At 44.1% G+C, this 131,712-nt stretch overlaps 42 protein-coding genes and 1 non-coding gene across 43 annotated transcripts; 25 read left to right on the top strand and 18 right to left on the bottom strand.

Annotated features, from left to right (window-relative positions):
- Positions 1-800: 800 nt before the first annotated feature.
- On the top strand, positions 801-1,946 carry F4813DRAFT_392421 (glycoside hydrolase family 43 protein; the record flags this gene model as incomplete). The annotated part of the gene is made up of 2 exons (XM_049247279.1): positions 801-1,167; positions 1,315-1,946. 2 exons carry the CDS (start codon positions 801-803, stop codon positions 1,944-1,946), a joined length of 999 nt encoding a protein of 332 aa, XP_049096633.1.
- A 3,401-nt stretch (positions 1,947-5,347) lies between these two features.
- Positions 5,348-7,295, top strand: F4813DRAFT_392420 (uncharacterized protein; the record flags this gene model as incomplete). Its single annotated transcript, XM_049247278.1, has 3 exons — positions 5,348-5,532; positions 5,583-5,796; positions 5,952-7,295. The coding sequence occupies 3 exons, from the start codon at positions 5,348-5,350 to the stop codon at positions 7,293-7,295; spliced, it is 1,743 nt and encodes a 580-aa protein (XP_049096632.1).
- Positions 7,296-9,022: 1,727 nt separating this feature from the next.
- On the bottom strand, positions 9,023-11,030 carry F4813DRAFT_369790 (GPI2-domain-containing protein). The gene is made up of 2 exons (XM_049244466.1): positions 10,498-11,030; positions 9,023-10,433 (listed from the first exon to the last, which is right to left on the bottom strand). The coding sequence occupies exons 1-2, from the start codon at positions 10,829-10,831 to the stop codon at positions 9,274-9,276; spliced, it is 1,494 nt and encodes a 497-aa protein (XP_049096631.1). The 5' UTR covers positions 10,832-11,030; the 3' UTR covers positions 9,023-9,273.
- On the bottom strand, positions 11,031-13,615 carry F4813DRAFT_369789 (2-methylcitrate dehydratase). Its single transcript, XM_049244465.1, has 3 exons — positions 12,767-13,615; positions 11,896-12,673; positions 11,031-11,838 (listed from the first exon to the last, which is right to left on the bottom strand). Exons 1-3 carry the CDS (start codon positions 13,064-13,066, stop codon positions 11,225-11,227), a joined length of 1,692 nt encoding a protein of 563 aa, XP_049096630.1. The 5' UTR covers positions 13,067-13,615; the 3' UTR covers positions 11,031-11,224.
- Positions 13,616-15,982: 2,367 nt separating this feature from the next.
- F4813DRAFT_369783 (uncharacterized protein) lies at positions 15,983-17,653 on the top strand. The gene is made up of 2 exons (XM_049244464.1): positions 15,983-16,755; positions 16,812-17,653. The coding sequence occupies exons 1-2, from the start codon at positions 16,172-16,174 to the stop codon at positions 16,951-16,953; spliced, it is 726 nt and encodes a 241-aa protein (XP_049096629.1). The 5' UTR covers positions 15,983-16,171; the 3' UTR covers positions 16,954-17,653.
- An 864-nt stretch (positions 17,654-18,517) lies between these two features.
- On the top strand, positions 18,518-21,782 carry F4813DRAFT_369780 (Annexin). Its single transcript, XM_049244463.1, has 2 exons — positions 18,518-20,931; positions 20,991-21,782. Exons 1-2 carry the CDS (start codon positions 19,234-19,236, stop codon positions 21,546-21,548), a joined length of 2,256 nt encoding a protein of 751 aa, XP_049096628.1. The 5' UTR covers positions 18,518-19,233; the 3' UTR covers positions 21,549-21,782.
- Positions 21,783-22,655: 873 nt separating this feature from the next.
- On the top strand, positions 22,656-23,239 carry F4813DRAFT_369778 (uncharacterized protein). The gene has a single exon (XM_049244462.1). It carries the CDS (start codon positions 22,704-22,706, stop codon positions 23,091-23,093), a length of 390 nt encoding a protein of 129 aa, XP_049096627.1. The 5' UTR covers positions 22,656-22,703; the 3' UTR covers positions 23,094-23,239.
- Positions 23,240-23,245: 6 nt separating this feature from the next.
- Positions 23,246-25,497, bottom strand: F4813DRAFT_369777 (phytoene desaturase). Its single transcript, XM_049244461.1, has 2 exons — positions 25,119-25,497; positions 23,246-25,065 (listed from the first exon to the last, which is right to left on the bottom strand). The coding sequence occupies exons 1-2, from the start codon at positions 25,153-25,155 to the stop codon at positions 23,333-23,335; spliced, it is 1,770 nt and encodes a 589-aa protein (XP_049096626.1). The 5' UTR covers positions 25,156-25,497; the 3' UTR covers positions 23,246-23,332.
- A 66-nt stretch (positions 25,498-25,563) lies between these two features.
- F4813DRAFT_199331 (Squalene/phytoene synthase-domain-containing protein) lies at positions 25,564-28,143 on the bottom strand. The gene is made up of 3 exons (XM_049239535.1): positions 27,973-28,143; positions 26,975-27,901; positions 25,564-26,924 (listed from the first exon to the last, which is right to left on the bottom strand). Exons 1-3 carry the CDS (start codon positions 27,993-27,995, stop codon positions 26,081-26,083), a joined length of 1,794 nt encoding a protein of 597 aa, XP_049096625.1. The 5' UTR covers positions 27,996-28,143; the 3' UTR covers positions 25,564-26,080.
- A 438-nt stretch (positions 28,144-28,581) lies between these two features.
- F4813DRAFT_199251 (HotDog domain-containing protein) lies at positions 28,582-30,074 on the top strand. Its single transcript, XM_049239534.1, has one exon. The coding sequence runs from the start codon at positions 28,848-28,850 to the stop codon at positions 29,826-29,828; it is 981 nt and encodes a 326-aa protein (XP_049096624.1). The 5' UTR covers positions 28,582-28,847; the 3' UTR covers positions 29,829-30,074.
- Positions 30,075-30,319: 245 nt separating this feature from the next.
- F4813DRAFT_398810 (cryptochrome) lies at positions 30,320-32,880 on the bottom strand (the record flags this gene model as incomplete). Its single annotated transcript, XM_049248097.1, has 2 exons — positions 31,896-32,880; positions 30,320-31,838 (listed from the first exon to the last, which is right to left on the bottom strand). Exons 1-2 carry the CDS (start codon positions 32,399-32,401, stop codon positions 30,320-30,322), a joined length of 2,025 nt encoding a protein of 674 aa, XP_049096623.1. The 5' UTR covers positions 32,402-32,880.
- A 2,389-nt stretch (positions 32,881-35,269) lies between these two features.
- Positions 35,270-35,736, top strand: F4813DRAFT_369769 (uncharacterized protein). The gene is made up of 2 exons (XM_049244460.1): positions 35,270-35,300; positions 35,355-35,736. The coding sequence occupies exon 2, from the start codon at positions 35,465-35,467 to the stop codon at positions 35,696-35,698; it is 234 nt and encodes a 77-aa protein (XP_049096622.1). The 5' UTR covers positions 35,270-35,300; positions 35,355-35,464; the 3' UTR covers positions 35,699-35,736.
- Positions 35,737-38,234: 2,498 nt separating this feature from the next.
- On the top strand, positions 38,235-40,554 carry F4813DRAFT_199215 (uncharacterized protein). Its single transcript, XM_049239533.1, has one exon. The coding sequence runs from the start codon at positions 38,448-38,450 to the stop codon at positions 40,437-40,439; it is 1,992 nt and encodes a 663-aa protein (XP_049096621.1). The 5' UTR covers positions 38,235-38,447; the 3' UTR covers positions 40,440-40,554.
- A 1,435-nt stretch (positions 40,555-41,989) lies between these two features.
- On the top strand, positions 41,990-43,127 carry F4813DRAFT_392408 (uncharacterized protein; the record flags this gene model as incomplete). Its single annotated transcript, XM_049247277.1, has 2 exons — positions 41,990-42,228; positions 42,302-43,127. The coding sequence occupies 2 exons, from the start codon at positions 41,990-41,992 to the stop codon at positions 43,125-43,127; spliced, it is 1,065 nt and encodes a 354-aa protein (XP_049096620.1).
- Positions 43,128-43,660: 533 nt separating this feature from the next.
- Positions 43,661-44,792, bottom strand: F4813DRAFT_392407 (RNA polymerase II transcription elongation factor-domain-containing protein; the record flags this gene model as incomplete). The annotated part of the gene is made up of 2 exons (XM_049247276.1): positions 43,661-44,613; positions 44,678-44,792. 2 exons carry the CDS (start codon positions 44,790-44,792, stop codon positions 43,661-43,663), a joined length of 1,068 nt encoding a protein of 355 aa, XP_049096619.1.
- A 1,510-nt stretch (positions 44,793-46,302) lies between these two features.
- On the bottom strand, positions 46,303-47,560 carry F4813DRAFT_369758 (uncharacterized protein). The gene is made up of 3 exons (XM_049244459.1): positions 47,497-47,560; positions 46,858-47,340; positions 46,303-46,783 (listed from the first exon to the last, which is right to left on the bottom strand). The coding sequence occupies exons 1-3, from the start codon at positions 47,503-47,505 to the stop codon at positions 46,754-46,756; spliced, it is 522 nt and encodes a 173-aa protein (XP_049096618.1). The 5' UTR covers positions 47,506-47,560; the 3' UTR covers positions 46,303-46,753.
- Positions 47,561-47,731: 171 nt separating this feature from the next.
- Positions 47,732-49,250, bottom strand: F4813DRAFT_369757 (nascent polypeptide-associated complex, alpha subunit). Its single transcript, XM_049244458.1, has 4 exons — positions 49,128-49,250; positions 48,689-48,940; positions 48,436-48,494; positions 47,732-48,380 (listed from the first exon to the last, which is right to left on the bottom strand). Exons 2-4 carry the CDS (start codon positions 48,923-48,925, stop codon positions 48,062-48,064), a joined length of 615 nt encoding a protein of 204 aa, XP_049096617.1. The 5' UTR covers positions 48,926-48,940; positions 49,128-49,250; the 3' UTR covers positions 47,732-48,061.
- A 222-nt stretch (positions 49,251-49,472) lies between these two features.
- Positions 49,473-50,777, bottom strand: F4813DRAFT_369752 (ribosomal protein L14-domain-containing protein). Its single transcript, XM_049244457.1, has 3 exons — positions 50,686-50,777; positions 50,391-50,531; positions 49,473-50,312 (listed from the first exon to the last, which is right to left on the bottom strand). The coding sequence occupies exons 2-3, from the start codon at positions 50,517-50,519 to the stop codon at positions 49,998-50,000; spliced, it is 444 nt and encodes a 147-aa protein (XP_049096616.1). The 5' UTR covers positions 50,520-50,531; positions 50,686-50,777; the 3' UTR covers positions 49,473-49,997.
- A 793-nt stretch (positions 50,778-51,570) lies between these two features.
- F4813DRAFT_199013 (uncharacterized protein) lies at positions 51,571-54,089 on the bottom strand. Its single transcript, XM_049239532.1, has 2 exons — positions 53,414-54,089; positions 51,571-53,348 (listed from the first exon to the last, which is right to left on the bottom strand). Exons 1-2 carry the CDS (start codon positions 53,992-53,994, stop codon positions 51,890-51,892), a joined length of 2,040 nt encoding a protein of 679 aa, XP_049096615.1. The 5' UTR covers positions 53,995-54,089; the 3' UTR covers positions 51,571-51,889.
- A 3,564-nt stretch (positions 54,090-57,653) lies between these two features.
- Positions 57,654-58,695, top strand: F4813DRAFT_392401 (concanavalin A-like lectin/glucanase; the record flags this gene model as incomplete). Its single annotated transcript, XM_049247275.1, has 3 exons — positions 57,654-58,007; positions 58,124-58,272; positions 58,344-58,695. 3 exons carry the CDS (start codon positions 57,654-57,656, stop codon positions 58,693-58,695), a joined length of 855 nt encoding a protein of 284 aa, XP_049096614.1.
- A 79-nt stretch (positions 58,696-58,774) lies between these two features.
- On the bottom strand, positions 58,775-61,130 carry F4813DRAFT_198934 (SRP54-domain-containing protein). The gene is made up of 3 exons (XM_049239531.1): positions 60,739-61,130; positions 59,183-60,685; positions 58,775-59,124 (listed from the first exon to the last, which is right to left on the bottom strand). The coding sequence occupies exons 1-3, from the start codon at positions 60,970-60,972 to the stop codon at positions 58,879-58,881; spliced, it is 1,983 nt and encodes a 660-aa protein (XP_049096613.1). The 5' UTR covers positions 60,973-61,130; the 3' UTR covers positions 58,775-58,878.
- A 305-nt stretch (positions 61,131-61,435) lies between these two features.
- Positions 61,436-63,022, top strand: F4813DRAFT_369739 (YIF1-domain-containing protein). Its single transcript, XM_049244456.1, has 3 exons — positions 61,436-61,974; positions 62,044-62,571; positions 62,630-63,022. Exons 1-3 carry the CDS (start codon positions 61,705-61,707, stop codon positions 62,792-62,794), a joined length of 963 nt encoding a protein of 320 aa, XP_049096612.1. The 5' UTR covers positions 61,436-61,704; the 3' UTR covers positions 62,795-63,022.
- A 137-nt stretch (positions 63,023-63,159) lies between these two features.
- Positions 63,160-64,781, top strand: F4813DRAFT_369738 (uncharacterized protein). Its single transcript, XM_049244455.1, has 3 exons — positions 63,160-63,515; positions 63,605-63,684; positions 63,765-64,781. Exons 1-3 carry the CDS (start codon positions 63,417-63,419, stop codon positions 64,279-64,281), a joined length of 696 nt encoding a protein of 231 aa, XP_049096611.1. The 5' UTR covers positions 63,160-63,416; the 3' UTR covers positions 64,282-64,781.
- On the bottom strand, positions 64,747-65,464 carry F4813DRAFT_198889 (uncharacterized protein). Its single transcript, XM_049239530.1, has 2 exons — positions 65,204-65,464; positions 64,747-65,116 (listed from the first exon to the last, which is right to left on the bottom strand). The coding sequence occupies exons 1-2, from the start codon at positions 65,257-65,259 to the stop codon at positions 64,885-64,887; spliced, it is 288 nt and encodes a 95-aa protein (XP_049096610.1). The 5' UTR covers positions 65,260-65,464; the 3' UTR covers positions 64,747-64,884.
- A 401-nt stretch (positions 65,465-65,865) lies between these two features.
- Positions 65,866-66,940, bottom strand: F4813DRAFT_369733 (uncharacterized protein). Its single transcript, XM_049244454.1, has 3 exons — positions 66,920-66,940; positions 66,763-66,865; positions 65,866-66,661 (listed from the first exon to the last, which is right to left on the bottom strand). The coding sequence occupies exon 3, from the start codon at positions 66,632-66,634 to the stop codon at positions 66,167-66,169; it is 468 nt and encodes a 155-aa protein (XP_049096609.1). The 5' UTR covers positions 66,635-66,661; positions 66,763-66,865; positions 66,920-66,940; the 3' UTR covers positions 65,866-66,166.
- Positions 66,941-71,145: 4,205 nt separating this feature from the next.
- Positions 71,146-72,538, top strand: F4813DRAFT_382490 (casein kinase I; the record flags this gene model as incomplete). The annotated part of the gene is made up of 3 exons (XM_049245810.1): positions 71,146-71,157; positions 71,383-71,944; positions 71,997-72,538. 3 exons carry the CDS (start codon positions 71,146-71,148, stop codon positions 72,536-72,538), a joined length of 1,116 nt encoding a protein of 371 aa, XP_049096608.1.
- Positions 72,539-74,062: 1,524 nt separating this feature from the next.
- F4813DRAFT_198571 (DNase I-like protein) lies at positions 74,063-76,427 on the top strand. Its single transcript, XM_049239529.1, has 2 exons — positions 74,063-74,752; positions 74,826-76,427. Exons 1-2 carry the CDS (start codon positions 74,613-74,615, stop codon positions 76,141-76,143), a joined length of 1,458 nt encoding a protein of 485 aa, XP_049096607.1. The 5' UTR covers positions 74,063-74,612; the 3' UTR covers positions 76,144-76,427.
- A 356-nt stretch (positions 76,428-76,783) lies between these two features.
- On the top strand, positions 76,784-78,571 carry F4813DRAFT_392393 (uncharacterized protein; the record flags this gene model as incomplete). The annotated part of the gene is made up of 1 exon (XM_049247274.1): positions 76,784-78,571. The coding sequence occupies one exon, from the start codon at positions 76,784-76,786 to the stop codon at positions 78,569-78,571; it is 1,788 nt and encodes a 595-aa protein (XP_049096606.1).
- A 226-nt stretch (positions 78,572-78,797) lies between these two features.
- Positions 78,798-78,896, top strand: F4813DRAFT_t119. The gene has a single exon. It is a non-coding gene; the product is annotated as a tRNA-Leu (tRNA).
- Positions 78,859-80,770, top strand: F4813DRAFT_369703 (SH3-domain-containing protein). Its single transcript, XM_049244453.1, has 3 exons — positions 78,859-78,920; positions 79,020-79,383; positions 79,457-80,770. Exons 2-3 carry the CDS (start codon positions 79,321-79,323, stop codon positions 80,213-80,215), a joined length of 822 nt encoding a protein of 273 aa, XP_049096605.1. The 5' UTR covers positions 78,859-78,920; positions 79,020-79,320; the 3' UTR covers positions 80,216-80,770.
- F4813DRAFT_198546 (uncharacterized protein) lies at positions 80,454-81,170 on the top strand. The gene is made up of 2 exons (XM_049239528.1): positions 80,454-80,824; positions 80,894-81,170. Exons 1-2 carry the CDS (start codon positions 80,692-80,694, stop codon positions 81,058-81,060), a joined length of 300 nt encoding a protein of 99 aa, XP_049096604.1. The 5' UTR covers positions 80,454-80,691; the 3' UTR covers positions 81,061-81,170.
- A 1,779-nt stretch (positions 81,171-82,949) lies between these two features.
- F4813DRAFT_369702 (uncharacterized protein) lies at positions 82,950-84,100 on the top strand. Its single transcript, XM_049244452.1, has one exon. It carries the CDS (start codon positions 83,188-83,190, stop codon positions 83,545-83,547), a length of 360 nt encoding a protein of 119 aa, XP_049096602.1. The 5' UTR covers positions 82,950-83,187; the 3' UTR covers positions 83,548-84,100.
- Positions 83,553-83,888, top strand: F4813DRAFT_392390 (uncharacterized protein; the record flags this gene model as incomplete). The annotated part of the gene is made up of 2 exons (XM_049247273.1): positions 83,553-83,807; positions 83,871-83,888. The coding sequence occupies 2 exons, from the start codon at positions 83,553-83,555 to the stop codon at positions 83,886-83,888; spliced, it is 273 nt and encodes a 90-aa protein (XP_049096603.1).
- Positions 84,101-84,563: 463 nt separating the features above from the next.
- F4813DRAFT_369699 (uncharacterized protein) lies at positions 84,564-86,091 on the top strand. Its single transcript, XM_049244451.1, has 2 exons — positions 84,564-85,945; positions 86,039-86,091. Exon 1 carries the CDS (start codon positions 84,740-84,742, stop codon positions 85,436-85,438), a length of 699 nt encoding a protein of 232 aa, XP_049096601.1. The 5' UTR covers positions 84,564-84,739; the 3' UTR covers positions 85,439-85,945; positions 86,039-86,091.
- Positions 86,092-86,232: 141 nt separating this feature from the next.
- On the top strand, positions 86,233-87,334 carry F4813DRAFT_198495 (3-oxoacyl-reductase). Its single transcript, XM_049239527.1, has 2 exons — positions 86,233-86,974; positions 87,038-87,334. The coding sequence occupies exons 1-2, from the start codon at positions 86,330-86,332 to the stop codon at positions 87,116-87,118; spliced, it is 726 nt and encodes a 241-aa protein (XP_049096600.1). The 5' UTR covers positions 86,233-86,329; the 3' UTR covers positions 87,119-87,334.
- A 68-nt stretch (positions 87,335-87,402) lies between these two features.
- On the bottom strand, positions 87,403-90,127 carry F4813DRAFT_382486 (small oligopeptide transporter; the record flags this gene model as incomplete). The annotated part of the gene is made up of 6 exons (XM_049245809.1): positions 87,403-87,857; positions 87,941-88,178; positions 88,260-89,356; positions 89,412-89,472; positions 89,523-89,816; positions 89,873-90,127. The coding sequence occupies 6 exons, from the start codon at positions 90,125-90,127 to the stop codon at positions 87,403-87,405; spliced, it is 2,400 nt and encodes a 799-aa protein (XP_049096599.1).
- A 1,592-nt stretch (positions 90,128-91,719) lies between these two features.
- Positions 91,720-93,075, bottom strand: F4813DRAFT_369689 (Molybdopterin biosynthesis MoaE). The gene is made up of 2 exons (XM_049244450.1): positions 92,787-93,075; positions 91,720-92,701 (listed from the first exon to the last, which is right to left on the bottom strand). Exons 1-2 carry the CDS (start codon positions 92,914-92,916, stop codon positions 92,355-92,357), a joined length of 477 nt encoding a protein of 158 aa, XP_049096598.1. The 5' UTR covers positions 92,917-93,075; the 3' UTR covers positions 91,720-92,354.
- Positions 93,076-93,501: 426 nt separating this feature from the next.
- Positions 93,502-96,622, top strand: F4813DRAFT_198390 (uncharacterized protein). Its single transcript, XM_049239526.1, has 6 exons — positions 93,502-93,878; positions 93,948-94,366; positions 94,418-94,490; positions 94,539-94,720; positions 94,781-94,841; positions 94,901-96,622. The coding sequence occupies exons 1-6, from the start codon at positions 93,782-93,784 to the stop codon at positions 96,313-96,315; spliced, it is 2,247 nt and encodes a 748-aa protein (XP_049096597.1). The 5' UTR covers positions 93,502-93,781; the 3' UTR covers positions 96,316-96,622.
- A 17-nt stretch (positions 96,623-96,639) lies between these two features.
- On the bottom strand, positions 96,640-98,841 carry F4813DRAFT_198381 (aspartic peptidase domain-containing protein). Its single transcript, XM_049239525.1, has 2 exons — positions 97,903-98,841; positions 96,640-97,813 (listed from the first exon to the last, which is right to left on the bottom strand). Exons 1-2 carry the CDS (start codon positions 98,524-98,526, stop codon positions 96,965-96,967), a joined length of 1,473 nt encoding a protein of 490 aa, XP_049096596.1. The 5' UTR covers positions 98,527-98,841; the 3' UTR covers positions 96,640-96,964.
- A 1,055-nt stretch (positions 98,842-99,896) lies between these two features.
- On the bottom strand, positions 99,897-107,893 carry F4813DRAFT_382482 (ketoacyl-synt-domain-containing protein; the record flags this gene model as incomplete). Its single annotated transcript, XM_049245808.1, has 26 exons — positions 99,897-100,756; positions 100,820-101,368; positions 101,427-102,402; positions 102,433-102,482; positions 102,564-103,272; positions 103,312-103,314; positions 103,345-103,477; positions 103,508-103,539; positions 103,576-103,578; positions 103,612-103,648; positions 103,745-103,770; positions 103,816-103,882; positions 103,916-104,069; positions 104,100-104,169; positions 104,784-105,587; positions 105,649-106,030; positions 106,181-106,260; positions 106,311-106,663; positions 106,746-106,797; positions 106,827-106,949; positions 107,062-107,264; positions 107,328-107,393; positions 107,448-107,535; positions 107,588-107,644; positions 107,699-107,703; positions 107,734-107,893. 26 exons carry the CDS (start codon positions 107,891-107,893, stop codon positions 99,897-99,899), a joined length of 6,042 nt encoding a protein of 2,013 aa, XP_049096595.1.
- Positions 107,894-111,952: 4,059 nt separating this feature from the next.
- Positions 111,953-115,782, top strand: F4813DRAFT_382481 (MFS general substrate transporter; the record flags this gene model as incomplete). The annotated part of the gene is made up of 6 exons (XM_049245807.1): positions 111,953-112,002; positions 113,991-114,248; positions 114,307-114,513; positions 114,563-114,904; positions 114,956-115,519; positions 115,599-115,782. 6 exons carry the CDS (start codon positions 111,953-111,955, stop codon positions 115,780-115,782), a joined length of 1,605 nt encoding a protein of 534 aa, XP_049096594.1.
- Positions 115,783-118,283: 2,501 nt separating this feature from the next.
- Positions 118,284-120,144, top strand: F4813DRAFT_198271 (RraA-like protein). Its single transcript, XM_049239524.1, has 4 exons — positions 118,284-118,712; positions 118,774-118,948; positions 119,015-119,185; positions 119,264-120,144. Exons 1-4 carry the CDS (start codon positions 118,570-118,572, stop codon positions 119,537-119,539), a joined length of 765 nt encoding a protein of 254 aa, XP_049096593.1. The 5' UTR covers positions 118,284-118,569; the 3' UTR covers positions 119,540-120,144.
- Positions 119,698-124,476, bottom strand: F4813DRAFT_369658 (uncharacterized protein). The gene is made up of 2 exons (XM_049244449.1): positions 122,290-124,476; positions 119,698-122,139 (listed from the first exon to the last, which is right to left on the bottom strand). Exons 1-2 carry the CDS (start codon positions 124,326-124,328, stop codon positions 120,240-120,242), a joined length of 3,939 nt encoding a protein of 1,312 aa, XP_049096592.1. The 5' UTR covers positions 124,329-124,476; the 3' UTR covers positions 119,698-120,239.
- Positions 124,477-131,712: the final 7,236 nt, after the last annotated feature.

Here is a 131,712-nt window from a genome sequence, read left to right as displayed (position 1 = left end):
AAAAGGCAGTGTCCTGTAATGATAGATGGCAATAAAACGTACATCTTTTTCTTAGAGATGTCTATTGGTGCAATATATATCAAGTTAGTCTTTCGGTGTTCTATCTGATGCAATACGAATAACACGGAGTAAAAGTCTGGACACCCGCGCCAATCATCTCGGGTAGGTAGAGGTAATTCGCTTTCAGTTCTAGTTGAATATTTGTAAACAAGGTCTACACGGTAGACGTGGAGGCTTAAAATTTGAAGTTGGAGCATCCTCTCCTAGCAACGCTTCGTGTATATAGCCTAGAGGTGGAAAATCTACTAGGGAATCTCTTATAACCACCCGAACTCCCCAGTTTCCCCGTTATATTTAACCAAATCGGCTCGATTCCGTGTATGTATGCATCTTGAATGCCCTTAGCAAGTTGGAGAAGCGGAGACAGGGCCGTAATTTTGGGATCCTCCTAATTCCGCTCACCTCTGTTCAAAACGGGAAGTTGATCCTTTTTAAGCAACGTTCCCTGAATACTATGGGTCTCACTCCATGATGGTACGATTGAATGGAATATGCGCTCCAATAAAATAGCTACCGCCCCTCTTAACAGTATCATTGGCAATGGAAATACTATGCACTCAAGGTGAAGAAGCATGGCTAGGTACGCGGCGCAGTGAATAATTTGAACGAATAGAGTTATATAAGAATGCTAAGTTCGTCTACAAAGATGAGTATAGCTTTTATCAACCCGGCTAATCTGGGATTTCGTGCAAATTATATACTGCCTAGTTGAAAAGACCCAAGATTTATAGTATATCATCATGTTATTCAGCGGAAGAAGGCTCATCACGGCCTTGCTCGGCGTTGCATCTTGCCTCTTGATCAGCCCGGCTACAGCTTTTACTAACCCGATTCGCCGGCCAGGAGGCAGTGATCCTCAAATGATATATTCAGACGGATACTATTATTTCTTATCTACGTCGTGGAGCAACGTGCAGATTGCGCGGGCCACGACAATCGATGGCCTCAAGACGGCGACACGGAAGACCGTCTATAGCTCGACTGAGGCGAGCCGCTGCTGTAACGTCTGGGCTCCAGAAACACATTATCTTGACGGAGCGTGGTATATTTACTTCACGGCGGGCAACAGTAAAAATCTCGACGGTCAGAACCTGCACGTGCTAAAGGGTGAGTATCTCTTCTATTACTTCGCATTTCCTTACACCTTAGACATGCCACACGCACTGAAGGAAAATAATAAAGCGACTTTGGTTTGAAACCCCGAGTCATTTATACGTCGGTGAAATAAGAAGTGTATCACTAACTCATCAACAGGCGGCGCTACACCATGGGACGATTTCACTTACGTCGGGCAACTATCCAATGAATGGTCCATTGATGGAACCATTATACAATTCGATAAATGGGGTACCTACCTAGCTTCCTCGTGCTTTCACGAAGTACAATACCAGTCATTATGTATGCAGAAGTTAGGGGATGACAACGTGTCACTAAAGGGCAACAACTCGGTTATCTCGCAACCGCTTGAGTCATGGGAGCAAAGCAGAACACCTGTAAACGAGGGACCCTATGCTCTATACATGGAAGAAATTGGAAAGACGTACATTGTATACTCAGCCAACGACTGCTGGACGCCTGAATACTGCCTCGCAACACTCGAGTGGGACGGCAAAACAGACCCGACCTCCGCCGCTGCTTGGAAAAAGTCCTCTGGTTGCGTTTTCCAAGGTGGTGTCAATGGCCACTACGGCACTGGCCATAATAGCATCGTGCGCAGCCCCGACGGCTCACAAATTTGGAACGTCTACCATGCTACCGACAACGTCAATGGGTCTTGCAATGATAGCCGTTACACCATGGTCCAAGTCGTCGGTAAAAATCCAGACGGGTCCCCGAATTTCGGTACACCCGTTGCTTTCGACTATAATTCTGCCGAGCCTAGCTAGTCGTTTACAGCTGTTATATGGCATGGGTTCGTTGTTGTTCAACGGTAGTAGCCTTATAAGGCGCCTATCCCGAGACATAGTTGACAAAGATGATTCCTTGTATATATACTCTATAGTATCTAACAGATAGGCTACATGACGTTTCGTGCGACAACGAAGCTGTTTCCTTGTCATGATTTTCTTTTGGTGACAAAGGTGACCTTTTGAAAACCTAACTGTACACACAAGACTTAAGGCCCAGAAGTATCGATTTACCAGTCGAGTATATCGCCTATCTCGATCAGAGTATAATGCTCGACACTAACGCATGGAGCTTTGAAGCTTATGAATACTAAATTAGCATCGAGGAGAGTATACAAAACAAGAGTATAGACGCTTCGGAGCTAAGTCATATCGTTGTAACTGCTTGGGGGCCCCATTGGATCTATAGTATACGTATAAGTCAATATCGCTATGGCCTAGGCTACCTATCAGCCTACTAGAAGTACTATAGAATACCTAGGAGGTCTATAACGAAACCTGCCATACGAGTACCTGTTCTATAGCTAAAATCAACCCTTGTAATATCACTGTAGTATTCTATTAGGAAGCCACTAAATGAATAATAAAATTACTCTAGACTAAAGCCCTCAAGATAATCCTACGCGTAAAGACAAATCTCCATTTCCATAGCCAACAGAAATACCACGTAGGTGTTAAAAATATTTCCAGAAGACATGTATGGCAAGCCAAAAGACTGTCAACTAGTAGACAGTATATCAAAACAAGCGCGATGCATTGGTCTTTCATGAGTACTTGGGAGTTACCGTGACACTTTATTTTAAGCCAACTGCTTTAAACGAGGAAATTCGACAGTATTTCGTATCATCCAGAATATCAAGCCTTGTTTAATATACATAGCAACCTATTAAGTGACTATCATCAATAGGGGTGGGCCCAGTACTATCCACCAGCTTCTCTCAAGACTATGTCCTCAGGTGCGAGCGTGCAACAGTATATTGCTCTTCTAAATCCCATTGACTGGATCTTTTGCATCATTCCCGAAATAGTATTTTTGAGCCCCTTTACCGTTTTGATTTATTGATGTAAATGGAGTATGTACCGTGGCACGCTTACGCTCGACGATAGAAAGTAGGGCTAGAAGGGCCCCTTGATCTACTGTAAATATACTCAGTATTTTTCCTATAGAGGTAATATATTTTATATAAATATAAGCTTTTAAATAGCCTTTTATAACTAGGCTCATCTTAAGACGCTATTAACCTGTGAGGATACCATCAATAAGTAAGAGCACGACTCTATTAAGACACGAAGAGCTACAGCCTTAAGGGGGTAGCTAGGGCTGAACCTTTAATGTAGCTAGAAACTCCCTTTCTCAGATATCTAAGTGGTCTAAATTTTTGACGGACTGGCCGAATAGATATTTGGAGGAACGTTTTTTCAATAACATGAGCTTAGGCCCGGCCTATGGGTAGGCAGAATGGACGAGAACTTATACTTTTATGTGTGATTGCTGCTAGCAGTATAACTAGTAGGAAGCTTGCTTTACAATTTGAGTAGGTTAAGCCTAGAATAGGCATCATCTTTCCTATAAGGATTCATTATCTCTTCAAACTTAATTCGTGTAACTTCTACTGTAGTAGTTAGGGGCATAGAAACAGTAAGATCCGAAGGTGGTTATTAAGCAGTAGTCGTATAGTTGAATAACAAAATGGCTATGCAGACTCTTCCCAATGGGCTTAGGGAGATACATGTCGCTTACAGTTTTTATGCGTGTTTACGGTGTCTATGCTTGAGAGCCTTACACAAGGTACATTGATACATGTTAGGCGTGATCAATGTTACCTAGTTGCAGGAGAGACGGACCTATAGGAAGTAGATATCACGAAAATTATGCGTAGCCAAGAAATCCGATCTGTTGTGATTGGTGTGACGAAAGAGGGGGGCAACGAGCTGAGCCGCGATCTGAACCCCCTTTTGAGCGCCGCCTACGTTTAGATTTACAGATACCTAGTTGGTATCACCCCTCATCTAGGTAGTATTGAAGGTATTCCAATGCATAAACAGGACCTCTAAAGACACTAGTTAGATGCTCCTAAGATAATGGGGACTAGGATTAGAAGCGCTAGTTATTAGCCTACATATCATTCCTATTCATGGAGTCTCTCTGGGCAGTTTGTTAGCATATCGAGCCGATAGTATCGGATCAAGATGGCAAGGCTCAAAATTATTGAGGGCGCAGCATTGGTATAACTACTGCCCCCACTACTATTCTACCACTGCACGAGCCCAAATACCACCTACGTTCTTCCATTCGTACCATACAATCGCTACCTGAAAGGTTAAATGTAGGCCAAACGCTGATAGCTTGCCTACCTACCTATATATAGCAGGTTTGAGAACCATAGCCCCAAAGCCCCCAAAGTCCTACCCCATCTTGATCGTGTAGGAAATAGGGTTCTAGTAGTATATATCTTAATCCATATGCCCACACTTGATGTTGTTAATTTCAACTTTTAAGGCTCGCTCATCGTGGTCTTTGTAAGATATAACTTTCTAAATTTTGGTTTCCATCTCTTTTCCTGTCCTGGAGAATGGAATCCTTGCTGACGTCCACAGCTAGGCTCCTAGTTATCATCTTCACGGGGTAAACACGTTCCCGACAAGGCAAATGGTTTGCATGGACGCCTTTCAATTCCATCCCAAGCTTCTGACCGAAATTATCTAATTGGCTCCTGTCTATTATCCACCCTATGCATTGAATATGTTGAAGGGAATTTCATGGTCGCTATGAATCCAGCCTTGTTATTGCTCACCGGGAGTACCGTCGCTAGAAATGGGTCGCAATGAAGGTAGGCAACTAGTGTCAGTCCCTCATCCACACCCCTTCAGGAGAAGTGGTTGCCTTTAATCCACTTTGATCGTTCATCACAATCGCTCCTGCGATTAATGCATGTTGACATTCCACTTAACATCTAGGTCGAGTGTCACTAAAGGGACGAGGAAGACGTGGCGTAAGCGATGATGCGGCAACGGTTCCCTGAAGCCCCTTTCCGAGCTTTCGACCCTCAGTAACAGGGTGACCAGTGTGTATAAGGAAAAAGAAGAAGGGAATACGAATGTACGTTCGTTGATGCGCCAAACCCCGCTGGTTCGCGTACACCTGTGTCGACGTCCCGACTACCAAGCCCCTTTCATATCCGCCTATGTCCCTTCAAGAGAAAGGAGGGGTGGTTAACTGGTCAAAATGGAGCCGCTCGCTCGCATACTCGCATACTTGTATGAAATACGTGGTGACAGGGCCATGGTTATATTAGTCGAAGGTCCTTTTTGGATGTAATAGAGCATGCTGTTCCTTTCGACACGGACAAAAACAACGATCACTGGAATGACCTGTCAACATGAATTCATTCCATCATACTCCCTCTAAAGAGATCCATGAAATGCCCGTATTGATGGGCGGTGGTCTTGTTAATACCATGCCGGCACGGGATGCCTATAAGCACTATGAAGCATATAGCGATGAGCGGTCACCTACTCTCTTGGAGGAACCGTCTAGTCCTGGAAACATAAACAAACCTTGCTTGTCGGTATTATCTAGTCTTATAGAGGTATTGAGCTAACCAATTCTCAAAGATTGCAAAAGGGCGTGATCGACAAATGCTATAAGAGTCGCTTCTATAGCAGGGCGGTCGAGTTCTATCTCCTCGAAAACGATCCCACGTCGTTTAAAAACTGCCGCTGTCTCATGGAAAATTGCCCGCAAAACAATTTCACCGATGCCAGATATATGTTACTACACCTGAAGGATTGTAAATATTTCTCGCAAGGGATTTATCGATGCCCAACAGTATGTTACATTGTGGGTTCATGTTGCCCCCCTTTTAGTACATTCCCTGCCTTTGGGTTTCTCGTTCAAGTTAATTGAAGGGGCCGATACTCGTGATATATAGCCAAACACTCCTGGCCTTGGAAAGAATAAAGTACTAACTATTATCACTCAAGTGTAACGACGCCGAAAAATTCCAAACGACCTCCAACAAGAAGTGCTCATGGGATCGGCCAAAGATGAGACAAAGGCTCCAAAATACGTTCAAGGCTACGGTAGATACAGTCAAGGGTATTGTCAGTCCTCGTTCAATCTCGAGACTTGCCTTTGGACATTGTAAAGAATGTGGTCAGACAGTAGCGCATAAAGAAGATCCGTCCCAATGGCCTGATGTACGCGACAGTCAGTTTTCGACTAGTCACATTTTCGACCCTGCTGCAATCAAGATTCCGCAGGAAATGCATGATACACAGCAAAGAGGAGAACTCATGGATACATCGCTACTTGAACTACAAGCGGCGTCTTTACCTTTGGACCATAGGGGTGCGGCCTTAGATCGTTCTGATCACGGCGAGGTCTCTGATTGTTCTCTTGCCCCCAGTCCACCAATAGAGCTACCTTCCGTTAGCCCAGCCAAGACACATCTTACATATGTGTCGCCAACAACCTCTATTGAGTCTTCAATGTCAGCCTCCAGCAACGACTCCGAACGTCAATACCCACCAGCAGATAGTCAGAGCATTGAATTTCTTGAGAGAGCTCTCAACACAGGAGCAATATCAAACACCAGTAATCATATGGACCAGGCCTACAACACCTGGCAACCTTCCTCTTTAATACCACTATACAACATTCCATCCAGCCATCTATCCATGCCTCCCGTACCTCACGATCAAAGAGGATTTCGCGAGTCACGAGGTTATTCCTTAACTATTCAGACGAATCATTTAGAGCCTACTCTGAATACTCCACACTGGGGGGATGTAGCTTGTCACAATGCTAGCAATGCAGAAGCTATAAACATCGTAAATGTATCAGCCCTCGAGAACGTGCCATCGTCTATGTCCTCGATAGACATGCTATCGCTTTCGAATCTTGATGAATACACTTGTGTAGGGAAACGAGATGCCCTCCGAGATATTATGTTTCTCAACAGTCTTTCCTCCCCAGACTCGGCAATTCCGCCTTCAAGCACCGAGCAATCGACAGGCTCAGATTTATCAGACTCGTCAAATGAAAGTCAGCAATGTCCCTATTGCGAGTACAAGCCTAAGGGCAAAAAAGAAAATGCGAAAGCTTATCTCAATAAGCACATGTCTACCCACGGGAGCCCTAGTTATAAGTGCGAGTACTGCGAAAAAGTCTACAGTCGACGAGACAATCGAGGAGTCCATATCAGTAAGCATCACAGGTCCCAAGATGATTCTAGGAAAAGGCGCAAGGACTCTGATAGTCTCGAGCCAGAAGACCATAGGAGTAAGAGAATCCTATATGACGGATCGGGCCAAGAATATTTTTAACGATGGAACGTTTTCTACCTCCTGTACTTAACAGTTACAAGCCTGATTTACATGGGCAATATGAATGATGAATACTCAGTTTACACCACGAGAACCGTTTTGCAAGTAACAATTCCCCCTTCGTCTACTGGTCATATGGCCGTTCGCGATCTGTTATGAAGGTGTCCTCCCCAGATGCGTGATATATGATCGCCACGGTGTTCCTTGAAACCACACTTTCGAACAATTAATCGAAATCCTAAGAGAATAAGAGACGTCGTAGCTATTAATTCGTCAGGTTTTCACCTGCCAATACCGGAAATACGCCAACAAGGAGTTTCTCCTGAAACTCGTAATCATACTAGATGCTTCAGTTACTAGATATATTCCGTATTAATGTAGTTTCCCGTGATCCTGGGATTCATTTTCTGTTAATTCTACCAAAATACTATGTGATTGTTTATTTAATTTCCCGTCCGATGTATAAGTGCAGCAGGCTTCACTTCTACATTTTCAGGGGTGATTCAGGCAAACCAGTTACACCAAGACCTGAATTCCGCTAACCTAGCTAAACTAACACAAACACGTCAAGTACTTGAGGCTCTTAAGGACAACTGCTTCACGGATGCGTCAGTACCCTTCCTTATGCCTTATGTACAGGCTATTAGCAGGGTGTAGATGTCGCATTAGGTGGCAAGGCAGAGCCCTTGAGGGAACGCCAGGAAGGGACACAAGGCCTGGTCATGTAGGTATCTATGATTCTTGGGATTTTAATGACTCCCCGGTTAAGGGTTGTTATGTGTGTTTGTTTTTTTACCAGTCCATGGACTGTCGTCTCTTCTAAACCCGACCCGTATGAACGTCGATATAAAAAGGGAAGCAATTCCCACCTTTTCCAGAGAGAGATTCCTCTAGCAGACCACATCAACAGATCTCAACATCAAAGATATTAATCTAAGTATTAATTTCTAAGTCTTTAATAAAGCTTAAAAACGGGTTTACCATAAATAAAACTGATAGTGGGTTTGGACCCCGAACGATCGGCAATCATGGACAAGAACAGGTAAGTGCTATATTGAGATATAAGCCTTACAACATAGTGGCTCATGAGCATCCGCAGCACTAGCACCCGCACACTCGGTAGTTCTTCCAGCACCCTGAAAGCCGTGCAGCCAATCAGCGACAAATCAAACCAATCCGAACCATCCACTCTCCTCCGGTTCATGACTGACAGGCAGTCTCACGAACAAGTCGCAATGGGCATGTCATCGGAGAGGCGGATGGGTGAACAGCTGAAGAACTGGGATCGTACATGGAAGGAGGCAAGCGGCAGCGGGAAGTAAAGATATCAGATCTTCGGGAACAAAATTGTCACGAACTAAACTATGATAGGAGAGGATTACATTATTATGTCTGAATGGACCGGGGGAAGAAGCTGCTAATGGCTTCATTAATGTTTCTTATTCTTTGATAAATCTTTCGAGAACTAACATAACACACAACACACAACACATAAAAATATCATTCAAGTTACATAAATGCATTTATACCTACCTCCTATGTATGCAAATGCTGCGTGAATAAGTGTGTAGCACCACGAACAAGTACCCCCCACCTCATCATATACAGATCTGATAGGGTTGGCGCATTCGTCTTACCCCGGCAGCCCGGATTGTCCTATTACGATCCCGATGTCCCATGCGGAGTATCATTCCACCTAACCCAACCCTTCGGAGCCACCCTAAGGGGGCAGAGCCGTGATACCTAGCCCATAGGCTCAGACTTATACATAGTAACCATACAGTAACCACACCTTGTAAAGGGGAAGACTATACCTACCGTCAGCTAATTAGAAGCATATCTTTTTGCTGTGTGAATTAAATACTCAACGGTAGTAAAAATACCTACTTGTTAGTCTACCTATTACACATTCACGTAGCTTAAAGTCTTGCGAAAGTGAGCGTTTAGTGATTCAATCATAAAATCATTCATTTTTATCCTATTCGTCATCCCAAAGCCGCCGACTAATAATGATCGGCCTTGCTTGATCCCAAGGACCATTGATCGCATTTTTATACTTCTGAAGCCCAATGAGCCACCAACTGCACCCGCCCATGGCAACGACAGCAATGATAGCTGCTACCACGACACCCAGGAGCCCACTTCTCCACGGCCACATGACATCCTTTTCTTCACCTACTATTAGGCCGACTCCACCTCCCGCTCCAATCACAAGCAGTATGGAGAGTGTAACGTGATACTTCCAGCTCCGATGTCTGGCGTAGCGTCTAAAGACGGGAAACAAACCAAATACCTCGATACTGAACAACGTAAGGCTGAAAACCTGCCCGGTAGAAGGTAGGCGAGATGCTAGCACCGTAGACGCCATCAGTGCTGCGTTAGTCGATAGGGAAGCCGGGAACTTCACCGGGCCTGACGAGTAATCATAGAAGAATATGTTGATCGCCAAGAGCCAGAAAGACATGGCCCAGATACTGTCAGATGACGTAGACCGAGTAAGGGACTTCAAAATAGGCGATAGACCTAGAAGGGTAAAGTAAATAAGAATAGCGGATTTAACGGTACTGAGGCGAAGATTTGCTCTCCCGTTCCGAAGAGGAGATGAGGGACGATAGCTTAGCATATCAATAGACTCGGAAGATCTCCGGCCTACATTACTTGCTTGCGACACGCTGGACTGGAGGGAAATGGCAGAAGTAGAATGAGATGGCCGCATAGCGATTGGGTTCCCTTGGGAGTATCGCTCTGTGACGGCTAAATTCGTCACCGAGCTCGCGGCGGACTGGCTAATCCCCCCCGCGGCAATGGAACGACCTCTCCTACTAGGCTCCCGTATCGAGCGGCTGCGATTGCTGCGGCGCCGTTGCAGTACTTCGTCCTCGTCTTCCTGGCCTACCCAGAAGTCCCATAATAACCATCCTACGAATGTCGCAAAACTTCCCCAACCTACGACGGCGACAGGAGACACGCGCTCTTGAAATATCCCGACGAAGCAGACGACGAATATGATGACGGAGCATACTTGCTGCAAGATGACGGTTGAGTCGGCGACGAGGGGCCAGAATTCATAGGGCTGGAGACGTGGGTTCCGCTGCAGGTTTTCCAGGAACGTGGCCTGGTCCGTGTAGTTATCTGGGTCTGGAGATAGCTGTTAACAGCGGCGCCGCAATGGGGTGTCGTCAACCGAAGGGCAATTCCATACAAGACTGCTTGACCCATAATAATTTCTTCCAAGTGCGTCTCCGCCGCCTACTTCTGCTCCTACTCCCGAGCTTGGAACTCATCTTCCGTGACCGCGACTCGGGGCGGCTCTCGTCGACACCGTCGACACCGTTGGACTCGAAGCCCGATTGTCGTCGCGAGGGTCGTACTGCATTGAAAGCGTCCTCGGGCGCTAGGTGGGAGCGATCAGTCCGTTGCGAATGGAACTCGATAGGTAAAGTGGCGGCGCGTGTTAACCCAGGTTGAGGTCCATCTCGTTCGCGCCTTGGTACCTCTGTTGTGGTAGACGAGTCTGGATCGGAAGGATGAGACATCTCTAACTATGTCCGCGGCCAATTGATGAGGTAATGTCAGATTCCGAGGCTACGGAGCGGGCTGTTCTACAGCCTCGTGATAGTATTATACATGCTGCGAAGGATGATGATGTATGACCAATGACCACATAAGTTGTGTGGGAAGGATGGATAAGCGTTTGCGACCCCAGATAAGCAGATTCTTAGCCGATTCTTAGCAGGATTTTGTGCACGGACCTTTCTCTTTCTTCTATGTACATGTACAATGTAAAGAAACAATAAAAAGCACCCATCACATAGTCACATCTTGAACTAACAAAAATAAAGCCCAGCGCCAAGTATTTGTGTGGCATATGGTATATAGTATATGGTATATATCTTGGCTTTTAACGCCTTTCTAAATATCTTGCAAGTCTAAACAAAAGGGCTGTTCTTCACAACATATTTGTCAACATATTCGTCTACAGCCGTAGCCTCTAGTTTCTTGCCATCCATTCCTAGATCGATGAGCTCCTTAACTTGCGACTCGGAGAAGTGTGGCCCTAGGTGTCGCTTGTATTTGGCTAGGATGTGCGGCTTGGCCTCTTCTCTCCTTAGGCGGTGTCCTAGAGGAGCCTCGACAACAACTTCATCCAGGATCGTACCGTCGTTCAGCTCGACCGTTAGCGCGTTAGAGATAGTACGTAGCTCTGGGTCGTGGTAGTCCTTGGTAAACTGCGGGTCCTCGACACACTTGATCTTCTGGCGGAGCGACTCGACTAACGGGGACGTCGCCGCCTCGCCACCGTCGGTGTAGTCGGTTGCCTCTAAGCGACCGAATACGAGCATGACTGAGCACATGTATTGGATACAGTGGTCGCGGTCTGCAAAGTTGTCCATCGGCTTGAACTGCTTGTCGATGATCCGGATGCACGCTTCATGTGTCCTACAGGTAATGCCCTTGATATCAGCTGCAGACTTACCCAGCTCCTTCAGCTTGTTATGGATCTTCTGGGAAGCCTCTACGGCTGTCTGCGAATGGAACTCGGCTAAGAGAAGGCAAATTAGCAAGATGACGGGCTTTGAAGGTTTATCAATGTACGAACCTGGATACGAGACCTTGAAGAGAACGTTCTCCATCACGTAACTGCCATAAGGACGCTGGAACTCGAACTTGTTGCCCTTGAATAGGACGTCGTAGAAACCCCACACTGGCGCAGATAAGACAGTAGGAATACCGGGCTCGCCCTTCGCGACCTTCAATGCAAGGTTGACGGCTCTTTGACAAGCGTCACCGGCAGCCCATGATTTCCGGGACATGGTGTTCGGAGAGTGTCGGTAGGTTCGCAGGCTCTGTCCGTCAACCCAAGCCTGGGTGACGGCGTCGGCGATCTGCTTCTCGCTCAATCCGAGCATGTGGGACACAACCGCGGTACTGGCAACTTTAACGAGCACAACATGGTCAAGACCGACCTTGTTATACGAGTTAAGTAGTGCCAGACAGCCTTGGATCTCATGTGCCTTGATCATGCCCTCGAGGACATCCTTAACGGTGAAGATCTTGCCTCCAGCTAGGTTGCCGCCGGCTTTATTGGTGCGGTTAACCCAGTCGGCAACGGCCAGGATAGCGCCTAGGTTGTCGGAAGGGTGGCCCCATTCGGCAGCCAGCCAGCAGTCATTGTAATCAAGCCATCGGATCGTAGCACCGATGTTGAAGGCACCATTAACGGGGTCGAGGATGAAGTCAGTACCAGGAACCCTAGTACCGTTGGGGACGACAGTTCCTGGGACAATCGGGCCAAGCAGCTTAGCGCATTCCTTAAATCGCAGACCCTCAAGTCCGCAGCCTAGAGTATCAAGGAAAACCCATCGCGCGGTATCAAACTATTTGCAGATTACATGTCAGCTAATTGCGTACCCCGCCAATTTTCACGATACGGGTACGATACGGGTCGACATGAGATAGGGAATGCCTACAGCTAATTCCGAGTCAATTGGCTTTGTCACGTAGTTGGCGATATCCTTAGTCTCGGGATCGTACTCTCTTCCTTCTTGAGGCATGGCGGGAGCGGATCGTTGCGCGGTAGTTGTTGAGAATGGAGAGGATGGAGCAGGGGAGAGAGTGTAGGCGGGGTTGGTTAGTCGTATCGTAGCTCCAAGTTTTGTTATTGCTGCGCGCGAGGATACGCTTAATGGGGATGTTCTTTGCAAGACGGTTCTTGATTGTAAGCGTAGCGAGCGGGAGGCTGATAGAAGACTACGGTTAACTGAAGACATCTTGCATTGGCCGTGGACTTAACAAATGGCGGGCCAACGTCTCCAAGGGGAATTTTGGAGGCTAGGGCGAGCTTTCATTAAGAAGACGAAACGCGGGACCGGTGAATTTGGAGGCCGACCTTATTCCCTCGGTACCTACAGTCCCTAGGTTACCTACATAGGAGGTTAGGTAGGTAGGTACGGTTAACTTGAAGCATGAACCCGGCTACATACGGCCAATGGCGGGGAAGAGACCCCAAAACCCCAGAACCCCAGAACCCTAAACAACTATGATATCAGTCAGCAACCCCCCGCCTATTACCTAGGTAGGGTCAATATAATCCCAATTACTTTCACGATTCTTCGTTTGTTATCAACCTAGGCAGTCGGGTCTTAATAAAACAACATGCTCAACTATTTTATTGAGCAATCCGGGGATTAGCAAGCTAGAGGAGCCTCAACTTTTATGGATGTCCTACCACTGGATTGATACGGTATCAGCAAATCTAGTAACAAATACACAATCACTTCAGAAACCACGGAATAGACATTTTCAAGGATTTTAAGCTGACGCTCATATAACCTTTGTCTTTATAAGTTGCTTATCCACGTGATGCATACTGGTAAGAATTTAAAGTCACAACAGTCCACCCGTGAAAATTGCTATATAACTATAGCATATATGGCTGAGTGAAATAAAAAAGAGAGCAATAAAATAAGAGGAAGCTATTATTAATAATCGATGTTATCATGCCTATAATAGAAAATCTAGCGTAAGGCTAGGTCCTGTAGATTTTAGCAGCTAGCTAGATCTAAGCTACCCTTCTAGTTCACCCTACACCTTCCGATCTAGTCCTTAGCTCTCGGCTGTCTTAAAGGATGAGGGAACGGACGCGGCTATCGTGCTTAAGCTACTTAAGCTACTATAAACTCTAATTACACGATACGAGACATCTAGCCCTCGAACCTGATATATATATCGTATGATACCAAAACATGCCCCGTACTAGTAAAAAGCGGGTAGCTCCGCAGAGCATTGTATGTACTGCACTTAACTTAATCTTAACCTATGTAGTGATCTAACATGTCGTGTTTAGGAGATCATCTTTTTAGATCTGTCGGAGCTCGATGTTAGATAAGGATACTAGGACTGTCAACCCGAGTTGCGATATTTTACAACGCGTTTTGAGCCTACGTTAAGACATCTAAGAAATTTATTACTTGAGGTATTTTGTTGGCGTTTGTTGGTTTCTATAGCTTATCACACGTGGTGGAATATAATAAGATGGAGGATACACAAATGACCACATGCTAGGTGCATGTGTGGCATCAAACAAAATATAACTGCTGTCCTACCTGTCGTCCTAAGTAGGAGAGTATTATCAGATTGAAGCCTCATTCATTTAGTTAGCTACAGGTCACCAGGATGTCCAACACTATTTAGTGGAGATGTTACTTAAAGGAGAAAAGTATTAAAACACTCAAAATATTATAGCAAAATATAATTGTAAATATATCTCGTAATGTTTAGGTAACTTTTGCCACTTAAAATTACCTATTTAAGCAAAGATTAAGCTAGAATATTCGAATAGGTTTGTATTTTGCCATATAAATAAAGCAGTATACTACTTATTAACTACTTCAAGTAACATTTCTACTAAATAGTATTGGACATCCTGGTGACCTGTATGTACCATAGTAAGAAAGCCGATACCTTTTTCACAATGCCGAGGGTCTAGACGTGGCTATAAATGCAATCCAGGCTCCACCCAGTAGGTACATAGATTAGGTACTTAAATCGACCCTTATGTAAGGTCCTCACCTGACTTTTACCAGATTCGGTCGCCGCTCAAAGGCCATTGGTTCAGGGGGAGCATAAGCTTAAAGCACATAAGGCGTGGTCGGGTGGACCTCTTGGGAAATAGGCTATGCAGCTGCTGTGCCTCCGTAGCTGGATGGGATGTTAGTATGTAGGTGAACTTTTATGTTGGATGCGTTGATCTCATCTTCCTGATCTTCCTGATTTTTCGAATCCGATCGTGACTTGCTAGTAAGACCGGTGAATATATCGGTAGCTACGGGATATGACGCGGGATGTGTCTGTGTGTTTACGTGTGGTTGGGAAAGGTTTAGCGAGGCGCAGTCTTCCTCTGCCGTCATAACCAATTATCGATTTATCATCCTAGCGTTGATCAATGATTGTTGATCTCAAGAAACAAAAGAATTCAGATGCAAAGATCTATTAATTATAGAAACTCACCTGTTACATGTTTTGCAGTTACAGTTACAGTTACAATCATGGAAAACTAATACCAAAGGCGACTTGGTGCGACATGCTAACAAACTTGCCCATGTGCGCAGAACCCTGTACCGAAGTAAGAAACCATCGGCGGACCTACATGTACACAAGGGGGAAAAGTCGGACGAGCAGCTTTAACCGCATATTAATAAATTGATCTACCGTGTTAGTCACTAAACCCCAACTCCTACAACCTCTAACAGGCATGGATCTCTCTTTAATGCCACTAACTGGTAACTGGTAGCTGGTCCTCCCCATCCGGTGTTGTGTCACTTACAAAAGAAGCCAAACCTCCATTTTTCCTTTCTATTGAATTTACGTCCGAGTTGCCGGCGTGTGACCACCAAACCTGTTAAGCGTTTAATAAATCTTGGATCGAAAGCGCATGGCCAATTCGTATATCCTCCCATCACTTCAAGTCACCCCACTACCAGATAAAACGACGTGCTACAAATCTCCTCACTCTAGCTCGGTGTTCCTTACATATTTGAAGCCCTCTGCCGTTCAACAACCTGGCCGCCAAGAAAAAACCCAAACCTACCTGTAGCTTTAGCTATCCACTTACCCGCCGACGTATCACCCTACCCCTACAGAATTGCGACGATTTCATCACTGCTACCACATCGACGACGTTGTCGCAGTAGTTGCTTAGACGAAGAAGGTATATTATCCTTGAATTCTGTTTCGTTCATGTTTTAGGTTTTTTTCTTCTAGAATATTTATTCTTTCGCATTTCTCACTATTTATACACTTGCTGACCTTTACGTGTAGATCGAAAGCTTAAACATATTCAATTCATCTTAAGATAGGAAAAACAGCAACCCACCATGAAAGGATCTACGCCTGCATTATTTGCCTGCGCCTTCGCAACCTGGGCTCTCGCAGCACCGGTAGCTACGCCTGAGAAGACCCCGAATGTCGTCGCATCAACCCACACGCAGCAGACAGCAAGACAGACCGATTTTATATCAAGAACGGCCCTCTTCCTTTCTACTATTACGCCCTCACGAATATCAATTGAGAAGCACAACAACGTCGTCGTCGCAGAAGATGGCCAACGCGTCCAATTACCAGAAAACCTTGCCGGGGCTAAATCCTGGGAAACTCCTCACGTTCTCGCATTTCTTACATCATTAACCCGTCCGAAGAAGCAATCGCCATTCCCCGAGTCAAGCATCATAAGAGAGGAGACTCGCGGAAACATGGTGGAAGCCGAGCCGCAGGAAACCATTGTGGAGCTTGAAACTAAAGCAGAGCGTGAGTCGTGGACGTATCTTCCCTACGTGTCTCAAGACAAAGTCTTGCGTTTCCGTTGCGTGCGTAAGGCCGCAGACACAATGGTGCTTGTACTTCCCGTCGCCGCCACTGTCATGATCCTCATGGCTCTCTTTTCGAGAGCGCTTCGACACAGGTATAGCTCACCCATATCTAGACGTTTGTTTACCTCCGTAACTAACTTTGGTATAGGGTTTGCGTTCTCCGGACATTCGGGAAGAGGGAGATCCGTCTTGACGATAAAGAAATGGCATCCCCTGACCAATCTTCGAGACAGATTCACGTGCCAGGTGCATATAGGTCAGTCTACTCCGACGACGGAGTCAAGTCATAACACTACCGATAATAAAAGTCAAAAGATACGGGGGTCAGGGGGGGTTACTTTTATTTTATTTTATGATACCATAACCTGGTCTTGGCGTTCAGGAATCTGAGCTGGCATGCTCTAGGGTATTGAGACTTGTTTCATCAAGGAAACTGATTACGATGACACTGCGACGATGCACTATCGAATTGAGTCACGTCGGGCGTGAATAATACGAGCTGGCAAAGTTCGGGTACCGAGGAGTGTTCGAAAGACTCGGCCATGCAGCAGACAACACCCAGATGGTCATGGCCATGGTCATTCAAGCCGTCTCAAAGAATATGGACACTGTACGAGTACCTACGAGAATAGCCAGAATTCGGTATAGATGAAGTAGATTCATCAATTGAGAAGAGAAATCCACGCAATGAGCTTCGTCGCACCATGAAATGACAAGAGTCTAGAACCATTGACCACCCGTAACACCATGTCTCATTGTGCCTCCACATACGATGCTGTTCTTACTAAGTCTGCACGTCGTCAGTGAATCTCCAAATTGGTCCTGGTGGCTTGAAAGGCCTGGGTTTAGACCAGATGGTAATACACGTAGTCAGAATTGTCCCATGGATCCGTTGAATAGCATGTGTAAAGGTACAGAATAGGTAAGAAATTGACCACCATGGCCCATCGACATGCGATTCATGCAACTCATCTTGATTTTAAATACCGATTTGTACGCATGCATAATTCCTATGGAACTTGTTCTACATGACAGATGGATACTTCGCCATCTTCATCGTCGGAGCGGTTCGTGCGGATACCTGCACGCAAGCGTGAGGCTGCCCAATTGGCATTCCCAGCGATACTATTATGTATAAGAATGCCGGATATCATGATCTAGGTAGTGTAGAAACGCCACCAGTGAGAGGCGCAGGCACCAAACCAGTAGCGTTGCATAGGAAGATTTTCGATTGGGGAGTTGACGTCTCCCCGAATGCATTAATGCAGCTGAAGTATGCATCGATCCACGACATATACCGTACAATTACTACCTTTCTAACGATAAGTGGTTCAAGGTGAACATTTCTTCTCTGCTTCTGTGTTACTCGTCCACAACCTCAGGCTGCAAAGTTGACACGCGATCGCCGCGAACACTTTGCAACATTACAGAAGCTGAGGTCAGCTATACTATGTATATAATGCGTATATGATTTAGATCGCCACGCGATAGGTTACAATTCGATAGCCCACGGTGCTTATTGAATAAGTCAACCGAAGGGCTGAGACCGCCACTTCGACATCCTTGATCCTACTCACACTTTAGCATTGCTTTGCTGTATGTAGGTAGGTACCTGTTATACTGTATGTAATGCTGTGATATAACTTAGGTACCTACATATGCCCACATTAGCCTATGTTAGGTATATATACCTATAGACATACATACCTACCTAAGCACGTACATATACGCGAAGCTGTATGTAGTGATGCTACGATCGAGGATGAAGCGCATAATACATAGCCATACGTAGAATGATTCCGGTCAAGAATAACACACGAGACCATTTTATTGCGGGCTGTTGACAACTTCACGACTGCTTATTGGATCTTAATTTTCTACTACTAGGTACCTAACGAGGTACGCCGCAGCTTGGCCCCCAACATGGTAATATGTATAGGATGGGTCTTCCTGGACTTCGCAGCTTAGCGACAGCAGCTAACCATTGGAGGGTTGAAGGTTGTTAGGTTGTTGGGTCTACCTAGGCTGGTTTGGGGCTGCACCTATGCCCGTGTTTTTGAACTTGGAAGCATCTCACGGGATGAACGTTTTCTTCGTACTACAAGGTATCATGTAGCTAATGCTAAGCTGCATATGTACGGGCGGAGTACTAACAACTTCTTTTTCGAGGCAGGTACATTCCTTCCTTTTCTTACTAGGTTAGGTGCCTACCTAGGTAGTTAGTTAGGGATATTAAACAATAGCTTTGTCTCAGCTTTACATTCCTAAACCTTCTCTCCTTATTTCCCGGTCTTTTTGTCTTTCACAATACGAGACCACAATAGACTTCTATCAACCCCAACCTAAAGTCAGACAATTTGAATCTTAAGTTTCACTAAAACATAATAAATTCAGCTTGGGCCAAGACCGACCTCAACTTTAGGCCACTATTCGGTGACAGATACCCCGCAACCCCATAACTACCTCCTACTTAGGTACCTAATAACGGGAGCGCTTCGGGGGATTCCGCCTGTTCAAGTCGCACGCGCGTCTGTCTGCCATCTGCCATCTGCCATCTGCGTCTGCCCGACATGTCTCTGAACGTCGGCGACAGCGCACGGCGCGGCCGTACGCCCTCTCCAGCACGCGCTAATGAAGGTTATGACCGCCGTCGCGGCCGTGAAAGTTCCCCGTCTCTGCTTGACGCAGTGCGCATGCCCTCTCCACCTGCTGGGTACAGCTACGATGACACGGCACCTCGCCGCTCGTACCGCCCGGCTTCACCTACAGACGAGTCCAGTTATTACCGCGCTAGCCGTGACTCTATCACCTCGGAAGATGACCGGCGCTATTTAAGGCGAAGCGAAGAGCGCGTGTCCAAGGGCGACAAGGATATAGTAGAAGTCGCTCAGGATGCATTGCGACGAGGTGCCGATACCTTACTTCCGGCGAAATACTCGAACAGGTTGCGCGAGTCAGAGAGCGAAAAAGAGCGGAGAAAGGAACTCAAGAAAGAAAAATTAGAAGATGACTTGGCCTATGGTAGTGTCGTGTCTCCCCCGACAACTACCAAATACTCTGGCGGCCATTCTCCATCGCCTTCTGGCGGTGCCGGCTATTCTGGGCCCGGTCGGTGGGAGGAGGACAGGTCGGGAGACAAGTTCAGATATCCCCAGGTGGACACGGTATATACGCCACCGGGTTCAGACAGGCCGGATAAACAACGCCAGCATGATTCTTATGGGCCCGATACTATGCCTTGGAGTGCGGCAATTGTTACTGCCGAAGCCGCTTTGGGTAATCGTAGAGATCACTCGTCCAAGCCACCTACTGGGCGGATGTCTACGTTAACTGTTAACACGGGGCACCATGCTGCCTCACTCTCTCTATCAAGCGCGCCGCCATCGCCACTATTGGAGTCTTACTATGGCACTTACCAGTCTATGTCCCCGATGCCATCACCGCTGCTCCTTGCTTCGGATGACCCCAGAAGGAACTCGGACCTAATTGAACCTCTCTCGCCAGGTCTTTCTGATGAAGGCAACGAGAAGAAGCGGCGTCGCGCCCGTTTCCACGACCCTGTTGACGACGCAGCACGCCTAGCTAAAGCTCTCAGGGGTGATCACCTGCCTCCTGATACAGAGCCGCTGATTGAAATTTTACCTGGAATGACGCATGAGCAGATTATGGAGCTGCGTGTCGAGTACAAGCGGCTCGTCAAGACCGGTCCCGAACGCAAGGGTGTTAACGTTGCTAAGCATATCCGCGTTCGCCTAAAGGATGAAGAACCCGTCCTCATGAAGGCATGCTACACTGTCGCTCTCGGGAAATGGGAGTCGGAGGCGTACTGGGCCAACTTCTGGTACCATGGTGATAAGACACGACGCGAGTTGTTAATTGAGAGTCTGATGGGGCGCTCTAACTACGAGATCGCAAAGATTAAGGAAGCTTTCTCGGACAAGAAATACAGAGATTCACTGACGCTGTGTATGAAAACCGAGCTGAAGGAGGACAAATTCAAGCGTGCGGTGCTCACGGCACTGGAAGAGAAGCGGATGGAGGATGTGGATGAGTACGGACGGCGGCTTCCCATCAATCATGAAATGGTGCAGGATGACGTTGAAGCTTTGTATAAGGCCGTTCGCAGCGACAGAGGTGGAGAATCTGCCATGATCCAAATAGTTATCTCGAGAAGCGATAACCACTTGAAAGAAGTTCTCAGGCTCTACGAGAAGGTTGTTGGTGGTAATTTTGCTCGGGACGCGCTAAAAAAGAGCGGAAATCTTGTGGTAAGTACTTGAGTTTCCTACCCCGCTTGGAGGATACGCTGCTAAACAGATCAATATAGGGCGAGCTCCTAGCTCATGTCCTCAATGGAGTTATTAACAAGCCTGTCCGCGACGCACTCCTTCTCCATCACGCCCTCACCGCTTCCAGGAAGGATCAACTACGTCGGGAACTCCTGATCTCTCGTCTCGTTCGCTTCCATTGGGACCGCCACCATATGGCAGCTATTAAGAGGGCTTATCGCGAACGCTACGGCGAAGAGCTAGCCGATGCCGTAAAGGAGGGAACTAGCGGCGGCTGGGGGTCATTCTGCCAGCAGCTCGTTGTCACTCGCATGCCCGATGATGTGAAGAGCTTTGAGAAAGTTGAAGCTGTGAAGGAGATTAAGCGATCGGATCGAGAGAAAGAAGAGAGGATTAGAGAAAGAGAGCGTGAGATGGACCGCGAAAGCGAGAAGGAGAGGGAACGAGAGGAGAGACATAGACGAAAGGAGAAGGAGAAGGATAGGGAGCGGAGGCGGGAGAAAGAGAGAAGTGAAGGATTGCTTGTTGTTAAGGACCACAAGCACAGGGACGGAAGTCGCAGTCGAGAGAGGAGCAGAAGCCGGGCGCGGGAGTAAGAGGAGTTTTGGACCAGCCGGATATCAATTTATCAATTTACTAATGAGGTCGAGCCATGCACAGCCGAGCTGCGATATAGAATGATTGGACGAAGACCAAGATTAACGAAGATTGCGCCGGGAAATACAATGGGAAGTTGCCTAATATGTAGGTATATATCGATAAACCATATGAGGTACTTTATATAGAAAAGCCCAATATATACCCAATATGACGATATTGTATGCCCCAAGTAATTTTGCACTTTTTCCCTAGGGCTCGTACGATCTGTCCGGTGCCGAGGGGGTTTAATGTACAGTAGAGCCAATGGAAAGTAGAGCGTCAGAGAAGCAAGGGGTAAGTCACCAATTGGGCACGACTCCAAAAGTAGATGGATTGTCGAGAAGATCCTATTCGACAGTTGCGTGTAGTAGTCGGTGTTGTGCTACGATGAAGAATTGGGCATTCCCCACAACCGCCGTCCGCGCTTTTGTGCCGGCGCCCGGACGGCCTCCTCATCCGCATTTACGCCTTCCGCCGGGATCCCGAGACAAGCAATGTAAGTTAGGTTTTAGTAGTAACAATTCAAGTCAGCCTAGTCGCTCTCCGCTTTCCTTATACACTACGTAAGAGACAATGCTACTGCTATACGTGCTATATCTAGAAACGCAACCACCTTGTTGCAGCTCGCCCCCTTCCCTAACGCACAGATGAGACTCCTACTTGCAACTTCTTCGCGTAGTTTAGAACTGCTAGGCTATAGGCTCTGATTGGCGAGGTGGGTATTTTCTAGGAATAACATCTTCTTTAGAAAAGATCCCCTTTCATAGGTATTCTCTCGTCAATCCTACCGTGACACATCCTAGATTCAATATCGATCAAAATGTCGCAACTCGCCCACTTGGCCGCAGTGATATGTGGAGATATTGTGCGTATTCTCCAGAGGCTACAAGACAATATACAGCGCTTTAGCACTCGTTTAGATCAGATGACTGCTCACTTCGATACTCGCATAGATCAATTAAGCGCTGGCATACGTGCTCACATTCAAGTTTCGTACGTATCGATAGTATCCAAGTTCATAGTGATTGGCAATTGACATTTCTCGTCACTAATTAATTTACCATAGCGACGCCAGTTCTGCTTCCTTTGTAAAACAAGATGATACTCGAGACATGGCACCTATCATAGGGGGAGAGGCGTGGGATCGGATCCGCAACTCTCGTTACACGAAGGAAGACTGCCTTCGGAACGTATCCGTCTATAACTGGGCGATGGGGCTTTCTGCGCTATGTCGGGCTTTCGGAATGCTGGACGAAATGTGGCATATGAGGCAGGTTTACCAGGGCCTTGATGCGGGTCTGCGATCACTCGTCTCGGCCCCCAGTTCTACGGTTAGCTTTGACGACTACATCAACCACATTGCCGAGAACAATCTTATTTGGCGATCTATCCTGCTAGAAGGAGGCAACGAGCTGCTAGCCGACAACACCTGTCTTGCTGACACCGAAGAAACCAATAGTGGCAATTCCAATGATAACTTCCACTCGTCAGGTAACCAGTAAGATATGGCATAAGGGATGGTCTTCAACATTAAGTACCTACATTTGTTAGACGCCGTGACAGACAAGATATTTAAGGCCTTAAAGCAGCGCGTAATGTAAGGTCAGTTCCGAACACGCCGTAAAAGGTGGATAGAATATTAGGTAGCTAAAGCTTTTCCAATAGGCGAAGTTTTATAAAATTAGTTACCAACAATAAGTTACATAGTATTAAACCCCTTTAATACCTTTAATACAAGCGCTTATACACCCAATGGTATTAAGATCCCCTTTATGGGATACCAATACCACAATATCCACACTGTCGACGCCATAACATAGAAATACAATACCATCTGCACTACCGAGAACCGTAGACTACCCGGCTGTATCCTATCTAGCGGATTTGTCTTCTCGTTCTGCACAACACCCCGGTCCTTATCCATATCCATAGCCGCATTTCCCCGCCACGGTACCCCCACCCGGAAGTCGTCTAGGATCTGCTCGGCCGTGATCTTAGCACCGGCCAACGCGATTGGGACTCCAGTGCCGGGGTGCGTGCTGGCGCCTACGAAGTACGCATTTGCCAGCCCCTTGGCCCGTGTACCCGGTCGGAACGTTAGCACGTTGAAGAATCCGTGGCCTAAGCCTAGGATCGACCCCTTGTCTAGGTTGAATTTGTCCTCCCATGCGGCTGGGTCGTTGATAATCTCGTGCGTGATGAATTTATCGAGAGAATCGCATCCCGTGCGCGCGGATACTGTCGACAAGACGGCCCGCCGCGCCCGGTCTACTAGTGCTTCCCAGTCCTGATCTCGTGGCAAGCCTGCACTCTTCGGTTCCGCGAAGCCTTTCGACTCTGGTAGATGACCGACGGGGACGAGCACAACTACCGAGTCCCGACCCTCAGGGGCTGCGCTGGCATCGATTCTACTGGGCACGTTGACATAGAAACTGGGTTCTTTGGGTAGTGACTGCCGGTCAAAGATGGCGTCGAACGATTCCTGGTACTCGTCCGCGAGGAATATATTATGTGTTTGCAGTTCCGGGACGATCCGGTCCAGGCTCCAATAGAACGATATCGAGCTACACGAGCCGTCTTTCTTCCTCAAAGACTTACCGTAGCTCTGGACACTTGACGTCTGCGGGAATAAATTCGAGTAAGCGTAGACGAGGTCAGCGTTGACGACAACTACATCTGCCTCTAGAATTTCGCCTGTTTCCAACTTCACCCCTCGCGCCGTTTTCCCGTCGGAGCTGACGAGTACCTGCTGGACGGGCGTGTTAAGTCGATACTCAACCCCTAACCTCTCGCCGACCCTCACAAGAGCCGCTAGTACGGCATGGAAACCCCCACACGGGTACCAGATACCCTCAGCAAGCTCCGTGTACTGGAGCAGCGAGTACGTGGCTGGGGCATCAAAGGGCGACATGCCCATGTACATGGTCGCGAACGTGAAGACGCGCCTCAGCCTCTCGGTCCAGAAGTACTTGCGCGCGCGGTCCCAGACTCTATGCAGAGGGTGCAGCTTCAGCCCTGTGAGCACAAAGTGCGGGACTATCAAGTTCCAGAAACTCGTGAAGTTCCTATGCAACACCTCGCTAACGCTAAGCTCGTAGTGCTGGTGCGCCTCGCGCAGCCAGTCCAGGTATCTATAGAATCCATCTTTGCCCTCCCAGCGCTCGATCTGGGTCTTCATGCGCGCGAGATCCGTTGATAATTCGAAGCTCTCGCCGTCCGCGAACCATACCTTGTAGTTGGTTGGGCAACGAAGTAGCTCTACATCCTCGGCCTCGAGTGACGTGTCCAGGTCACGGAACGCCTCTTGGAAGAGCTTGGGAAGCAGCAAGAGGGACGGCCCCTGATCGAAGCGATGTCCCTCGTGAAATATCAGGCTGCACCTCCCACCGGTGAATGAGTTCTTCTCTAGTACAGTTACAGAAAACCCGGCTTTCGCTAACCGGGCTGCTGTTGCGATGCCGCCGGCTCCGGCTCCTAGGACTACGTTAGTAAGGTAGTTAGTTGTACGATGTATATAGTGTACTGACCGACAACAATCGCTCTCTTTCTACATATCTTAGACATATTCCCCGTTCGACGCGATATTCAACCAGAAATAAGCCAAATAATAAGTACCCAGAGCTTGAAGTAGCAATTTTAGGTCGGATAGGACCATTCCAAAAATGTTAGAATAATATATAAGACGTAAACGATTCACTCATACGGTTCTTCCGAGACAAAATGTAATGAAATATCACACGTCGTCTCTTAGCTAAGCTCCAACTAGCGATTCGATATAACAACCCAGCCCAACATCCCGGGACAGATGGTGCATTCAGACGACCCACTCGGCAATCTCGCGGCAAAGGGGCACAGCACAGCCCGCGATCTCAATCCGTTATTATTATGGTTCGCATCGTCCATGGGAATGCTGGCCGCGCTAAGAATAAATTGCACCGAGTCGCTTATGTATAAAGAACGTTGGGCTGCAGATAATGATTCATCATTAAAGCGCGAGAGACATTATTTCCTAGCGTAATCGATAAATATGTTGTTACCTTGTTTTCGTACGACCTACGACCTATCTAACATGCGATTGGAAGTTTTGAGTTTCGGCGCGAGTCGATGAGATGGAACAGAAACTTTGATGAGTCCGGCTAACTTAGGTACCTAGGTACCTAAACTAGTATGAACGGAGAGTAACTTTGCTATTCAAACCGACATGAGATAATGTTCATATTTCATACGAATCAGCAAGAAGACTATACTTTGATTTCGAATCTCTCATAAAGTTGCCGCGGAAATTGTGAAATATGTTTATAGCTTCCAGTATCATGAGTAGTATCCTCACACCAGAACCTGGAATTCGGAAGAGGTATGGCGTGTATCTACGCTATTATTCTACATATACATATTATCGCGGTGCTATCCAACCCAAATGATAAATTACTCCTCATGCCTAATTACCGATTAAATAGAAACATTTAGCCAAATCTTACAAAAAAAAAGTTCATACAGTAGACAAGTTCTTCCATGCAACCCATATCCGTCTTGATCGAGGAACCGTTGCCCGCCCCTTATGAGTTTCCGAAGGGACGCCGGTTCTTTCTCGTAAAACCCGGCCTATTTCCATGTAGCTCTCAACAGCTACAATCAAAGGACCGCGGACATCGTAGGGAAGCATGTTCATGATATCTCGTGATCGTCCATACTCCTTAAACGCCCAATCGAGTAACTTATGTCTGAACATTTCTACTTTTGGCTGTGTTGGGTCTTTGATAACATCATGAGGTGTCAAATCCTCCTGCTTGAGCCAATCTGAGGGCAGGTAAACCCGGCCGATTTCGCCGTCTACCGAGATATCACGAGCAATATTGACGTATTGCAATGCATGCCCCATCGTCCGAGCAGCAAATACAAGAATAGATTCCTTGTCGCTTGGAAGTTTCGTGGTGCTGTGATGGAATACGAGTCTTAAACATAATTCCCCAACAGTACTTGCGACACGGTGCGCGTAAAGTTCGAGGTCTCCTTCGTCTTGAATAGGAAACTGTCTAGTTCGATGACGAGTGTTGGTCCCGCTAAAGCAGAGGTCCATCTTGAATCCTTCTAAGAGCTCATAAAATGGCTTGCTTGGGAGAAGCTTCGTTGGCAAGAGTATCAGCGCAGACCTTGCCGGCCCCGGGAAGTTTTCCCCCACAAAATCATTAATAACATCAATCGAAGATGGGAGTTGGCTATCCGAACCGTAAACGTGATCAAGGTAGCCAGTCAACTTTTTAATCCATAGTGTGGCTTCGCTCTCCCCATGGGCTTCGTCCATCAGATCATCTGCTACTCTACAGAAAGAGTATCTAGAAATAATTAATATAGGAGGACAAGATATGGTGCAGTGCTTACTTACAGAAGAACGAGATCAATGCGAAGACGACCAGGGAAAACCGAGCTAGCCAAGTAGAAGCTCCTGCTCTTTCGCCGCAGTGTCTGAACGGCCTCCCTGATACCTTTTATCCTTGCCATGTCATATTTTACAGGATCAAGTAGGACAGCTTTGGCGAGGAGACTTGGAGGAGGCATATATGGTACAACGGGGAATATTTCCGGAAAAGCGTATAGAACCGCCAGTCCCCTATCGAAGGCGATCAGGCCGAACACAATTAAGGCATTGGTAAAGAGGAAGAACACGGCTTCTTCCAACTCTAGGCTTCCCCATAGGCACCAGCCGAGTTTTGTTCCGGACTCAATAGCCCACGTTCCGCGTCCTAGGGCGAACTCGTCTACAATCCACAAATACACGGTGGGTAAGACGATTGGAACTACAACGCAAGCAGGAGGCAGTCTAATCAAGAAATAGCCTGAAAATGACCATGTAAGAAGTGCGACGGGGCATGCCCATATTAAGATGAGGCCAAGGTATGTCCCCTGGCCTCCATCTTTGACAAGTGAAATGCCAGCGATGACACATCCTATCAGGAGAACTTGGCCCGCCGTTCGTATGCGTCGGGACTTGAGTGAAGAGTCATCTTTACTCGTAAGGAATTGAGCGTGGAGAACAGGCTTGCTGAGCAAGATGTATAGCATAGACGTGATATAAGTCTGCACAACGAAGAAGAATAATTCTTCGACTGGGATCTTGAAGAGACGCGGCCCGGCTATCGCGTCAGGGGGGTATGTCCAAATGCCATTACGTATTAGATACGAATCCCAAGGGAGCGTCGCAAAAAAAGCAACCAGTATCAATGTAAATGTTTTATACAAGTCAAGCCTTGTAAGAAGCGGCTTCAAAATGAAAGTGAGAAGACAAGCCGGCGGTATAGTGTATTTGAGATGTCTGCTCGATGGATTAGGTCAATGGTTTCATAAAGAAAATGCTCGTTTGTGAAGGCTTCCTATGGTACTTACACGAGGGCATAGTCGTAGCCCATGGCGAATGCCAGGCCTTGCGGTAAGTTTATCAACGCGTATATACAGCTAAGAATGCAGTCGATAACATAACGTGTCGCGGCGATTATAAAGTTTACTTATGAAATCCGCAAAGGGTGGGTTCTCAGTACATGGAAATAGCTTCAGCGAGCGTTCAGAGGTAAAATTGTGGTGGTCCATGTTTTTATTTCGGACTTCCGAATTTATATCGTAGGTTACAGCCATTATGAGCAGTTGATTTGATATATTTGGTTTGTCAGCATATAACTATGTGATGACATCATAGACTTAGGATTGGCTAGTGTGCTTTTTCAATATGCTGTGTATTAGTGTGGTTTGTAGGATCGAGGGATGATGGTTGTAAAATGATAGAATTCCTACGATCACTAGGAGCAATAGTGGAATTTAATAGGAGGTGCCTGCTTTACTAGATGTTGGCTCGTGGCTTATACATACCTACCTACCTAGGTACCTTACCTAGCTTACAAGGGAGCTGGCTGGGCAGCTGGGTATGTATGTACATAGCTGGGCTCCCGAGATGGCGCTAAATAATGCAAGATCTTAGTGGGGGTCACTTCCCAATATGTAATTCTGTACCAACCTATGTAGGTATGTAACATTAGGTAATAATCAATCGAACCAACCAAACCAATCAATCTCGCGACTCGGCTTAAGCTGGTTATGGTTACATTCAACCAAGATCTGTCTCACCCCCTACGCCCTGACGCCCTAACGTCCTAACGTCCTAACGCCCTAAGAGCCTCAATCCGAACTACAACACCGTACAATTGTCTTCTTCAGCATTAAGAAATTATTACCGGAACAAGCAAGCATATGAGCTAGGCCACCTCATAATGCTGGTCGGTAGTCCCCGAACCGCGCAGCTCTGCCTCCGGGCTGCAGCGTCCGCAAGGCTCGTCTATCCGAGGCTTATCCAAGTCCCTCGTCCCACGATACGACTCGACCGTACCGATACACCATCGCGATTCCTCCCCCGACTCAACTCCAGATCCTTCATTATTTCACAACGATATCTTGCCGAACCTCCCAAGAGTCAAGACCCTGTTGCCGTTGCCGTAGCCACCGCTACGACCCCAGTCCCACCCGAGCACCCCACATCCTCCACCCCTAACTCTCTCCACCGCCGCCGCCGCCGAGGTATCTACTACTCCGCCATCTTCCTACTCATCGGCATATCCCTCGGCACCCTAATCCGCTTGTCCCTAGCCCCTCCCGCGCCCTTCCCCCACGGCTCTCCTCAGGACCAATACCACGTCTCCAAGATCCGGGACGAAGGCTCCGCGCTCCCGCTCGTGCGCGCACTATCCTCCGACCCAACCTGGAAATCCTGGGATGCGTACTCCGGCGCGCAATCCACGACCGTGGTACAATCGCGCCTGACTTCCGGGCCTCTAGGCGGTTCCCACGGCATACCTTTCCAGCGCGTGTTTCGAAATACTAAGACCAACGAGGTCATCAGCGTGATGTACCTCGGCACCGCGACGGCGGGCTGGCCGGGTGTTGTTCATGGCGGAGCACTGGCGACGCTGCTGGATGAGAGCTTAGTTCGGTGCGCAGTGCTACTATTTCCCGCACGCACAGGGGTTACCGCCCGTCTTGAACTCCAATACCGTGCGCCTACGTTGACTTCCGCTTTTTACGTTATTCGCGCCCAACCAATGATCCGCGAGGGAGAGGACCCGTCCAAGAGCGATCGTAAGATGTGGGTTGAAGGTACACTAGAGACACTTCATGGGAAGATCTGCGTAGAGGCCAAAGCTCTAGCTGTTGTGCCCAAGGGCGTTAAGCTAAAACCGCTTGTTGAAGAATTCTAGGGCGGTACGTTAGTGGTACATTAGGCAAGTTCACATAGCCTTTGAGGTGACTTTCCCGAAGGTAGTAAGGAGATGATAACCTCATCCAGCATCCACGGGCGTTTTGGCACAAGGGGTAAATGAAAGACGATACCAGAGCATAAAGCTGTTTTTCGCTATCTTAAGAAATATCTATCATAGAACATAGTTACACATGCAATGGGGACACGTTCCTAACATGTCTCCACCATTCCCGTTTACAACCTCTTTTTGAACCACAAAATGAGAAATAGTTAGTAAGTCACGAGATTTGTCAACCATTCATTATATATATATTTGAAAACCCGCTCCTTACCAGTTCATCGAACCTAGGGGCGTAGCGGTCGAGGAAATGCGTTAGGGGGATGATTTCCGCTGATATTAGCTCCATAGAATAGTACAGTACCCCAGGGAAGGAAATCCGCAGGCAGCGGGTAGTAATTACAATAGCTCGTCGCACGATAAAACGAATCCTATTGCGCTTGTTCGGCCGGAGCTGATTGCTGCATTGGCGACGGTGATTGACCATAGTTTGACGAACCCCGACCCCGGTACCCTCCTCTCAATCCGCGAAAGCCACGACCTCGGTGGCCTCCGCCGTATCCTCGCCCGCCTCGAAAACTACCACGGTGACTTTCGGGTATGTTTGGCTGGGCGGGATTGCTGGGTGGCCCATTGCCTGATTTCTCATTCTTACTGAGGCTGTCGGCATCCTTCGTGTCGCTCGGCGATTGCTCAGTCGCAGGAGACTGCGTGGTGTGATTGTTTCCCCCACGGCCACGACCACGTCGCCGGATAAATGGTCGTTTAGAACTTTTAGGTTTTCCTTCCACAGAAAAGTCAATCTTCTTCACCGGGTCCTCGGCCATAGCTAGGCCTTTCAAGCCAAATCGATCCCAATCCTCTTTCGGTGTCGTCCAGGCCTGAAAGACATTTTCTAGTTTCTCAAGCTTCCGCACCTCGGGTACCCAACAACGTACGTATTCCCCGTCCTTGTCGTAATCGAAAGCTTGTTTTACGGGGTTAAAGATCCGTGCTTCTCCTCGCGGGTCGTTTCCCACCCCAGCAACGTACTGCCAGTTTGCCCAGTTCGATGAAACGTCATAATCGACCAAGAGCATTTCGTACCATTCAGCACCATAACGCCAATCGATACAGAGGTGTTTAGCAAGGAAACTCGCGACATTCTGGCGGGCGCGGTTCGAAGTATATCCTGTATGCAATAGCTCTCTTTGAGAAGCATCGATCAGTCCCATTCCAGTAGTTCCATCGAATATTCTCTGCACTATCTTAGAAATTTCGTCCGCCGATTGTTGTTGCCCGTCGGCTATATCCTCCTTCTTAGCCGACTTCCATTTGTTGGCACGATCATCTCTGAATCCAGATCGGAGGAAGAGCTTTTCCTTGAACTTCCTAGTGCAGAGCCTCATGTAGTCACGCCACAGCAACTCAAACCGTATCGCTTTTGTCCCTTCGTTTTCTCCATCGCCATACCCCTGAGATCCGGCTAGTGACTCGTCTTTTCCATCTTCGTATGCCACAAGTTTATCATGTACCTGACGAGCGGTGATGCATCCCTGTGCAAGATAGGCGGACAGTTTCGTGCTGAAATCGCTTCCTAAAAGCCCATTACGCGAACTCTTATACAAGGAGGCACTTCCCGATTGGATCAGATAAACCAATCTATTATGAGCACTATCTTCTCCACCGCGAAAAGGATGAGCCGACTTAGCTCCTTCAGGGAAAGGTGGAGAGTTAGACAAGGTTCCCCTAACAGGTCTTAAAAGTGCTTCTTCGAATTCATCGTATGAAGACGGGATCTCGAAAGGCGATTCCTGCGTTGGGATTAAAGACTTTTCGACGGACTTGGGCAATGTATCTTTCTGGGGGGTAGACAAGGTCGCCCTAGGTTTCTCTCGCAACGGTTCCATCATTTTCCTGTAAGTCGTGAATACGTCTGGGAGATCATCCTTTTCGAGTTTTACATCTCGACTAGACAAGTGAGGATTCGTCAGTTAAGGCCGTCTAGAGGCTATGATCATGACTCACTCATCGATGAAGTATTTTTCATCTACCCATGTTCGAAAGTCTATACCAAGACTCGAGCAAGTCTCCGATATCAGCTTCTCATCTCGTTTCTCTTCGTAGCCTTCTTCTCCTATCGCCCACACTCCTCCGACATCCAGTCCTTTCAGTCGCAAACCGTCGATGAGTGCCCTTAATACACCATCGTACGTACCTATCCTAGTGGTCAAGTTGCTTCCTAGTTTCTCCAAGTTGTCTTTCAGGTTCCACATAGATTGGGCAATAAACGCAGCCCTGTACGGCCCACATCTCCAATAGCGTCCAACCTCGCTTTTAGCTTCAGGAAAAGGTGATTTTCCACCTTCCTTCAGAAATCCGGAAACCTCAAGTTGATGAGGTAGTAAGACAAAGAGAGGCAAGAGATGCGTGAACCTATGGCCGGTTGTGGAGGTGAGATGATGCAGGATGGGATTATCAGAGACACGCAAGTCGTGGCGTACAATGTAGACAAGGACATTGTTTACCGACATGGCGACTTATTCAATGAGTATGTAAGACTCGAGCTAGACAGATTACCAAAGTTGTACTTTAGATAGAAAGCTCTTGTTCGATAGGGTGGGAGTAACTGCCGCGAGAGCCGGCGAGACGCAGTAGTAGACGGTTTTTGAAAGGAGTTATCTCTTCCACGGACCGGAGCTCTCTAGTGGAGCTGGCCAAGATTTGGTGAAATATGACCTGCAGATAGACACAGTGGTCGTCTTTGATAGTCTGTTCGTCCCTATGCTCTCCACGTTAAAACTGCTGCCGGAAACGTAGTATGAGCAGGTGCGTGATGACGAAGGCGAATCTAGACCCCAATGATCGAGTTTAGGGTCTAATTCCAGATCGATGCGGCTGAAGGTGATTCAGATATTCGTGCTCTCGTCGCTTAGGCCAATGTACAACACAGCAAGGCTGACCCACCACTCCCGATGGGACCAACCAGGATGACGGTATCTAGAGTCGAGCTAGAGACAAACTGGCTTTTCTGAAAATGGTAAAAGCGTCTCCAGATCAGGGAGTTTTTCCTTTAAGTTCTAAAGAGGCGCTAACGTATAGCTGTGGTTCACTAATGCAGTGGGTGTCCATGGAAATTATATATCCGAGAAAAGCAGATAGTCACTAGGAATTTCGTCTTGAAGGCCAGGTCAGTCGAGACGAGACTATCCTACGATACTGGACGTAACCCAACCGAATCGGGCGTACCCGTGAGCAAGATCCAGACTATAATTCCGATTCGTATATGATTGTATACGAGTATTGTGGACTGAAAGGCAAAGAGAAAGCACAAAGAGACACAATGTAAAGTGAGACTCCCCTTAGACCCTGTGGCAACGCAGACTTCCGGCCAAGAATAAGACCATAACCGTGATATGATCCACCTACAGAATAGAAATATCTGAGGCCGACAAGAGATAGGCTTCCTCGAGGTCCAGACATATGACCCTAGACCTAGTCTTCTGGAGAGAGGAGCCCGGCAAAGCAAACACGGATGAGGATCGACAACTCAACTGGAGACGGAGGCCATGCCGAGGAAGAAGATAGCATTTGATTATTACAAGTAAATCCATCTTGCCGGGTGCGTCTGCTGGTGTGCAGATCTGGCCACGGTCTTTGGTGCGTTCAGAATCGGGATTGGAAAGAGTGCACGCGCTGGTTGCCATGATGCTCAGAATTGTGTCCGGGGGTTAGAGATCGGGAACCCGTAAAATAATATTTTTGGGGACTTTAGAGCCAGAGCAGCCAGGGGTCGCTGCTTTGGGACCACTAGAACGCTTACGTACATTGCGGAGCACATTCTTTTTCGATCGCATTGGCTAGTACATGAGTTGGCAGTTGCTGTCGGGAAGAGCGATCTACTCTGGCCTAGGCCTTACATGTATGTAAGGTACATACATATAAGGTACCCAACTTACATACTATGTACGATCTAGGTTAGATATGCACGTTAAGCATACATATGTATACCTGTATGTGATGTTACTAATGTATAATACCACCTAGACGGAGGTATGTAAGTATGATCATTGAATATTACTACTATGTCACTGTCAGGTAAGCATTAGGCACATATGTACACCTGCATCGGCTTGAAAACAATAACAAAGACAAAGTAAGGTAGTGAAATAGTCCTATGATTTGAAACACCGATGTTTTCGATTAAAAGAGGCATGATATCCATGGAGGCGTAAAGCACCGGAAATTTACGTAGGAAATAAAATGTTTCTAAACGCCAGTCTAAACAATCCGTCGACTACAAGGTAAGAACCACATGGTCATACCCCCCCGTCTAAGCCCGTCCCCGCGGCTTATTAGACCGGCTTAAGGTCAACTACACATGTAGGTACATACTAACTCACCTTAATTTAGAACTGACTTTCTTACGGCCAAAGCCAAAGTAAATTGGTAGCCGCCTCTTTTAATCGTTGCCACGCAGTCACCTTGCGGAAAATAATAGCTAACTTAGGTAATAGGTAATCAAGCTACACGATCATTCAGGTCATGCAGTACTATCCAAGATAATATCTTTTTTAGCATACGGGTAGGTATTATTATATAAGATCCTGGCCAGATATAAGCCATACAAATAGTAGAAATACAGTATCGGATTGGACGACGCTTCGACGAGATGCATACCTAAAGTAGGCATATCACATTTTACTTATCACGCGGTGTTCTTCGTGTCTATAGGATTGTATAGTAGTTAACAGAACTCACGTATAACTCTATTTCTTTGGGAAGCTACCCACGTATACTTAGATATTTCCATCAAATGTTGTACGCTGATGGACGACGGAATATCCATCTCTTCGTATAAGTTTAAAGGATTACTGTTATATTATTGGGTGATTTGACTAGAGGAAAAAAAAAGCAAGGGCCTGCTTCCTGTCGACTCGACTTATAATAGATCATACGAAACTTAGTAAGCGTATTAAAAGGTGTAATTAATCATTTCTATCTCGGCTGAGGATCGACCTTCGTGGCGGAAAGTCTTAGTCCTGTAAACGATTCAACCCTAGCCCTTCATCCACTCCCGGTTGTAGAACCTCGATCGAGGTCAAGAGCTCTCCAGATCTGCATCGCGTCGTCTTGCTTGGCTGTCAAGAATAGACGGTGTGTGCCAACAGGCTGTTGTGTATACGGCAATTTTCTGATATATGCAAGCACCAGCAGGGACTGTTATGCAGCTGACATCAAATTCGTCAGTGATGCATTCATTATCTCTAGCGTCAAGCTGTACGATCCTCGCGCCTACACATTTATTGTTTATCATTGCTATTCTGTTACTCGTATAAAAATTTTTCAACTTTTGATGTAGTCATTTCTATAATATCCCGCGTAGTGTCACGAAGTATGGGGTTTTAATCCAAGGTAGCCGCACTAGGTCTTGTACGAAACGTCCATAATTCGAATGTCATGTAATACGCTGACCTTCCGGAATAGTAGCTAAGTCACTTGGCCAGCTAATGATAAGAATTGCTGTACAACGAAGAGTATAATAAATAGATTCTTGGTGACATGGTATCCTAGTCCATGCCACTCACCACCGGTGAATGTTATCGCGATATTATATTCTATCGTGTCAGCTCTTTTTACTGATTGCGCCAACGTCATTACAAGGGTTGGTTACTATATTCCTTCGAAGTCTGGAATATGTTGGACCGGATAGAAGCGGTAATGCCCAATGCCAATATCGTCGGGTTAAGACTTATTACGGGCCTAAGAGCCTAGACTCTAGGATGAGGCTTTCTTGCAGCCCGTTTCTAGAACGGCCGATTACCCCCTGAGATTGTTATGCTACCTTTGTAAATAAATGCCTTTCCACGAATTATGGATTATTCTCTAGAATAAGGGCCGAACACGGTAGCAAGGACCATGCTCACGAAGGGTCTGGACAGAGTTGCCCCGGTCAAGCTATACGCAACCTGCAGTCTGATGCATCAATTCTTTATATGTCGGTTTACGATCTAGAATCTCCAGCACCGAGTCCTACAATCGAACCATAGAAAGTTTGGCATTTCCGAGAAAGCCGTATATGCTGTAACGCAACTGACTTGTCACACGACACACGAGAACCGGCGAGAAATAGTGATATTCCCTCCGCTATTAAGGTATGTGAGATGACCGTCCAGTGGTTTTCTATGGCTTTTTGTTACGGGATGGAGCATATACCCAAATAGAAAAGACCTTCTTCACGAGGTAGGGTAGGGTAATATCGGGTTAGGCTACACAGCGTGCCCTTAACACCCCAACTCGCATGCTGCTGGTTTCATTTGAGGTACCTAAGCTTTTAACCCAAGTACATTTTGACCACCTAGGACTGCAGCGCTGATACAAGAAGGATGCTGAGTCGAAAATACTTTGACCGGCCTCAAAACCATAAACAGTGTACTGGTATTTCGACTTCCATGCTCCCATGTAAAATAGTTCGATCCTTGCAGCGACAGAACCCGTAGTCTTTCACTCTAAGGCCCTCTAATGAACAGGCGCGTGCCTGACGGACGTGTTATACTTGCTACCTGTGTTCGTTATCAATAGTACTTTAGAGAGTATGGTTTATACATATTACATTCGGGTTTTGATGTCTACGGTGCGAGACATGAACCTACCAAAACGCAAAGGCTGCTCTTTAGGCTGTTGCATTTACATTTCTGTGGAGATTATCTTAGGGTGAAGATACCTTAGTTAGGCAAATGTATTATAAACCAGGACGCTCTAATAACTGGTGGCGGTGAGATAGTCGTACTATGTAAATTGCCTACTAGGCAGAGAGTATTAGGAGACAAATATAACTCCTTCCATCGCCACAGTAAGCAGATTCTCCACTAGATGCCTCATCTAAAAGTCGAATGGTTCTGGATTATGGCTCGTGGATATATTGTCTGTTTGTTCAACTTGAGTGAGTCGAATCGCTCGCCGGATGAGACGCAAATAATTGGCCTCAATTGATAAGAGTTCCCCAACATCAACGGCAAGGCTGGCCTTTGACCGAACGGAATGGAAGCGTTGGCCATACTTGAGGCCTTAATAGGACTCGAGTGAGCCATATTATATTAATTCTGAGACTAACGATATTATGGATCCTTTGCGCCCGATTAAGTGTATGAATACCTACCCACCTAATCATTCGCGTGGACAGGAATCGCTACGAGATCTGAGGCCATTATCAACTTTGAGCTTGGATGATCCCCGTTTCGAGGTAAGATGATAGATGTCTAGTTTTGGGAGTGAAAGAAAATGGAAGAGGGTTGAGATTTGTAGCGTTCTGATTGGATCATGTCACAAAAACGGCTACTCCCATGGACAAAAACCACAAACACAATACCAAGTTAACTTTTCTACCAGACACATTCATTAGACCAGAGGACATTGCGATGACGTATCTGGGGTTACAACGTGTGGTGTAAAGCGTGGTGCAATTGAGGCTGATCTGCTACGGCTCTTCCGTAGATGTTTGATGCAAAGTAGCGCGTTGATTAATTGATTAATGTGTTAAAACACGATTCATCGCGTTCACCGAGAGGTCTCCGACAGTAGAAGTAGCTTCTGCCAGGTACTTGACAGGATAACTGGATACTTCCATGGCTACTATCGATTAGCCCCTTTCCTCTACTGGTTATAGATTGTGGCGCAGTAGCGTACCAAAGAGGTAGCTAACCTGCTAACCCAAGTTTTGGTGCACACGTGCGCTGGTAAGCGCTTGTGTTAGTGCACTAACCTTGTGCTTACCCTTTCGACATTTTAACGTGGGAATTTCTTAGGAAACATAGAATAAGAGGGTCTCGGAGATTTTGTCATAACAAAATTGATTGAAACCTAAAGTAACTTTATGTCCTAATTGAGGACTCCAATTGGCAAGGACCCCTTGCACAATACCCTGTACATACCCTGTACATACATGTACACGAGCGCCAGCCATCGATATCCGTGGGATTTTGTATGTTTCCTAGGTTTTTTTAGGGAATCCCAATGTAACTCTGCCTGCATCTGTAGGGCGCCTCCGGGTTCACTTCCGCCTCCAACTTTTTTCTTGATGAGGCTGAATCAATCCGATAAATCATTACATCCTGGTTCTTCAACGTCAACTCCTCTTATCCATCTCATAATATGATCAAAATATGACCTAGGCCATCATCAATTCATCTTTGGCATAATCCATTTGCCCCTGCCCTGCGCAGCACTTGTCAGGCCGTCATTGGGCCGCCTGTGTTGGCCGAATCTCATCCCACTGACTTGACCGGCTGATTATACGCGCGCGAGAGACAGAGAGAGAGGGAGATCGTACCCTCCACCTTTTCAACTCGAGAGACCCTGACCTAAAACCGCCCATCTGGGTCTCGCATAACCCTTCCCCGCCACTGACGGCCCGAGTCTTAATTAATTCTTTCTCGGCAGATACTAAACTACTTCTCTTGGCTTGCACCCGTTAGTCTTTCATCCAGGCTAGGTATCGTCCCATGCTTAGAGCATAACCTCTGGAATCTGCAGGAATCTATTCACCCTTTACTGCGAGCTTCGGCTCTCATCTAATTCAATATGGCGCCTGTTCTGAACCCCAGGTCCGGGCTCAGGGCGCGGGGGAGTCACATGTCCGCCGGTGCAATTGCTGGAACGGTTATCGGCTGTGCCTTCGGAGGCAGCCTGTTACTCGTAGTCCTGGGCTTTCTCTACTTCCGGTACAGACGGAAGTTAAGAGAGGCGAAAGAAGCGGGGATATTGCCAGCTGGAAGCTCTACGGTCTCTCAAGTCAGGACCTTATTCCCTTTCCAGGGCTTCCGGCCTAGGCAAACCCCTGCCACACAACCGGATCATCCCCCTTCTATGAAGGATGATTTCGAGAGAATCAACCCAGGCTTCAGCGACGGCTCTGAGTTCCAACAGATACAACCTGCCGTTTATGGAGGCGGATTTGTGAGTGGTCATGAATCCTATCACCTACCTCAAAACTTCGGTCAGCCACCTCTGCCCCCAGGCGTCGACTTTCCTCTGCCCCCTCAGCCTGCAGCTTTTCCAATTACCAACGATCTTGGAGCCCATCTGCCTTCTGACAATGCCGTCACGGGATACGAAGCAGCCAATTCTAGTTATTATGACACCAGAATCTCGATGGGCTCAAATCCTGAGCAAGAACCGATACCACCATCAAGACAAATGACTGAGCTTTACGAAGCTCAGCTGAGAGATTCCCGAGAACATCGAAGAAGAAGCGGCTCTCTAACTAGTCGAATATGGAATAGCATCAAGAGGAAACGTTCTACGCATTCCTCGGCTCATGGCACCGTAAGCCCCCAGTACTCAACATCTCAACAGTACTTCCCCGCTTCGCCAGTTGTTAGTCCCGTCAGTATGAAACCAGAATCCAGCTTAGAAGCCGTGGAAGGAACTGGTACTCAGGCAAAACCTGTGAATCAAATTTTTGAAGAGCCTGCCGAAATTTCTGGAGAAACGGGTATCTCAACCGCTTCTGTAGGCGGGAGCTGGTCAGAAAGGGATCATCAACACAAGAGACAGAAACAAGGAGACTCCCAGTACGACGTGTACCCTCTTCGGACTAGCTCAACAATACGAGAAACCACCGAGAGAGATCCTGAGCTACCTTCAGCTGCCCTCAGAAGTCCGGACTCCACCGATCGGTTACCTCACTCAACTCAGCCACAATGCGAGACCCGGCCCCAAGAACGACTTATGAGCCCGGCCATCCCGGAGCCTATGGAGCTGGACGGGACACTTGATGCTACTCATAGACCTTCTATCTTCCACAGCTCACACTCTCCTCCTCTTCAGCCAGAATCGTTCGTGTCGCCGATGTCCATCATGCAACCCTCTAACGCTGCCGAGAAAGCTGCTTATACTCATTACCAAATGGAGAACTCGGCGTCACCCCCGACATTTCCTAACTCACCTCCTGCCATCGTCACAGACCAGACGGCGCAAGAAAACTCCGGGAACTTTTTTCATGGTTCTCAAGAGGACATCGATGTAGAGAGCTTCCTGGATATCCCTAGTGATGACGAGCCTCGTCTATCTGGGGACTCGTACGACTACAGTACCACACCAGGGCAGAGCTCTACGGATCCATCCATGGGAAGGACGCCAGATACCCGGCTTACAGTATCCCCATCACCGTATCCAAACATAAATGAACATGTCAAGATGGAACCAGAGTCGAGTTCGTCACCGGAGGTATCCAAGATCCCTTCTCCCCAATCATCCGGTCATACCTGCGAAGAGTGCGGCCGGTATTTTGATCAGGTCCATAAACTTAACCACCATAAACGTTATCACGACCGCAAACACGAGTGCCCTTACGAGGGATGTGATAAGAAGTTTGGTACAAAGACACACCTTGATCGACACATCAACGATAAGCATGTCAAATCGAAAGCCTATCACTGTACGGAACCAACATGTGCATACTTCAAAGGAAGAAAAGCCTTCCCGAGAAAAGACAATTGGAGACGACATATGATTAAAAAACACGGGGCGATGCCTAACGATCTAGAGGCAATGGAGGAGTCGATGGTATGATAGTCGACAAGTATGCGCAGCTCTCAACTGTTTGTTAGCAATGATAGCAGATGCACATTGCTGTACGTCCACCTCCCAGATGTGTATCATAGCATTACGGTTGGTTCCACAATATCAATCAGTAGAGTCTATACGGAGCCGACGTGGCTTGGGGCCGTTTAAGGGCGAATCATTCGGCTTCTTGGATATTATAAGCCACGCCCCCCGGACCTACACATACTATTACCACTCTAAATAGTATAAGGTCTGAAGGCTTCCAATCCACGGCCAGAATTTTTAGATTTATTAACTTGGTTTTCAACACGCTCGTTTGCATATATTGGGTATACATTTGGTAATATATTTAGGGCGTATAGGAACAAGCGAAGTCGGGACCTCACTTTGGGTTGGTCATTGTAACAAAGCAGGGCGCAAAGGATTCCTCTCGGCGGATGTATATTTCGTATACGGTATGAGCTTAGCTCCCAATGAATGTGGCCATTTTGGCCGAGGGCAAAACGGTTGGAAGCTCTCGAGCAACTTGCGATGCGAATCATTTCTATGCTCGTCAGTTCTGTCATTGATTAGTATTAACTCCAGCATCGTCCTGTTTTCTAGCTTATTCTTGCCGGTCTTGCAACTGTTTGCTTAGTAGTCGTGTCCAGTTGTATGTAGTGTAAAGCTAGTAGATGAATAAATTTAAGTAGTAATTACACCAAAAGCATCACGACGATGTCCAATATAATGATAACTAACACCTAGGTTAGGTTAGTTAACTATTTCAGGCCTTCTAGGATAGTACCAGTTTCTATTTTATTTTTACTCCAGGCTTCAGATCTCTCTGTAGGTAGGATCAAACTTGTTTTAACCCGTATTAATACTCCTAGGAATAGCCAAAAGAATGACTTTGTAGTCCTCTTTTTGATAGGCATCGCCAAGCAAAATCTAAGCTTCAGACAAGAGCCCAAACTCTAGGATGTGACGATACCTGCCGGATATTGTGGGGTTCAGACAGGGATGCCGGCGCCCTCAGAACAGTCGCAACCCTTGCGGCGAAACACGGAGAAGCTCAACTGTATCCCAATACGGTGTCAGAAGTGCCCATTCTCCCACCAGCGCAGCCTGGAAACAGATAATTATCGTCGGAGCTGATACCTCAGTGCGATGAGCGCCAATTTCGATCTTCGGCCCCGTCTTGGCGCCCTTCTAGATTGCTTGGAATGCGCGAGGCTAGGTCTGGATGCGATTTGTTGTGGGCCGTGATGGATGTTTGATCTCCGTGACCCTGGGAGGGGAGGAGAGGTGTAATTTGAAGACTTTACTTTACTAATAAGACTGACTGCGTTCTTTCGAAATCTACGAAACGTGGAATGGAGTTCTGTTTCTCTCTTTCTTTTACACTTCTTTCACTTCTAAGCTCTTGACGGGCCTTATTTCGATAACCACACGCATTCTCCTTTCTTTCCCTAGGCCCAGATTCGCCTGTCTCTTCTTCTTCTTCTTCTTCTTTCTCGCCAGTCCATTACTCGTAATATCTTCCCCTTTAATCTAAGTTACGTTAGGTAGTCAGGATGTTGAACATTCGCTCATTATCGCTACTGCTCGGCCTCGGGGCGCTTTCCCTCGTCGATGCGGCGCCGCAAAACGGAGGGAATAGGGGTGGCAAGAACAAGAATAGCCAGGGGGCGACCAGAGGCGGAGGACAACAGCAGAAGCAAGCTACGGCTTTCCAGCAGGCGCAGCAGATACCGCAGGGCGTCTCGACGGCGACGGATGGAAGCACCATCTTGGATACGACGGCTAACGTAAAGTACGTTTACCTCTCTATTTATAACCAACATACCCAAGTTTATATGTATAACCTAGACACTAACCCTCCTCAGCGGTCTCCCCCTCCGCTTCAAAGTGTCCGCACCCGCCGACCAATTCACAGCCGACTCGGGCGTCGACGGCGGTGCCCAGCCGGCGGGCGCAGCCGGCGATCTAGGCTTAAACATCCTTTTACACGGCGACGGCGGACAGTCATTCTTCGACTTTCCGAACCAAGCCGTGCAGGACGGTCTCGCGGGAGTCGCCGTCCTAGCGCCGGACCCAAACCTTTTCTGGGGCGGCGGTTCTGGTCTCGACCGCACTGACGGTGTGGCCCACGCCCAGGCCGTCGCCGACTTGGTCGCGGATATCATGCCCCAAGTCCTGGCATTTAACTCCAGCCGCGTGAGTTTTACGGGGGTGTCTGGTGGCTCGTTGTTGCTGAGCGGGTTCTTGATGCCGGGGCATATGTCGCAGTTCGCCGGCGCCGGAAAGGAGTCCCAAGTCCTGCTCAACTGCGGCGGGTTAGAACCGCAAGTCGACGTAGCAGATGCGGACGCTGCTGCGTTGGCAGAGACGCGTGTGCATTTCCAGAGTACGCAGCAAGAATTAGCGCTCCTCCAACCCGCGATCCCGGCAGCGATCAAAGCCTACGAGCAGATCGCCACCTCGCAAGGCCTGGACGCAGCAGCCGTCGGGGCCCTACAGACGGTAGATAACTCACCGAACGGCGGGCACTGCGAGTTTGACGAGCAGGACTTCGTGAGTGGCGTACAACTCATGGCCGATTCGTTCTCAGCAGTAGTACAGGGCGGTGATGGAAACTTGGCGGGAACTAATGTTAATGTGCTGAACCCAGTTGTTGGGAACGAGAACTTAGACTTCTCGGGGGCTTCGTAAAGGGAGATAGGTAACATAGGGGATGAGGGATACGTGTGGGTATATATTTAGTAAACACGAACTGTCTAATAGTATACTACACGTCTACATATCCATCTTCTAGACTAAGCTCTACCTATCAAGGGAGTTTTCCCCCTTGAGATGAGTATACAGGAATGCCCGTTTATAATGCCTTTGGTTAGATAGAGCATCAAGTCATCATCTATGCTAAAGTCTACTTAATCCCAACTAATCTTGTTCAAGAATAGTGTCATGTTTTCGCCTCTAGAGATCCTAGGACACTATGTAACTACTAGGTAATCATTAAAATATTCGTCTATAAAAAATAAGTAAATCAAGGCCAGGCCGCCGCTTTTGCCGAGGAGATATATTCACCCGTCATGTATTGAATTCCGATATCCCATCCGCCCGTTCATGTGGTATCCAGAGATCCAGAGCACCAGACGCCGCTTTATTATATCCCCGGAAGATCAGGTCAGATATCGCCTCAAATGGGCATCCCTAAATCAATAATGAAGAAACAAGATCTTCCCCTACTCCTCCTCGCTCACGTCGCTTTCTTGCTGATCCTCTTCGCCCAGTTCGGCTAACAGCGCAGCCTCGAGATCCGACTCATCCAGGGCAGGTTCCTCAGCCTCAGCCGGCTGTTCTTGCTGTACATCCTCCATCTCTTCATCCTCGTCTTCATCACATTCCTCGTTGGTTTGCGGATGTTTATGGGCGTTGCTGGTTTGGTGCATCTGCTGGTTGATCGGGCTAGGTAGGACGAAGTGCTCAATAGGCTCATCGTCGTCTTCCTCGCCGTCAGCATCGTCGTACTCCTCGTTATTCTTCTCGTCTTCGCCCTCGTTCATCAAATCGGAGAAACGGCGAATTCCAAAAAGGTTGGGAGAGTAGTGTTGATTAACTCTCGGCGCCTCGCCACCTGGATTCTCTATCGTAAGGCCAAGGTCGTCGTCCGAGCTCTCTTCCTCCGAATCGTCCGAGGTGCGGCGCGGCTTGCTAGTTGTTATAGGCTTTGGAGGTGATTTCTTCTCGGGCATTGCTAGAACCGGCTTATCTTCTGCTTTTGGTTTCGATGCCGGTTTCCGCGGCTTAGCCGCCGTCTTCTTCTCTTCTTTCCTTCCCTTTGCAGGTTGTCTCGCCGGTCCCGTAGCCTTGGCGCTGCTAGCAGCACTATGAGCATCCAAGTGAGGAAACTCTTGTCGCAAGCTCTCAGGGTCGTCGTTTGATGGCGTCTTTACCAAGTTCATGTTGAACATAGAGTCTACCTTGTGCAAGACAAAGACCTCGCGGGCGGGGTCGAAGATCAGCACATATTGGTTGTCTTCGACACCGCGTGTTCCTTTGTATTGATAACGGCCGCCATCATCCTGGAAGGCGAGGTCGTACGTAGAGGCGCCCTTCTTAGAAGAAGATGCGGATGTCGATTTTATTCGTGCCTGGGCGGGCGCAGTGGATGACGATAATGATGGCTTATGATTATCTGTAGTGGGTTATCCGTTAGGTATCGTTTATTAACTGAGGTAAATGGTGAATGGGCGGCTTACATCTGACACCGGTGAAAACCTCCTTTGGGTCCTTGCCGAGCAAGGCATCGCTCAAAACAACTGGGTATTTGCCAGCTTTTGTGGGATCGACTATCCCCGCGGCGAGGGATGCCATGGTCGCGGGAATTCTAGCGCTACCTTTTGGATGTTAATGGGCAATCGGATACAAAAAATGCTCAATCGTCGTGGAGGTGGAGTATAAGTGAAATAGTCGGCATAATAGTAAGAGTAAGCGAGTTCGTTGCTTAAGTGTGTAGAAGGTGTGAAAGTGTGTCTTATTGATGTGTAGCGTGGAGATTGGTAGAGCAAAAGGGAACATGTAACCAACGAGGCGGAAGAGCTGAAGAAACACCTGCAGGTAGGGCGCGCTAGTTACGCTAGTTACGCTAATCACGCTAGCGTAGGCTAGACCCTGATCCGCTGTTCCCGCCCTGCCGAACTAAATAGGTCAGGTACTTTAAATACGCAGATCCACTTCCGTAACTCAATATAAATTAGGTACCTATACATTTACTACTAAAGAGCGTGCCTCTTCGACTCTTGATAAAGTTTATTTATTGTAAAATATCTTCCTAAAGTCATATACCAGGCTAACTAATGTATTAAAATAGAAAGGTTCCGTTCTACCTTCCTATATTTGCCTCTTAGCGGTATTTGCTCATGTGTCTAATAAATAGGGCGTAGAGCCGTAGCCTCAAGTTCAAAGCTATTATACATTATAACTCTCCCCTATCAGACGTCTAGTCAGGCCCACACGACTATAAGAAGTTCGTAGATCTATTGTAAGTTTATAAAATGCGAGAAGACCTAGAATCCCCTATCAACAGATAAGGTGGTATGCTCGTGAGCCCCAGAGTAATCACAGTATAGGGATTGGTTTCTTTAATTGCTCTCCAAAACGGCGGCATCACGGCTTTTCCGGGCTCTTGTATCAACCGTACGAGACCGACGGCACTGATGCCTCGCAGTATTCCAGAACTTTTGTGGAAGGCAAGTCTTCGGGGAGTTCCTCCTGCAGGCACAACGCGGCATCGAGCCTATTTGAGATGTTAGCAAATTTTTACACTTATTGAAAAGCTAAGTAACTTACCTCGTCGTGACCATTAAGGTTTTCCGTACCGATATGCTCCACGCAGGGTTTGGTTATTTCTTTTCCCTTCTCTTCATTTATGGAAAGAAAACTATTCATAGGTCCTGTCGTTTGGTATATCTAGGCTTCATCCCCGCTATCTTCCAGGTCTAGATAATGAAAATTATTTCTTTGAGCTGATAAGGGATGTTGATCCGAATGAATCGAGCTAGGTGTGATCTTTTAGTGTTGTTGCTATCGCTATAGGCAAGATCGGCTGGCAAAACACATTAATAAACGGAACAGATCCAACATATTGTTGTAAGTTTAGGTAACTTTAAGTTATTGAAAGAAAGAAATTCTGTACTTTGGTGCGCAGCTATGGCGACAATTGGGGCTCCCGAGGGTTGGCTTGATAGGGAGTATAAAGCACTGCTCAATTTACCTGGGAGTAGTCTTGCTACATGCCAATTCTGTGAATGGTTACTTGGAACGAGGACCAACTTAAGTTATATAGTTAAGCATATATCAATAACTTAAGCAAAACTGTAGTTGACCCCTTTCTCGAAATTGGAATGTCTCTAAAGGTCCTGTAAAGGCATACGAAATAGATTATCCTCTTAGATTTCTGGTATAACCGTTCCTCACTACCACGGGGGCTTTCCATAGCATAGTCCAAAGATGACATGACAATAGGCTGATAGACTTGACTAAGCCATACTATTCGCCATCCTCGACTCAAGTCTAGACACTGGACTTTGGTACTAAGTAACCAAGACTACATACCATCTCTTAGGTAAGTAGTTTTCGAAATCAGATAGGTACTTCGAGACGGAGAGTATGTCACCTGCCTGGGGACAATTATAAACTACACACGTAGGACTTGATTAACAATGTATGTAATTCCACTTTCTCAGCCTCTTCCCGGTCTTCCTATCTACAATGCTAGAGTACACAAGGGAAAGAGAGCGGTAATGCAATTCTGGTTGCTACGCTGCGCAAGCTGTCTATAGTACGGAAAGATCGCCGAATTTCTCCTAGAAAGGGTGTTAGCATCATTATCATCATAGCATATATATATGTCCTGCAAGTAACAGAGAATAGCCCGTACCTTGTATCCCGGAACGGACCAGCGGCCCTTGGACACCAACTTAGCCGTCTTCTCATCGATCGATGGCTCAGCAGCAGCAACCTCATCGACAGTAAGTTCCTCGAAGGGGCGAGCGGTCTCGATGTTCTTCAGGGTAGCCTCGAGGTCCTTGAGTTCCAAATCGACCTTCTCCTTGGTACTCTGGGCGTTCTTGATAGCCTCGATCTCGAAAGCCTCGATGGCTTTGAGCTGGCGAGAGACGTCGTACTGGGCGGGCTTGAAGGCGGCGAAACGCTTCTCGATCTCGTCGACGACGGCTTGGTTCTTAAGCACGGATCGGTAATGTGCGAAGTTGACTGTCGTCGGCAGTTCCGACAGAGCCTGCAGTTTGCGGCGGGCGTTCTCGTTGCGCTGCTTGAAGGCCTGCAGGCCTGCGACGGTCTGACCGCGCAGACCTAGCGAGGAGGTGACCTTGGTCCAGTCGAGCTTGAGGGCTGCGCTTCGCTGCGAGGGAGGAAACGGAAAATTAGAAATTAGCTCATCTTCGTCCATTTTTCAATGGAAGTTCCTGGGGCAATTGACGATCCAATTGGCACCATGATTGCCTTTTGAAAAGCTCAACAGCATTATCCAGGATATCCTGCAAGAAAGACTACTTACTGCGGCCATTTTGGTGATGTGTTGAGGAAAAAGGTAAGGAGTGGAGATGTGAAGCAATTCGCAGTGGATGTTGCTGCTGTATCCCAGCCGAAGAACCCCGACGTTTTGCAGGGCGCCACAATCCGGTAAAGCCACGTGATTATTTGTAAGTCACGTGGATTACTAGCCCCTTTGCATTCCGGAGATTGAAGAGCATCTCTTACCAGCAATTGACTATTAGAAACATACTGCTTATATTCTCCTATTACATACTTTTTTACTAGTGGAAATCTGCTGGGTCTGATCTACTGTGGCTTGATGTTTGGATATCACGAGCAAGATCTCACATTGGAGAAAATTATATTAAAGGTGCAGTCACCAACATAACAGTCGAATTGTCATTAAACTCGAAGTGACTTGCTCACAACGGCTCAGTAATCCATTGTAAGATATCGTACCATGTAATACACAGCCAACCGACTTTCCTTTTGGTTTTGTCTTTTCCCCTTGCAGACTTTTCCGTTGTCGCATACATCCAGCCAACGCGCCCGCAGTGAGACTCATCCTTCCTAATCAAGTTCCGCCATTAAACGCTCAGCGCCATAATCGAATTGACTATGTCGTTATCGTTTTCTTTCAGGGCCTTGATAGCCTTGTTTCGTTTGACGTTGGCTTGAGTCATAACCAGCTCGATATCCTTATCCTCGAGCCCTTCGGCATCGACTTCTTCGTCGTCATCGTCATCATCTTTCTTTTCCTCGGCGTCCTCGACAGCCTTGCTAGGCTCGCCGTGGCTGTGGTCGTGACCAGAATGGTCGTGCTCACCACCACTAGCAGCAAGGGACTGGGCCGCAGCTTGCTGGGCAGCCGAGTTCAGGTCCTCAATCTTGGCCTCACCGAAGACGCTAATAAAGTTGTTAGCCATATTAAACATCTAATGTAGTTGCGGTGGGCTCTTACATGTAGGTGTTGCTGTTGGGTGACTTGTAGACTTCCGGGTTGTTAATAACAAACAGGATCTGTAGGCGATTCGGTTAGCCATGAAGAGACAACCCCATCTGATCTGACTGGAAGCGAATAATTTCCCTCGTTGCGCAAAGCTATAAAAAGTACCGGGATATACACTCGATATGACGTATTTCTTTTTCGCACAATCCTAACTAAATATTGCATGCCCCAACCAAACCGAATATTTCTTGTTCGCTTTACTTACGTTCTTTGGTCGTCGGAGAGTCACTCGGGTAATGCCGGTAACACGGGTTAGGTGAAGCTTCTCGATGGCCTTGCGAGCCTTCTTCTCGTTGCGGGAGTGGACGACGGCGGTAGAGCCTGAAGCACCGCCCTCGCCGACCTCAATCTCGGAATCGGAGCTATCATCGTCGTCGTGCTCTTCGACGGAGACCTTCTTAGGCTCCTCATCGGGGAGTTCCTCGACTCTGGGGTTGGCCATATTGAATGTGAGAGTCTGGTGGGGTCTAAATTAGCTATTAATTCTGGATGTGCGAGGTGGGTGCGATATCGTGGGGTTTTGAGGTACCAAGCCCTCAAAATTTAGCCCGCCATCTCCTCCAGAACAACTCTTACATTTGGTATGGAAAATATATATGAGGTATATATGAAGAAGCAAATTTATGGAAATATCGATAACTTACCAAAGCGACAACTTAAGAACGACGCCGAAGTTAGGTAGCGGGGGTGATTGGTTGTACCTTGGGGGGGTTGAGTGGTTCGGTTATGAAAAAAAGTTGCTTACAGCTGTGAACTTTTGTCAATTATTTGGCCTAGGGTTTGCCAGTTTTGCGAGCGCCTGCGCTAGTCCAAATACGGATTTTATAGTATTTCCCATGCCTGGGCATGGAGTGGCAGAAGTGGCTCTTGCTTTTACGAAAGTTAGGTACTTGTCCGAGTAGCGGAAGTCATGCTCAATTACATGTACATACATTAGGTAATATGAAGTACTTTACGCGATTTCCTGCTTCAACAATGCGACCATGTTACCCAAGATACCTATGGCAAGTACCCAAAGTGCGTCAGGGCATCATGTTAGGTACTTTATGTAGGTAATTGCAACTTCTTTATCTACTGATACTTCTATACCTGTTTTCTTTAGAGATGAGGTTTTTAGAAAGACATGCCCTAAATTTTATGGTAGGCATATATGTATTCGGGACCCTCGGAGGAATTGTATTGTCAACTTGCGTATCGAATCTACACTTGCGCAAACTCAAGAATCTGGGTATGTCTATGTGATAGCACAAATTTCACCCGGCGGAGATGTAATCACGTAGAAAACAGCCTCAAGTTGTTGTGAATTTCCGTATCATTGACGCCGGTCACCTCATCGAGATTTTTATGAGTGACATACAGGTCTTGCCAGACGAATCAGAAGAAACCAGCAACCCCATCCATGCCAATGTGTCATTTCATGCAGACCAGATCCGTAGACTACCTTCCTCTCCAGCTGAAAGAGACCGTTGTAACAGAATCGACCATTCCGTCCCCCTTCATGCTCCTATTGCCATTCATGCGGATGCCTTGACCTTGGCCAGGGCCTTTCGCTCCTCGAATCGTCGTTGCTTCTTGAGTCGCATGACCTTGAATCGGTCGAAGTCGGTGAGCGCCCTTCTTCGCTCCGTCTGGTCCTTTCGCTTGGCCCACTTGCTCTCCTTCCACTTGCCGTCGATCTCGGCCTTCGCCCATGCGTTCTGCAGGGTTCCTGTTCGGACGGCGCGCGGTAGCTTCGCAATCTTCAGGTCGGACAGGAGCACGTCGGCGAAAGAGATAGCTTGTCGGGGAACGACCAGCTTAGGGTCTGACGAAGGTCCATCAACCAGAGCCTAGATGTTCCCAAGTTAATATACATGATTACATGAGATTCGTAACTTTCCAGATTGCCGGTTTCGGGGTTAACGTACGCGCTTGTGGTCGATGATCTCGACGATAGCAGCCAGTCTACCGGCATAAGGGCCGTTGCCCTGGACGAGGACGATACGGCCGACCTCGACCTTGCGCCATTCGGGGGATTCGATCGATGCGTCGCCCATTGTGAGGGTGTGCTGATAATGTTGTTGTTAGAGATGAGTGGGTATTAAGAAGGCTGGAAGATAGGAAGATGGAGAAAATAAAGAGACAATTGAAAAAGAGAGGCGTGATTGTTTCTTTAGAAGATCGTTTGGTTGGCGGAGAATTGGAGAAAGGAGGAAGACTTACTGATTTGGTGATATCGTGGTGTTGGCTCAAATCCCTCCTTACCTTGAATTGTCCTGGGCTGAACTTTTCTTCGGTCGCGGAAAATGCGGTGGGAAGTTGAATGTTGTGTGGGCAAGTTAGGGCTAAGCCGGAATTTCACCTAAACCGCACCCGAGGTCAACTAAATCTAGCGCCTGCTTAAAGTGGGTCCTCTGCAGACCTTTTCTAAAAAGATTTCTCTTCAAGATCTTTTTGCAGCCTCAACATTCCAACTGTTCATAAAACTTTTTCTTTTCCTCTTTTTTCTTTTTTTTAAGAACTGTCCAAAAGTTAACTTTCATTAAGGGCAAACATCATAATAGGTAAGCCTTCACTTTTACCCCCAAGATATTTCCAAACCTTTTGCTTGTTATGATGAGGTAATTTGCGATTGATTCCACTTCGATGGCGCTCTCGCCAGAGCTGCTATATCAAGTGGCAAGGTGATATTTAATTCTTACATATTCTGAACGCTTTCTCCCGAGTTACACCGTACAATCGAATGTATTGCTTAGAGTACAATAGCTAACTCCGTCTATAGGACCGCCCAAAAATAGGCCACCGATTTTACTAGCCGTCTAGGATTCTGTAGGTTTATTTAATTCAATATTGTTGAGTATAATTAGTTTTTTGAGAGCGCTGAGTCTATCAAGCTTTCATAATAGCCATGTTATATTATGGCATCATTCAATAAATATTATTTGTTTATGAAATATGAATCAACCTTTATCCGTTACAGTTACTCGTGTGTGCTTGCGTGCTTCTAAGTCTCATGGAAAGTTTTATAGTAGTGTGAACAACATCCAATGCCAAACCTCCCGACTACCATAGATTTATTTCACTATTCAGCATTGGCACTCACATCAGTTCATGGCTAATATGTATATTATGCTAGCGGATAGTTTTACCCTGACAGCCTTCTCAGCAGGTACTGTACCTTATGCAACCCCTATTATGACGCCCTGCAAGGTTGCAAGCCTGTAAACTCCACCTTCCATCCTGTGTTTAAGTATTTAAACACCCAAGCCCTCTACGACCACAAAGAGAAGAGCAAACGGGGATGTCAATAACATGTACATATGAGATTAAGAATAATCATAGATAACCATGAGATCAAGATGCCGTAGCATCTAAAGGAATATTTGTTAAATATGTATGTACTTAGTGGGATATCCACTAAGGCACCCTATTCATCTACGGCAGGGAGGCCATTCTCCGACGGCTCTTCGTCGTACAACCATTCGGGGGGGCTCATCGAAGCGTAACTCAGTCCTCTGTCGTTTTCCAGCTCCTTACGCATCACTTCCATTTCGAGCTCCCATCGTTTCTGAAGTGCTTCTCTGCGCTGGCTCATTGCCGTCGCCAAAGCATCTTCCTCGTCTGAAAAATCAGATTCGAGACTCTCCAGTTCTTTCCTATTCTTCTCAATCAGTTTGCCCATCTCCGACTCTTGCCTTTCGAGTAATTCTTCGAGGGCTTTCGCTTGTCTATCCCGCATAACGTTGATTTTGGCCTGATGAAGTTGCTTCATGTTCTTTTCAACGTTATACTGCTGCCCGAGTTCTCTTAGATCCCGTTCCGTAACAGTTCGGGAAGGTATGCCTCCATCTGGATTCTTGCCGAGGCCGTCACAATATGCTTCCATATGCTTGAGCCGAATCCGCACGTTTCTCTCACTCTGTTCTAATGTTGAGCGCATTTCCATCTCTGCAGCAACTTGACGATCTTCAAGATTCGTCGCCGTCTTACCATGTCGCTCGTTCATCCTCTCGATAGCCGCCGAGTGTTTCTCTACGAGAGCGAGCTTTGCGTGGGCATGCCTAGTCCACATGAGCCATTTCGATCTCCTATCGAAAACATGGAATCTCTCCATCTCCTTTACTTGCTCCTCTCGCAACGCTTTGAATTCCCCGCAGTTTTGGCTACGTTTTACTGCTTCGAGCATCTCTGCTGTTTCCTTCGCAGCAGCTTCTTGCTTGGCTGCCTCTTCGTCTGCGAGTTTTGCCGCCCGGGCTTCTTCCTCGCGGCGCCGATCCTCCATCACAGCCTCGCCATTGCAGAAGTTAGGACAACCCACCATCTGATCCCAAACTGCGCCGCAGATGTAGCAGAACTGCGCACGACATCGGCACGTCATGTGCGTACAGCCTTGCGTGAGCTCAACAAGTGACCTACACTTGTAGCACCTTCTCCATCCTGACTTCTCTCCCATCTTCAAGACGGCATCTAATTCCCAATCATCCGGACAATCTTGGCCTATAGGGTGAGCATCCCTCTTACACATAACGCAAACTCGCGTTTTACATTTTCGACAGATAGCTTGGGATGGATATTTGGGGTCGACCTTGATCCGCGGCTGTATAAATTCGCCACAGGCTGGGTTGGAGCAGAATACTCTCGATTCCCAGGGCGTGCTAAATTGTACCACGACTTTCAGGAACCTATGTTGCTCTTCGCGGGATAATATAGCTTTAATTATCGAACTTGGTATTGGTTGGGTGCAGCAGCGTGGTGGCATTTTAGATTCGTCAGTCGTTGCCTGATTGATCATGATCTTCAAACATCTCGAACAATAACTGTGTCCACACAGTAATCTCTGGAGAGGCTGGTCGACTTGGAGATCTTCTCGGCACGCACTGCATGACCTGTATATCAACATGAAGCTATTAGTACCATGCACATTGCAAGTTACCGGGGATGCTTAACAAACATGACGATATGTCCAAGAGAAGACGGGGTCTTTCGTCTACGGCGTAATTTAGAAAGTCCTCTTCTAAAACTCAGGTAGCTCTTGGTCGTGCTAACACTGAAAATGCTTGGCGTTGATTCGGATTCTGTTGGTGAGGGTGATATGAATTTAGGTTGGTTGAGAGTCGGATCGGCTTGGGCGAGATAGTTCTCATATTGAGCAAACGTAAGAGCCTTAGATCGCTTCCTTGCGATGCTCCGCCCTGTGGCCTCAGGATAACCGTTAGTTAAGGAATATGAAGTAAGAGTCGTGCTCGCGGAGCTCTCCGACCCCGTAGACGCAGTGCGGGCATGATTTGTATCTACGGTGATGTTCGATTTGGCGCCAGACAGATTTCGTTTGTTTCTGGCACTTGACGGCCGAGAGATAGTAATACCCAAGGTTGAGGCCTTCATGATCAGTTCGTTGAGATAAGCCTCAGTCTTCTCGGACGAAAGCTGTAGGACCTGAGTTAAGTAGTCGGCTTCTCTTAGTTCAGGAAGAGTATCGTCTAGACTTTCAGCCAGATCCGAGGACGGAAGCTTCTGAACAGTTGCAGCCATAACGGGCAACAAACGAAAAGGACACCTCCAAACAGCAGTCCGGTCTGTGTGATCAGTCAATTGACTAAACTCATAATTTGACTATTACACTCAAAGACGGAATATCAATAGGCGATGGTGGGGGGAGGATCGGATTGCGATGGGGCGCGTCGATATCCTAGCACGATCCTAGCACCGGTGACTATGGACCTTTAGAATGCGGCCAACCGGCAATGCCTAAGTGGGCAGATTGTGGAGAATACCATAACAAACCCGGCTAAGATATTGGACCAGGTTTCATAATGCGTGATCTGGTTGTAGATTGATAACGATATGTCGAGTGCAGCAACTATGCAAGTGTCCGTAATCCGACAGCAACAAACGCTAAGTGTCGATTTATTATAGAGAGGCCGCGGCATCCACAACAAACAGATACCTAGGATAGACGGTGGCAGTACGACCTAGAAAGTGTTTGAATCACGTAGTAATGTAGTAGTAGTCACAGCCGCGAGTTTTGCAAATGCAGGTAGGCTACCAGGCAACCAAAACATGCGGTCAGTCAGCCAGAAGGAAATGATCAGACGTTGAAGGAGCGAAACAAGTCAGAGTCGAGGACAAGGCTTTGGTTGATTTGATTCAAGCAGCCGACAGCCAGCTTCGCTAGCTAGCGAGAAATGATACGATGCAGCGATTGGGCTGCAAATTGGGTCGCGGGGTGGTAGAGAACGTGGAGATTGGCCAAGAAACTCCCAACGAGAACGGAGCTGCTGGCAAGGGGTATTAGCGAGGATGAGGGCGAGGGCAGGTGAAGCGTGACAGGTCGGATTGGTCGAAATAACGGCCGCATTCACTGTTTGTGTTGATCTATAAGCATGGTATGTTCGAAGGATTTCCTGTAGGATTTTTCGGGTTGGTGAAAGATAGCTTCGAGGGCAATCTCAAGTATAACAGTTCAATATAGACGCCTTCATTACTTGGTGCAGGGACTCATATGATTTGCATTGACGTTGGTAAGACGGCAGGATGACGAGCGGGGTGAGGTTTTCACAGGATTAATGTTTGATAAGATGCGGAGAAAGTATCCAATCGTACATAACAGTCATTCCAGAGGGCATAAAGTCGAGGCAGAAAACAATGAGAATTAAGATAGGAATTAATAATATTACATGAAGCCCATATCAATAACTTGGGTGAAAGTAAATATGAAATGTGGACGACCTGTCAAAAGACATTGATGTATTGGTTGGTTGTCAGGTTGTATTGGAACTGGAGAAGCAATTGGCGCCATGGAAATATGCCATAGAATCGCCGGGTACATAGTCCTAACGCTGCATCGGCTAAAGCATTGGCCAAGGGCTGCTAAAGCTAAAAACTCTAAAAGCAGAACTAAAAGTGTACTTTGACCTCCGTGACACCTCACTCGCCCCCACTTACCATGGTACATACCTCTTCAACCCGTGATTGACCGAATAGGTAGGTCGAGACGGCCTCCTGGCCTCTCTTCTATTCCACATCATATATGTATTTACACGGAAAGCAAAGCAGCCAGTCCGGCCGGTATCCTTTCAAGTTTTATATCAATGCGAACAGGTAACGGAATATATTATATACAAGTTATGCCATGTAAATGCATACGCACTCTGTACTGCGTATGATGGCTGGTTGATCAACTGCATAGGTAGGTAGGTAGGTAGGTAGGTAGGTAAGCTTAAATTTAGCAAGGTAACAATGGTTTTGATCAGCAGGTCTTTACATCATACCTTAGCTCGGGGTGTGGGGGTTGCCGATAGACCCTAGGCAGTAGGCTAAGACAGGACAATTGAGAGACCGGTAGTGTAGTAGCCGCCGCTAATGCCACATAGTCTACTACTAGTCTAACCTACTGTGTAAGTCCTTACCATGTAATACCTATCTCGAAAAATGCTCTCCTTTTTTTCCCACTCGCTTTGATAATATTAAATAATACCGCCGTATCCTACGATATTCATGTATAAACAAAACAAAAACAAAAACAAAAAAACTGTTGAGGTTGATGAGTTACAAGCTTAAGTTTCGTTTCCCCCGTTTTAAGTTGAGAAGTGTTCTAGTCCAAGATGGGGCAATAGCTCAAGCACTTTTATATTAGAACTCGGGAATGCGTAAATGTTTGATCCTCGCTTGATCTCAGCATACGTATACGATTATGACGGCATAGATCGATAAAACATCTTCTGGACCTCAACACACACTCACTTCTGACCGGTTCTCGATGTCGATCAGATTATCCTGCCTCAACGGCTGTCATCTCGCCCGAGGCGTTCTGGACAATCTACCAATCGGTCTTACGCATTTACTTATAGTCAACCCCAGACACCCGGGACGCGGCTCAAGCTACTACAAGTAGCACCAAGATAATTCCTTCCTTCCCCGGGCCATACCTGTTTGCTTATTCTACCATGACCACCCAATAAGCCAATAGCAAATACAGTTTAGCAAAGCGCTTGCTCTCACCAGTGGCTACTAAACTATCTAATAACTTATTAAGGGCCTATAATTATACTAAGTTCACCGTTCCTTGTTCATGCAGGACTCGGTATAAGCAAGCCATGTTAGCCCCAGTATGAACTTGCCCGGGATTACCTGGGGTATTTCTAGATAGCAATTTACTTCAGCCATACCCATATAAATATCGACATGTAAATTGGATTTCGTGAGCTTTCCATATGGATCACTACCTATCCGTGTAAGGGTTAACCTTTAACAGTCCATCATATAAACTACATACTCGTTATTTATGAGACATCTATTTACCCCATTCGCCACAATCGTGGACGTAAGGGGTTTACTGCTTCTCCATTACGCATATCCCATCTAGGTAAGTTAAGAAGCAGGCGGTTTCGGGGTCCATTCGAGCCATTGTATTTGTACCCATGGTCTATTTACTACCCCGTTAGCTTGAGGTTAAACCTTTTCATTACCAGGGGTGAGATCGTAAGCGACACTTATGGCTTTTATATTAGGTTTAGTGTGTACCATTTGCGATTTACACCGTAGCCTACTCGATAGGCTTCGCAGCTTTATAATCTCGGGATACCGTAATAGCAAGTACGACATACTGGATAAGCACAGGTTAAGGGAGTAGTGCTATCTGGGATAACAAGGTAAATAACTGCGACTAATTATCCTGACAGGTATATCTATCGGATCTTACGATAATGACAACATAAATAAAGGGCTATAAGGGCACTCGCCTTCAGATCTTATAGTAACTAATGAATAGGAGGGAACGAAACTGATCGCGTTGATTTACACCAAGGCCTCTCCTTATCTGATGCCCGCCTTTTTTCATTAGTAGGTCCTGTATTTCGTCATGTTTGTCAGGTTTGATATAAAGTGACTCAGACCCGAAAGACTAGGATAACACACGTGTGGAATATGGTCTTCGATATACGTGTCTCGTTTATCTTAGTAACGAGATGATAAATCCTATCCACCTAGGCGACCGCTGTCAGGGCAAACTAATATAAACAATTAATGACGAACATATACGAGTACCTGGGTAGTGACTGTTGGGTACCGTGTAATCTCTAGCTCAAAGCTTCAAACTTCGAATGTGGCTCCCTTTTTGTTTATATATTTTTTACGTTTCCCTCCATTCTTTTACGTTGCCTCATCTAACCAAATACAAAAACATCTTCGCCATGCACGTACCAAGTATTGCGCCCTTGTGCTTCTGCACGCTTGCGGCCCTTGTTAGCGGCTCCCCTGGAGGAAGATGGCCTATCGGCCTAGGCATGAGCAAATACGTTTCTTCGTTCCTTGGAGGCGCCGTGATAAATGTGAACCAAACCGAAACTACAGGGAAAGAAGACAAGCTGCCCTCCATACGCACTGTTTCCGCCGAATGGAATGTACCATGGGGTAAGGCATCCGACAATATAGACCTCAGCAACCCAAACAACCGACATTCTCTAGCACAGTGGGTCGGGATTCTTGGGAACGGCTGTGCTAATAAGAACTGGTACCCGTTTCTCCAAGCTGGGACGAATATCGAGGTAAACAAGTTGTTCTGTCTGGCTTCCTTTCTTGTATTTTGTTTGAGGGGTTTGTTTGAAAGGGGAGGGGGGGTTCTGAAATACGAGGGAGTTAGCTAATTGTCTCCCAACATTAGATGGACGAGCATGGCGCGACCGTTGCGGGCGCTTGGGTCGAGTGGTTTCCAGCCGGAGCCCACCCCATCCCCAAGGAAGGCTTTGCGGTCAGTCCCGGTGACCAGATAATCGTGGTAGTAAATGTGTACACTCGCATATTGGGCCATGTGTAAGTGAAGCCTCCCCGACTGCCATTCTAAATATCCGTATTTATGATAATAATCTAACGCCTTCCGAAAGATATATGAAGAACCTCCGCACCGGCCAAGAATATGCAGCGGAAGTGGAAGCAGACTCACCTGAGGACCCAAAGTTTCAGATCTGCCTTGGCTCTGGTGTCGCTCAGTTCTTCCAGGAATGGGTCATCGCGAAAGACAGAGCAGATCTCCCGATCTTCAGTAATGTTACATTTTCTAGCATGACCGCTATAGATCGACGTGGTGAATTTTATGATCTCACTTCAGGAACGGAGGACTACTGGACCATGATCGATGCGGGGAGGCAAGTTGCCATACCGGAGAATATCGACAGCAAGAGTTTTATAGTTTACTCCCCCCAGGGGAGGACATGGACTCCACGCGGCAGTCTTTAGCGCTAGTCGATAGTCCTTTTCCAACCAGATTTAATAATACACGGTTCTATTCCTCATTAGCATCCGTAATTTGTTTCTGGTTCTAGCGTAAATACGGGGGAGTCCAATGGTGGACAGGGCTTCTTATATTATGAATTTATAGATATTATGGGAAACCCCTCTCGATATTAGTAGATCGCCGAATTAACTATTACTCAACAACTTTTCCACTGCCCATTTGACGGAAAAGTTCCTGATGTCTGAATAATGCTGTCCAACACCAACAAACAAGACGGGCACATTCGTGGCATGGACGATGCTGACCAAAGTTCCTACCATGTCGCCGACTGTATCGCATTTGGAGATAATGAACCCGTCAAGCGTTCGGCCAGGACCAAAAGACGAGTTGAAATTCCTTGCTTGAGCAACCGAGTCTGTTCCTACTAGTGCCTATTACCATGAAATTAGCAGGGTGGTCATTTGGTAGGGGGTATTTAATAGATCCTACCTCGCCAACCATTAAAATCTTGTCGGGCTGGGCGAACTTAGCAAACTTTTCTAGCGACGACATCAACCTCTGATCATTGTGTCGTCGTCCAGCTGTGTCGATGAGCACAACATCAAACCCTTCATTGGCGGCCTCTTTCACAGCATCCTTGGCGACCGTGGCAGCATCACCACCATACCCCTTTTCAAAAATTTCCACCTTACCACCTTCACGTTCGGTCAGCTCCTTCAAATTTCGCACGTGGACTTTTAGTTGCTCTACCGCTCCTGATCGGAAGGTATCTCCAGCTGCAATTAGTACTTTGTATTTGTTTTGCAGCAGGAAGTAGCAAATCTTGGACAAGTTCGTCGACTTGCCAACGCCGTTGACTCCAACTATAGAGATAACGTAGGGTCTCGGCTTTCGCATTGATGTCATGGGGGGCTTGATGACAGAGTCTATCTCGCGCAAGAGATCTAACGATGAGGTAGGTGTAAGCATTTTAGTGAGAGAGGCTTCCATGGCTTTAGCGATGCGTGCATCGATGCTCTCAAAGCTGCCCGTCTTAACGCCAAGAAGCTCCTTCTCAACACCCTCACAAAGCCGTATGGCTGCCTCACGGGCAACATTCTTCCGTAATAAATGGTCTTCCATCCCCTTCATAGCTTTGTCGAGATCTTCTTTTGTCAATGTCTTACCGCCAACTACGTTGCGGAAAAGGCTGCTGATTGTGTTCAACCCAGTTCCGACTAGGCCACCTTTCGTTCCCGCCTTTGAGGTATTCTTCGCCTCGGCCGACTCCAAGATGGAATGTACTTCATCATCTAAGTCTTTTAGCACGAATTGCCCCTTGGAAGTCTTCGTTCCCCACGAAGACGAGTCCACTCCCTCTCCAGCCGTAGACCGAGCAGCCGCATCCACTTCACTATCGCTTGTCAAAGTATTCTGTGCTGCCGAGTAATCTAGTTGCAGGCTATCATCCTCTTCGTCGGCAAAGCCATCGGCATCCCACTTACGACCTTTCTTGGGTGCTTTCTTTGCCTTCCTTGCTGGTCCCTCGTCGCCGGAGGAGACGGGGGCGGAACTGTTTCTCATCCTTCTAGCTCTTCTTGACATCTTCCCTATAGGACCACCCTTTGCTACAACCAGATGGCTTCCGCTAGGGGTAGAAGGTCGGGAAGTATTCGGAGTAGATTCGGCAGTGGATGGACGTTCCTGGGGGTTGTTCTGCGTTTTGCCTCTATGCTTAAGGCCCGGGGGAAGAGGGGGTTCATCTCCAGTATTGCCTGATATAACATTCTCTTCTAATAGAGAAGTAATAGCAGCCGGTCGTGCGGTGTTGGCAAACCCGCTCGACTCGAGTTCTCGGTATTGCTGATCAAAGTACTCGTCGAATTTGCGGCATTCCACGATCGTAGTATTGGGCTTCTTCAATTGATCGGCATATAAGTCAATGAATATAGTTTTTAAGTTATCAACAAGTTTGTCAATCCATGAGAGGTGTAGTAGGGACCGGTAGACAGCCTAGAAACAGTCAGATAACACAGGGACATTATCAAGTAGGAGTAGCACCGTACAACAAAGATCACGCCCAACTCCTTCACAAATGTCCACTTCAAGGTATGCTGATCGGCCTTGTATGATGGATTGCTGGCTGCGGGCTGACTATTCCTTGCGCCGGCCACAGCGCCCTTTTCTTCTATAAAGATATCGGAAATGAAGTTATTGATAACGGACGGGTTGACCGGCGCATAGGTTCGCGACCAGAGGACGACCCCGGAGGTCGTTAGGATTTCAAATGTATCCAACATATTGGGTAGTTTCTTTTTACTTTTTTAGCAACCTAGAAAAGAAGAGCATAGAGTTTCCGAGGCTTGCGCATTTGAGATTGCTCGAACCAACTTATTAACATCAATTGAAGGTCGGATGAAGCGATAAGTTGTTATAAGGCGACAAGAGCCACAAGGGTAAAAAAGTAGCATACGTATGTACCTACGGCAGTACCTTAGGTACAAATATGCACATTTGTAGAGCTTCCAGCTGGCAAACTGCAGATGTATCCATGCATTTGATTTAATCGAACCAATCGATGCCCGATTACGGAGACTGGGTTACTCGGAATTAAACCTTATTGCGGCTCCGGCACGTCATAGGTGCCAATGGGAGTGAACCAGGCTGCCAGGTGCATCAGGTACCTACATACCCGGTAAGTAGTTTCAAAATGGAATAATCTCGGAACAGTGGGTCTGACGCGGCAGCTTGCAACAGCTGCAACATACATATGTACATATATACGTACAACATTTCGTAATTTAGTACTTGTACAACCCTCTTAAAATAAAAAACACATCTCCAGAACAAAGTCGCCAATGAGCCCTTGAGCCCTTGAGCACTCGAGCCCTCGAAGCTCACACCTAGCATCCTAGCGCCGTAATACTAAGCCCTCTCACTCATCCGAGCTTAACAATCCAGCAAGCCGACAAGCCAACTCGGCAAACCTTGATAACCTTTTTCGAGGTCGAGACCAAGATCCAAGATCCAAGATGCAGCAACATCCAAACTACGGCCATTCTCCGCCGCTTCACCATCCCGTACCTCAACACGTCTCTACCGTTCCACAGTTACGATCACCGCCGCCTCTAACGTCGTCGCAACCCCAACAACAGGGCGCATATGGAAATCCTTACCAGCAGGGAACGCCCACCGCTGGTAGCAATGTCTTTGGCACATATGGCAACTTCATGAATGATCCTATGGCCGCTCAGTTCGTAGGAACAGTCGGCCAAAATGCTTTCAAGCACGTCGAGCAGAATGTAGGTTTAGTTGCAAACAACTCAGGCCCAAAGTGGAGCTTATACCTCTACTGACACATGTGCTATCAGATGAACCGATGGGTCAACTTCTCCGCTCTCAAGCATTACTTTAACGTTTCCAACAAATATGTCATCAACAAGCTCTTCTTAGTGCTCTTCCCTTGGCGCCACAAGCCTTGGTCGCGAAGGCAAGCCGTAGGACCCAACGGACAGGAGGGCTGGTACTTACCACCGCGCGACGATATCAACAGCCCCGACATGTACATTCCAGTCATGGCACTTGTTACATATATATTATTATCAACACTGATAGCAGGTTTACGGGGTCAGTTCCAGCCCGAGTTGCTAGGATATACAGCTTCTACCGCGGGAGTCGTCGTCATACTTGAGATATTGCTCCTGAAATTAGGGTGCTACTTTCTAAGTATTTCGAACGAGTCTCAGCTCCTAGACCTTGTAGCCTACTCAGGCTACAAGTTCGTCGGTATCATTGTAACAGTCACCATCGCCGAGCTCATGAATGGGGGCAAGGGAACTGGCGGTTGGATCGGGTGGGCAGTCTTCTTTTACACATTTCTAGCAAATTCCCTATTTTTGGTGAGTACGGTCCTTTCGGGGGGTTATTATCTTAACAACACTAATAATGTATGGTTAGATGCGGTCGCTACGATATGTTCTACTACCAGAGAGCTCTGGAGGGGATGCACGAGGTCCGATGCAAACAGACACACGGACAAAGCGAAACCAGCGGACACAATTTTTGTTCGCTTACTCGTATCTTGTACAGTTTCTATTTATGTGGATTCTTAGCAGGGCGTAGATACGCCCGTCACGTTCTGATAACAGCTCTCCCAGATTCGTGATGAGCGCTTCCAAAAGACTAACAAACCTAGCATTTCTCATACTTGAAGATATTGTTGTATAGAAGCAACAAATCTTGGCTCTTATAGGCTTCGCTCCAATTAAAGAATACGGTAGTGAAGTAAGATCAAGGCTATATACCACCCTTCGAAACAAAATAAAATAATTCTTCAAAGGTGCTATTGAATAACTAGTGTTCTATACATGCATGTCGTAACAACAGTAATGGCAGAGGCTTCGCGGCAGAAGCTCGTGGTTGGTTGGTTAGATCCCTTATCCATGTATGCACCGACTTTTGGTAAATCTGGTCTTTGCCAATTTTGACGGTCTTTACATTTTGGATTCCTACCTCGTCATCCTACGTGCCCAAGTAAGCAAACCAATAATATCAAACTAACAACCAAGACTTATTTATATTTATATACGTACGTGTATATATATACATACGTGTAACCTCATCTCTGCCCAAGCTAGGATCTCACCTGTTTGTCTCATTCCTCTCTCAAATTTGAGCCAGCAAATATACGAATTTCTCGAAAGTGCGATTCTTAGTCAAGCGGGCAACACTCAAATACGTCGATATGGCGTTCTCTCCGATTATCACAGCTACTATTCAATCTGCGGTTCTTGCGGCTACGTCTAACCTTCTGGCGCAAGGCCTGACGGCGTATCAGAATGAGGTATGAGTTGATTCCTTCAAAACAAAGAACATGATTAGGTACTTTTCTTGGTAAACATTCTACTAGGCTGGAACTAACGCAATCTATAGGTTCCTCTTGTTATCGACTGGGTGCCAGTCTTCCAATTTGTCCTTTACGCATTTCTCAATGTACCACCCAACTTCCTATGGTACGTCTAAAGTCGCATTGGTCCTACGGGAATATAATACGTCGAGTCCTTATAAACGCTCTATTCTAACCGTCCGCCAGGCAAGAGTTTATAGAGGACTCCTTTCCGGCGTACCATTTAACGCCTACGTCCGCCGCTGTGGCGTCCGCGGCAGCAAACGATGAGAAAGCGCTTGAGAAAGAAGAGGAAGAGGGCAAGTTGGTAGAACGTAAACTTCACATTGGCAACACGGCCATCAAGATGATTCTAGACCAAACCGTCGGCGCGGTCGTCAACACCTTTCTCTTCAGCCTGTTTATACATTCCATCCAAGACGCTATGCTGCGACCCCTAGGTGCACCACTTAGCGGCCCGGCGAAGAGCGCCCAGTATCTATTTTCCCGTGGTGCTGTCGACTATAGTAAAGTCAATTGGGCGAGCGTCGTCGCTCGTAGCCGCGCTGAGTTCTACGAGCTCCTTGTCGCTGGATGGAAGGTGTGGCCAGTCATAAGCTTGATCAACTTTGCCTTTATTACAAGCATTCAGGGCCGCAACCTAGTCGGTAGTCTTGCTGGTGTTGGCTGGGGCATTTATATGAGCCTTATTACCGCTCGCTAGGAACAGGAGTTGAAACTGGCACGACTGCTATGTGTCAGTTCTGAGATCCGCATTCCTATCGGCAATCAAGGGCGTTACGGGATTTTCGATGCTGAACAGAAAGTCAGGCATACTGGATGGAGCATGTCCTTGACCTTTCCATGGCCTTTGACGTGGCAGATCTATGCTCGACATCGCCGCCCCTTTTCAGAGCCTTGCTAAGTGGACTGGCCTCCTGACATATCCGTTCTCTGCAATTATATATTGCATAGAAACCATCAAGTGGCACTGGATACCTGCGGGATTACGGCAAACCCTTTCTTTGATACGAGTCTTAACCACGTCATAATTGATTGATTTTATTTAGACAGTATGCGATATTGCTCACTCCGTACGTTATCATCTACACATCTCGCCTTTGTGTAGGTACTTATCACAATACGCTATATGGCACAACCACGAGCTCGCGCTCTCTTTGAACAGGTACCTATTATTAAATATTATGGCGTAAATTTAATAGATGTATTATGACTGAACAACTAGAGCATTCCTTTTCCAGCACCAGACCCTCATATCCCAGTAAATTCAAGGAAAACCTACGTCCCTCAATCCCAATAGTACTAGCTAATAAACCGCCTTGAACTGAAAGCCCAATCCGTATATGACCATTTTCTCGTCCAATCCGTGTCGTGCCATATATAGGAGTCCTTCTCTAATACCCGGGTCTCGGTAGTCGACATTGTAAACCGCTCGATTACCACTCGAGATAACCAGGATCACGCCAGTTCTGAGCTCATTGCCAAGCTCGATGCTTGACATCCTGTACAGGGATTCAATCGAGAACCCGCGTTTTATTCTGATCAACAATTAGAGTTAGTAATGATACCTCCTGGGAAGTTTAGGGGGTTGAAGATATTAAAGGGGTTGTTTTTGGTTTACGTACATCTTGCGAACTGTCAGTTCGCATTGGTCTGCCCATTCCTGCGCCCGGCTTGACATTGCGGAACTAGATCTAAGTTATGGTGTGGTGACTATGATTGAGTATTTGTTATATCTCTATAGCTCTCTAATGCTCACCTCCTCGATGATATGTCTTCTTACGTATATTATATTGAATAGTAGGTATTTAAAGACTTCTAGGAATGTTAAATATACTGCAGAAGATTGATTCTTGTTAGCTTCTAATATTCACCTTGTAAACAATAGATCTTTGGATATAGAGTTTAGGAGTCGGTAGGCTATCCTTTGTCTTTTAATATTGTACCAATCCATATTAGAGGGGATAAGCTACTACCGCATTCAACATAACAAAGGGGGCTATCTCTATTTTATCTACAAGGCCTAGTTATCCTAACACGAGCATTGTTATCGAAGTATACACAAAGCATCAAGCGATCATAGGGATACTACTATGCTCTTATACTGAGGTATAGAAATTAGAAAGGGGGTTTCCTTTGTCTATCACACACAGTACGACAATCAGGGCGGATGTCTTCGAAGGCGGCGAATATACTGAACTGTATATTGGACTTTTCAGTGACAGTTCTAGAGGGGGTCACATGTAATTATTACTATATCTAGGTACTTATGATACCTTGACTTGCACCATGAAAGGATACGGATATAATTATCTACATTTTATACACTCAATGAGTCAAAATGTAACTCAGATGAGGTCTCTTCAACAGCAGGTTCTCTTTTCTGTTGAGCGGAATCTTCCCCCCCAGCTGCAGCTTCCTTTTTGTCATTTGTACCTTTAAGAATTGTGTCAGCCCCTGACGAAGTGTTGGTCTGCTGGATTTCGGTTAACGGCTGGGTAGCTTTATGAAGATCGGTTACTACAGTAGTATGTCAATGACTGCCTTATTTTGGAGATGGGCCTTGGTGAAAATCCTGTCTCTCAAGACTAGTTATAGGGGGGGATGAAAGTAAACTCACTTTTGAACCAAAACCAGACCCCACCACCCTTGAGCGGAAACCGGAATTCCTTTGCTGTTACATCACGAGCCACTTCCTTTAGCTTCTTCTGGAGCTTGGGGTTATCTAATGTGCAATCCTCTTTGATTTCTCGTCTTATTTCCGCCACGAGGGCCACTCCAAAACCTTCGTCCATTTCCCAGCAGTCAGGTCCAAAGCCTTTCAGGGCCATCTTTTTACTCAAGACTATATCTACTGTCTTTTCGATAGCTTGGTTGACATTCCTCCAACTCTGTGCCGGGAGCGCCATCTTAGGACCACCTTGAAGGGCAGCATGCCTTCTGTCATTAGGGACGGGAGGTATGGCCGGCTGGTGAGGTTTCCAGTTTAATGGTGGTTGAGGAGCACAAGCCCCTTTACCATTGCTGGGTAGTTGCTGTCTTGTGCTGTTTGACATAATGCCATATGCTAGAGAGTAAAGTAGCTAATTTAATCAGTTTGCTTGTCATGTAATTCATTTGAGATTCTTGGTTGGGAAATTAAGTTATATCTACACGGCAGATTTATGATCGTAGCCTAATGTACCTAACCTAGTATACCGAAGTGGTATTTCTTAATGTCGTTGTGTCACTAGTTAGTGCATTTTTCTTTGGAGGGTTATACAGCCTGCTAGAACGAGATACAAAGGCTATCTCCAGTTTAATAAATCAGTTTCATATCTGGCAGGAAGAAACATGCTGACCTGATACATGTTTCTATGTCGTGTAGAAATAGAATACAAAGATAACTAATCATACGTCAAGATATAGAGGTAGTCTTAAGAATAATACCTAGTGTCATGGAAGTTTCCTGCATATTCGGTAGGACTTATTGTTTACTTTTCGATTGCGAATTAAAGAAGCTAAGGGACATGCCCTTAACACATGTCTACAACCACCAGGGTTGGCTATGAGGTATATATAACTGTCGTGAAATACTTTACGCTCACGGGGTATACGTGGAAGACAAGATCTAACACGACGAACATGCATATCCCTTGAAGCGAATCAGAACACATGTTTCCTGGACAGATAGCTACGGTTGGGCTTCATCATTCTGAAAGCTATACCTTTTCTACCTGCTTGAAAGAGAGTACGCATAGGGGAGAGGAAACTGCATTGACAATAGGCTTGCATGTCTATTGACTATTGTCCTACGATGTAAATAGTGATTAAAATGGACCGTAATGATGATACCTTTGAATGCAAGAGTGCTGCACCAATGCTACTTAAATTTGCCAATTCAGAATGATGATAGGTCGTCAAGGTTAGAGCATTATAAAAGGCGCAATAGGGGCCAAGTAAGAATTAACCTAGGTAGATAATTGCGTATTAAGCCAAGATGACTTTACTTAGTTGCATCATAGCCTGCAGGAGACAGGAGACAGAAGACAGAATTAGGGATGGTTACCCGTGCGCTACGTTAGGTACAGTAAGATACCTAGCTGGAATTTCGGTGAGGAACTCCTCTGGGATATAATAATAGAAGTACTATGCAGAAAAGCGGGGAGAGATCCGAGAGCTTGATTGATAGCATCCGTGAGGCGTAATAGGGGTGGACCTTGGTCCGAAGTCGCGGTTCTTCCTTTTTTCTTTTTTTTTTTTTTTCTCTTGGATCTGCGGTATGATCGAAGTAGTCTAGATGCGAGATCAGCAGAGCCTCGACTGAGCTAGAACTTGGCTCGGCGCGCCGTTTTCAAATATCTGGCCCGCGGCTAGGAAGCCGGTAAGAAACTAAAGAAGGTTGCCTTAATAACAGCGAGCGAGGCAATTGGATGCAACTATAATATCACAATACACGCTGGTGGTACTCGATAAGGTTGTGAAGACGTTTGAAGACGTGGGCTGGTAATACATGGCAGCGAAGTGCGCAAGCATGGCTTGTCTTAGGTCATGAAGCCGGTTGCTTACGGGTTGGCAAATTTACACGTATATGATGATGATGATGATGATGATGATGTATTAACATGATTGGCATATTGCAGCAGAGGTGATCGGTGCTTACCGGATCTTTCTACCTCCATCTTATGATTTACATAACTAGCAAGCCGTTCAATGTATATTTTTAGGCATCAAATGCCCCGTTTCAATGTCGTATGATAACCGAAGCTCTTACGACCTAAATTTACACAGATAAATCCACAAACGTAGGAGGTAAATACATAATGTTGAATCTTGTAGAGAATGTACATATTTTGACAAGCCTCTTCCATCACATCTTGGTTTATATGTCTTAGTTTATATGTAGATGTTCGGTTAATTTACAGATGACCAGTAGCTGACGTGCTGCTGCTGCTGCAAGTAATACCGTTGAATGGATCGGGGGGTTGTCAAAGTTACCATGCAAAAAAAGGGTTAATAGAATGACCCTTCCATTTCGAAGCTGACATGGCATAAAAAGAAACCGAGTTTCACCAGGCAAGACAGAGAGAATACGCTTGTGATGTCAAGTTGCGTCGCAGGTCGCCGCCACTTTAGGCCAAGAATCGGAAATTGTGAACTTGTGAAAAAAAAAAAAAAATCCTTTGCCGCCCAGTGGATCAAGCTATTTTTGGATCGTCGAACACTAGTGTAATACATACTCTTCCCTTAAGACTTCAACCTACCTAAGTTAATGAGATCTTAAAGTCCTTAACGGAAAAAAGGGGGGAATATCAATTACTTTGGTTGACGATGTCTTTTATATGGTATATGGCACGTATTTCGTAGCATGAAAACTTATTACATTAGAATCTCATTGTAGCCCACGGAATCAGTGCACGGTCAGCGTAAGGGTTCTATCCGTCGATCTCTATGGAGTGTCATACTAGGTACTAGGCGTTTAATCTGGTTTCCGCATGAGGCATGAATTCGCGATGCAAATTTGGGAGAATGGGGGTTTTTTAATGCTTAGGTAAATAATAAAAGTTCTGATAAATACTAAATGTTGTAAATATTAACAAATAACAACAATAGCCTGTGAATAAGTAAATAGCTGATTGCTGCTTTGGTTTGGGCATTTGAAAATGCCGCTTCCATCGATTGAATATACAGAGCTTCCCAGGCCAGAGCTTTCCAGGCCAGAGCTTCCTATCCGGATACGTACTTACTTTGGTGCGCCTTTTCGTGATCCTCCTCGTGATCCCCTTGTGCTCTGCTCCGACGTATTAGGTACATGCACGTACGTACGTACATGCGCACTACATAGTGCGCATGTATAGATAGTGATAGTAGTATATGTAGTATTAGATGTGTAGTATACATGTAGTAGCTGATCGTAGCTGATTCCCTCGTTAGGGTCTGATTTGAATTCCCTATACTATTGGTTCGAGAGGAATGGAGCTATCCGAAATTGAATTATTACCGTTCACAATGCATTTTGAACAATGCGCCTTTCAACACTTGAATTATCGAGCCCCCCAATTAAGGACTGGGGCTAGATTTTTACACTTCGCAATCTGGACGCCTTAAAATAAACAACGCTACGGATGCGTCGGTTGTCATTTTGCATGCTTTCTTTCTTGTAAGACTTAGGTACACGATCTAACGGTTGTTGCATTTAAGGTTGCTTACGGCGTGTTCATTGCAAGGATTTGATGAGAGAATATAAGAAAACAATAAGATTATTAACGATGGCAGAAGCAACTGCCGGTTCTGATATTCTGAAACTAGCGATCCGGTTGCTGAGGGTTATTGAGGACCATTGAGCAACCCACCAACTCAATTCCGCTCGTAAAAATGATACATGTAGACTTCGATACATGCGGATTAGGTACATGCCTTATGTACTTAGCGGTAGTACTTACCTCTTACATGTACGCAGCTTGTACGGCATTACGGCGGTGAAAAGATACTTACCCCAAAAGCTAATGACTGTACCTACCTGGTATTAGTGCGTACCGTACCCAAGCCTGGGCATACCTAACTCATCTCTTATAATTATCAGCCACAGTTGCCTTAGTTCATTTGCCCACTGAAAGTATGTACTTAAGTACCTAAAGTACATACAGGTTGAGCCTAGGATGTAGCCAGTCGACACAGCCAATCGACCCAGCCAGCAAACCAGCAAACCAGCGGACACTTGCACCCACTTTCAGCGCGCCAAAACCCCAATCAGTACCAGGTCGGTCCTGCCCAGCTTCATGAGGCGCGCCCAACCCCATTCCATTCCAGCCCATCCCTCTCCACTCAGCCAAATTCGTCCACCGCCGTCTCATTCTTCCTTTTCTCTCTTCCCCTACCGAACCTAACCACTAACTTTCCATCTTTCCCATACACCCACTCGCCGTCGTATTCGACTGAGACGTGTTACTTGACCGGCGAAATTAATTCGATATTCGACGGCCACGTCTTCTGCTTTTTATCTTTTCCCTCCACCCTCTCTCTTACTATTCATTCCATCCATTTCCCATTTTCCATTTTCCATTTTCTTTGACGCCAGTACACTGCTGGTTACAGCCAACTACAAACGCCAGGTCGTCAGGTAAGACAAACATATCCTTTCTCCGTACTTCTGCTCTCGGTCGGAACCCTCCATTCCATTCCAAGCCCTCAGTCGATTCTCAGCAATCGCTTTAAGTTCTTTTATGTTTGAGAGTTTGAGCAGTCCATTTTCCTACTTGTCTCGTCGGCTTATCTAGCCTACCCTTTGATTTTAATTCCAGACGCACTTTACTATTTTGCCACTCTTTATTGTCACAAACCGTCGCTGCTGCTTTTGTACGTTCCAAAACCATCTTGACTAGACCATTTCGGAATACCAAATCAAACAACCATAGCTGCTTGTTAGGTGAATATTGTCTTGCTAACTTCGATTCGAACAGGTTGACCATAACAGTCTCGATAAACCCTCATATCGACCCAGCCAGTCGATTTAAATCCCAGAAGCCCGGCTTCTGTGTTTATCTAATCCACCTTTGTCGAGCTTGGTAGCTCAACCCCAATAACCAGCATGACTACGATGGTATGTTGTTAATTTAGTTATCATGATCATATCTGGTGCCGGATCATGTTATGGATTGTCTTGATTCCTGTCTAGATAGTGGGGTCCGAATGTCGGTGTGTGTTGATGGGGCACCCCTATAGTCAGCATGAAGGCGTCTTCGGAAGCCTACCTCGCAAGAGTTTCGTTGTATTCAAAGCATGAATATGGTTGGCAGGTGAGCTGACTGGTGCTGACTTGCTACAGGATCTTCGCGTCGGTAATAAGTACCGCATCGGTCGAAAGATTGGTTCCGGTTCGTTCGGTGATATCTATCTTGGCACCAACATCATCTCGGGTGAAGAAATTGCTATCAAGCTAGAGTCTGTCAAGGCGAAGCACCCTCAACTCGAATATGAGGCTCGGGTTTATAAGTCTCTTGCTGGTGGTGTCGGTATCCCTTTCGTCCGCTGGTTTGGAACCGAATGCGACTACAATGCCATGGTCCTAGATCTTCTCGGTCCTAGTTTGGAAGACCTGTTCAACTTTTGCAACAGAAAGTTTTCCTTGAAGACTGTGTTGCTCCTTGCCGACCAATTAATTTCCCGCATCGAATATATACACGCTAAATCATTCATCCATCGTGATATCAAGCCTGACAACTTCTTGATGGGCATCGGCAAGCGAGGCAACCAGGTCAATGTTATTGACTTTGGTCTTGCCAAGAAGTACCGAGACCCCAAGACTCACTTCCATATTCCTTACCGTGAGAACAAGAACTTGACTGGCACTGCTCGATATGCCTCCATCAATACCCATCTTGGTGTTGGTAAGTAGCTGTTCTTTGCTAGTTCCATCGTAATATAAACTAACGCATGCAGAACAATCCCGTCGTGATGACATGGAGTCATTGGGCTATGTGATGCTGTACTTCTGCCGAGGTTCCCTTCCCTGGCAGGGTCTAAAGGCTGCTACTAAGAAGCAGAAGTATGACCGCATCATGGAGAAGAAGATGACTACACCGACCGAGGTTCTTTGCCGTGGTTTCCCCAACGAATTTGCCATCTACTTAAATTATACCCGTTCCCTTCGATTTGATGACAAGCCCGACTATAGCTACCTCCGAAAAATCTTCCGTGATCTCTTCGTCCGTGAAGGGTTCCAGTACGACTACGTCTTTGATTGGACTGTCTATAAGTATCAGAAGAACGCCCAGGCAATCGCCCAGGCGGCCGGCCAGGGTGAGAACGAAGACGACAAGGCTCGACGAACCACTGCTGCAACGGCAGGTCAGACTGCGCAGTCGGGTACTGTAAAGCCAAACCCGATTCCCAGCTCTCGCCGTAAGGTAATCGAGCGCGGTGTTCCCGGCGTTGACACTCCAGAAACCAACCGTGCCGTCGGAGGAAGCGACAGGATGTGAGTGTCTCGCCAGCCCAGCCCAAGCATTCCTAGTAAGGAATCATTTTTCCTTCGAGTTTGGTGTGATTTACAGCGCTAGACGGAGGAATTGCTGACACGATTTGCTGACACTTCAGTTTGCGGTAACAGGCTGCGATCAGCTTCCAAAGGCCAGGGCGCTGGCACTGGATTTGTACCTGGATCCTACCGACCAAAATGATTCGACGGCATTTTCACATTGGTGATAACTGTTGCGTTGTAGCGGGCTTGCCGAATGTTGGACCTGCACAATGGAAAGTAACTCGGAATCGTGGTAGCCTCGTTAATCTCCCTCTGCATTGGCTCTGGAACGTCCGTCAAGGACCTACGCCTATTACTGCCGGATAGAGGACCACGCACGATCTCTTTCATATCGTATGGATTGCTATTGTTTCCGTTCTTCGATGACTCTCGGTTTACGACTCAATTCCGTGGCTCGAACAACCTGGTAATACTAGAAGGCGTCGATTTGTGTCTCGCACACATTCGACGTTCTTCTTAAGTGTGGCTAGGTTTGTTTGAACGGCACTTCCGGCACTCCGACTCGTTTGGGGTGTCGTTATGGAATTAAGTCTTATCATGGCATGTCAATCTCAATTCTTCGCTTTTCAATAATGCATATGAATTAGAGGATGATGCCTACCCGGAGCCCGGGCTTCTTCAACTTTCGAAACTAATATCCTTCTGTTTCGAGTTGTTGATGCTCCTTCGATGCGATCGATTAGCCTTTCTGATATGACGAGCTTCTTTGGTTTCCTTTTCGCTTCTTCGATGGTTTCCTTTTCGTTCATTTTCCCATTCGGACTTTGCATCGTTATGTCAATATCCACTCCTGGGGATGTTGTAATGAAGTGGTGGGAGTTCGTCTTTGGGTGTTCAACAATATCAAACGCCAGCCTAATGATGTCCCGGAGCTCATTGTCGCCCAAATCCGGACAGGCCAGATCTTGGTCTTAAATCTACGTTACTAACACGGGTGGAGCTGACAGCTTACATACTATGGATACATGCTATCGGCCTTACCGTCATTCGTGGTGAAATCTCAGCTAGTGGTCGGAAATAACCCTTTTCCAGGTTGGGATGGATTAATAAAGATGGGCGGTGTCTTCCGCACGTTTAGCCAGTAGTAGTATCCACGAACCTCCTGGCTCATTAACCTCACAACGCGTTAGAAGCACGACGTTTAAAAATATTGCGATACTCGACGAAACGAAAGACGCCGTCTAAGCTCACGGTAGATTGGTAGCGTCGGTGGAGTGCACTCACGAAACGTTGATGGAGAGGGGGGTTTTCTCGACGATGACGACAGACAATACACGCTAGGTAGTTACACAGAATGAATTATATTTGCATTATCATTGGGAGACTCGAGTGCGTATCAATTAACGAGATGTGACTGCGTAATCATTCTGGGTTTGGTATAGCAGTAGACATGCTCACGGTAAGGGGTGTATTTCGACCAATAGTAAAGCGGAAGTCTTGTGATAGAAGCGGCTATACGAAGAGGCTGTGCACATTCTCAAAGATCACATGGCCTTGAACACCTGACATGGACAGGGTTTGGCCTAGGATAAGGCATTTAACATAGTCACATAAGTGTAGTTACATAGCCCTATTTTGAAGGGATGAAAATGTGAGTGAAATTGTATAAGAGTTGATAAGTGTCGTCGAATTCATAAGGGAGTAAAGCAGGGATAGGTACTTTGTGATAGGTAATTGTGTTCGTCTAGCACCCAACCTAAATGCTCGTATAATACCGGATTCGGAAGGACCCTGAACATCTAACCCGAGAGTTGGATATCGAATATCGATGACATAATATCTATTACGCGGAAAGAAAAGAGGGAGGCCTTAAAAGCTCCAATACCCTTGCTCCAAGATAGTCCCACTATTGGATCCGATATCTTGGAAGAGAAGGTGATACAACATAAACCTAACATTAGAGCTTGCAACTTTTGCAAGATCAAGGCTCCATTCTACAAGTTCCCATTGCAACCCTGACTGCACAAATTATACACCGAATACACCAAAACCTGGCTTTCAATTCGTCTACGGAGATGGATCCAGTTCCGGCTCTGGACGTCTTCATACTCACGTTCAATGCTGCGAAGCACCAGATTAACATCCCCGTCTTTGCTCGACACTTATACAATGCATTCGCGCGGAACACTTCGAGTCTTCCGGAGTTGGTCGTCATGTAAGTATCATATAATGCATTAACTAGTGTGTCGAGCAATACTTGATTGTCTGATAATTAATTGTCTGTCTAGCTCCCTCCAGGAGATGGCACCACTGGCTCAGGCCTTAATTGGCTCCTACATGCTCAATCCTTATTTCCAACGATACGAGTCGGCCGTAAATATTGCAGCTGCCAAATTCGCCGACGGGGTAGAGCGTCAAAATCTGTCAAAAGACCATCCGTATACGTTGGTGACTGCGCGCAATGTTGGTATGACAGGCATTCTTCTCTTCGCCCGCGACCCAAACACGGTGAAGAATCTACGGGCTACGGTTATTGCCTTTGGTGCTGGCGACATGCCTAACAAAGGAGCTGTGGGGCTTCGGATGCATTACAACAAAAGGAATACGGATGGTTGTTTATTAGCATCGACCGAACTCACCTTCGTTGGTGCTCACCTGGCTGCTATGGAGTGGAATCTCGAAAAGAGGAACAAGAATTGGGAAACTATTGTCTCCGGTCTCGTATTTGAGAATCCCAAGGAAATTGCAGAAAGCCAGGCGAGGCAGTCCACTGTTCGGGATGACGATGACTCCGAAGCCCAGCAAGCTCTACTTCCGCAGGACACAATCGAAAAGTCTCTGCACGATATTTCTATATATAAGCCCGGCGCCCACCTCTTTGTTGCTGGAGATTTAAACTATCGTATATCCAAGAGTTCACCAACTTCGGACTCGGTATTTCCTGATACTAGTCCCGATACTGTGAATTCTAATCACTTCTCATCTTTCCTGGCACGCGATCAGCTTATGGCAGAGAGAGATGCTGGTCGCACACTACACGGATTGAGCGAGGCAGAGATCCTGTTCCCACCAACATATAAGCTAGTAGTGTCCCCAAAACCAAAGCCACACGTTGGGCTTGATCGCATCGGGGATGGCGAAGATGACATAGATGAAGTCGACTGGTCATGGGCTCTTCATCGATGGCCCGGCTGGTGTGACCGCATTCTATACCAAGAGATACCCTGGTGGGCTAGGGAGACCGTCGGCGATAAGAGTATGAAGATCCTAGATTATAATGCGCTCCCTCCAGTCAGATCGAGCGACCATAGAGCAGTATTCTTGCGCGTAGAGATCCCGATGCTTGAGCACAACTGTCTTATACCGCCCGAATCTGCTCTGGAATCGGAGTTAAGAACAAAGGGTGACAGCCCCCTACTTGTAGACCCTCGTATCAAGCTCCCATTCCCAATCGACTTGCTGTCTTGGGAACGCCGAGCTTATATTCAGAAATGGGAGCCAACTATCGGCTGGTCGATGCTGATCTCTCAATCAAAAGAGGGTCTCGTGGTCTTCGTTACTCTGCTCCTCGTCGGCCTTGGTACTTGGTGGTATAGGTCTTGGTAGTCTTCGGCTTTGCTATGCCTTACGAAACGGACGACTGGCTTTCTAGTAGGCTAGCTAGGAGTTAGTTGGCCGCTAATAGGCTGGTCACGGGTTAGAAAGACACGAGATGGCTGCATGTTAACTGTTATGCTTAAATACGGTTAAGCTTCGTGGCCGATTTGACCACGACTATGGACCTATGAATGGTTCTATGACATCGATGTTGTCTTTTGGTGGTTGTTTTCCCCTCTTGTGCCTACTTTATAGTTAGGGTTACAAGAGGCTTCGGCACTATTATTTTCAGACGAGTTTTCTCGAAGGATATATGATGGTGATTGGTGGTGGTTATACCCTTATACGAAAGACTAAAGGAGTTTCGTCGTATATACTTTGGAGGGCTAGAAATACTTTGGACTTTAGACTTGTACAGAAAGTTTACTCGGCTTGTAAACTCGTCGAAACATGCCAATGCCAATTGCGACGTTAGAATATTGAAAATAATAGCTTCCGGATACGGAAACTGACGCCACCAACATCACCATGGAGTGAGTCTTTGTTAGTTTTCCTAGCTCTATAAACCTTTATGTCCAGCTGGTTCTCACAAAGCTATTCAATAGCATTGTATCATTTAGCATACCTTTTTTTTCCCTCCTTAGAAGCGATGTCAGATTCCCTAGTACAAAGCTTTATAGAACGATCTCGCTTTGAGCGTCAAGAGGAACTAAATCGACTAACTCAGGAACAACACGTGAACCTAGGATTGATTTTGGGATTGTCTTTGAAAATTGGTAGAAACCAATCACATGTTGATTACGCAGGCAGGTTAGACAGCAATAGAAGATGGGCTGATCTAGATAGGTTGGCAAATCTATCACGATGGGAAGTTAAGTCGGGTCACCGGGAACTGGACACAAAAGAAATAAAAAGCGTGCCCTCGCTTAAAGATGCACTTGTCAGTGCTGCACCGGTGGAAATAAGCCAGAACGCTGCAATGGAGCGGAAGAGGAGGAACCAAAGGAAACACCACGACTACGCCGGTATACTTTCCTATATCGACATAGCGGCTATTGCCTCCTTTACATTTGGTATCATGCAGGCTCGCTACAGGCTCGCATCCGCCAACGGTTCATCTCCGCTGCAACTACCTCAGGTCGACGGGCCATTCTTAGGATCGGCGCACATCTTTTATTCGATCGAGTTCGCCAATTCTCAATGCCGCGAGGATACTAAGTGGATGATTAAGATCCCTATCAACGGCACGCCGGATATATGGGATGAACTATGCGCTGAAGCGCTCCGTACCGAGGCACTTGTGCTCTATATGCTTCGCACGGAGACCCGCGTGCCGGTGCCCGCGATCATCGACGCCGATTCCTCTCCTCATAACGAGATTCATGTTCCCTATCTAATTATGGAGTACGTGACTGGTCTGACACTGGATCAGGTCTGGTTTTACGGCGATGACGAGAAGGGGATCAGGGCAATAAGGAGCAAGGTCCTGCAGAATCTAGCACGGGCGGTGCTTGAACTTGGGAAGTACGAATTTGAACATGGAGGGGGTCCAGTCTTCGACAGCAACGGGATACTCATCGGCGTGGGGCCTTCGAGGGAGCTCGACATACAGGCCATGATAAACCGCTGGCTCAACAACGAGGATTGCGAGAGGGTACCCCTGTATACCGCGGTAGGTCCCTTTGGAAACGCGAGGGAAATGTACACGACACTTTTAGATCAATACCCATGCGATACCGAAGCAAATATTGGCGTCGATAAATTACTTCGTCTCCTCGTAAGTCTTCTCCGCGAGCCTTCCAGGCCAAGATCCATTACGGGTAAGGAAAATGCGAGTCAGCATAAGAAGGGATTCGTCCTTACACACCCAGACCTGAGCATGCGCCACATCATCGTGTCTAAAGAAGGCGATATCAAAGCAATCGTGGGCTGGGACGGCGTACACGTCGCGCCGAGATCACTTGGTAACGAGACTTTCCCGCCATGGCTTATCAGGGACTTTAATACGTTTGCGTGGCGCTGGCGGCCGTCGCCTGTGCTCTGGAGGGAGAAGGGAGCATATGAGGAGCCGGAGGAGAATCGCTATGAAGATACACCGTGGACATTAAAGGAGCTGAGGGATGAGTATTTGGGCATTATTCGGAAGTTGAAAGAGGAGAGGGGGGATATAGAGGGAAGTGTAAACATGGACGGAACGAAACAGTCGTTGCTGGCGCTTAGTTTGCGCACGGCAGTTAGGGATCCAAGGTGCAGGACTGCTGTCCTAAGGCGGATTCTGGAGAAGTGCTCTCGGCCGTCTGAAGAGTTTGACTTCGAGCGGATTGTTGATGTACTGGGGGATGGAGGGCATCTGAATGGGTATATGCTTAAGTGCTTGGAGAGGAACTTTAGGGAGCTTGTGGGTCGTGGGTATGTTAGGGGTGCTGTTGTTTGGTGAGTGGTTTAAGTATGGTATTGGTATCATAGGAAGGGATAATAATAATGATAAGTTTGCATATTTTCTAGTTATCATATAATTAGTATGATGTATTTGGGGAGGATGTCTACCTCTTGAGTGGTTGATATACAGTGATATACAGAACCCCGACAACCGTTGCACTAACCATATTCGGCTAAGGTTGGGGTTAAAATATAAGCTATTTATGCTACTGGGAAGCTTTAAGGGCAAGATGGCCGAGTTGGTTATGGCGTGAGGTTAAGGTCACCTTAATTCCTACATCCTCATGGAGCAATCCGCGTGGGTTCAAGTCCCACTCTTGTCACATATTTCTTTTTTTTCTTTGCTCGTAAGTTTCGTCAGGTTTTTGTTACTTTTTGTCTATTCCTTTTATTATTGTAGATGTGTATTTTTGCTATCTTAACAGCGCTAACAATTAACATCCAAGGGTTACGTTCGGGTTTAAAATAAGTTATGAACTTACATAACTTTAAATACGCGGGTAACTATACGCGATTACCTCTTATCACTAGGGGTTGTGCACAGCCACCCGTTTCGTACAACTGAAAGGAGCCTGAGGCGGGGCTTTGCCTCTGTCCGTCTCCCGTCATTCCACCAACAATCTGCTGCCAGTCTCCCGAGTAGCCGCGCTTTAAAAGTAACAATACATTTTCTACGTTCGCTACCTACCTAGTACACAAGGTAGTATTGTGAATTATATAACTAGAGAGTCGAATTATCTTGACAAGATGGTTACCCTCGACCGACAGGAGATTATTGCGACTAACAAGTCGCTCCGTCTCATCAAGAATGTATGCTTGCATTTAGCTAAGCCTTCTCTGTATTAGGATAAATAGAGTATCCTTGTCGCTAACTAGTTCCCAGGAGCTTGAGCATCTTCTTGAGAAGGGAGTTCTGACGGACGATGTGTTCGACTCAATTCATAGAGCGCTTCCCGCAGAGACCTCACTCTCTGGTGCGCCTACACCATCAACGCGAGGGGCCTCTGTCGCCTCGCCGCCGCTAGGCCCCCCACCGCAACATACACCACCTGTTCATTCCATGGCCAACTTAGCAATCAATCAGAACCCGACTTCCACTCCCGCACCTCCAGCATACAGCTCAACCGGTCCGCCTTCGCTCCCTTCACGCGCAGGGCCTCCCCCTCCACCCCCATCGAAGCCAATCATCGCCCACGCGAAGGCGCTCTACAAATACCAGGCTGCAGATGACCGAGATTTGTCATTCGAGCGCGAAGATAAGATTGCTGTATACGAATACATGAATGACGACTGGTGGATGGGACGCAACAAGCGGACGAACGCCGAGGGTATCTTCCCCAGGAATTACGTTGAGATAGACCATAGTGAGAAGTCAGGTTTCTACGCTCCGGCCCAACCGGTATACGCTACAGCTACGCCAGGAGGTAATGGTGGTTATCCACCGCCGCCGCAGGCACAGAACCCGTATAATGCACAAGTTCCCCCTATGGCAGTGGCTCAAGGAAGTGGTAGTCCCAGCACGCCTGCCGAACCGAGCAAAATGGAGCAAAATGGAAAGAAGTTTGGCAAGAAGCTGGGAAATGCTGCCATCTTCGGCGCTGGTGCTACGATTGGTAGTAATCTCGTAAACAGCATTTTCTAGGTTAGGCTCGTGACGACCCTCTGGTTTATATGTTGTTATTGTTCTTGGTGTTGCTACTCGTAACAAATTATAGTAAAATTGTAATTTGTAGTAGCAGTCTATGCCCGGGCTAATGATATGCGGGTTGATTTCTACAGGGTTTCGGCTTGGTGGGTTTGGGATGATGCAATTTACATTTATCACATATATAGATGAAGGTAATTACGTATTCATGACCTGGTATTTTTTTCGTCGAGTGCCTTGTGTGTTATTCAATCCTGCCTAATAAACATTGTAGATAGCTGGATATGCATTATATACCGTATGTAGGTAACCTGTTAACAAGTTCGGCAGGTACATGAGGGTTACAGTGGGATACTATTGGCAGAGAGTAATACTTCATTTACCTATCGTTTAGGTAGGCAGCTTTACGCATAGCTTTAAAACTTGCTTATACACTTGCCCAAGTTATAAACTCTTTCACGTCCACTTACACAATGGGTACCGCCTATAATCTTCAGGCATCCTCTACGGGATTGTCTAATGTCCTAATTGATGTGTGGTTGACCCCTGATGACGATCTAGCAAATCCTGACTATCGCCTTAATTGGTTACAAGAAGTTCGAGCCTGTATGTGTGAAAAAGAAACTGTCCAAGTATCAGTCCCAGTTCATAATACTAATACTTATAATAAAAAAGGCCTTTGTTTTAGTACGAACTACGGACAAGCCAGTCAACTTCAAAACTCATATTCCGTCTCGATAGGGGACATGGAACTTGCAGACTCTCAGAGCGGGATGGGCAGACTAATACCAGGGGACAATATGCAGTGTGTCGGGTTTAGTTTTGCGCTCGACGCACGTTAAACGAGACCACAATAATACACGAGAGGCTACGAATAGTAACCGCCCGTGGTGTCGGCAAGGAATTTCTAGAACACCATAATGGCGGGGAAATGTGCCTAGAGTATCGAGAGAACCCATATGAAATTATGGTTATTTTAACTGTAAATTCTACCTAGATACGGCATGTGTTGCTAACTAGAAAGTAAAGAGCGGCATCCTCTGGGGTTGTAATCATGAAGTACGTGTTTTTGATGTTATTTCGAAAATTTCCCCTAATCTTCCTCGTCATAACCTATACCTACTCCTGGGCTTCTTCTTAAATATAGATAAATTGCTCCTTGAGAGCTCATGCAGCCTGGTTGCCCCTGAGACAACTCTTCATTCTCTAGTGCGGATTATACTAATCTATTTACTACAATGGGACCATGTCCGCATCTTCTATACACTAAAAACAGACGCACTTAACACATAACTACTCATAGATTCGGCTGGTTACCTACTACCTTCATGGACAGTCGTGCAGAGGGCGTTTATACAAGAGACGTGTGAATGTGGTCGCCCAAATCCTGCCATAGCTATTGAAGTCACTTTCAGGCAGATTACCAACGAGATATGTGGTCTCAGCTTTATCTACGAAAACGGGAAGTTTATAACCCTTGGTATAGGAGTAAAAGGGGCAAGAAGAATAGCTATCCCTTCCGACGAGAAGTTAGCACAAGTAGAGATAGGAGGCACCCGACAGAACCATATCCTATACATCAATATGAGCTGTACCACCCCCTGACTTACTCTAACCGCAAATTAAGGGTCATTAACGGTTACCTATTTTGCATTTTTTTTTGACAGCCTCCGGCCGAAAAATAGACATGTCGCAGCTGAGTGTTGAAAATATCAACATGCGTGTCGTTAATCGGACCATATATATATCCTTGATCGATCTTGTCCTGGTCAACCTAGAATCGCTGGGATGAATATTTACCAAGTTCCCGAGGGAGCCAGTGTACTCACAGGCTTTTGGACGTTGCCAAGGAGGCGTGAAGGTCTCCGGTATGGCAGTTTTGGGCCAATTTTCGAAAGTATCAGCTAAGACAAGGGGTTGGCAGGAGAAGTAATAGACAGACAAGATTGTAAATAGGGACAGAGTCACATTCAGCAAATCAAGTCGTACGCATACTTGCAGGCGACTTAAAATGCAGGTACTTAGATAATATTTCCTATAAGAGAGTGCCTTGGAATCGAATTGAGGTTTCCAATAAAATGTTGACATCTTATTTAATCAGTTCGGCTACGTTTGTTTATTCCTTTAAGTTGGTTACCTAAGTTGGGTTGGTTACCTAGATAGGATGCAAGTAACATTCCTGGCATTAATCCTATCTACATTTCTTGATAGAGCGTTTTGTATCTAGCATAGAGAGAGCTTCATCATCCTAGAATCACGGGCACTCTCCCTCCAAGTCTATGCTTGGTGATACCCACAACATGACCAGTCAGAAAAACAGGAACCAGCAAACAACGGGATAGATGCGGGTAAGCCGGCTGGAATTGTATCGGCTGCCAGCATTCTCTTAGGCGTTTACTGCGAATAACCCCCCCAAATAATAGCAAAATCAGTGCATGTATAGGCTTCGGCAGTCTCACTCTAACCGATATGAGAAAATCGAAAATGTGAGCCGTTTGCCTTGGTAGAATTACTATGACGGGCAATTCCATTCAGTTCAGGGGGGCCGTTTGATTTTTTTCAAGCAACTACGGGGCTTGTTCGCGTGCGTAGGTGGTTGCGGGCGAAGCCTCGCGATTTTTCAAGTCGGGCACCGGCTTGTGAGACAGAAATGAAGCATAGAGAGACGACTTCGAGCTATCCGAGTCAAGAAACATCCATGCATTCTGCGAGTATGGCACACAGATAACACAGCTCTATAGAATAAGTATAAAACCGCTAGATTTCACCTCAAGCACCTGACACAAGACCATACACAACTTCCATTCTCGAATAACACAATAGTTTCAAATAACGACCTTCTCAAATAATAGTAAGTCCTTTTTAATCACCAAGGCAATCGTTGCCTGTATAAATGTAGACAATGGCTGGCCCCTGGCGCGTTCTCCCGATATAGTATAGGTTAATGACTTCATTCGAAGATAATCAAAATGCTCAAAGCGTTTGCAACAGCGATTCGACGCTTGCTTTCAAGAATCAACCTCGGCAGCATTCTATCTTTTCACCTAGTTGGTTGGGGCAGTAGTAGAGGTATAACAGGCCATCGATTCCCAAGTGTAGTGCGGGAAGCATCAACGGGCTTATACAGATCACGTCTTTCTACTCAACCGCTTATCATCTTCATATTGGGAGCGCCTGGTACAGGGAAAGGTACACATTCAAAATTTCTTAATACGACATTTTCCAGTCTAACTCACCTATCCTATGGTGACTTGATTCGTTACGAGGATAGAATCCCTGGCTCGTGGACGGCTTTCCGCGCCAAGAACAGCATGTTAGGGAATGGGTAGCGCAGATGCCGCGGGCCTGTTGCGTACTCTACTTAACCTGTCCCCCCGAGGTCTCGCTTGCACGCGTGCTTGGACGGGCCTCGGCATCAGGGCGGCCGGACGACGCAAATGAGGTGAGAGCGCGGGAGAGAATTACGCGTTCCATCGAGGAGAGCGAAGCAATGCTCGTCGCCCTTGAAGAGTCGGGCATGCAGATAACCAGAGTGGATGCTAATAGGGACTTCGAGATTGTACGGGAGGAAGTTCTTCAGGAAGTTCGGGTGAGTTTGCGATATCGTATTAATGCAAAACCGATAACACCTTTTTAATGCGTTTGTGAACAGAACTTCTTGTATGACTAAAGAAGGCATGCAATAAAAGAAGAAGAAGAATACTAATGCGATGGGTATACATAAGAGGTAATGGAGAAGTAGGTAGATGAAATGAGTCTGTCTATGACATGTGCAACTGAAGACGGCGAAACGCGATCTGGATTTAAGATCTAAGATCTTAGGTAGTCTCAACCGGTGTTGCTGGTCGGGCAAAATAAGAAAAAAAAATTGTAGTTGTAGTGGAAATATGTGGACAGCGAGAATTAAACACCAGTCATCCTCTTGGTAGTCAGGGTAATTGAGAAAGAAAAAAAAAAGTATATTCTCTCTATTATTTTCTATTGTCGTCTATTGTAAAACCAGGATTCATCCCGTAGCTTCAGAAAATTCTCTATTAAGACCTGGGTCGGGTGAAGCCGGGTCGCAAGTTTCTAACAGGTAGCAGGGCTCAGCTGGCTCGACTGGCTGACCCCTGATCATACGATTATCAATAGCATAGTGATTCAAGGACACGCCACTGTAAACCCGCTTTTTTCTCTTTATTTTTATTTTCGCCAGATGGAGCTATCCGCCTAGGCGTAACGGGACTGTCCAAGCTATCAGGCTTGGTCTGATGAGACGAGAATACTTCGGATCTAATAGTTCGAGCATGGTTCTAGTATGACGGCCGAATAATTTGTAGATTTTTTATTAGGTACATACTCGACTCATCGTGGCATGTGTGTATAACATAGTCTTGGCCTCTGTATATAAAATAGGACATCAGCCTAGGCGGATAATCTAGCTACACATCCATCAATCTACATCAGATCCAAGATCAACTACTACTATCAATCAGATCAATTAATTAGATCAAAGCATCTATAAAACAATCATCAATCATGCAGGGTGATATCTTTCAGCTTGAGCAATTGGCTGTCACTCAGGCCGTCGCTCGTGTCGAACCCAGCACTGTCCCACAAGACACTAAGACCGACCCTCAGGTCGCCATCTATAACGAGGATGACCTTTCACATCTGCTCTATGCTAACCATCTGCACCGCAACGGCCACAAGGACAAGGTTATTGTCAACCACGTCTACCGTGATGGCTACACAACACCGTTAGAGTTCTTGCCATCGGGTTCACAGACACCCGAATCGGAGACCAACGAAACCCCGGTCCTCAGCGACTGCGAGTCCGACTTCGACGAAGGTGTGTACTTACCATCCTCGCTGGATCCTTATTCCCGGGAGAGTCCACTAAGATTTGAAGACGGCTTTGAATTTCCCGTTTTTCTCGGCAGGCAAGGAGAGGAGACATCGCATGCCGCGGCGCCCGTGTCTGAACTAGACACCCGACCGAAGCAGGTCCGCATAGCTGCACCGGAGGAACACTACATCTCCAATATCTCGGGGCCGCTGATGTCGTGGTGGCCCGCATCGGAGGAGCTAATGGAGCACGAATGGATCGAGAAGGCAGCCCCTAAGAAGACGTCGCAACATCAGCACGTCTCCAACATCGAGGGACCCTTAATGTCCTGGTGGCCTCTCCCGCTCGAGTTACTGGAACACGAATGGAATGAACGATTCTACGAATAAAGAGGTTCCTGCAGTGACGCTTCTCTCCCTCTTTAGTGATTTTTGGCGTTGAAAACGGGCATGGAGTTCGGTGCATTTTTCAACTTATATCATACCCTGGCGTCAGTTTTACTCGTACTTGTCTACGCAGAATGAGCCGTCGATCCTATAGACTTTTGCTTTTCTATCGGCATCCGACAGGCTTATATAATTCAAACAAGGCTAGGGGGATAAATATACAATTATGCGTATGTGATGAATAGGGATAGGTTTCGGTTTCAGTTTCGCAGGCTCATGTCAGGCCGCGAAGGGAATATGGTCGGACAACATATATAAGAGTTCCTAGGAACAATACAATAACTCTACTTCCCTATGAAATTGTCTTTTTTGTTCTTTTTATTAGTCGTGTGGCTTAACTCCCACCTCCCACTCTTGGCAATGCGTTTGTAACGTCAAGATAAGATTTAATGCTAATGGGAATTAAGCAAACCTCCGTTCGCTTTTGCTCGCCACTGGCTGGACTTAAATGTAAGCATTATAATTCTCTGGTCCGACTCTCGTTTATCATCGGAGTGTAGGATGCATAGGATACCAAGGACCCCCCTATCTAATAAACACGAGTCCTCCGTATCATAGCGCCGAGAGGCAGACGTCCTCCGAGCTCGGGTGGGGAGCGATACATAAAGTGGGGGAGTGTTATAGCGTAATAGACTTGTAAGTCTTTAGGTTAGAAAATAGACACATTAAAATTCATCTTCGAAATAGCGTGTTATATCCAATACTACATTCTCACCATGTCTTGGAATCTTTCCGGTAAAGTGATCCTCCTCACCGGCGCGGCGAGCGGTATTGGGTAAGTTATATCACATCTATCTCTTACCTAGACTTTGTTCGGATGCCACTCTATAGCTCATGCATTTACATTCGTCCTTTAGACGGGGCACAGCAATTAAATTAGATAGCCTTGGTGCTATCCTTGCTATCACGGATGTCAACGAGCCTGCACTGGCTGAGACCCTTACGCTATGCTCAGGCGGCAGCAATTCAGAGCATCATACTGCTCATACTCTTGACGTATCCAAGTCCGCCGACGTGGAAGAACGCGTAGCCCAGGTTGTGGCTAAATACGGGCACATCGACCACGTATTCAACTGCGCCGGCATCAACCCAATCGCCATGTCCCTGACGGAAACAAGCGAGGCATATTTCGACAAGCTCGTCAACGTCAACCTAAAGGGCATGTTCAACGTAACCAAAGCCACTATCCCGCACATGACAGCCCCGGGTGGCAGTTATGTCAACGTAAGTTCTATCTCCGGATGGAATCCCGACGCGGGAACAGCCGTGTACTGCGCGACCAAGTTCGGTGTCATCGGCTTCAGCAAGTGCATGGCGCTTGAACTAGGACCAAAAGGCATCCGGGTGAATATTCTCGCACCGGGATACATTAATACCCCGACCAATGCGGGAATCGTTAGGGGAACGCCCGAAGCAAGACAACGTATGGAGCAGGGTAATGCTCTAGGAAGGATGGGTACGCCGGAGGATATTGCAGGCGTAAGTACTTGATATTACAATACTGTGCTAAAGAGTTACGAAAACTGACAGTAGATCATTTAGGTTTCTGCTTTCTTGATGAGTGATGAGGCTAGATATATGAATGGCAGTGTTGTCGGGGTTGACGGGATGCTGATAACGTGAAGCAGACTTGCCACATTTACGTCCCTTAGACTCTGAGCTTTGCGCTTGCTCGTATACCTCATGGCTTAATAGTTCATGGTGATATCCTCATAGCTCCTGAATACAAATCTCTTATGCCACCACATACTGGCCAGGTTTGGTCTTTAAATCATTAGCCTCTTATGTTTAGGGGTTCTACCTCATGGCTCCTTTATCAGATTTCGGGTCTAAGAAATCCAAAAAGATATGGTCATCATTAAATAAATTATTATAATATAAATACGCTAAATACTAATACGTGTGGGTTACGCCCAGGTCTCCGGCCCAAATGTTTCTCCATCGGCAACAAAGCTCTTGATTGCCAAGCCGGTCTGGTCAAGTGTATCAAATACATCATAATTCCCGTACCACTTAGGTAGCTTAGCAGAGGTGAGATATAGCGTGAAGAAGATTATAATAGTCGAAACCGCTAGGCCCACGTCTAAACCTGCCGACGTGATATAATTATACTGCATCCACCAGCCATTCCACCTTCGCTTAATGTAGTAATTGAATACGAAGCCGACTGTACCCCAGCAGAGATATGTGTATGTCGAGGCAGGTGGAATCCAACCGGAACCTCCAAAAATAAGCGGCATGTTTATAAATCGGAATATCGACTTAGGAGCGCGACGGGCCAAGAACCAGGTAATTATAGGAGTAATGGCGCCGACGAGCCAGAACCATTGCAGCGACGCATAAATGGCATTGCCACTAAACACTATAGGACGCATTAGTATTTTTGCTCGTAGGACGATGACGGCTGGATGTTTAGAGAATTATACGACGTTGAAATTTACTTACTGCGCGCAGGGCCGATAGCACCCCATATAATGGATGCAGTATAGAAAACTCTGCCGTTAGGACACACATAGTTATCAGGCTGGTCGTCAGAGCAGATATCTGGGATAGTTCCTAGAGCCCAGTTCATGACGGCGATCTGGACGACGGCTGACCATAGGGAAGCTGCTAGCTGTGACCAGAACATAGCGCGGGGAGGCACTTTCATATAGTGACCGAGCTTGAGATCTTGGGCAAAGTACTATAGCCTAGAGTTAGCATCTGAAATTTGCTGGACATGGCTAAGTGAGTCGAAAATAAACTTCGGAAGTCTACTACTTACAAGGGCTTGTTGCATGCAGATGTAGCCATAGTTTTTGAACATCATCATGGCTAGAGGGTGACCGGGCAACATGTATCCAATGACAAATTCGGTTAAGACGTTCAGCCCGAGCTGAATATTTGTGATGGCCTGAATGATGCCTATCGGGATTGTCCATACCAATGGGATTAAGATACAGACGACATAAGCCCAGGCAGGAAATCCTGTAGGCCAAGCACAGCACACAACAAATGACAAACCAATCATTATAGCAAAGAGGGCAAGGTACCACCAATCCTCGGCGTCCCTGTACTTTCTCATTAGCTTCATGTGGATGTCATCCTCCTGCCTACGGGCAAGCTTGAATTGCGAGACGATTTGCTTCCCATGGTATAGAACAACATGAACAACTACGGCGGCGACGGCAGCGAAGGACATCCCATAGGTAAGGGCAAACTGAGTAGAGAGGAATAAGGGGGAATAATCGTAGTACTTCTGTTCGTTGAAGGTCAAATCGTCGTTCAAGATTCTCGAGACGTTGTAGACGGCACCGGTATTATCATAGGCACTGGACGACTGGACAACAAAGTAGTCGGCGTACCATGTGCCAGAGAAATGCAGGCCTATAGAGACAAAAATAAAGAAGATGACCACACCCGCCACGGCGTTGGCCACGGCGTGGAAAGGCGGAATGAGTGGAGATAGCGCATATCCAGAAATGACGGTCCAGTCTAGAGTTGTCGGTAAGAGACCATATCCGTGCAAACCCCCAAAGAGCTTGTTGACGACAACATTCTTAGGGGCAGCCCAGCATACGAACGTAAAGTAAGATAACCCTTGAAAAATCCAGCCTGGAAACCAATACCATACGAACCCGCCTATCATGACGTATATGAACCATCGATACCGGCTAATTCTCCAGCCATTCGTCTCGGCAGGGTCGGAAGGAGAATGATCATGGAGAGCGTAGAACAACGAAGCGTTAACGAGGTCGGAAGGCCATATCATCGCAGCCGGCCAGACGAGGAAACGCCTAGCCAATCCGGCCAAACCGTATCCCGTGCAAAGCGTGGTGACACCGAATAGGATTTGGAAGCCCCAGCCGAAGTGTTGCTTATCTTTTCTCTGAGTATTAGTTATGTTATAGTGTCAGTGCTTTGAGGCACAACTCACAGAAGACCTGCTGAGCGATCAGGACGTCGGTGGCATACAGAAAGCCTCCGCCGTAAGCGGCCTACTCAGGGTTTAGCTTCCATCCACTCGAACGTATTTTTTAAGACCCACATTCGACATGGCGACGATGATGACATGCTCCTTGAAATTGAACTTGCCCGGCTTGAAGTTGAACTTTAACCCCCATATATTAAACTGGCGGTCGGGGAATATCAAGTCCCATCCTAGCCCAATGGGGTACGCGACCAACTGGATGACATACGTGGTGATTTGTATAGTAGGGTTCTTCAAGGAAAAGAGCATGTTTACGGCCGAGCCTGCGGTACATAAAATCAAGCCGATTACCCAGGCACGAATTGTATTAGCTGGTAAGTCGACATCGTAATTCCTTACTGCAGCGCGCACCTTTTCACTCGTTTAGATATTTTAGCAGGTCGTATGCGGCTAGGGTAAAGACCTACCTCGGGGTAAGGACTGTTTTCTTCGAGTAGGGCCGTCTCAATCTCGACGCCCTTCTCGGCATCGCCTGAAGCAATAGCCGCATCGACGTCGTTGAGCTCCTCAATAGGAAAATTGGGATCAAGCTTGTGCTGTTCTTCGAAGCCCTTGAGAGTATGTAGAGCCTCAACACCGGTGACCTCTATGGCCTCGCTAGAAGAGGTGCTGGCCGGAGTAATCTCCTCGGCGACAGCGCGCTTACGAAAGTTGAAAACCATGTCGCCGCCCTGGGAAGAGTTATAATGATGTCAGAAACAAATGTTCATATTTAGCCTGACCGTAGCACAACAAAAGAGGGAAGTGAGCGGAGGGCATAGCCTAGACCCGAGACTAATAGAGGTCGCATGTTACTTTATATACCGGTGTAGATCAGCTCAAAAGTGAGAGGAGGTATGTACCACCAATGTTCTCAGGAGGACTTGAGTGGGACCCTAGGTGATATCGTGTCTCCCACCTTGTCGTCGAAGCCGGGCTGGGTGAGACCACGAGCTGTGATACCTGGCGGGTGGTAGCCCCGGCGTGGGGAACTAGCTTTTTGCTACTTTCGAGATTGGATGTTACATATGGGGGAGACGGATATGCATACATATACCCTAGGTAGTCATGGGTAACCTGCCTAAATTGGATAACCCCAAGTGGATGGATAACCGCAACGCAACGAGCTGTATCATGGTGGTATACTCAGCCATTACATATTATCCCGAGTGGGGCCATCCGCAGAAGTAGAATCGAGAAGACGGGTTTCCGTCCGTAGACCTTACCCCTTTAAGCCCTGTGTGTGTACTTAGAACATGCTTCGTACGTACCGAGAGGGAAGGATACCGAGATACTAACTAGGTAATTATCAGGTTATTGTAAGAAAACATATCATCCCATCCCTATCAAATTTATGATAAGTATGTGATAACCAACAAGCAAGGTGCCCAATTAGCATAATGCGGGAGATAACTTTAGCGAGAAATCCATGTTTCATATTCTTATCTTTAACGTCGAAGGAAGGTAGTAGGTCTCGCGTAAGATACGTCACCTTGGACTATAAGCCATTAATCGCTCGAGGAAGAGAGGTATCGAAGACGCCACAAACAGCCGTACCCGGCCGAGTGCTTGGGGCATTGCCCATACCAACGAGAATAGCAAAGTGGGTGAAGGTGCCGGGCATGCCGCATATACTATGGCCGATGCCCTACCCAGTGCAGTGGAACTTGGAAGCTGTAGAGATATGATATGATGTATCTCTATAGACTCGTCGTGAGGTAGCAGCTTGAATTCATGGGTGGATTGCGCCAAGACCAACCCCAGAAAAGAGCTGAAAAGGGTGCAAGGCTTATTTCTACATGGCGTTGGAACGTGCAGCTAAGTACCTAGCTTGAGTACCTAGCTTGCATGCATTACCATTACTCTATGTATTGCCATTGCCGCAACGTCTAGACCGAGCCGATTGATATGTTTTCCATAGCAGTATTATATGAAGGCTAGATAGAATAGTCGACAGAATATTCAACAGCACAAAGCTCTAGACTGGAGAGTGCTGCACCATGGTCCATGGTTGATCACTCCCTAGTTATGACTCTGCATGCAACCTTGGGTTGAAAAGTTGCAGGTTTAGAAGTCCAATCAGAGTTACCATTGAAAGAGATAAGAGTCTTTCCATACAGACTTACACCTGCATGTACATAAGCAGGTACATTAGGTATATACATGTAAGCACTGCTTATATGATGTACCTCACAGGTACCTTATGGCTTGGCAGATTCGGTCCGACCCAGTTCAGATTCGCGATGTTCTATGCTCCGTTCCCGGTCACATACACGCCTGCATTAATCTAAACCGCAACAGACCCAACGCGTGTCTAGGTACATGTAATCTCGTGATACAACGCAGGTTGTATGTAGTCAGGTAATAGGTTTTTTCTTCTTGCTGTCTATGTAGATTACGAGAAAAAGCAGAAAAAATCTGCATAAGGTAGCAGATACGAAAATAACATTCTAGTGTCTCCTGAACACACCATCTCGATTACATACAAGAATCGAGGCCCCCTTTGCTACTCCTTGGCTCAACAACAGCCATTTAACCGGTTAATGAACGGGACAACCAATTGCTATTTTCGTCCCATTTAGAACCGGCAATCTCGATGTGTTCAGTTAGTAACAATGGTACGATATTTTCAGAGCATCGTTCTAGGGAAATATTCAATATAGGGCTTGCAGGAGGGGCCTTAGGTGCCTAACCCAATATATAATATCCGGTATGCCGCACATACATACTATGTATATGTGGCTTTGGGTTGTATATTATACGGTGTAAATCGAATTGAATGCGTTTCCATACCAAGTTCCCAGCAAACAAGATAAGACACCATCCTAGGGCATCCCTGTAGATAGGTTCCACAAACCTCAGGTTGCTACATAGGTTCGATGTTGGTGTAGGTAAACGTAGGATAGCGAATCAAGATGTAAATGTTCCTTTTGCGCCATCCCTATTGGCTCTCCAAACGCCGTCTTCGCCTTCAAACTCTTCCCTCTTCCAGACTTCAACACGTTCTTTGCAGTCTTCAAGGGCTCGTTCACCAGCTCGCCACGCAGCCTGTCTATGCGGGGCAGATACTGCTATGAGTATACTCTCCTCCCCGATAGGCACGGTTCCGAGACGATGAACCATGGCTATTGCCACGAGGCCATACTCGGTATGGATTTCTTTGCATATGGATAGCATGGTGCGCAAGGCCAGTAGGTTGTAAGCAGAGTATTGGAGCTCCTTCACTGGCTTCCCACCAAAATTATCACGAGTAGTACCTACAAAAGCATGAGGATATAGGTTCAAAGTATTAATAATGACTACCTTGCGAGACGGCAGGATGGTATAGTGTGACTGACTGACCCGCAAACATGACTATTGCACCTGCTTGAGGGCTACGAACCCTATCCATCACACTGTTCACATTGAGATAGTCGTGGGTAAGTGCGACGTAGCAGGCATCCTCCTTGAGTTCAGTCGTTTCGAGGTCCATCTTCTTCGTATAGGTACCTAGCCGATGGTTGGTAGCAAGGGAGGAAAAAAGAGATTAAATCGAGGAAGATTGGAATATCTAAGTATCTATTGCACTTACGTGTATTTCGAGGTTTATCGACTTGGACCTGCGTTTGCGTTGATGCTTCTACTATTTTCTTACTATTTTGGAGGTAACTATGCATGTACGGATGACCCTTTCAAAAGTTATGTCCATAGGGCAGCCCTGTCAGGCCCGAAACGCACTGACCAGATTTTCTAACACCTGGCAACTTAAAAGCAAATGTATATATAAAATAATACTTTTATACTTTAAATTATACTTTATTAAATTAGTAGATTTAAAAATGTTAAAAAGCTTTAAATAACTTTTAATATAATTATTTATAACCTATAATTTTTAACAATTTTATAGTTTATTTTAAAAGGAAATATTTTAGTTGAAAAGGATAGGGTAAAATATAATACATGTTTTTAATAGGTGAGCAGTTGTCGCTAGGAATGGTCTATGCATGTCGGGCCCGATAGGGCTGCCCTATGGACATAACTTTTGAAAGGGTCATCCGTAACTACTGCGTAATTCAGAAATCTGTTCTAGAATCTGGGGTTGTTTAGATAAGCAAGATAAGATTAACTTCAATTGCTTGCCGAAAGAATGAACTTTATGCGCGTAACCTTAAGCACTTACGTAACACAACCATCTGACATTTAGGTACTTTTACCTTTTGCCTTCAACAGCAAGATTATAACCGTTCATCCTCTTATCTCATTATTTACTTTAATGAATTGCGCGCGTTCGGCGTATAACCAACCTTCCTTCGCATCATTGAGTCTGATGGGCGCATAACGCCGATATCGACATCGACATGTATGACGACTACGACCATCGGCCTCGCGACGAGCGAGACTACCACAGGCGTAGATCGCCCGCTCCTAGGGACCACCACTATCGTTCGCGGCATGGTAAAATGATATAGCCTGGATGATCGCTTGTAGAGATGAATAATGAGCTTGCGCTGACTTCCCTGTGAGGAAAAGAATCCTCTAGATCGCCTAGAAGGACGCCTCCAAAGGGACCAAGAGGGGAGGAATCCTACCGTACCCGGCGCTCTCCTGTCGGACGAAGACACAATTCACCTCATCGACGAGATACCTCTCCTGAACATCGCAATAATTACTTGGATCGCGCCATGAAAGCTAGCGGCGAGCCCTACGACCGCGAACCCGAATATTCGCCCCCGTACGACCGCGGTCGGGGTCGACATTACACAGATCACGACGATCCTCGAGGACGTTATAATCGAAGTCCCCGACGCGCCAACTCAGGCGGCTCCTCGCCTTTTGATTCTGGTGAGGATAGTTATTATCATGATAGCCGCCGGCCTAGATCTGGACGGCCCTACCATACCCTGAAGTTAGATGATATCCCTGATAGGATGAGCACACAAGAGGTATTCCTGCTGCATCTCATCCATTTCTTCGGCATACTAAATACTTAGTAGATTGATTCTGCCATGCGGGATATGGGAGCTGCCGGCCTTGTTGAAATCCGTATCAAGTCAGATGATAGAAGCGGTATGGTTTCCTTGTTTCCAAATACTGAACCGCCACTAAACGCAATAGGCAATCGTCGGCTGTACGCATTCGCTGAGTTTAGGTCCGAAGACGATGCTATCGGCTTCTACGAGAGAAACTACCCTGCTCTTGACATCACCAACCCTCACGGTTCCTCTATTCGTATACCTATAGAATATAGTCGAGAACGGCGGCATATCGCAAATCCTGACGATTGGAAATGCACAATGGTAAATCGCAAATCCCCGCTCATGTCGTTCTCCCCAATTTACCTAACTTCGGGCCGACAGTGTCATTTCGAGAACTTTTCCCGCCGAGCAACTTGCAAGCAATGCAAAGCACCTAGGACATGTAAGCCACACCCATAAGAGAATTGCTATGCTCTCGACAAAGCTAACTATTGGCATCAGCGGAGAATACCGCCGATATGAAGCTCGATGGTAAAAGCGATGAATGTCCACAACAAACACCATCCCAGTTCATCGTCATTCGCGAATTAGCTTCTTCTGTCACCGAGACTACATTGGCCAATGACATTAAGAAGCTCTATGTGACTAAGGATGAGGAGCCTAAACAATCACCCAACGCCCCTAACAAACTCAAAAGTACAGCTCCAATTGGCAATACTAGCGGGTTGGGCGCCAAGCCTGGCTCGCTGGTACGCGTCTTTATGATACGGGACAAATACTCGAATATCAGTTGTAATTATGGGTTTGCCGAATTCTCAACCCTAGACGATGCTCGCGCCGCTATGGTCAAGTACAATGCTTCCCCTCAGTTTACGGTTGCCTCAAAGCCTGCTTCTATTGCATTCATCCACTCCGGCGTCTTTATACCCGTTCTACATCCGATACAAGGCGAGGATCGCAAGTTCACTTTCGCGGCAACCCATAACCAGTCTCTCAGATTGGTATATTGGAACCCTTCAGTGTATGCTAATGAGCTTACGATCTTCAACGAAGCTCTATATGAGGACAAGCCGTCTAATATGGAGCAACTCAAGGATGACGCCGATCGAGCATTAGGCAAGGACTCCAGGAAGAGAAAAGCAGAGAAGGACCTTGCCGCGCCCAATGGGAAGAAGGTCATTGCGATGGCTCCTCAACTACAGATGTGGGCAAACAAGCATGCCGAGCTTCACGGACCGAAGGAGCCGAGCAATGGTGCGGAGCCTGTTGAAGTTAAGGCGCCCGTGACTGGTTCTAATGCTATCGGCCCTGCAGTCCTGAGCACTCCGGCCCCAACATCAACAGCCTTCGTGTCGTATGCTGATCTTGATCAAATGTGTTGTCTGCTCTGTAGACGGAAGTTTAAGAACGAGGCTTCGCTCCGCCGACATGAGCAAATAAGCGATCTGCACAAGACTAATCTCGACAATGATGTAGCAATCACTAAGGCAACTATAGACTTGAAGGCGCTAGGTAAAGAGCCAGTATCTAGCTACCGTGATCGAGCTAAGGAGCGGCGAATGGCGCACAATCAGCCTAGTAAACCAAAGCCTCACCTTCCCAGAAAGCAGCCCCAGACAACCAAAGATGCAGGTCCAGCTGCGGAAACACCGCCCGCGAAGCCTGCGGTATCCAAAGGTGCAGGATTGTTGGCCAAGATGGGATGGAGCACCGGCGAAGGTCTCGGAGCCGAAGGGGGTGGCCGAACTGCTATCATCGAAACCATGGCCTATACTCCTGGGGTGGGTCTTGGAGCCGAGGGCGGCAAGCTTGGAGATGCTGCCGAAGAGGCTGCTCGAGCTACGAAAAATGATTACTCGGACTTTGTCTCGAAGGCCAAGGACAAAGCAAGAGAGCGCTACGAGAAGATGAATTAGCGTATTTTGTTCCTGTGCTGTCGGGTCTCCTCTTCAGTGCATTACTATGTATTACTAAGTATGAAGGTTGATCTCGAGCGGGTTTTAGGTCGGGCGTATCAACTCATTTTAAGGGCATTAATGGCTATATCAATAGACGCCATTGCTCCCGATTGTCCGCTACACGTTGCTTGGTGTTAACATCAACAAGTTTATTTTACGTTCAATATTACCTATTGTTTACCGAATGAAAAGTTCTATATATGCCTACCTGGACTCCTAATAACCAGAGAATGTACCATTTGGGAGATACCCATTAACACGTGTATGCACCGATAGTCGTGGGAATAGAGGATGAGCCTCATTACGGCTCTGGTCAATTAATATATACTTCATCACCCAACCCATTATTATGTATATAAGCCCATTATGTATATACAGGAAGTCGCCATCTCGACGTCAACACTGTTATGAGTAAAAATAAATATACTCGTCTAAGAGTATGTAAGAAAGTCTATGGTACAGCGTGAACCCGTCTGTTTCTACATATCTCTAGGGTATCATGACTTCTACTAGGTTCAACGCTCATCAAACTTCTGTTCCTCTAAGCACATCTGTACCTAGGTAGATAAAGTATGCCTTGCCGTGTTGTGGTGCTTAATTATCCCGCCTATAACATGACTAGCCCAGCACCCATTAAGCAACTCAGACTTGCCATGCTGGCCATAACTAGAACCTCCCAGCTCTGTGCAGGCACAACCCTAGAACTGGCTCCCTCACTGGTCTCACTGCCAGGGGTACCTGAAGAGGTCCCAGAAGGCGAATTGCCACTGCCAGCTGTCTGCGTTGCGATGACCTGGGAAGCGACACCACTAACGTCGGGAATCCCAGACTTTGTGATCTCCACAATTTTACTCTCAGTGCTATTAAGATTGGCCTGAGCGAGACCGATCTTCTTGTTGGTGAGATCGTAGACTACGTAGGCAGAACGCAAGAACGTATCACCCAGCAGATAATAGTCCCCACTCCCCTGTAGGCCAAAACTGCAGATGTTATCGAAAGGTAGAGACGGCACATCCAGTCCCAGTTTGATGTATTGCTTTACATTATCCAAGATCATCTCATCAATGGGGACCTGGATGGTAGGGCCGTCATTGCCGCCGAATTGGAAATCAAAAGTAAAATTCTTGTTGTCCAGGTGTTCGCAGTTGATGTAGACAAGTCCAGTTCCAGAAGTGTCGTCTACGGCACCAAAGGCGCGGAAGATGCGGTTCGCCATAGTGTAGGGAACATAAGTCAAAGTAGTACCTGAATCCAGAATGACTGAGACAGGAGATTGGGTGTAATTGGTTATCGTGCCATTGTCGGCGGTCGTGGTTAAAGATGAGAGCGGGACGGTGAAGGAGGAGTAATTGCCGGTGCGGTCCGGTTCAATATCGACGATCTTAAGCTTGCCGATAAATTTCTGAGTATCTAAGCCACCAAATAGGATTGTTCCAGTCTCTGCGTATAGATCGTCCTATAATGATGGTCAGTCTATTAGAGTATTCTTTAAACCACCCGACACAAGCCGTTGGCGTACTTGGGAATTAAGGGGGGGCCACATACCAGATACAAGCTATAAGCTTGGATGGCAATCAGATCTTGATCTTCAAACAAATTCATAATGTTTGGATACGGCGTCAGGGCAGCAACGTTAGCAGCAAATCCTATACCTAAAAGGCCCGAGTTGATGGTGGAATTCTCGGCTAGGCCCATCTGTAATTTTTTGATGTCAGCTCCACCGATGCTGAAGGTGTCCCGAATGTAGTCGCCTTCGGCCCCTGAACCGTCAACATAGCGAATGCTGAACTCGTCTTGAGAAACTATAGAGTAGGTCGAACTCTTAGAAGGATCATACGTGGATAAACAGTATCCGTAGTAGTTCTGCATTGCCTTGGACCGACAGAGGTTCGCGTGGCTATCTAGTATCCAAACATCGCTACTCCCAGTATCGACAACCAAGTCGACAGTTTGAGGAGGTGTTCCCACGGTGACTTGAGCGTAGTAACCACCACCGGTCAAGTTGTTGTTTAGTTCTTGCGAATAGGTACCGGCACGTCTATGAAGCGCGGGCTGTCTGTTCGTCGATCTGCCAAAGCTGACGGGGATGACTTTCTGGGAATTTGTATTGTCGGTAGCTACCGCGATAGACGCGACGGACGCGGTAGCGAGAGCTGAAAGGAACCTCATAGCGAAGGGACACGACAACTACTTGAAGTAAAGGAAACGCCGGCTTAGGAGGGGAGAAGGGATAGAGAGCGACAAAAGTTGGACGCAAGATATTATCAAGGCAGAGAGGTAGATCCAGACAGATCCCAGGCAGATCCCCAGGCAGCCCAGTCCAAGGGTACGATCCACCAAGTTGGCCTAGGTAAGAAGCTAGCTGGGGCCTAGTTTTATGACTGGTCGCCACGCGCCGATGATCCGGTTCAAGACAATTGACGGTTAACAAGTGGACAAGTTGACGAGATACACACAGACGCAGAAGAACTAAATAATACAGAGAAGAAAAGGGGGGTTGATATCCGATAGGCCGATACGAGTATATTGCGTACGCAATCAGATATACTCAAGTGTGGTTGGTGGTTGAGTGATGTGCCGCTAATCGTCAAACGTCAAGAGAGAAGATAACGAAGGTCTCGAACAATCAACTTGCCGGTATAACCTACTTCTCTCTGCCTCTATTGTTAATAGGTACAAATAGAAGACTAGAAGAGGCGACGAGGAATAAAAAGAGAAAAGGAACCAAAAATAAAGGAGCGGATGAATTAAAGAGATTCATCATGAGTTGTTGATGAGCCGCCAAGCAAATTCGCATCGCCTATGGGCTTTTTTTTTTGGTTGTTAATGTGTAATCAGACTGATGTGTAATGAAACTTGGGTCAAGAAGTAGTATTAAACCCACCTTAAGTGAGCCTAAGTGAGAAGGTCCACTCAAAAGTCCAATAGAAAGCCGTAAGCGAGAAGCTTGGAAATCTTGGCCAAGTAGGTACAGCCTTGATTAAGGGCGCCTGCCTTATGTGTTATAGGTACTTATGCAGACCTAAATGTAGAAAGTACCTACCTAACCAACTGAATATATACATAGGTACATTTAGGTACCTCATACAACAGTGTACGGAGGTACATAAGAAGGATTACGCGGGCTGAAATTGTCTTCTATCAATCGTGCCATTAAATTGAAAGCCAACTTCGTCATCCCCCGCTAAGCAATATACATACATAATATCCTTGCCATCCAATTCTCCACGTATTGTTACCATACGCGCATCTATCTTGCAGCATCGTCGTCGACCGCGTCGTCATCCATTTATACGTCACCACCTTCATCCGCGAATAAACTCTCATCTGACACCAGATTATCATGTACTATCCATCTAAGATACATAGGTACCTGTAGTTAGATGAGAAGTATGTATAGTATCATTATATACGTATCAGGTATTATATACGATGTAGCAAAGTATGAACATTTTGAAGCAAAATCACAATCAACCCCTCATTATGTCACTGCATTACCACACAACCACTCACTTTGGCCTCTGCTACTCCTTTTCTCGCTATTGCACAATTGTGGCGCTGAGATCACCAATGCTGGTCTCGCTGAGCACCTCAAAGATGCTCACATCAGCCTCACACTCTCGAGAGACCCAGTTGCGAACTCCTACCACCAGCGTGTCAACACCGAAAGCGCTGGGGGGTCTAGACTCGTCCACACCTGCCGAGTCCATATTCATGCTCTTCGAAAGCATCTCCCTAAGACCCTTGCTAGCAATGCATCGTGCCTCCTCTGCATCTGTTGCCTGCGCTAATAGTCTCTGCATTACTTCCCGGGAGCCCGAGGCTTCTTCTGAAGTCTCTTCCGAACCTTCTGGCATATCCACCTGGTTAAGATGGGTGAACATAGCCGTTCGCGTCCAGTAAGGATCCGCTGGTTTATTCTGCAGGATCAACCCGCCGGTTCCAACTCCTGTAACAATTTGCACTGGTATCCTCTGGCCGTCCTCCATGTAACCGGTTACTGCTCGCTCGATTATGCATTTGATATCTTCGCGTCTGGTTCCAAAGAACCTGCTGGCTTTGAGCTTATCCAGCGTCTCATGATCGTCAGCAAGCATTCCTGCTTCAAGGACTGGGCCTAGATCAATCGATACAGCGTTCACTTTGCCCTCACTTGTTGTCTTAATATGTCTAGCAAGCGAGTCCTGGAACGCATTGCCCGCTGCGTAGTTCGCTTGTGCGCGATTTCCGATAATATCAGCTGAGCTAGACAGGAATATGAAAAAGTCTAGATCGTTGCCAAAGGCCTGGTGGAGGTTCCAGGAACCTACTGTCTTAGGCTTTGTTGCCAATTTCCAGTCTTCGTACTTCATAGTTTCGAAGACCGAGTCGCGCAGTACTGCCGCACAATGGAATATACCTTTCACGGGAGGCATAGATTGCTAAATCTCGCTTACAGTCTTTCTAAGGGTTTCGGTATTACAGATGCCCACCTTGAAAACTCTCACATTGACCCGCTTCGTGTGGAGAAGGTTAACGCAAGATTTAGCCAGGTCGTTCGTCGCGCCGGATCGTCCTAAGAACGCGATGTTCTTAGTACCATTGGCCACCAGCAACTTAGCAACCTCTATGCCGAGCCCACCGAGTCCACCAGACAGGACGTAAGTGGCACCTCCGCGTAAGTAGGAGCTCATAGAAGAGGGAGTTCGTGGGATGATTGGAATAGGTTTCGATGTGTGTCGCCAGCAATAGATATGGGCGCCTACTGTGTCTGAATCCAATGCTGCGAAAGCAGCCGCCAGGTCCGAGTAGTCGTATACATCTTGCAAAGCTTGATTCCAGCTCCTAAACTGCCAGGATAAGAGTTTGGGGTAAATGGATGCCAAAGCATCACCAAGGCGGTCTGGTTGGTATTTAATGAGATGTGACACATATATGATTATACAGCTAAATGTCTTGCCGATAACATCAGTTTCGCGCGTCGTCACATCGTTACGATCGGGTTTGTCAGCGAAACCAATCACACGGCCACCTATAAAAACAATTAGCGAATAGATCTCCTTGCCGTTTATTTTACTAAGAGAGCCCACCTTCTTTAACACATCTGATATTCAAATCTCGGCTTCTTGCAACTAGGTCGTAGATCAAGTCTACGCCTTGATTGTCCGTTAAACGCATTACCGTATCAGCAAAAGCTTCTGTTCTGGCGTCGAGGATGTACTCTTCCCCGAGTCCCCAAACATGGCTAAGAAGGCCACGCTCATGGTCGGTCTCTGCGCTGGTGAAAACCACGGCTCCTACAGATTTGGCACGCTGAATCGCAGTTTGGCCGAATGTCCCCGCGCCAGCATGAATTAGGATAGTATGCCCACTCTTGAGCTTACCAAGCGCATATCTAGCAATAGAGAAGCTTGTGGGTAGATAGATAGGTTGAAGTTCAGATTGGTAGTTCGGTACTCTATACAGGAGTCGATGATGACATGTAACGAAGTCTCGTAGAGATCCACGGGCAATCCCCACAACGTAGTCACTCGGAGAAACGCTCGTAACGTTCTCTCCAATCTGGTCAACTACACCGTATACATCTGTCCCCAGGTCGCCCTTCTCCACGCGCCCATGCATAATTTCGCGGTCCAGATCGCCAAGTGTAGTTGTAATCACTCGGACTCTTGCATCATCCGGAGACAGAAGGTTGGCGTCAGGGTCATCGCCCCAGTACAAGCCTCCCGTGTCGCCTACCTGTCCAACCTCAAGCTTGAGGGGCCTTTCGTGCGGATTAGGCATCGTCTGTTGGTCTGGCTCTGCTGGTGCAGAGCCACGCTCAATCATAGAATTCAGCGAGTTCACGGGAATCAGCCTTGGTACCATGATTTTCCTATTACGTTCGATATATTCCGTTTCAATAGGCCCTACAATCTGGGGTTTAAAGAAAGATCGCGCGATCAGTCTTAAGAGTGTCTGAGTGAATGATATTACTATGGTAGAGGAGAAATTTAGATCGATGCCGACATCAAATGTGGCTAATTTCTTCTTAGGATACTCTGATTGTATAGTCCTTCCTAAAGCCTGCGTTAGACTAGATTGCGGGTTCTTAACCTCGAGCTGTGAAGCACGAGTGATCCAGAAAATCCCTTTCATAGCGGAAGCTACATTCTAGAATGCAAGGAATTCTTGTTCTGTCCATTTCCAAAGTAGTGCTTGTCCGTCGGCTTCCAAGATGGAAATACAGTATCTTGGAAGTATCTCATTCTCCTTGATGCTACTTAATGTTCGGAACTGGCAGTTCAGGTTCTTAGAGAGTTCAGCTTCAAGCCCACTGATATTTGGACTAGCATCTACAGGAATAAGGATAAGTAGGTTGTCAGTCAGCTCAATATGCTGCTCGTTAGAGTTTTCCGAAATGTTGAATTCCTCCCAAATAATCTCGGAACAGAGACTACGATGATTCGGGAGGAAACCGAGCTCTTGTGTCGCACTTCGGTCCAAGGCGGTAAAAGTCATATCCTCAATTATCATGAGTGGATTAGCACCAGATGTTTCCAACCAAGACTGGTCCGAAACAACAAAGAATGCAGATGCACTAAGCCGTCCGTTAAGTTTTGCGCAGGTATGAGCAGCAAGTTGTTTACCGGCCCCTGAGAGCATGGGAGAGTTAGCCGATAGATAGAGATTTCCAAGGAAAGAGAAAACCATCGGACCATTTCCAAAACTTAAGGCGGTTTGGAAGACCGAATCTAGTGTCTTCGGGTGAATAATATGCGGATACTCAAACTTTGCAGGCATGACAGATTTTGTGTCCGGAATACGAATAGTGCCGACACAAACACCGTCCCATCTATGGGGAGACTCGATATTCTGGAATAGCCGACCATAGTTCATGCCAATAATATCTAGGCTCTCATAAAGCTGTCTTGGATTAACGGGGTCAACGCACTCCTTCTTTGCGTCGAGGTACGCCTGATAATACCTGTTGACCTCCTTAGGAGTTGTATGGTAATGAATTGTTACATACCCACTGCCGTGCTCCTCCCAAGGCTTGTCGAGTTGTTTGGAGTATATAGAGAACTCGAAAGAGGCTGAAGGCATGGCTAATGAGGGAGAATCGGAATTCCCGATAGGAGCTACAGCCATTTGATTGTCCCTTTTGTTAAGGTTCAAAGCATATTCTAACCCATGTGGAGTATCCGGGACAATCATGGCTTTCTGAAATTTGAACTTGGTGATCTGGTAGCCTGAAACCTGCTCTGAAGCCAGTTGCTTAGCAGCTTCGAATACCATAGTAGCCATATCAGCGGCCGGATATATTATTGTTCTCTGCACTTGGTGGTCCAAGATCCACGGGTTCTCTGAGACGCGGGAGAAGCCACGCCATCGGGTTTGAAACGGAATAGAATCAGCTGTTGGTCACCCGATGAGATCATATCTTCCATGAACCTGGAAACGATTGGCTAGCGACAAGTGTTACTCGTGCCAATATACCTTGTTGTGATTCCAAGGGTACTTTGGGAGATCGACGAGTAGCCTAGGTCGCTCAGTCTGCACATTCCTCATAACCACCCAGGGCATGGCGACGTCAAACCCATTGCCCCAAAGCTTCCCAGCGGCTTCCAGTAAAGTCGTAGCCGCGTCTTTGCCTCTGTGAAGCACGAATGCATAAACCGGCCGTTGCCTAAGCTTTTCCTCGGCATCAAGGATTTGCCTTATAGGGCCTTGGAGTGATGAATGTGATACAACTTCTAAAATGAATATTGGCTTGTCACTACTTTTGACGCTCAACATCCGATGCATGGCTTCGGCAAAAAGGACCGGAGACACCATATTCCTCACCCAATACTCTGGAGAAAAGTCCCTCCCAACTCATGGCGTTGTTGGTTGGTTGGCTGGTATATTTAACGCCGGGGCGAGGGGGAAGGACCAGCCCTCGCAGACCTCCCTAAGGGTATACGGCGTGCAAAGCTATCTAAAGCTATATACAAAGTATCTATTTATATACACGCAATATTGGTTCCTAATATCCTGCAAATCTAACCCTAGAAGCACACATGATAATGCTCTAGCCGCTCTCGTTAGCTCCTCCGGGTAAGCTCGTGTTCAGTATAATATTGGTATTCGAAGGTCGCCCACTAAGGCGCCGTTAATTCGCTTTTTAAACCGTTCCGTATCACGCCTTTTCAGATATAAAGCCTGTTCTAGCCGTAGGCACTATTCCATTGCGGATTAGCTGTCAGGCATAGTGTTCGAGGCGCTTTATCGCGCGATTTGCCGTCAGGCATTGTCTATTTGACTTATTTTTGGGTTTTGTTATAATTTATAATTTAAGGTAACGAAATATAGGGAGCGATAGAGAGAAAGAAAATGCTTAGGGAGAGGTGGGAGGCGTCTTCCTCCCGCCGGCCGAGAGCCTCTGATCCAGGCCCAACTAATGGCGTGCAGTAACGGATGGATACATGATGGGGAACGTCGTTGCTGAGAGACACGGAGTTAGTTCCTACTCGGATGTCACTCGGCGTAACGAGTCCTCTTAAATTGTGAGGATGCGTGATCGTCCCATTCCTCGGCTTCTTCGGTTTGATGTGCGCGATCGATTGGAGATATGCGTTTTCGCAACGCTTCATGTGGTGCGAATGGTATGCGATATCTACAACGAGAAGTCGATTGAAGATACCTGTGTCCTGGAAAGTTCCCTGGAGCTCTTTAATTGCACTTTCGTCACCAGACAATGTCATAGAAGCTGGACTATTAATACAAGCCACCACTTTATCATTGCCGATTAGGTCCACATACTTCCGTACTTCGGAAGCTGGTAGGCCAACAACAAGCATGCTGCCATTCAGATATTCTTCGTTCTTAGAAGTCAGCATAGCTTCAGCACAGCGTCCCCGGTGAAAGGCCAATTCCCAGGCGTCCTCCCGTGAGAGAGCCCCCAGAGTGTAAGTTGCTGCAATCTCGCCAGAAGAATGACCACAGACATAGTTTGGGCTAACTCCAAAATATTTCGTCAACAGGTCTACAATGGCCATTTGTATTGCTGTAGTTGCTGGCTGGGAAATCTCGGGTTGGTTGACCAGGGAGTGGCTTTCATCCCTGAGAAGCTCTGCAAGATGGCTAAAAGGAGCGTTCGGCTTGGTCTGCAGATATAAGCTTGCTTCCTCGATCGATTGCAAGAAGGCGTCAAATCCGAGAAGCTCTCTACCCATAGAAAACCATCGTGCTCCTTGTCCACCAAATACAAAGGCTGATCTGATAGAGGGCTGATCTGATAGAGCTTCCGTCCCCCGGTGCCCTAATAAGATCGCCAATTGGTAAGTTAACTAATTTTTGAACGAGCTCTTCGGGTGATCGCGCAACGACTGGTGCTCTCCATTGTAATTGTGTCCGCCGGCAACCGAGAGTGTATGCAAAATCTTCCATAATATTTCCAGGCGAGGATTTAAGTTGCCTTCCGGTGTAAGACGCGTAGTCTTTGAGCATTTGAGTTAATACCTTCTGTTCATGCGCCGAAAAAATGAAGAGATGTGTCTTCGAATCGCGGGTAGGAATTGGCATCCCCTGCACTGATCTAGCCCACTGGTGCGTCGTGGTGCTGAGGTTTGGCAGGTTCCGAGTGCTATCACGAAGTGTGGTATTGCGGTGTGCCGAGAGCCCCCTTTGAGCCAGGTAGTGAGCAGCGTCATCGAGGATAACATGTGCGTTTCTAGTACTCAAGTTAGCAAATTATTGTGGAATCAAGTATGTAATATTCCGAAGAGCGGGTAGCCCCTAGGAGATAATAGCAACAAGCACTTAGCACTGAAGCAAAAACAAGTCTCAATAGACTGATATTATAGGTGTTGAAGTTACTTACGTTCCACCAAAACCAAAACAGTTGACGCTCGCACGCCTGAGTCCTTCGGTCGTCCAGGGAGTATTATTGCCGATCGGAACCTGTATAATATTAGTCAAGAACGTATCTGTGATTTGGTATATTTCCTTGCCTTAACTTTCCAGGCGTTAAAGTCAATAGCTAGATTTCCAGGTGCCTCGAAGTTGAGATGCTGCGGAATCATTCCATTCTCAATGGTGAGGATCCCTTTAACCAACCCGGCAATTCCGGCGCATCCTTTGAGGTGACCAATGTTTGTCTTGACTAAACCAACGTATATAGGGTTGTCGGAACTACGCTCTGCACAAAACACGTCTGAAATTGCTTTCAACTCTCTCCAATAGCCAGCCTGTGTACCGGTGCCGTGACATTCGACATAGGCCGTGTTGTCGACAGGGAGACCGGCTCTCTTATACACGGTTCTTATATTACGAAGCTGAGCTTCCGCACTGGGTAGAGTAATACCTTACGATGAAATTAGCGGTATCCCTATTAGACCTAATAATATACGTACCAGGTGTGCGCCCGTCTCAGTTAACATTAGAACCTCGAATTATGGCATGGATGTTATCGTTGTCTCGTATAGCATCTGAGAGACGCTTCAATACCACGATACCAATTCCTTCACCCCGGAGTCATTAGCACGTGCATCAAACGTGTAGTATTTACCATCCGGGCTCAAGAAGTTTAGCGCTGTCATAAGCATCATAATATTAGGCGTCAGGATTAACCCGGCACCGCCAGCGAGCCCCTAACAAGGTCGTTAGCAGTGCGTCTGAATTATTCGTACGGGATAATATGTGATGAATTTGAGACGGATGTGAGTGGTTTCTCGTCGGCATGCTACGGTCGTATAAACTTACAATATCGATCTCTCCGTTACGAAGGCTTTGACAAGCATTGTGAGCACAAACTAAGCTAGCACTGCATCCTGTGTCGATGGTCATGCTTGGGCCGTTGATGTCTAAGAAGAATGAAATGCGATTCGACATGATCGCTATCCCATTGCCGGTCGCACCATATTTAGGGGAGTTATCGGGGTCACGCAAAACAATCTGCTCATAATCTATAATACTATTAGAGCGAAGCGTCAAAGATATCGGACGATGTTCATCTCATGCATACACACCTTTCACGAAGGAGCCAATCCAAACTCCCGTATCGCTCTTCTTTAAAGCCGTGCGGTCAACTCCGGCTAAAAGCACATATTAACATAGTATTAAACGGGAAGGGATTTTGGCATCTATACCGCTGTCTAGAGCTTCTACGGAAACCTCGAGAAGCATTCGTTGTTGCGGATCTATCGCCTTAGCTTCATCGGCTAGGATTGAAAAGAACTGCAAATAGTAGCAAGGCTCTGTTCTTTGAATCATATAAGTCAGGGCTTACCGAGCTGTCAGACGCGCCGACATCTTGGGTCAGGAAATGGCCGGCTGTGAAAGGAATCTAGACCAGAAGTTTAGCCACTATTATACCACGGGATTCCGAAGGAGTACATACACTGCCTTCTCAGTTTCCGCTTGGATGGAAGTAACTAGAGACATTAAGACGGTCTTTGGGAATTTCAGACCAGGCACTTTCTCCACGGCAGAGCATCTGCCATAGCTCTGAAGGAGATGTGGCGCTACCGGGGAAACGACACCCAATGCCTACTACAACAATGGGTTCTGTTGCATCATAGATCAGGCTAACCATCAGGGGTGTCCAGAGTCATTTATTAGTTACCAAAAGGGGACTATTGTGATGCAACACTGGGGTCTATGTGATACAAGTACAGGCAATTTAGACGTTTGAATAAGTAATTGGATCTATGAGGAACAACCGGACCATGTCTAAATTGGATTGGAAAAAGTAATTGTCGATGAGCTTAAAAATGGTTTGTATGCTGCAGTCTTGAGGAAGTAGTAGGAGTATAAATGAAGGAGATATTGTGTTAAGCCTGTTGAAGAGAGCCAGTAACTAATTTGACTTGGGAATAAATGGTATAAAGTATTAATGTATGTGCCTGAAATATTAACGAATATGTTATATAGGTATAAACGTTCGAATCCATGTCTAAACCCATGTAGTATTTAAAGGTGAGAGATGCAATTAGTAATAAACCGGGATGCTCATGTCCATTCCGAGCCGAAGGGAAATGGTCTAGGTTGAGCTGTCGAGAGTGGCTGTTCTATCCGGCGAGTTAGTTTCTTAGTGTCTTTGCGTAGATAAAAGGGGGAGGATATATCAACACCCAAAGTACCGCGTAGATCTTTGCACGCAGTAAGTCAAGGAGCTAAGAGGATTGTTCCGAGCCTAGAGCTTAACTAGAACTTAACCTGGCGAAGCTTCTTTCTTTTCTGGCTGTATAACTATCTATAGTATACTAAGTGCGCCCGCATCCTCATTACTCATTATTTCTTAGACACCGCCCCCGTCTATAAAACCATATGGGTCCGCGGGTTCTAGAGTATTATTGTTATAATATTCGCTAGGCAGTGATCTGATCTAAGAGGGTATAGACTTAGAGTATTATTCTATCAAATTAGAACCAACAACCTTGTTATACGTTAGGTACTCATGTAGCTAGCTTCCAAAACTACATGTAAGCAACATCAGGTCGAGCACAATTGGTTTACATGATAACGTACCTGCATGGACAATGTTACTAGTCTTACTTACCTCATGTTATGCATGTACCTACCTAGGGAGATACAGGTATGTTTTGAGATACTCAGCTTACAATAAGGCTGTGAGGTTGCAACAAGGAATGTTGTAAGAAGTTTAATTTCACCGAACATAACACAAAACATATTATCAACGGATCCCCATCATGCCGCCAGGTGGCTAACTTTCTGCAGTAAATCACAACGAATTATGACCGCATTCCAACTGCGCCACCTAGTACATAACCATTCGGATAGACGGATCAGACGCCGGTAATTACGCTAAATAATAAATAGCAAAGAGGACATGTAACATCAAATTCATGTCATTGGATAGGCGTAGCTCTATGAGATAAAAATACACCGAGGGTGTTTCTGAATAACTATACGTTAAAGAAAAGTCTAACACAACAAGGTGTTTGTTATTACTACAAGACCTAAAGGGTCGAGTATTGCCACTTGTTTATTTATGTTACAAACTCCATTGAATACGGCTTTACCCGTCATGTCCTTGTCCGTTCCCCCAGCTTCTACCTAACTAGTAGGAATTAATAAGCAGTCTCGTAGTATTAGAATACAGACCGAATTGCTTAGTTATTAATGGAACGTGGAGAGCCAGATAATAAAAAAGGCCAGGCACATAACACGTGGGGTCCATGAAAATAGTAGTCGGCCCGGTAGTCGTAACAATTTAGTCGTCACAAAAGGTTAACCTTTGATAACTCCTAGAGAGGGACTGTGTACAAGTTAGTGCCAACGTCTTCTATTGTTAAGACATCGTATTCGGACATCATCTAAGAATATTAAAGAAATATATACAGATATATGGATAGCACAAAAAGGAAATAATAATAAAGAAAAAGAAAAGCAGAGCCACACAACAGGTGTTAAGCGCTTATTGATCGATCTCTCTCGCATGATTTTAATTCTTTCTAGCGCCAACACAAACTCAACTCCCAGGAATTCGGACTAGATCATAGGATACTCTAAACAGTATATTTCGCGGCAATATTTTAACCCTCTATCCTCTTAAAAGACAATACAAGGATTTTACAAATGTCGACTAGCCAAACACATAAATTCTACTATTTGCTGAGGAAAACACCGCAGCATGTAATTATATGGACAAAGAAATATTGTCAGTATGTGTCTCCTTTGATACTCTAATTAGGGGGGTAGGAAGTGTAAGGAGTGGGACGAGTAGGACGATAGACCAGACGGAATCCACACCCTCCCAATAGAACTAATCTTATCTAGAGATCCCCAGAAACTATCTCTATTTAGCTCTATGTAGCCCTATGTGATAGATGCCGTATTTGAACAGTCCCTAGAGTTATTTGTTAATTAAATGCAAGGTGGCACAAGAGCGAACTACCTAGGCCTAGAATGTCAATATCCAAGTTCCTGAGAATTGGCTGCGCCTCTAGGGGAGAATATAATCATGTGATATATCAACAAGGCTAGGCTCGGATGATGGAATGCACGTTGTGAAGAAGGCCCATCAAACTTGATGAAAACATGATGTATTGCGGCTCCGGCTTAAAGTTATCGTACAGCGGTTAGAAGAGGTATCAGAAGTTAAATTCGACGCCATATAATTTATTCGTGCTGTTTAAACATGTTTGTCATGTCTAGATGAATAGTACATTTCTCGTTTCAGATGGCCGAGTAAATTGCTACTATTGATAAGACAAACAAGTTGAATGAAGCACCCGCAGATGTGACGACCCAGTCCAGGATATACCAGAAGTTGCACAAACGGGATTTGACATGATCTGTCTCTGTGGCGCTCAGGAGTGTTACTCCCGGCTACTAGGTTTACTTAGTGCTAGTTTTGAGCTCATCTCGTTGTTCGTACCACGTTTCACGGGACCCAGCTTTCTCAACTATTTTAGGATTGGGCCATAGATGCCTCGGTAGTTAGAGGGGGTACGTACAAAACTTATAGGTTCAGCATGGATCTATCTTGTCCCAATCCCATACGGTTGGAAATTTCATCTCCACAGGTAGATTAGTGCGTCAGGGGAGAGAGTTGTCACAAACCTCGTACTCAAGACTATGTTTTATGGGTGCCATTTATGTCTCGTTCATATCTCAGACAAATACCAAACGAACAGAAATAATAGGAGTGGTTATCTGAATATAGTCAAAGAACTATAATGGTGTAAGTAAAATTAATTGCGTTACAATACCATGCTCCGTGTAAACAGATACATGATCTCTCGGTAGACGTTTCTCATGTCCTACCTTGCACAACATCGATCCGTCATTTGCCGTTACATATCAAGGCATTAACAACTAGATAATGTCAAGCTGCCAGCAATCCCGTCAAGGCAGAACCAAGCAAAAGTCCGTATAGGGGGTTTGGGTCCCTTTCTGTCCATAGTATAGTCGTAGACGGGGTGTGTTGACTTGGATTCTTATAGGTTTATCCTAGTGTTTTACTCTGGGTCTACCCCGGAGGCTGAGTCGTACATACATAGCTAGCCCTGTACAACCAGGCAGTCTCATCGAAGGAAATAGGAGACAAGAAACAGATAGATTATGAGTTACCCGGGTACGTAAGGGGCCGCACGGAAACCTAAGGTTAGGCAAGGTCTATATTCTATATGTGCTATTTTAAGATGTATTCAGATGCATACGTGCATGCCTCTATATAATTTGAGTTGGAAATATCCCACCGTTCCTGCTGTAATTACCAATGCTTCTCGGCAAGGTCAACAGAAAAGCAAAGAAAATAAAGACGCAGTAGCCTTCTTTGTGATGTCCAGCAATAGAAGCTGTTAGGCACTACCAGAAAGTACACGACATAGATGCCTACAGAAGGTAAACAAGTGTCGTTTTAGGCTAGAGAGGGGCTACATATCCGCCAGCATTCAACGTTCGAATTTTTTTTTGGAGGGGAATAACTGTTTGCCTATTTTGCGCTGCAAGAAAGAGAAGAAGATAAACCCAACATAACAAGGATCTTCGTCCTCGCAAGGGTGAACTGAACTTGTGTAAAATTCTGCCAATAGCGTTGCCGACAAAGCACTACCGAAAACCTCCTCTCTGGCTCGATATAGCTGCTCCCGCCCCGTCCCGCCCCGGCCATTTCTCAATCGCCACGATGTCATATCATCATGCTATTCACGGCTGGCAACAGGTAACACTAATTAAGTCAAAGCACCCTTACGGGGGCCACCCTAATGGGGGCCACCTCAAATTTTTAAACCTTCAAAATAAGCATCTTAACTTCAATTCAACGTTATTTAATTAAATTAAATTTAATTAATTTACAATCTATTATATTTTAACAATAATATAGTTTTTTACTATCGATTTAATTAACAAGGTTTTATTTTCTAAATTAATATTGGAATTGTTAATTATAATTATATTACTTAATTCCTAAGCTTTTAACTACTCCTTCTCTTTCATAATAGCCTTAATATTTATAAATATTAAATTTGGGTTAGGTAATATTTTGCGCCGTTTTTACGGCTTCGTATTTACTAATACCTTTTTTAAATATTCAACGCAGGTTTTTGTTATAGCTAATTTTATAATAGTTTTATTAAAGGTCTTACCAATTTTATTAAATAAAAATTTTATTACAAATTTAATAAATATTATATCAATCTTAAATAATTTTTTAATTAAAATATTAATATTTTATAAATTTAAAGGTGTTATTAAAAAGATTAAAGCTATATTTTCGATAAAATTAAGTTTTTTTAGGTTAGAAATAAGGCTTAAAAAAGCCAGGGTAATACCGGAAACTTCCCAAAACACAAACCAATAATTTAACAATTTATTCCAATCCTTAGGATAAATCCCCGTAGCCTTCCAACTAACTAGTATATTATATTTGGTTAAACGTTCTTTTTATATTATTTAATAAACTGTAATAAATTTTCTTTTACCAAAATTAAAAATATAATATAATTAGTATACTTTAATAAATTTATAACAATAATTTCATTTTATTAATAAAAATATACCTATATTAATAACTTATAAAATATATAATAAATATATTGGGATAAAAATAATATAAACCTTATTTATAAAGTATTTTTAAAGGAATTTTATTATAATATAATTACCGTAATTATTAAAGATTAATAATTGTTATTATTAATAATTTAATAATTTTATTTCTTTTAAAAAAACCTTATAAAATTATTTAAATATAATATTATTATTAATTTAGTTATTAAAAGATATAATAAATTTCTAACCTTTAAATCTAATATTTTTATTGTTAAAAAACCATTATTATTATACGTATTTACCTATATATATAATAAGGAAATTTAAAGATTGGTTATTACTATTAACGCACTTAATAATTAACGTTTAAATCTTATTACTATAATCTTTAACCATAATATATTTTTTATAAACCTTACTAATAACTATTCTGTTATTTCCAATCTTTTTTATAATCCCTATTTTGTTAACGTTATATATATACCTGGCTGGGATATTTTTAATTTTAAAAACCTTAAATCGGTTAAAAAAATATTAATATTATTAATTATAACTTCGTTAATTTATTTATAATTAATTAAATAAATTTTAACCAATTTAATATTAAAATAATAAAATAAAAATTATATATGCTAATATTTACTAAAAATATCGGGCTGATAATTATGGACTAATAATTTTTTTGCAATATTTCTAAATCGATATAAAGAAAACGCATAACCAATATGGCTTAATATAATAACCTAATCGGTTAATTTTTTTTCTTAATATTTCAATAATTTCTAATATTTTTTTAAATAATCGTTTTATATTTTACAACCTAATATTTGGTTCGTAAAATAATATTGTAATATAAAATATTTTTTAAATGTCTACCGTAAAAATACGCCGTTAAAAATGTTGTTTATTGTTGCAGCGCAACGCAATTAAGCTAAAAAAATAAGCATTTTAAAATCGTAAAAAAATAAAAATTTAAATAATAAATTTTATTTTTTAATTAACTAAAAACTAATAAAATTATATAATAATTCGTATATGGACCTCATCGCGAACGCGTCGCGTTTTTAAGGTGGCCCCTACTAGGGTGGCCCCCGTAAGGGTGCTTTGACTTATAACGTAAGGAACGCCAACCTAATTGAGTTATGATCGTGCTGGGCTGACAGCTTCGATAGTCAACTTGTAGGACTTCTGTTCTCGGCTTTGGACGCATCCATCGTCTCAACCTCTCTCGTCACTATATCCATTGATCTCCAGAACTTCCTAGATGCCCCTTGGGTCGTTCTCTCCTATCTATTGGCCTACCTTGGCTGTGCCATTGGATTTGCTAAGCTGAGCGATATCTTCGGGCGGCGTGATATGTTATTTTGCTCATGGGTCCTTTTCATCGGCTTCTCTATTGGGTGTGCTCGCTCAACCACCATGACTCAGTTGTGCGTCTAGCCCCCTTCCTATTTCCTGTGTAAGAGAATTAACTGATATACTCGATAGGATTATCTGTCGAGCCTTCCAGGGAACGGGCGGCGCTGGCTTGTATAGTCTAAGTCAGATCGTACTCTTCGAAGTAGGCCCATCTGATAAGCCTAGCCTAATGGGTGGACTGGTAGGTATCACATTAGCAGTATCATATGTGTTAGGCCCCATCCTAGGGGCTGTGATTTCGTCAACAAGCCAGTGGACTATCATATTTTGGATTAAGTGTGTTCCAACTACCCGACACCTAGGTTAATTCTAACATGCGCAATAGCGTCCCGGCCGGCATGATAGTTCTCGTTGCCATTTACCTGGCCTCACCAACAGAAGTTATTGCACACCAGAGGGGGTGGAGTTCGATTCGAAAAATCGATTTCGTCGGTAATATCGCAGTCATATTAGCATGTGCTCTGCTAGTATTTTCACTGCAGGAAGCCGGCACTTACACGTATCGGTGGGATAGTACGACTGTCGTTGCAGCCTTGTCAATTGCGTCTCTCAGCTGGGTAGCCTTCTTCACATGGGAGATATTTATCGGCCTTAAAGGCAGAACACATATCGAGCCTATATTTCCCCTAAGGCTCTTCTTTCGACGAGTGTATGCGAGCTGCGTGATGTATGTATAAGTGGTCTGATGTTTAACAACAGGACAGCTGACGAGGAACAGATGTACATTTTGTACCGGCTTCGTCTACCTGTCTGTTCTCGTCGTCCTTCCCGAACGGTTCCAGATCGTTAGCGGGGAGAGCGCACTATATTCGGGCATCCACCTTTTGCCGCTGTTGGGTGCAACTTCATTTGGCGCCTTTCTCGCCGGTATTATCTCGCGCAATAGGAACAACACATCGTGGACGTTAATGTTGGCCCAAGTCTTTCAACTTGTCGGCATTGGCTTTATGTCCACGCTCAAGGATGCTACGACTGAAACCAAAGCGCAGTATGGGTTCCAGGTAATTCTGGGTCTTGGATTTGGACTCTCCCTTGGGGCGGGAACAATCATGGCTTCGGTGCAGTCGCAAAGCCAAGATCTAGCCGTCGCCCAAGGCGCAATCGCGCAAGCTCGAGTATTCGGTGGTGCTATTGGGATAGCAATTTGCAGCATCATGTTTAACAGAAAGGTAACAGTTGAACTCAGCGGCAAGATGGATGCTGAAGACTTAGCTGCATTACATCACAGCCCAACCATCGCCCCGTGGCTACCAGATGAGCTTAAACTTCTCGTGCGCTCCGTGTAAGTCTCAGCAGCTAGTTGATAATATTATTGGCTACCTATGCACCTATGTATACGAGGTTGACATTGGTTGATATAGGTACGCATCGGCTTTTACGAGTGATATCAATATCATGACTGGCATTGCAGCGGTCGGTGTCATTGCCAGCGCGGTCACTTACGAGCGTCGTCCACCCGCAATGTCTACTATCTCGCAGACTAAAGGGGTCTTGGGGGTTGAGGGACACAGTGATACAGAGCTCATATTAGTGGCCCCTCGATAACTCGTATTTTATCGATTCTTTGATAACCTTCTTATCCTCGGGCCCGACTGCAGGGGTATAACAAATTGGCAAATTGTTATGAGACGGTCTATTAAAGAAAGACTCTGTAGTACGCAAAAAACAACAACAAAAAAAAAGAAAACCAGAATATTTCATCATGTTTCACATAACGTAACTAGCTATGTACCTATGATAGTTTTGGCTATCCCAGATATGGAGACGAATCATCGGCTCCCCTTGGAATGGAAACTAAGGTACGTACCTATTCATCTGAATCAAATGTCTTATTTTCGTTAATCAAACTTCACTAACGTTATAACTGCTCTACCTACATATACGTATTTGTCTCTTTTACTTCGAACTTATGTACTTAATGATAATGATAATAGAATCCGATTAAAAGCATACGCTTAACTTAGATAATGTATATAATGTTATGTAATGTAATCATAGTCTTGGGTGAACGGACCTAAGTACCTAATCAATATGTATAACAGACAATTCAACTATCCCCTTAACTGGCATAAGACTACAACCCCCCCTGTAATCGGTATTGTACAAAGTCAGCTCGCCACACACACGTAATAGATCCACTTTTATTTAAATCCAAGGCCTCTGATTGGTCGGAGGCCCCTCATGATCGACGATACGAAAGGATACGAAGCTGATTCCTCAGGATCTTATCCTTTTTAATAAAAACACCACTTTTTCGAAATAGCCTCAAATCGTTATATATCGACGACCTCGTTTCTAGCCCATTTTCAACGTATTATTGTTGTTTTTTATATCCCTAGATAGCCAAATGGCCTCGCAACCCCCTAATATCGATTATATCGCTGCCCAGTTTGACCCGGCTATTACACAAGGTGATGAAACGGACCCTGCAACTAGACGACTAAAAGTCCGTGCAAATCCCAATATAGGCACGCATTTTGAGCCTCTTGAGATCCCTGATCGTTAGCCTCAAATAGCCCGGCTTCCTGATGGCCCCAACGACTTATTTAAGTTATTTATCCCTGAATTCCTTGTTGAAAAGTGGGTTATATATACGAATAAGTGGGAGCCCAACGACGATGTCTGGGATAAGCCTCATATACGGTCACACGACTGGCACGTTACTACTATTGATGAGGTTTATTTCTTTCTATTTGTTATTATTTATATGTTACGTCATCCCGAGAAGCAAATCGAAACGTATTGGCGTGGCGAGATGTATGAGGCCCCATATTATCCTTTTACGAGATATATTACCTTACGTCGATTTTAAGCCCTGAAACGACGATTTCGTACGGCTGATCCAGCCCTGGGAAAGATAAGGCCTTTTGAACGAGTCGACGAGTGGGCTAATTGGATTCAAAAGACCTCATTGGACCTGTGGACCCCTGGATCCCACGTTGCGATTGACGAATTAATCGTACGCTTTTACGGGAAGGCTAGCGAGATCACCACGATCCCTACGAAGCCCGATCCCACGGGATTTAAGGCCTGGGCTTTTGCTGAATCAGGTTATATATTGCTATTTTTCTGGCATATCCCAGGTCAAACCCGGGGATGTGGCCCTGTTGGCGTACCAAGGCGGCCAACCACAATGAAATTAGCCGATGCGACTGGTGACAATGCCCTTAATACCACACAACGTGTAGTCACCGCTTTTATCGACAGTCTATTCGAGACCGTGGGCTACCTCCCCTTACACGTTTTTGTCGATAACCTCTTTTCAAGCCCATAACTATTTAAACAATTACGTGTACGAGGCGTTGCGGCTACCGGGACGTGCTGCAAGGACTGTGGGATCGCCGCTGTGGCGATCCAGGCACATAAAGAATTGGGATATAACGAGGCTTGTGAGTGGCCAACCCCTGATAATCAGGTAAATCAGATCGTGTGGCACGACAACGGCCCTGTAAGCTTTCTAACAACGGTCTTTCGAATCTCTGATCGTGTATCCAGGGTGCGTACGATGCCCAAGAACGCCTCGAAGGCGATACGGGACGTGTTTGGCTACCAATACAAGAAGGTCCTTGATATCCCGTTGATCACAGACGAATATAATCATCATATAAATGGGGTCGATATCAACAATCAAATAAGGGCTGCATATAAATATAATCACCGATTTCGTCGTTTAGCCTCGGAAGCCTTGCATTTTAACTTTTTGCCACAGTTGATCCTGACCAACACGTTCTATTTACAGAAAAGGGGGTCCCCTACTTAGAAGCCTGCCCAATCATTGGGGGATTGGATAGATATATTATTAGAAACAGGACTGGGGGAGTACGGATTCGATATTGAGGCTCGTTAGAGAGGCTCAAAAACAACGTCAAAAGGGGGTAACACAAAGATCCCACAGCGATATCATCGAAAAGGTAAAAAAACAACCCCGTCAACGTGTCAGGCCTGTAAAGGCAACACTATTTGGGGACGACCTCGTCAGGGACTGACTGATTTAGATGAAAGGGCCCTAAATAGCCTCATTTATAGGCCAAAACAGACTAAATATCGATGTTAGATTTGTAATGTAGCTATTTGTAACTCAAAGGAATGCTGGTATAACTGGTATAGGCTAAATTAGGTGTAAGATTAAGTAGCTCGATTTCATTGGTCGATAGCCTTAGAATTAGATTATCTCGTAGTACTGTACTAAAAATAGTGGAGGTGTAGTTTTATGCCAGTTAAGGGGATACATCAAATTCTACATAATGCCAACGTTTTTCAAAATTTGTTACAATAATAAAAATAACAAGAAAATTAACAAAGGGTCTGTCTATGTTTTAATAACGGATCCCCATGCTATCCGCATTGCGCATCCAGCTTAGAAGTCCTTCTCTCGGCACCGCTACACGACGCGCGCAATTCAGCCGAGTTCGGTATTTCGGCAATATGACAGAATCTCAAGATGTTATCGTTAAAGAACTACAGAAGTACACAACGTAAGGAAAAGCAACACGAGCGCCACAATCCTAACAGCCCAACTAATTTCCTAAACTTTAGCTGCGACGTCTCAGACGCCTTATGCAAGCTCAAATACCATAATGGCGGGTTTTTATCCGGCTTGACTATGTGGTCCCCTCGACGCCAGGATGGTCCTACCAAGATCGTAGGCCCAGCTTATACTGTTAAGTACGTGCCGTTAGACGATCCATCGCCTAAACATCCAACCCACTATGTACGTTGAAAGAAGAAAAATAAGAAAAGCCTACGTAACGGGGAGAGGTGCTAACTATGGGTTAAGATTGATACAGTACCTGAGGGTGCTGTAGTCTTTGTTTCTTGCCCTCCCAAAACTCCAAACGCCGTGTATGGAGGCTTAATGTCGACCCGCGCCCGATTTAGGGGCGCCATCGGGTCTATCATCGACGGACGTTTCCGTGACTTGCAAGAGCAGCGTGAATTAGAGTATCCGGTATGATTATCATTCTCTTCAAATAATTATCCAAGCCCCCTTCCCCTTTACACGTTTACCCACGCTTAAGAATCATAGATCTTTGCCCGTGGGACGGGGACGGCACCTCCAGCTGAGCTACTCAAGGTAGCGGCCGTCAACGTGCCTGTGAAACTGCAAACAGACGAGCAAGACATGGATATTCGACCGGGAGACTACCTAATCGCGGATCTGAACGGCGTCGTCGTCTTACCCGTAGAGTTGGCGGAGCAAGCCTTACCACTGATGCAGAAGCAAGTTGAGGCGGATGATAAGATGGCAGAGGCGATCAAGAAAGGAATGGGCTTTGCCGAGGCTAGTAAGAAATTCAGATAAGCGTTTATAAAACCTGGCTTTAAATTGTAGACAGGAAGGATGAGACTCGTGTATCGAGTTTCTGGAATATCTCACAACGCACAGCAGTCTAAACTTTCTCATGAAATTTATTTACCTACCTTAGGTAGTTATGATACAAATTAGAATACTTAAAAACAAGGCGATCTTTAAATATTGGTAAAATATGAATCATATCCAGCGGGTTGTACGTCCGAACATATAACCCTTAGAATATGTAGCCTAGGTACAACTATCGCCTAGAGATAATGTACGATATTACCAAAGTCGCCGTATCTACCAATCCACGCAACAAATAAAAGAACAAGCCAGCCGGCTTAATTAGCAGCTTTCTATCGTACATTAGGTAGTTATGAGCAGCTGCGTATTCGATAGGCTTGGCAATAATGAACTACAAATACCTAAAACTCCAAACCCATGCCTGTCTTCATGAATCGCTATTGTTCCCGTGGTATCATGCTGACGCTATCCGTCCAGTGACAAATGCAAACAAATAAACAAACCAGCTTAGTATAGATGGTGCGACGAATGCAAGTCTATGCGACTGCAATAGGGGGGCGAAGGAGGAGGAGGGAGGCAGCCCGTCTCAACTATGTCTCAACAAGCCCGCGTAAAGATGAGACGGACAACACTACAAGTAACGATATAAAGCCGATGTTATAAAACACATTCGGGATCAACCTCACCCAAACCTTTCAAGCTGTTTTGTTACGGTCATCATCTTCTCAATCAACTCGGGAATCCGAAATGGCTTCACCAATACGTCGTCACATCCAGCGGCTTTGGCCTCTAATATCTGCTCCATGCGCGCATTGGCACTGACCGCGATGATAGGTATCCGTGGCCCCTTAAAATAACCCGTCTTCTCCAGCTCTCTAATTTTGCGCGTGCAGGTGAGACCGTCCTGTACGGGCATCTCAATGTCCATCAAGATAAGGCTGAGTGGAAATTGCCCATTGGCACGGTTCGTGTGCTGTAGTTTCTCCAGGGCCTCTACTCCGTGATTGGCTACTTCGACCGAACACCCACTATTCTGAAGGTCACGACGGGTGATCTGTTGGTTGATAAGGTTATCTTCGACTAGGAGGACACCTTCGATCTGTGGCGTGAGCAGCCTCTTGCCTGGCTTTGTCATAGTAAACGGACCCCTGTTTGATGCTTTGCCAGCAGCGTTGCTTGTTGTCTTTAGGATATGGCCGACAGCCTCCGCAGCTGCCCGAGCCTCTCTGAATGCCTCTTCACTCGGCGACTGAGCTTCAATGTAGAATGCAAAAGTCGAGCCTTGACCAGGACTGGATGCTACTCCAATAGCGCCATTCTGCATCTCCGTGAGCCTGCGACTAATAAACAGTCCGAGCCCCGAACCTCCATATTTCACATGAGTTTTCGAATTAGCCTGGACGAAGCGTTGAAATAAAGAAGACTTCTCTTCTTCGGTGAGTCCTTGTCCTGTATCCTTAACTTCGAACATAAGATAGATCCTGTTCTCCTCAGGTATTGGCGACGATGGCCTATCACCTTGCCATATCGTTTCCAGTGCGCGTGGGATAAATTGGACTGAAGAGGCACAATCCTCGGGACGAGTCTTAGAAGCGCTCATCGTAATCGAAACGTTTCTCGTCGGTCCATTCTTCGTGAATTTAAGAGCGTTTGTTAGGAGGTTGATAAGAACCTGTTTTAGTCGAGAAGGATCTAAATCCAGAAACTCGATATTGAGCTTATTATAAGATTGGTCAACTACCATAGTCAAATCGATGTCGACTCTACGAGCTTCCACCTCGAACATCTTAAAGGCCTCTTGCGCAATGTGGATAGGATTGACCGTAATGGGGGTAATAGATAAAAGATTCGAGTCCAGCTTGGACATTGTCAAGATGTCATCGACAATTCGTTTTTGATGCTGAGCACAAGCGATTATTGTCTCTGCGTTGTCTATACTATCTTTTACTAACTGGGAGCCTTCCTTCCAGATGCGGCCCGAGGTATCGGTTGTGGAAGAGTTCGATATGCCATTTTTATCAGGCTTCACAGACATCGAATCGATTAATTCTTGGGCTTTGGTGAGGCACCCGATAACTGCATCGGCACATTGAACGATGGCACTTAGAGGGTTACGCATCTCGTGCGAAGTCATGTCAATGAAGTTCTCTTGCTGTCGCTTGGATTCGATCGCCTCGTCCTTCCGTTGCCGCTCCTTTTCGAATTGCCATTTTTGTAACGAGACATCACTCAGGCAGCCAGTAAAGGTTTGAATTGCTCCCTCCGAGTTACTCACTGGCATAAAAGTAGCAAGAACCCAACGTGGTGCAGTAATCTGTTCGCCAGTAGTGTCTGTTTCAGTCCACAACGTCTTTAACCGAAGTTCAGCAGTCTGCGATTTGCATTCTTTAACGAGGGTGGCAAGCGTCTTCTTTAGGACTGGCATATCCTCATCGACGACACAAAATTCGAATGGCTTAACTGACACTTGGGAGAGGTCCACTCTGTCTAGGCCGCACATCTCGTAGAACACATTGTTGGCTCCGATCAAACGGCCATCGAGAGCCATGTCATACATCCCCACCGTAGCAAGCTGTGCCATCCTACGCAGGTAAAGTTAGCCTCTGGGTCTTTCAAAGGCTTGGGGTTATCTTGGAGCTTTGTTCTGTGGATTTTCGAGACTCGCGGGGACTAAGGAATGTGGATTGCTCCGTGGAAAGCGGAGGTGTAGATGTTCAAATATTGGTACTTACCGCTTGAGATTCTCTGCCTGTTGGGCCTTGCGAATTGCTTCTTCAGCGGCCTTTTTATGTAAAGTCACATCTGTCAAACATGCTAAAACCTGATTAATGTTGCCATTGGGGCCCCGTTCAGCTTTCAAGGAAGCCAGAACATGCCGGACACTCCCATCCTCCGCATCAAGATCCAACCCGGCTTTCTCGAAACTAGGAGAGCTTCCAATAGGATGCTGAAGGGGATAAGTATCTTCTACCGGCCGTCGAACTCTTAACTCAATAGTTACAGTAAGAGTTCGTTGAAGTTCTTCATATGCTCGCTGTACATTAGGTTTGTCTTCCTCGATGACACATGACAAGAAACCCTCGGGTGTAAGTGGATTTACTTGGGGAGCGCCAGTGATGCGATGCCAGGCATCATTAGCAAATGTGATATTTCCACGATGATTACCGAAGCACATTCCAACTGGGATGAATTCGGCGATCTGCTGAAACTTTTGGACAGATTCTGTAGCTTCTTTCGTCTGCATTGCGAGCATCGCCTGGTCATATGCGGCTTGCTCGGCGATATTGCGACCCCTTCGTGCTTCTTCTTCTAGAAGCACGGTAGACGCCAGGGATGTGGTTAGTTTCTGTCCTAGTAAGGAAATATATTGTTGGTAGTCATTATCATACGGTCGACGAGGATTAAGCCCGAGCAAGAGCAAGCCTAGCACATGCTCATCTTTTGTTGGTCGTATGGGGCAAATGATAGCCTCATGGCAAGGGTCTTTGAAACCACGCCATTGTAGACCCTCAAGGAGCGACTTTGGCAATGTCCCATTTTTGATTTGCAACAGTATTGGGGTCTGCGATTCGAGTGCCTCTCTAAAGGATGAAGACAGCCCTATATCGCTTCCATCTAGCCGTAGCTTCGGGGGAGCTATAGGATGACCCTGTGGAATACCCAAACAGCCTTCTAGTCGGCCAGCTTTTCCTGCAGATGACGACTCCAGGTCTTCTTCAACTGAATAGAGGATAGCAAGAGGGATATCGTAGGTCGGTTGGCACGCCTCCAGTTCTTGGATGAGCTTAGCCCAGTAGGACTTGACGTCACGGGCAGTGACCAGAGTGTCGCCTAAATCAATCAGCATTTGCATGCGTCTTTCCCAAAGCCGCATAGAAGTTGTGTCTTGGATAGGCTGGATAAAACCAAGGCACTTATTCTTCTCGGTGATAGGTATCATAGACCACTTAAGATACTTCTCTTCAGAACTCCCATCAGCTTTCTCTACAAAGAATCGCCACTCATCCTCGTTGCCCGTACGCTGTTTTGAGACCATCGAAGACATTGCCAACTTTATCTTTTCGCGGAAATCAGGCCAAGCGTCTTCTACAGACTTCCCCAATAAAGCAGGATGCTTGGAACCACACAGCTGGCTGAATGCTTCGTTGTATAGAGTCGTCAACTGGTCACCCCAGTAGATAACAATAGGTCTTGAGTCAGCGAGAACCTGGTTGAAGGTTTGCTGGAGGAGAGGAGGCCAGAGGGACAGTGCGCCGAGAGGTGTGGCCGCCCAGTCCAGAGTGTTGATTACATGAACAAAGGACTCCTGATCCAGCATGAAATCTGGAGGTGTCCAACCATAATCTCCGTCTTCTGAAGCCACAGATAGGGTGTTATCGTGTAAAATATTGTTACTATTTCCCCAGCTATACGAAGCCCCCATGCCATGGATGTCTTCTTCCGACGTCAATCCATGATTACCACCAATAACAGCCCATTTATTGCCGACTATCGATCGCGTCCAGATTATACTCTCGAAAAGGGATACGTGGCTTAGGCTCGAACTACGGGGGATGGGAGCAGTCACCCAGTCCCAAAAGGATCCATGGCGGGACTGGGATAATTCGACGAGTCGTGCGTGTAAGGAGGATTTTTGGCGTAAGGCGGGGTTCGCATAGATTGGCTGCGGCGACTGTGCCGGAGCAATCGCGACGACAAAGGTCGGTCTAGGATCAGAATCGAGAAGTTCAAGAATGCCGACGTCGGATATTCCCATTGGCGGGTACATCATCAGCACAACTAGTGGCGTGGCGACGTTGTTCAATGTTTGCGGCGACTGTATGCCACATGGTTAAGTATATAATGTAGTCATGGAAATAGTGAAATAGAATAGTTCCGAAATGAGCGCGGGTAAAAAAAAAGTTGAATTTTTATAAATAAAATTTAACATTTATATAATATATTATAAATATTGTAAAATAATGAAAATTTTAATAATAAATATTATTAAAAGTTATTATAAATAAAAATTTAAAATTATATTATAAAAATAAAATAAATTAAATTATTTTATCGTTATTATAATTATATTATTATGTTTTAATAATTTTATTAAATATTAATAAAAAGTTATAAATAATATAATAAATATAATTTAATAATAATAATTAATAATTAATATAATTATTAATTTTTAATATTTTTATTTAATCTTTTACTTTTTATTAATTATGTTAAATAATTTAAAATCTTTAATTTTATATAAAATAACGGTATAATACGCGTTTTTATAATTTTATCTTAATTAATATTATATAATATAATATATATGCGTTAAAATAAATTTTAAATAAATTATTATTTATTTATTATTTTTTTAAATTTTATTATATTATTATTAAGTTTTAAATTTATTAAATTAACTTTATATTACGTAATAATATAAAAGGAATGTAAATAACGATTATGTTTTAATTAATTATATTATTGTAAAAAAAAGGTTTTTTAAATAAAAAAAGATATTTATTATATAAATGCATAAGTTATATATAAATAATATGTATAAATATAACCTTAATTATGTAATAAGGTTATATAATTGTTATTTTAATATTGATAATTTTTCTTTTTTTTTATGTTATTAAGTAATTATATATTTTAAAATAAAAAATTCGAACGTTAGTTTAACGCGGTAAAAACGGGTTTTTTTTTAAAAAAAAAAGAAATTTTCCTTTTTTAAAAAAATTAATTTAAATTATTATTATTATTATTTACGTAATAATTTTTATATATATTTATAATAATTAAAAGGTATTATATTAATATTTTTATTAAATAAGTTATTTTATATTAATAATATTATTATAATTTTATAAATTAATGGTTAAATATCGAAAAATTAAGTTTTTATTATTTTAAAATAAATAATAAATAATTTTAAAGTATTGGTTTTATTTTTTATTTAATTTATTATAATTATATTAATAAAATATTAATGTTATGTTATTAGTTAAAAATTATATATTAATATATTAATTTATTATTATTATTTTATTAAAATATTTATTAAAATTTAAGTTAATAATTAAAGTGTTTATTTAATAAATATTATAGTTTATAATGCGTAATATAATTATTTATTAATATTTTTAAAATATTATAAAAAATATATAAAAAGATTTTAAAAAATGTTAATAATAAATAAAAAACTAAAATTAAATAAACAAAATTTATATAATTTAATAACGTTATAAAATTATTTAAAAATAAAATAATTATTTAATTAATATAATTAAAAATATTTATATTAAATTAAAAAACGTTATTATTAAAATTAAGTTTTTTTATAAAATGGTTAAATTATTTTTTATATAATTTTTAAAATATATTTTTAATTTATATATTATATGTCGCACGGTGCACGGGCCTTATAGCTGTAAGTGTGGCGTAACTGCCATATTAATTATAAGTAATTAAAGCGTTAATTATTTTTATTATATAAATATTAGTTATAAAAAAATGCGTTTTTTATATTTTATATTAAAAAAAAATAAACCTTTTAATAATATTTAAGTTATTATATATATTTAAATAATATTAATAATTTTTTAATAATTATAAATTTAATTTATGTTTAAGTTTTATTATAATTATATAATAATAAATGTAAATATTTATTTTATTCTTTTTTTATTATAAAATTATTAAAATAGCTATTTTATTTTTATATTATTACAATAAACTTATATAGCGAAAACTTATTTAAAGCCATTTTCTTAACTTTTATAATCCTTTTAAATATTAAATATAATTAATGAGATTATGATAACGATAGCATAGATAAGATAGCTTAGCTTATTTCCTACTTACATAGATCAAAAAGATTTCATCTTCTTTATTAATACAACTTCAACTTTCCACTCACTATGATCCCTAGCATTAATTATCTGCATTAAATATTAGAAATAAAGTGGAATATCTTACAACTTAATATTTAGGAATAAATAAATTTCGAGAAGTACGTATTTATTTTAAGTTTTATTAGATAAATTAAAATTTTTACGTTAAAAATAGTTAAGTAAGATAAAATAAATACATTTAAGCGGATTAAAGTTATTTACCGAAGCGATGGCGTATTTTTAAAAAATATTTAAAATATTAATATTATAATTTTAAATATTACCATATTAAATAAAAGTTTTAATAAGGTTTTAAAATAGTATATAATTATTTAAACGAAAGAAATAATTAATATTTTAATAATAAATTAAATATTATAATATATTTAAAAGATAGTTAAAAAAGAAATTATTATATTTATTATTTTAAAGTATATTAATAATAATTTTATTTTAATAATTAATATTTTATATAAAATTAAAGTATATTTTTAATTTATTAATTTATTAATTATTATAAAATTATAAAAAAATTCTTATTATTATTTTTAATAAGCATACACTAAAAAAATAAAATTAATTAAATAGTTTTTTTAATGATAAACGTTATATAAAAATAAGTACATTTATAAAATCTTAAAAATCGAAGAAAATATAATAACCTTAAATTTTTTAAAGATAGTTAAAACACAATAGATTATTAATTAAATAATTAAATAAATTAAAGAATTTATGGTTATAGAATAAATAGAAAAAATGTTTAAGTTGTTAAAAAAATTTATAATTTTTAACTATTTTAAAAAATAATATAATATTTTAAAATCAATTTAATAAATTAAAGATATATTTTATAAATATAGTAATTAACCTTAATTAATTTAAACCATTAATAAAAAAAGGGAAGGTTATAATTACTTGTATTTTAAAAAAAATATAAATATATATATATAGGTTTTTATTAGTTATAAAATATTTTAATTTACCATAATTAAGGTTATAAAACGTTAATTAAAACAATTTTAACTTAATAAAAACAAGTATAAAGTAATTAAAAAATGTTATTAATTTTTTAAATAAAAAATATTTTAAGCTTAAATTTAATTATAAAAATAAAAAATTAGTATAAAATTTAAACTTAACGTTAAAAAAATTTAATTAAGTAATAATAATAAATTAAATTATTTAAAATATTTAATAATTATAATTATAATTAATAAAATAAATATATAATATAAACTTATTTATAAAATATATATTATTTTAACTTAATTAAAACATTATTTATTAATTAATTATACTATATTAAATATTTATAATAAATTATACCTAATTAATAATAAAATCCTTTTAAAACTTAATACGTAAAAAGGAATTAAAGATAAAAAAATAATAAAAATTAAATTATAAATTTTACTTATTATTAAATAAAATATTAAAATTATAAAAGGAATATTTAATAACCCCAATAAACTTAATATACAAAATCTTATCTTAATTAACATAATTATAATAAAAGACTTTTACGTTAATATTATTTTAAAAATTATTTTTAAAAAAAAAGCTGATATATGATACTATAAAAAAACCTATACATTAAAATACAATATATAAAAAAAAACGCAATTTTTAAACAATTAATTAAAAAATCTAATCTTTTATTCCTTAAATATAAACCATTTAAAATCTATCTACTATTTATTTACATATTAATTATCCTTATATTATATTACAATATAACCAATTTTATAACTTATCCCATATTAACCATAATAAAAAAATATAGCAAATTTATAATATTTTAAATTAAATTACCTAAGATTTAAAACTTTAAAATCCCTTATAAATAACATTAAAAAATTAAAATCAAAAGGAAATTTATAATTAAATATAAAATATATATTAAAACGTTAGCTAAATATATAATCTTTAAGAAAAAATCAAAACGTTTCTCTTTACAATTATTTTAAAAAATATTTTAAAATTTATTTAATTTCTTTATAAAATATAACAAAATATTATAAATATTAATCATATTAAATAAATATTTAAAATTTATTATAATTTATATATTTTTAATAAAATTTAAAATAATGTTATATTAAAAATAAATTAAATAAATAATTAAATAAGTTATTAATTTAAATTTAAAAAATATAAATTAAAAAATAATAATAATATTTTAATATTTAATATTTAAAAAATAATTTAATATAATTAATAAATATTTAAAAAAAGGTTGGATTTAAAACTATTACCATTAATAATTAAAGAATTAATTAATAAAATTAAAAAATTAGGTTAAAAATTTTAAATTAAATGTATTAAAATATAATTAGGCGTTAATTTATTAAAAGAAATATAATTAAAATATATAAAAATAATAATTTATTTAATAAATTAAAACTTTAATTAAAAAAATGGTTATAAATTACCGATTAAAATATTAAAAAATTAATTTTATTAATATTTTAAATGGTATATTTTAAAAGTAATAAAAACGATTATAAATAATTTAAAATTATATTAAAATTATATATATATATTTACAAATATAAGATATATTTATTAAATTATAACGTAATTAATGTAAAAAATAAAAAAATAAAAAAATTTAATTAAGAATATATATAAGATATTTGGTTAATTATAAAATTATTAATATATATTATATATAAATCTTTTATTAAAAGAAAGTTATTTTTATAAAGGATGTTTAATTTAATAAAAAACTATTTTATAAATTTATAATAAAATTATAATTATTTTATATAATAGAAAAAAGGTTTATCTATGTTAATAATATAAAATATAAATTAAATATTATTTTATAAATTATATTAAATTAATTTAATTTATAAAATAATAAATTTTTTATTTATAATTTAATAATTGGTATAATTTAAGATAAAAGGAATAAGTTGGCGTTAAAATTAAATTTAATAAAAGGTTAATTAAAAAAAGAAATTTTTAATTTATATTTATAATATATTTAAATAAAATTAAGGTTAATATTTAAATTTAAAAAAGTTAATATAAATTATAATTATAGATTTATAATATTTAAAAAAAATATCTAAATTAAAGTAAATGTTTATAAATGTAGGGAGCGTATTATAAAGCGTTAAAATAATTTTTTTTTAAAAGAAAAGGCATATAAGATTAGGATTTATTATAATATAATTAATTATAAAAATAATTTTAAATTTATTAATTTTTGAAAAAGCAAATATTCTGGTTATAAAAAAATGTTGTAAATATAATAAAATAATATAATTTAAAATATTATAAAATAATTAATAAATAAAAGATAAAGGCTTATTAGATAATAATAATATTAAAAGTATAAACTTATTAATTATAGTTTTAATTATCAAGGGATATAATTAAGATTAAATGACTATATTTTATTTATATAAAGTTTTAAACAAATTGTTTAATAAGTTTTTAGAAATTTATTTATTTAATTAATAAAAAAAGAATTAAATTTAAATAAATAGTATAAATATATAATAATATATATTGTTATAATAATTATATTATAACTAAAAAACGTTTTTTTTTATAATATAAAAAAGTAGAAAAGATCTTTAAGGCTATAAAAATAATAGCTTTTTTAAAAAAACCATACTTATTCTACTATTTTAATAAATTAATATATGTTATAATATACATAAATAATATATTAATAATTAATTATAAGGTATATTAAAAAGTAGTTAATATAATTATTAACCTTATAAAGAATATTTAGGATATAAAAGATAAAAGATTAATAAAATAGTATTTAAATATTAAAATAATATATAATTATAAAAATAAAATAATTACCTTAAATTATAAAGTATATATTGAAAAAATAATTAAAAAAATATAATTTAATTAATAATTTATATAATTTAACTACATTAATAACTATTATTAAACTATTTAAATATAATAGAATAATAAATAAAAGAATTATTAAAACTTATTAAAAACTAATCGAATTAATTCTTTACACAACTATTATAATATATCTCGAGGTAGCACACATAATATCACAATTATCACACTACCTTAACAACTTAAGACCTTAATATATAAAAATAGCTTGCTAAATAATCAAATATTTATATATTAAATAAAAATTTTATATTAAATATAAAAATAAAAATTTAGGATTTAAAATGTTATTTATAATTAAAAATATATTATTAATTAATAATAATAAAATTAAACACTCTTTTTAAAACTATATAATTTCTTTATTTAATAAATTAATAATATAAAAGGCGTTATAACAAATAACCGTATTAATTTTAATTATAAAAGTTAAATTAATAATTATAATAAAAATTGCAAAAAAATAATAGCCTTATAATATTTATTTAGAAATATTAAGTTAAATATAAATAAGTAATAAAATATTTTTAATAATAATTAATAAATAATACAACTAATAATTAGGAAAAAAAGATTAATATAAAATTACGTTATATAAATACATAAAATATATAATTACGTTAAAAATATATAAAAATACATTTAACATAATTTATTTACCTACTAACTAAATACCAATTAATAATTTAACAAAAAATCTTATAAAATAATAATTTAAATATTTTAAAATATTATTAAATTTTTAATATAATATTATTATAATTAATAAAATAAATTTAATAATTAATAAAAAAATTATTTAATTATTTAAATATTAAAAAGATTTTATTATAAGGCCATTAAACCAAAATCACTAATATTACCTTACAAATTTAAAAATTAAATTATAAAATTACTTAAATAAAACCAATAATAAAAAACTATTTTAAAAACCTTTATATAAAATTAAAATTTTTAACCAATTATATACAAACATAAAACAATACTATTAAACGTTTAAAAGATATAATTAAAAATAAAACCAAAGCTATAAAAACAAATACAAAATTATTATATTCATTATAATTAAAAATATATAAAATTACAATATATTTACATAATTATATATTATAATATAAATATAATTAACAATCTTTATACAATTATTTTCACACATTTATGGCAATAAATAACGGTATTATAACCTAAAAAAAAAGCCTTAATAAACCTATTTACAAATATATAATTATAAAACTTACATATTAATAATAAACGTTTTAAAAAAGATTAATAAGAAATATTAATTAAACCTAAAAACTTAAATAAATTTTTTTAATAAATTACATATTAATTAATATATATAAGATTTAAAATCTTTATATAAATAAGGTAATAAAAATTCGTAATATAATTTTT

Source organism: Daldinia decipiens (assembly GCF_022478715.1).
Source record: "Daldinia decipiens strain CBS 113046 unplaced genomic scaffold F4813scaffold_35, whole genome shotgun sequence".
In the NCBI taxonomy this organism is placed as follows: domain Eukaryota; kingdom Fungi; phylum Ascomycota; class Sordariomycetes; order Xylariales; family Hypoxylaceae; genus Daldinia; species Daldinia decipiens.
Note: the sequence above shows the minus strand (reverse complement) of the source record. Positions and strands in the feature narration are given on the sequence as shown.

Coding starts and splice junctions, on each gene's coding strand:
- F4813DRAFT_369790 (XM_049244466.1), bottom strand. CDS start 10,831: ATGTCTCATCCTTCCGATCCAGACTCGTCTACCACAACAGAGGTACCA. Junction 10,434..10,497: donor ATTATGGGTCAAGCAGTCTT/GTATGGAATTGC, acceptor AGCTATCTCCAG/ACCCAGATAACTACACGGAC.
- F4813DRAFT_369789 (XM_049244465.1), bottom strand. CDS start 13,066: ATGTCTTCAGTTAACCGTAGTCTTCTATCAGCCTCCCGCTCGCTACGC. Junction 12,674..12,766: donor CAATTGACTCGGAATTAGCT/GTAGGCATTCCC, acceptor ATCTGCAAATAG/TTTGATACCGCGCGATGGGT. Junction 11,839..11,895: donor CTTCAAGGTCTCGTATCCAG/GTTCGTACATTG, acceptor GCCTTCTCTTAG/CCGAGTTCCATTCGCAGACA.
- F4813DRAFT_369783 (XM_049244464.1), top strand. CDS start 16,172: ATGAAAGGATCTACGCCTGCATTATTTGCCTGCGCCTTCGCAACCTGG. Junction 16,756..16,811: donor TCGAGAGCGCTTCGACACAG/GTATAGCTCACC, acceptor ACTTTGGTATAG/GGTTTGCGTTCTCCGGACAT.
- F4813DRAFT_369780 (XM_049244463.1), top strand. CDS start 19,234: ATGTCTCTGAACGTCGGCGACAGCGCACGGCGCGGCCGTACGCCCTCT. Junction 20,932..20,990: donor AAAAGAGCGGAAATCTTGTG/GTAAGTACTTGA, acceptor AGATCAATATAG/GGCGAGCTCCTAGCTCATGT.
- F4813DRAFT_369778 (XM_049244462.1), top strand. CDS start 22,704: ATGGCACCTATCATAGGGGGAGAGGCGTGGGATCGGATCCGCAACTCT.
- F4813DRAFT_369777 (XM_049244461.1), bottom strand. CDS start 25,155: ATGTCTAAGATATGTAGAAAGAGAGCGATTGTTGTCG. Junction 25,066..25,118: donor AAAGAGAGCGATTGTTGTCG/GTCAGTACACTA, acceptor ACGTAGTCCTAG/GAGCCGGAGCCGGCGGCATC.
- F4813DRAFT_199331 (XM_049239535.1), bottom strand. CDS start 27,995: ATGGGCTACGACTATGCCCTCGT. Junction 27,902..27,972: donor GGCTACGACTATGCCCTCGT/GTAAGTACCATA, acceptor TCCATCGAGCAG/ACATCTCAAATACACTATAC. Junction 26,925..26,974: donor CGCATTGATCTCGTTCTTCT/GTAAGTAAGCAC, acceptor AATTATTTCTAG/ATACTCTTTCTGTAGAGTAG.
- F4813DRAFT_199251 (XM_049239534.1), top strand. CDS start 28,848: ATGCTGGTCGGTAGTCCCCGAACCGCGCAGCTCTGCCTCCGGGCTGCA.
- F4813DRAFT_369769 (XM_049244460.1), top strand. CDS start 35,465: ATGTTATCGCGATATTATATTCTATCGTGTCAGCTCTTTTTACTGATT.
- F4813DRAFT_199215 (XM_049239533.1), top strand. CDS start 38,448: ATGGCGCCTGTTCTGAACCCCAGGTCCGGGCTCAGGGCGCGGGGGAGT.
- F4813DRAFT_369758 (XM_049244459.1), bottom strand. Junction 46,784..46,857: donor GGTCCGTTCCGGGATACAAG/GTACGGGCTATT, acceptor CACCCTTTCTAG/GAGAAATTCGGCGATCTTTC.
- F4813DRAFT_369757 (XM_049244458.1), bottom strand. CDS start 48,925: ATGGCCAACCCCAGAGTCGAGGAACTCCCCGATGAGGAGCCTAAGAAG. Junction 48,495..48,688: donor CTCTCCGACGACCAAAGAAC/GTAAGTAAAGCG, acceptor AATCGCCTACAG/ATCCTGTTTGTTATTAACAA. Junction 48,381..48,435: donor CCCAACAGCAACACCTACAT/GTAAGAGCCCAC, acceptor CAACTTTATTAG/CGTCTTCGGTGAGGCCAAGA.
- F4813DRAFT_369752 (XM_049244457.1), bottom strand. CDS start 50,519: ATGGGCGACGCATCGATCGAATCCCCCGAATGGCGCAAGGTCGAGGTC. Junction 50,313..50,390: donor AGATCATCGACCACAAGCGC/GTACGTTAACCC, acceptor GGGAACATCTAG/GCTCTGGTTGATGGACCTTC.
- F4813DRAFT_199013 (XM_049239532.1), bottom strand. CDS start 53,994: ATGGCTGCAACTGTTCAGAAGCTTCCGTCCTCGGATCTGGCTGAAAGT. Junction 53,349..53,413: donor TCTCTTGGACATATCGTCAT/GTTTGTTAAGCA, acceptor GTTGATATACAG/GTCATGCAGTGCGTGCCGAG.
- F4813DRAFT_198934 (XM_049239531.1), bottom strand. CDS start 60,972: ATGTTGGATACATTTGAAATCCTAACGACCTCCGGGGTCGTCCTCTGG. Junction 60,686..60,738: donor AGTTGGGCGTGATCTTTGTT/GTACGGTGCTAC, acceptor GACTGTTTCTAG/GCTGTCTACCGGTCCCTACT. Junction 59,125..59,182: donor AGATTTTAATGGTTGGCGAG/GTAGGATCTATT, acceptor TCATGGTAATAG/GCACTAGTAGGAACAGACTC.
- F4813DRAFT_369739 (XM_049244456.1), top strand. CDS start 61,705: ATGCAGCAACATCCAAACTACGGCCATTCTCCGCCGCTTCACCATCCC. Junction 61,975..62,043: donor TCAAGCACGTCGAGCAGAAT/GTAGGTTTAGTT, acceptor ATGTGCTATCAG/ATGAACCGATGGGTCAACTT. Junction 62,572..62,629: donor TAGCAAATTCCCTATTTTTG/GTGAGTACGGTC, acceptor ATGTATGGTTAG/ATGCGGTCGCTACGATATGT.
- F4813DRAFT_369738 (XM_049244455.1), top strand. CDS start 63,417: ATGGCGTTCTCTCCGATTATCACAGCTACTATTCAATCTGCGGTTCTT. Junction 63,516..63,604: donor TGACGGCGTATCAGAATGAG/GTATGAGTTGAT, acceptor CGCAATCTATAG/GTTCCTCTTGTTATCGACTG. Junction 63,685..63,764: donor GTACCACCCAACTTCCTATG/GTACGTCTAAAG, acceptor ACCGTCCGCCAG/GCAAGAGTTTATAGAGGACT.
- F4813DRAFT_198889 (XM_049239530.1), bottom strand. CDS start 65,259: ATGTCAAGCCGGGCGCAGGAATGGGCAGACCAATGCGAACTGACAGTT. Junction 65,117..65,203: donor GAACTGACAGTTCGCAAGAT/GTACGTAAACCA, acceptor ATTGTTGATCAG/AATAAAACGCGGGTTCTCGA.
- F4813DRAFT_369733 (XM_049244454.1), bottom strand. CDS start 66,634: ATGTCAAACAGCACAAGACAGCAACTACCCAGCAATGGTAAAGGGGCT.
- F4813DRAFT_198571 (XM_049239529.1), top strand. CDS start 74,613: ATGGATCCAGTTCCGGCTCTGGACGTCTTCATACTCACGTTCAATGCT. Junction 74,753..74,825: donor CTTCCGGAGTTGGTCGTCAT/GTAAGTATCATA, acceptor TTGTCTGTCTAG/CTCCCTCCAGGAGATGGCAC.
- F4813DRAFT_369703 (XM_049244453.1), top strand. CDS start 79,321: ATGGTTACCCTCGACCGACAGGAGATTATTGCGACTAACAAGTCGCTC. Junction 79,384..79,456: donor CGCTCCGTCTCATCAAGAAT/GTATGCTTGCAT, acceptor ACTAGTTCCCAG/GAGCTTGAGCATCTTCTTGA.
- F4813DRAFT_198546 (XM_049239528.1), top strand. CDS start 80,692: ATGGGTACCGCCTATAATCTTCAGGCATCCTCTACGGGATTGTCTAAT. Junction 80,825..80,893: donor GTTACAAGAAGTTCGAGCCT/GTATGTGTGAAA, acceptor ATAATAAAAAAG/GCCTTTGTTTTAGTACGAAC.
- F4813DRAFT_369702 (XM_049244452.1), top strand. CDS start 83,188: ATGCTCAAAGCGTTTGCAACAGCGATTCGACGCTTGCTTTCAAGAATC.
- F4813DRAFT_369699 (XM_049244451.1), top strand. CDS start 84,740: ATGCAGGGTGATATCTTTCAGCTTGAGCAATTGGCTGTCACTCAGGCC.
- F4813DRAFT_198495 (XM_049239527.1), top strand. CDS start 86,330: ATGCATTTACATTCGTCCTTTAGACGGGGCACAGCAATTAAATTAGAT. Junction 86,975..87,037: donor CGCCGGAGGATATTGCAGGC/GTAAGTACTTGA, acceptor TAGATCATTTAG/GTTTCTGCTTTCTTGATGAG.
- F4813DRAFT_369689 (XM_049244450.1), bottom strand. CDS start 92,916: ATGGACCTCGAAACGACTGAACTCAAGGAGGATGCCTGCTACGTCGCA. Junction 92,702..92,786: donor TGCAATAGTCATGTTTGCGG/GTCAGTCAGTCA, acceptor ATGCTTTTGTAG/GTACTACTCGTGATAATTTT.
- F4813DRAFT_198390 (XM_049239526.1), top strand. CDS start 93,782: ATGTATGACGACTACGACCATCGGCCTCGCGACGAGCGAGACTACCAC. Junction 93,879..93,947: donor CCACTATCGTTCGCGGCATG/GTAAAATGATAT, acceptor CTTCCCTGTGAG/GAAAAGAATCCTCTAGATCG. Junction 94,367..94,417: donor ATAGGATGAGCACACAAGAG/GTATTCCTGCTG, acceptor AATACTTAGTAG/ATTGATTCTGCCATGCGGGA.
- F4813DRAFT_198381 (XM_049239525.1), bottom strand. CDS start 98,526: ATGAGGTTCCTTTCAGCTCTCGCTACCGCGTCCGTCGCGTCTATCGCG. Junction 97,814..97,902: donor AAGCTTATAGCTTGTATCTG/GTATGTGGCCCC, acceptor CCATCATTATAG/GACGATCTATACGCAGAGAC.
- F4813DRAFT_198271 (XM_049239524.1), top strand. CDS start 118,570: ATGCTATCCGCATTGCGCATCCAGCTTAGAAGTCCTTCTCTCGGCACC. Junction 118,713..118,773: donor GAACTACAGAAGTACACAAC/GTAAGGAAAAGC, acceptor CCTAAACTTTAG/CTGCGACGTCTCAGACGCCT. Junction 118,949..119,014: donor CTAAACATCCAACCCACTAT/GTACGTTGAAAG, acceptor CTATGGGTTAAG/ATTGATACAGTACCTGAGGG.
- F4813DRAFT_369658 (XM_049244449.1), bottom strand. CDS start 124,328: ATGATGTACCCGCCAATGGGAATATCCGACGTCGGCATTCTTGAACTT. Junction 122,140..122,289: donor CAGGCAGAGAATCTCAAGCG/GTAAGTACCAAT, acceptor TTACCTGCGTAG/GATGGCACAGCTTGCTACGG.